Source organism: Cibotium barometz, chromosome 48, assembly GCF_041138505.1.
Source record: "Cibotium barometz isolate CiBa-2024 chromosome 48, ASM4113850v1, whole genome shotgun sequence".
NCBI lineage: Eukaryota > Viridiplantae > Streptophyta > Polypodiopsida > Cyatheales > Cibotiaceae > Cibotium > Cibotium barometz.
In genome coordinates this window covers 16,056,698-16,200,876 of record NC_141093.1, presented here as the reverse complement: position 1 = coordinate 16,200,876, position 144,179 = coordinate 16,056,698, and the positions used below count along the sequence as shown (strand labels likewise).

General features: G+C 45.1%; 2 protein-coding genes across 4 annotated transcripts in view; both read right to left on the bottom strand.

Annotated features, from left to right (window-relative positions):
• LOC147610876 (phospholipase D beta 2-like) overlaps nt 1-40,332 on the bottom strand; it is a 124,779-nt gene extending 84,447 nt beyond the window's left edge. The window contains exon 1 of one of the 3 annotated variants that reach the window (XM_086785521.1): nt 40,051-40,332. In XM_086785521.1, the coding sequence (XP_086641647.1) occupies nt 40,051-40,112 (62 nt within the window). In that variant the 5' untranslated portion in view covers nt 40,113-40,332. Of the gene's footprint in view, nt 1-38,398 lie in introns of all 3 variants that reach the window. The other 2 variants (XM_086785519.1, XM_086785520.1) reach the window with 2 other exon arrangements.
• Nucleotides 40,333-72,418: 32,086 nt separating this feature from the next.
• Nucleotides 72,419-131,273, bottom strand: CAT9 (cationic amino acid transporter 9). The gene is made up of 8 exons (XM_086785517.1): nt 130,816-131,273; nt 123,185-123,597; nt 117,086-117,262; nt 116,758-116,982; nt 116,480-116,656; nt 116,153-116,398; nt 73,275-73,364; nt 72,419-73,149 (listed from the first exon to the last, which is right to left on the bottom strand). The coding sequence occupies exons 1-8, from the start codon at nt 131,171-131,173 to the stop codon at nt 72,979-72,981; spliced, it is 1,857 nt and encodes a 618-aa protein (XP_086641643.1). The 5' UTR covers nt 131,174-131,273; the 3' UTR covers nt 72,419-72,978.
• Between the last annotated feature and the right edge of the window lie 12,906 nt (nt 131,274-144,179).

Here is a 144,179-nt window from a genome sequence, read left to right as displayed (position 1 = left end):
GGTGTTATACATTGCTCTATGCTACTTCTCTCCTAGAGGATGGAGATATGCCATGACAGCAAAGGATGCGAGTAGAGGCGAGGAGGAGGACACAAGGCCATTGGGAGAGTCACCATATGCAGCCCTTTCAGATGAGATCGTACACTACTCCAACCTGGGGGAAGTCCTCCTTATGGGGGACTTCAATGCACGGACACAGAGCCGACAGTGCGACATTTATGATTTCGAGCACCCCGAGGTGATGCACACACTAGAGGTGGAGGACACGGAAACTTGCAGGGTCTCAAAGGACATGGGGCCGGATAACACCAGATATGGTCATCACTTACTTGAGCTGGGAGCGCGACACCATCTCATTATTTATAACGGGATGAGACAGTGGCAAGATTTAGGAGCACTGACATGCTTTCCACGATCAGAGGGGGTAGCACAGTGGACTACATCATGAGGTCCATGGAGACCACACAGGCAATGACATCTTTCACCATCCCCCCCTGTCCTATTGGTGCGGATCACACGTACCTCTTACTGTCACTAACGAGCTCCACAACAGCACCCACACAGCCCACACAGGCATCGCATACAACCTTCTACTTCACCCATGACTTGGCAGACATATATGAGCATCATGTATATGACGGGCTATTCCAGATGGATCCCCGGTCACCTCTAGACACACTCACCACCCAGCTGTCATCTCTACTACATACGGCTGCCACCCGCAGCTTCCCCCATCGTACACACATTGCACATACACATAGATCTTGGAGCATGCCCCAGAATCGGTGGTATGATGATGAGTGCAGAGAGCTATATAGACACCTCCGTGTCCAGAGAGCACTGGCGACCATCACATAGAGACAGGCGAGCCGACACATAAGGATCCTCACACGCCGTAAGAGGCATGCATATGAGGAGGCACAGTACTAGGATATATACCACCTTCTCATGAGCAAAGATGCAGCCACTGCATGGTGCAGGATGAGAGAGCCTCGCCCTCGTACCCCGATTGAGGATCCACACAAATGGCCCACATATGCAAAGAGCCTCTACCATATCCCTCAGCAGCCGCCCATACCACAGCCACAGGAATCCCGCCCTACCACCTCTACTTTCTTTACCGCCTCGATGGTAGAGAGAGATATCCGCTGGTTACAACATGGGAGATCGGGTGACCACACAGGTATACAGAGTGAGCATCATTTATGCAGCTAACACACTGGGACCCTTTGTTGCTCACCTCTTTAATAGGGCGCTAGTGGAGGGCCTACCAGCTGAGTGGACTATGCACACCATCGTGCCTCTCCACAAAGCGGGAGACATGCTAGACCCCAGCAACTACATGACTATCATGATTGGTCATACATTGGCCAAACTTTATGGCACAGTGCTCGAGGCAGAGTTGAGCTCGTATGCAGAGAAAGAGGGACTCCGAGCACCAGGGCAGGCTGGACTCTGACAAGCTTTCTCCACTATTGACCATATATTCACTCTGAGATGTCGTCTGATTAACCAGGCTAGGGCGCGGGAGAAGAGACTATACTGCTGCTTTGTGGATTTCCACAAAACATTTGACACGGTGCCACGAGAGACTCTTCCAGTGCCTACAGTCATTGGGGATCCCATCAGAGATGGTTTGGGGCATCTATGCTTTATATGGGCAAGCCTTCGGGCGTATACGATGCCCTGGGGGGCTATCTGATGTTATTGCTAGCACCATAGGTGTGAAGCAAGGATGCCCACTCTCTCCTACACTATTTGGGCTGTACATCGATGAGGTGGCTAACTTCATTGGTCATGGTGGTGGGGACGGGATAGACATCTCAAGTACCACAATCCACATTATGCTCTATGCAGATGATATAATTCTGGTCTCTGAGTCGCAAATGGGACTACAGCACCATCTCCATGCACTCGATGACTTCTACACACAGAGGGGGCTTACAGCGAACCTTGGGAAAACCAAGGCCATGATTCTCCACACCTCAGGGCCGATTCGACGACAGGCCATCTTCACACTAGCAGGAGGACAGGTACAGGTGGTAGACTCATATGTGTACCTAGGGATTACAGTTACGACTCCGCCAAGAAGATTTACTATGGCACAGGCAGCCAAGGATAGACTCACACGAGGATATGCAGCTCTGGCCATGTTAGAGAGACAGTGTCACCAGGCACACTTCTAAGAGCCCCGCACGAAGGGGTGGTTGTTTGACACACTAGTCACCCTTGCTTTGATGTATGCTGCAGCAGTATGGGCACCTGGGCTCGCCACCTCCACATGGTCTCAAATAGAGAGGCCTTAGATTCTCATGCTCTCACGGATGATCTGCAACAAACCCTTCGTCCCACATGACATTGTCTGGACGGTGTGTGGCTAAAAATAGAGGCTGATAATGTGTACATACGTGTACATGGCGTGTGTGAAGTTTTGCTTTTGAGAGCATTGCCAGGTGTACAGGGTGGACGGTGTTGGCTTTGAGCTTGTTGCCGGCCTGTCCGGGTGAGAGGTCAGATGATGGAGAAGATGTCAGCTGCTCGGCCACTTGAATTGTGTATGCGTCCGCATGGACAATGGGCACTTGGAAGGTCGCATTGAAGGTATGTGGAAGGGAGGGCAATTAATAGGTGAAGGGGCCTTTGTTGCCTTTAAAATTGGTGGGTGTGAAAGCAATATGGGTGGCCATCTTTAGGCCTTTGAAAAAAATAAAAAATGATAAAATGTGGCCATAAAAAACAAGGCATGCGTGGAGATTGGAGCAGCTGCCAGCGAAGTTCTTCCAGAAGCTGACGAAGTCGGCGAGGAGAGGAAAAAGGAGACGGCCTCATGGCAGAGTGTGGATACAGCTGGGACTCTCTGGGGGAGAGTGCGAGGAGAGAGCCGCGTTGGTGCTTGTGTGGTGCTGGGACGTGAGCAGCTGTAGGCCTGCGACGAGGAGAGAAGAAGTGGTGCCGCGTGTGGAAGTCGCCTATGGGCTGATGAGCGCAGCTGGCAAGGACAGGCGCAGCTGCAAGATAAAGCGAAGTGCAGCTAGGCGCTGCAGAGAAGAGCAGCGGAGGTGAGAGAGCGAAGGACGGGAGAACCCCGTGTGTTTTGGGTGGCTTGCTGCAGCCACAGGAGCTGGAGCAGCGATGGGCTGCTGAACATGGGAGAGAGCGCGTGGACGGGAGGAGCCCGGTGTTTGGGTGGCGTGTGCAGCTGGGCGCAGAAAAGCAGGTAATTCTGTAGAGGAGCTGGGCGAGGGAGGCTGCTGCTGGTGTACGAGTACATGCCCAACGGGAGCCTGGACAAGTGGCTTAAAAGTGAGGGCTGGGGGCTCTGAGGCGCTGCAGAGAAGAGCAGCGGGGGGGAAGAGCGCAGCAACAGAGAGGCCCGTGTGTTGTTTTTTTTGGGTGGCTAGTGTAGCCACAGGACAGAGGGAGCTGCAAGCGCTGGGGCGTGTGCAGCGTTGATCACAGAGGAGAGGTTGAGCTGGTGTGGCTTTTGGAGCGTGTGTAGCTACAAGCACAGGGGGAGCTACAAACGGTGTGTAGAGCTGGGAGCGCAGAGAAGGTTGCTGCGACTGGGTGAAGGTAAAGGAGCCGTGTGGAAGCTAATGGAAAATGGCCGCCTCTGGTGTTTTTTTTGGGAGGCAACGTAGGTAAAGGCCACTGAGGTGACTGCACAAGGGTTGGTGGCTATTGGCGTCAAAGGCAGATGGGCTGGTGGACAGCGTGAGTGGAGGATCATCCTTGGGAAGTGTAAAGGTTTGAAGCAGGTTGCTGACTGGTAACTGAAGCAAAGAGACAGGAATAAAACCTGATAGTGTAAAGGGATCGCTCAAGTGAGCTGTTTTTTTGTGTGTGGTTGGTAGCGAGAAGAGAGAGCAGAGTGAAGGAGAAGAAGGTGTGCTGGTGGTGTAGCAGAGAAACCTTCAACTAAGGTGCAGAGCAGAGAGCGAGAAGGGCTGCTGCAGAGAAGCAAGGAACGAAGGAATTTGGATCGACCAGGAGCTGGAGCAGGCTGATTGCGAGCGGGTACTTGGTGTAGCTGGTGTCTGGGATATTTTGGGATATCCACCTCTGTAAAGGTCAAGGTCTTTTCTGAAATATGAGTCTTGTTCATGCTCTTTGGTCTGGTGTTCTGGTGTGTTTGCATGCGTGTGTGGAAGTGTGGCATGCTATAAGGGCGTAAACTGCTTTACCGCTTCCGTGCCATCACTTTTTGGTGCCTCCACAGAGGAACAGATTTCCTCTGGTTTGTGAAAGAGAACAGGGCTGTGTGAAGAAGGTTGGAAAGATGGCTCAAGATTTTCCGGAGTATTGGGGATTGCCACAGGAGAATGCAACCAGGTTTCTGGAGAAGATGGAGTTTACAGCCTTGATGAAGGACAGGGCAACCCCGGAGATCCTTTCTCGGATTTTGGCTTATTGCTTGCAGGGTGATGCAAAAGTATGGCTACAGATGTTTGTGACTACACACAGGAATGTTCATCGACAGGATCCTGAGTACCGTGTAGTCAGAGCTGCCTTTTTGGCACAGTTTGTCCATGTGAAGAGTCCGAATGAAGTATGGAAAGAGTTGTGTAACATTCAGCAGAAGGACGGTCAGGATGTGGATCAGTATCTGATAGAGTTTGGTAGACTGTGGAGTCTATGGTGTGAGGCTCTGATTCCTGAAGTACCCCCGCAGATGATAACGAGGGAGCGGTTTGTGGCTGGATTGGAGCCAACGATCCGTCTGAAGGTGGAGCTGAAGAACCTGGATAGCTTTGAGGAGGCTGTCAGAGTTGCTCGTGAGAAGGAGTGGAAGGTGAAGCGTTTGAGGCAGATGGGAATGCAGGAAGAGCCAAAGAGGTTTGTGAAGATGCCAGAGATTGAGAGTATGCATCCTGGAAGAAAAGCTGCTGTTGTTCCTAGGCAGGAGGACTCATTGAAGAGGGAGGTTCATGATGCAATGGAGCTCATGAAGTCTTTAAGCTTAAATTGGATAGAGTCTGCAGGAAAAGGACGAGGCATGGGTGTTATGGGAAGGAAGACTGATGCATCATCTGGTTTTGGAGGAAATTCAGCAGATATTGGAAGAGGGAGAGGGTATCCGTGTGATGTGCAATGCCCGAATTGTGGTGAGTGGGGTCATATCAGTCCACAATGTGAGAGACCAGCCAAAGCTAGTGGTGGTATATATCAATTGTCTATGGGAATGAGTGATAGGGTGAGTGGCCCTAGTATGCAGATGAGGGATGCAATTCAGCCCAATGTTTGTGAAGCCCATAAAGTCACATTTGCAGAGCAGGATATGGGACAGGTTAGCCTGTTGGAAATGAAGAAGGGTGAGGTTTCTGGAATCAGCCCTAAAGAGCCTTCAGAAGGTGAGGAGGAGAAGGATGGAAGTATTGATGGTGCTGTGGATTGTGAAAGTGATGCTAGTGCTGAGGAGCCTGATGAGTTTGAGTATGGATATGGCTTGGATGATCTCTTTGATTCAGAGAAGAGTAATGACTTGCAGGTGCCAGTACTTCAGCCAGTCAAGGTGGAGTGTGATGATCAAGGTGTCACTAATGAAGGTGCTGTGGATGGAGTATCTTTGGATGATCTGGGTGATGAGTGGGATATTGCAGCCTGTGGTGAGAGTGTGGATGGTGAATTGGACAGTGTACTTGATGTGCACTAGATGATCTGTTGAAGATGGCTTCCTTGGAGAAGATTACTTGCATGCCAGTTGTGCAGCAGGAAAGGAGTGATGGTGTGACTGATGGTGAGCTGGATGCTCCTTTGGATGATGGTATGATAGATTTTGGATGTGTGGTTGCTGATCATAAGGTGTGTGTTCCTTGTCATGCCCAAGAGAATGAGTTGGTTGTGAGTGGTGAGGATGCATGTGAGACTATTGTTGTTGGTCAGGGGGACCAGGATGCTTTGCCTGGGAGTTTGGGGAGCTTGGACTTGGTAGGGATGCCTGTGCAAGATGTGGAGAATCTTGCAGGATCGCCAATGGTCTTGAAGCTGGAGAAACTGCAGGAAAGCGACAATAATGAGTCTACAGTGCATGAAGTTGCTGTGTGTGATGTTGATGGGCTGAAGGGAAGTGAGTGTATGATGGACACACCACATGTGGATGCTCAGCAAATGGATGAGTGGTTTGGTTATAGTTCGAGTCTGGCAGATTGCCCAGAGGAAGGGTTGGAAGCCAGTGATGTGGGTGGCAAATTGGATGACCGTGAGATGGGGGTTGATGATAAGATGAGTGTTGTTTCGGTACATGACTATGGGTGGGAGTCAGATGTGTCCGAGGGGAGTAAAGGTGAGGAATGGTTATTTCCCTCACAAGGTTATGTGAGCTGGTCTGGAGGAGGAAGTGCAACAGAATATGGTGATGAGGCCATATTTGAAGAGCCAAGGGGGTTGCTGAAAGTAGGTCATGACAGGGTGTATCAATGGTTGTCTGATGGAGGAGAATGCCTGAAAGACTGGAAGATAGATGCACCGAGGTTTCTGTTTGATCCAGGGGATAAGTGGTTTCTGATTGTGCGGCTGCTGGACATAAATGTCTCAGCAGAAAAAAAGGGGGTTGCTAAATATGTGTGGCTAAAAATAGAGGCTGATAATGTGTACATACGTGTACATGGCATGTGTGAAGTTTTGCTTTTGAGAGCATTGCCAGGTGTACAGGGTGGACGGTGTTGGCTTTGAGCTTGTTGCCGGCCTGTCCGGGTGAGAGGTCAGATGATGGAGAAGATGTCAGCTGCTCGGCCACTTGAATTGTGTATGCGTCCGCATGGACAATGGGCACTTGGAAGGTCGCATTGAAGGTATGTGGAAGGGAGGGCAATTAATAGGTGAAGGGGCCTTTGTTGCCTTTAAAATTGGTGGGTGTGAAAGCAATATGGGTGGCCATCTTTAGGCCTTTGAAAAAAATAAAAAATGATAAAATGTGGCCATAAAAAACAAGGCATGCGTGGAGATTGGAGCAGCTGCCAGCGAAGTTCTTCCAGAAGCTGGCGAAGTCGGCGAGGAGAGGAAAAAGGAGACGGCCTCATGGCAGAGTGTGGATACAGCTGGGACTCTCTGGGGGAGAGTGCGAGGAGAGAGCCGCGTTGGTGCTTGTGTGGTGCTGGGACGTGAGCAGCTGTAGGCCTGCGACGAGGAGAGAAGAAGTGGTGCCGCGTGTGGAAGTCGCCTATGGGCTGATGAGCGCAGCTGGCAAGGACAGGCGCAGCTGCAAGATAAAGCGAAGTGCAGCTAGGCGCTGCAGAGAAGAGCAGCGGAGGTGAGAGAGCGAAGGACGGGAGAACCCCGTGTGTTTTGGGTGGCTTGCTGCAGCCACAGGAGCTGGAGCAGCGATGGGCTGCTGAACATGGGAGAGAGCGCGTGGACGGGAGGAGCCCGGTGTTTGGGTGGCGTGTGCAGCTGGGCGCAGAAAAGCAGGTAATTCTGTAGAGGAGCTGGGCGAGGGAGGCTGCTGCTGGTGTACGAGTACATGCCCAACGGGAGCCTGGACAAGTGGCTTAAAAGTGAGGGCTGGGGGCTCTGAGGCGCTGCAGAGAAGAGCAGCGGGGGGGAAGAGCGCAGCAACAGAGAGGCCCGTGTGTTGTTTTTTTTGGGTGGCTAGTGTAGCCACAGGACAGAGGGAGCTGCAAGCGCTGGGGCGTGTGCAGCGTTGATCACAGAGGAGAGGTTGAGCTGGTGTGGCTTTTGGAGCGTGTGTAGCTGCAAGCACAGGGGGAGCTACAAACGGTGTGTAGAGCTGGGAGCGCAGAGAAGGTTGCTGCGACTGGGTGAAGGTAAAGGAGCCGTGTGGAAGCTAATGGAAAATGGCCGCCTCTGGTGTTTTTTTTGGGAGCCAACGTAGGTAAAGGCCACTGAGGTGACTGCACAAGGGTTGGTGGCTATTGGCGTCAAAGGCAGATGGGCTGGTGGACAGCGTGAGTGGAGGATCATCCTTGGGAAGTGTAAAGGTTTGAAGCAGGTTGCTGACTGGTAACTGAAGCAAAGAGACAGGAATAAAACCTGATAGTGTAAAGGGATCGCTCAAGTGAGCTGTTTTTTTGTGTGTGGTTGGTAGCGAGAAGAGAGAGCAGAGTGAAGGAGAAGAAGGTGTGCTGGTGGTGTAGCAGAGAAACCTTCAACTAAGGTGCAGAGCAGAGAGCGAGAAGGGCTGCTGCAGAGAAGCAAGGAACGAAGGAATTTGGATCGACCAGGAGCTGGAGCAGGCTGATTGCGAGCGGGTACTTGGTGTAGCTGGTGTCTGGGATATTTTGGGATATCCACCTCTGTAAAGGTCAAGGTCTTTTCTGAAATATGAGTCTTGTTCATGCTCTTTGGTCTGGTGTTCTGGTGTGTTTGCATGCGTGTGTGGAAGTGTGGCATGCTATAAGGGCGTAAACTGCTTTACCGCTTCCGTGCCATCAACGGAGTTTGCTGCACCTCCTATGCTAGTAGAGGCCCTCTTCCAGACGATCTGCTTCATACAAAGGATCAGAGATATGCCATTAGATCGACTCTCACATAGAGCTTTTGAGGCGTCCAGGCAGCTCGCAGAGAGTGGAGATAGGAGATCATGGTATTCACAGATGATACAGTGGCTCACTCAGCATGGTCTTGACATAGATCACCTGCCACCTTTCGAGTATGATATACATGCACCACACATCTAGCTCTCTCACAGTGAGAGGAAAAGAGTCCTTCGGCAGGATTTATGGCAGCGATACACTCAAGAGACTTGGATTACACCCAGTCAGCCACTACCGCCGAAGATGCTATACTACAGAGATCAGTTTATGCGTATCTCAGCGGATAGATTCATACTACAGAGACCTGGATACATGGATGTGTACGTGCCTCACAGTGCCCGAGTGTTGATTGTCTAGCTCAGAGTGTCATCACAGCAGCTTGAGATTGAGGCAGGTAGGGCAGCACGGATCCCCAGAGCAGAGAGGATATGCAGACTATGCCAAAAGGAGGTTGAGAGTGAGGAACATTATGTATGCAGATGCACAGCATATAGTGTCATTAGAGAGAGATACACCGCCATCTTCAGTGGACATCCCTCACTCTGCCAGATCATGGAGTCCACAGACCAGCACAGATTTGGCCAGTTCTTGCTAGAGACAGTGCCACAAAGAGACACTGCTACGGACTCATACCACAGGGTGAGGTGGGCGACAGCTCCTGCTCACTGATTTCTTCCAGAGATCTATCCCAGTGCCTATTCTGACACAGGAGGGGGTTACACTTCAGCGCGCTGCAGACCTCCGAGCCAGACGGAGACCGAGAGCACCAGGCTACCAGACTCCCAGACTACATCAGAGGGAGATCATAGAGATACGGGCTCGACATCAGCACCATATCCAGGAGTGGCTAGCTCACTTACACTCACACCCGGAGACCATGGTCCAAGGTATTTTTGCCTCGCCATCGCCTATGTATCGCATATTACACCCCCATTATGGTACTGGTTGGAGCTAGACAGATCTACATTGCATTCTTGTATGCCCTGCGCATATAGGTTGCATACTGAGCCTCTAGCAATAGTGCTCCATCCATCACACCCCCCTACTAGCTCAGTACTTTCATAGTTTACTTCATGTTCATTTTGTCCTTTTTTTTTTCTCGACATCCAGAAGACATTGACAGTTGTACCTTGATTTCTCTCATAGGTCGAGTTCGGCCTCTAGTAGACGTTAATACAGCTTTCTTTCTTCTTTCTTTCTCACTCTCTCTCCCACACATTATACCACATACCCCACCAAAGCCCCCTCCCACATCCACCTTCTTCATAGGAGACACAGTGGTAAAGGCTATACGTAGGCTTCAGAACCACCGATCATAGAATCACAAGGAGCTTATGGCTCAGCACCTCTCTTATGCAGGCAACACCCTGGCAACCCTTGTAGCCCATATGTTTAACAGGGCCCTCTCAGAGCGCTTTCCCCCCACCTGATCATCACGCATTATTACGCGTATCCATAAGGCCCGAGACCCTATGGATCCTAGTAATTGCAGAACCATCATGATCGGCCAGATCTTGGCAAAGCTCTATGGATCTATACTATGGATCTATACTTGAGTCTACCCTCAACACATTGGCACAGAGAGGAATACAGGGCCCCAAGTGTAGGCGGGGTTCAAGAGGACCTTCTCCATGCTAGATCACATATTCACACTTTGGGCTATCATCGAGCAGGACAAGGCAGATGGCCGCCAACTATATTGTTGCTTTGTGGACTTCTGCAAAGCTTTTGACATGGTGCCTTGGGCCCATCTCCTACAGCGTCTGACATGATCTGGGTTATCACTGCCTTATATGAGTCATTTATTGGCAGGGTAAGATGCCCGGGAGGACTACTTGAGGAGGTCTCTAGCACCATCAGAGTGAAACAAGGATGCCCACTATCTCCGACCCTCTTTGGACTTTACATCAGAGTCACACGGGGACGCGGGGACGGCCCTTAGGGACGCGGGACGCGGGTCGCGGGGACGGGGACGACCGGGGACGGGGGGGGACGCGCAGGGGACGCCGTGCAGAATGGGGACGCATACAGTCGTCCCGGGGACGCGTTCCCGAAACGCGGGACGGGCAGGGGACGCAGATAGGGGACGTAGACAGGGGTTATAAATGGTCAGAAAATGGCCAGAAACGGCCAGAAACGGGCAAATTTCCAGCTATGAAAGAATGCACACTTTAGGACTTTTCTCCACACTCAAGTTTGAAGCTTCAAGCCTCATTGCTCAAGCCTCAAGCTTCCAAAGTTCCAAGTTCCATTGTCCAAGCCTCAAGGCCCAAGTGGCAAGTTAGCCCTCTCTCTCTCTCTATACTATCTACATTGTGCCAACTTCCAAGCCATCTCTCTCTCTCTCTCTCTCTCTCTCTCTCTCCAAGTTCCATGATCCATCCCTCTTGAGACTTGCAAGCCTCAAGAGTCAAGCGGCAACTTGCAACTCTCTATTGCACCCTTCTTCCCTCTCTCTCACACTATCATCATTCATGGCATCTCAAGGTGAAGGCGCCGCCGCCACATCTTCCGTTGCGAGCTCTTCACGAAGGAGGCCGGCGGTGCACACATGGTCATGGTGGGATGAGGTCCACTACACTAGTCGTGGAGTGGGCGGTGGTTCAAGGGCATGGAATTGCATGATCTATTGTGATCTATGATTCTATCATCTATGATCTATCTAGTATCTCTATTTTGTACCCACTCTTTTTTGTAACCCTCACTGCCCATGAGGCATGTACTTATCTCTTTGTATCTCTCAGACTATCAATCACATAATCAGTGTGCCATCGATGTTTTATTAGCGCATTTTGCTCAAAATGACTCTTGTTTTTTTGTCTATTCGGTGTAAAATTTTGTTCAAAGTGTGTCTCTATATGTATGTCATGCATACAACTCCTAAATTGCTTTTAAAAAAGAGGTTTTTTTTTGCCGTTCCGGACCCCGTCCCCGGGACGGCACTTCCCCGTCCCCGTCCCCGTCCCCGTCCCCGTCCCCCGTCCCCATGTGACTCTGCTTTACATAGATGAGATCTTAGACTTCATTGACAGAACCGGAAGCAAAGAAGCTTTTCTAGGAGGTATTCTTGTTTCCATCCTTTTCTATGCTAATGATATTGTGCTCATTGTAGATTCTAAGGAGGGGCTACACAAGCACATGGATACTTCACAGGATTTTTGCGCACAGAGGGGGAGGGGGCTCTCAATAAACCTTGGGAAAACCAAGGTTATGGTATTCCACACCTCCTACCCAGTTGTTGCAAGCCATACAGAGATCACTTACATGGGTAGCTGAGGTGGTGCACACATGTCTATCTTGGAGCTACCTTCACTAGTCCACGCTTCTCTATGAGACAAGCAGCAGAGGACAGACTCACTAGAGGATATGCAGCTCTAGCCTCATTGAAGGGGTAGTGTTTCCAAGCGCATTTTCAGGAGCCGAGGACAAAGGGTTAGCTTTTTGACACCCTAGTCACCCCGGCACTTATGTATGCGGCTATCTTCTAGGCACCTGTCACCATTTGGTCCCTCACCCATCTCGACCAGTGTTTTATACACTTGGTGGAACCAAGGTGTGAACGGGGATCTTTCCACAAAGCATCAACACGAATCTTGTCCAGATAAATTATCCGGTGCCAAGATGCAAACACCTCTAGAAGCTGTCCAAAAACTGTCACAAAACAGTCCCCAAATCAGCTCATAAGCCATCCATAAATCAGCCCGGTATGGAGCCAAGAGCTGCCCCAAACTCCATGCCAAAAACAGCTCCAAAACTGAGCCTCGAGAACTGTCCCGTATTCCCCCAAAACAGTCCCAAATCTCAGCTCCAAGATCAACCAGATATGCAAGAGCTCTGACACCACCAATCCGTTGTATAGCCTCCACACAGCCACCCTCAACACGTGTGAAGAGGTACGGTGACTGTACAGCTGTACGGGTAAGTTCAGTCGGCGTAGAAAGGGAACGAAAGATAGAGAAAGTACGCTACTCTGTTTGCAGTTCTTCTGTACGGCCAGAGTCAGAAGAAAGAGAACACAATACCCAGACAGCTGCCCACTGTACAGTCAGGGAGAACAAAACTCGACAGTCCCTGCCTGCAGTATATGACCAGCAAAGAATAAGAGGGAGCAAAACTGTCAACTGTACAGCTGGCTTCTTCCTCTAGTGTGGCAGCAACTGTACGGCGCTGCTGTACAGACAGAATAGCGCAGCAGATAGAGAGAGAGAGATAAAAGCTGGTTGCTTTCTGAAGAGCTTGTGCGCATACCCCCAAGAGATAGAAAAGAGGGAGAGAACTGCCCGACTGCTGATCCAAAGAGGCACATCCCTTCTCCCCCTTTTCATAGAGTCATCTCCTCTATTTTCAGAATGTGCTTGCTTTTCCCTTGGCTAAAAGTGGCCTTCCCTCATAAAAATATCCAAATTTGTGCTTTATATAGCCAATCACTCTATTAATGACCAAACTTGCCATGTTTAGAGTCCAGATTATAAAAATACCTCATAAAAGGTAGGTGCCTAGCTTTTATTGACTTTTTGAGCCATGCCCAAATACTAATATGTCCACCCCTTTGCTAATAGTGTATGAGAACACTAACTCATCACTTTAATGATGAAAATCCCATGCCATCTTTCTCTAGATGCCATCTTCCAGGCCAAAACCTTGCCGGTTAGGCGCCTACCTTTTATGAGGTATTTTTATAATCTGGACTCTAAAGATGGCAAGTTTGGCCATTAATAAAGGACAAATTTGGATATTTTTATGAGGGAAGGCCACTTTTAGCTAAGGGAAAAGCAAGCACATGCTGAAAATAGAGGAGATGACTCTATGAAAAGGGGGAGAAGGGATGCACCTCTTTGGATCAGCAGTCCGGCAGTTCTCTCCCTCTTTTCCCTCTCTTGGGGGTATGCACACAAGCTCTTCAGAAAGCAACCAGCTTTTATTGACTTTTTGAGCCATGCCCAAATACTAATATGTCCACCCCTTTGCTAATAGTGTATGAAAACATTAACTTCCAGGCCAAAACCTTGCCGGTTAATGCTCCCGCTTTCTTTTGTGGGAAGATCCCCATTCACACCTTGGTTCCACCTAGTGTATAAAACACTGGCCGAGATGGATGAGGGACCAAATGGTGACAGCACACCAAATTTATCCCTAGCAAATTGGCAGTGCATAGAGCGTCCGCAAATCATGATGCTATCACAGATGATACACAGCAAGCCATATGTTCCCCACCAAACCATCCAGGCAGAGTTTGCTACAGCTCCTATGTTGATGGAGGCCCTATTCCAAACAGCCACTTATATACATAGGGTGAGGCCACTTCGACTCCCCTGACTTGTACTGTAGTCATCACAACAGATGGCAGCCGGAGGAGAGCATTCATCTTGGTATGGCACAGTACTCACCTAGTTTCGGGCACATGGATTACAAATGGACCGGCTCCCTCCATTTCAGTATGATCCAAATTCCCCATACATAAGGCTTACACATGAGGAAAGGAACTAGGTGATCCGATATGATCTACTAGGGCAATACACACGTAACCCATGAATCACGCCGGTAGGCCCACTGCCTACCAAGATGCAATACTACAGAGATCATTTGCTGAGACTCACAGCAGATGATTACTACAGAGACCAAGTTATCTCCATGCCTTCATGTCCCATGCTGTGAGGTTAGTCATTGGCCAGCTTAGGGTATCATCCCATATACTAAGGATAGAGACTGGCAGAGCTAGGCGGATACCCAGAGAGTACAGGACATGTAGACTCTATGAGACGGGGTTTGAGGAGGATGAGCACTATGTTCACTAGTGTCCAGTCTACTATGAGATCAGAGGGAGATTTCATTGTCTATTCAGAGAGGGCTTTGGACCCTTATCCCGGATCATGGAGTACCCATATCAGAGGTGCCCTAGACTCGTCCTACTAGAGCTCAGTCGACATAGAGAGTCACTATCACAGATCCTTGCCCCACCAGCCCTCCTCTGAGCTTACCATCACCAATTTTTTCCAGCCTAGATGGGTGAATAGGGAGGCACCAAAGCCCACCACAGTGGATATGGTAGCCTATACCACATTTCCCCCTTGCAGTAGGCCCATGGGAGCCACATCAGATCAGGCACATGCACTCTAGAGAGCTAGATGCCATCATCCCGTCGGATCCCGACCACCCCCAATTCATCAGCCCCTGGATTGAAGAGATCCTGGCCCACCATCGAGCAGCCTCCTCCTCACTGCAAATTATCTGTTGGAAAATATATCATCTCCAGAGGGTCTACATGTACCTTTTCATGCTTGTACTGGTCATTTTATGAGACCCTACATTAGCATATTTTGGCAAATATTATTTAGGATTTTCTACCATTTTTTAGGCTTTTAATAGCATTTTTATGCTACATGATAGCTGTCGGCCTGCTCCAGCTGGCCAACCAGCTCATAGGAGGGATATATAAGGGTGCACACCCTTCCCCTCATATTCCATCTCATTCTTGCATATCTGCTGGAGGTCATTGGCTGTTGAAACAGTCTCTTATGCTTGTAAGCACCTCGGGCTTCCCTCGTGCTCATCTTCAGCAAAATAAACAACTGTTTACATTCTTCCACACTTTGTTCTTGTGCCCACAACCTGTGTTTGCTCTTTCTTTCATGGTATCAGAGCCAAACGCTGATCTACAGGCAAGAAACTGCTGCGTTTTTCTAATTGGAGCACAGGCTTCATCAATTTGCTGCGTTTTCTGCATCTGTACTGTTGGACTCCTACGTTTTTACTGAGGACAGGGTTCCTGAGAGATTTGCCTCCCTTTCTTCTTTCTCTCCTCTTGTTGTGCACAGCTTGAGAGGAGGCTATTTGCTGTTTTTTTACAGCCCTCTTGCTTCAAAGAAGGCTTTTTGTCAAAGGACATGGCTTCAGGAGATTTCTCTATTGTTGCTCCTTCTCCAGTTGATACATCAGCACCATCACAGCCTGGATTCCCTGCTCCCGCTCCACAAGTGGCTCCTCTTCCTAATCTTGTGGATGATTTCACTCGCAAAGTCTGGGCATGTTTTCTGGCTCACAAGTCAGATGCTTTTGCTAGTTTCAGGACTTGGATCGCGATGGTGGAAAATCAATCTAGGGATACAGTTTCATTTCTCCGGACTAATAATGGTGGCGACTTTGTCCCGTTTGATGATTTCCTTGCGTCAAAGGGCATTCACCGACAGACTACAGTTCTTTACGCTCCTCAACAAAATGGAGTTGTGGAAAGGAAGAACCAGACTGTAAAAGAGATGGCTCGTCCTTTGTTGCATCATACAAGTCTCCCTCGTGCTTTCTGGGGTGAAGGTGTAACTACCTCCGTTTATCTCATTAACCGCTCTCTCACAAAAGTAGTTTAGGGGATGACTCCGGAGGAGGTTTTTACAGGACACAAGCCTTCTGTATTTCACCTACGTGTCTTTGTTGTGTTGCTTATGTGCATGTCCCAGATCAGAAGAGGACCACACTCCCACCAAAGTCAAAGAGAATGATCTTCACAAGCTACAATTTGAGATCCAAAGAGTACCGCTTCTGGGATCCGGAGGTTGATAACATCATCATTTCCCGTGATGCTCGGTTTGATGAGAGCTTGTTTAGCATCGACTCCTCTCCACCTGATGCATCTTCCGACTTTCTGGATGATCCATTCCTGACCGATGTTAGTGATCTTGTACCTCTTGCACGTCCAACTCCTACTCCTCCTACTCGAACTCCGGTGCCAGCTGCTACTTTATAGCCACCCGTTTCTGTTTTATTTTCCATTCCATGATGAGATATGCCATGGACATTATTGTATCACTTTGGTCTCATAGGCCCATCGAGTCTTTAGTAGACACTTAATATATTTTTCTTTCTACGAGTTCTGCTTTGACTCTGGAATTACCCCCACCAATGCATAATTCATCACCTCTCCCAGCAGCATCCAATGAGTCCTCTACTACACCTGGATCTTCTTCTTCACGCTTTGAGAGGAAGGCTGGCCTACCTCGGTGGGTTCATCAACTCTTTAGAGATTCTAGTCTCACTGATGCATAGCTCCATAACCAGATCTCTACCATCACGCCTGGACCTCGTCATTCATCTCGGGCTTCCATATCTCAACACACAGTGAATTATGCTGTGATGAGTTCTCTCCAAGAGATCGATGAGCCTAATAGTCCAGAGGAGGCTCTTTCACAGCCGCAGTGGCGGCAAGCCATGGAAGCACAGATGTCCTCTATTGAGAGGAATCACACTTGGTCTTTGGTGCCACGACCTTTACATCGTCGTGTGATTGGTGTGAAATGGATTTTCAAAGTCAAGTTTCATGCAGATGGTACTTTGGACACGTACAGAGCCCGCCTTGTTACTCAAGGATATGCTGAGAAGGCACGTGAAGACTTTGATGAGACATTTGCTTCTATAGCCAAGTATACCACCATCAGGATTGTTTTGGCTCTACCTTTACACTTCAGATGGCCCGTTCCAAATGGATGTCAAATCTTCTTTTCTGAATGGAGATTTAGAGGAGGAAGTTTATGTTGAGCAGCCTCCTAGTTTTGTGATTCAAGGACAAGACACCCATGTGTATCTTCTGAAGAAGGCTCTTAATGGTCTCAAACAGGCACCCCATGCCTGGTATCAAAAGATTGATGCCTTCTTGTTATCTATTGGCTTTGAGAGAGCATATGCTAACAGCAATCTCTATGTGCTTCTTTTTTGTTGACGGGGATATTTGTGTCATTGTTTTGTATGTTGATGACCTCATCCTTTCCAGCTCAAATACTGCATTGGTCACACAGGTTCAGTCCAAGCTTTCAGAGACATTTGAGATGACTGATCTTGGCCTTCTTCATTATTTTCCTGGGTTGAAGGTTTGGCAGAAAGATAACTGTATCTTCATTTCTCAGTAGAAGTAGGTGAAGAAGCTGCTCTCACTTCATGGCTTCTTAGACTGTACGCCTCTCTCTTGTCCCATGGATCCCAATGCCAAGTTATCCAAGGAGGATGATACACCCTTAGTGGATTCCACAGAGTACCATCAAATTGTTGGCTCCTTGCTTTACCTTGCCAACACCCGTCCAGATATCTCCTATGCTATGAGTGTCCTCAGCCAGTTCTCATCGGCCTACTGTTCTACCATGGCTGATCTCTTCACCAAACCACTTCCGAGAGCTACTTTGGAGTTGTTACTTCAGTGTGTTGGTATTGGACCGCCCCTCTGGCCTTGAAGAGGAGGTGTTGGAAAATATATCATCTCCAGAGGGTCTACATCTACCTTTTCATGCTTGTACTGGTCATTTTATGAGACCCGACATTAGCATATTTTTACAAATATTATTTAGGCTTTTTCTACCATTTTTTAGGCTTTTTATAGCATTTTTATGCTACATGATAGCTGTCGGCCCATAATGGACATCATGGATGGGCCCTTGCTTGACATACAAGGTTAATTGATTCTTTTTATTCAGCTCTCCCATATCCCATCACTTATTGTACCCTATACTTGGCATAGTAGGATCTAGATTTTTCATCATGTATAATCTCAAAGTCTGAGATCTTAGCTTTCAGGTTTCAGTTTTAGTTTATTGTTGCTTTATCTTATTTGATGCATGATGAGATTTCATGGACACTACTGTATCACTGATCGTCTCATACACCTAGTAGGTACTAGGTCTTTTGAAGACGTTTAAAAGACGTGACATAGCTGAGGGAGACCTCTCGGCCATACTCATTAGCCCCATGCTTGATATTTTGGAGAGTGGTATATCATCTACTCGGAGCTGATGTTGCTCTCACGCTTCTATGTTCATAGTATTTCCATGATGAGTTTCCATGCACAGTTTTGTATCACCCAAGTGAGATAGCTATGTTTATGTTTTCTTTCTGTTTTATTTTCCATTCCATGATGAGATATGCCATGGACATTATTGTATCACTTTGGTCTCAATGGCCCATTGGGTCTTTAGTAGATGCTTAATATTTCTCTTTCTTTCTTTCTCTCTCTCTCTCTCTGCCACGATCACCTCATCAGCTCCAGATCCAGGACATGCTCCACCGCCATCGAGCTACCTTTCCACGTGACATAGCTGAGGGGGGACCTCTTGGCCATACTCGTCAACCCCATGCTTGACATTTTGGAGAGTGGTATACCATCTACTCGGAGCTGATGTTGCTCCCATGTTTTTATGTTTTTAGTATTCCATGACGAGTTTCCATTCATGGACAGTTTTGTATCACCCTAGTGAGATAGCTATATTTATGTTTTCATTCTGTTTTATCTTCCATTCCATGATGAGATATGCCATGGACATTATTGTACCACTTTGGTCTCATAGGCCCATTGGGTCTTTAGTAGACGCTTAATATATCTATCTTTCTTTCTTTCTTTCTCTCTTAGAGGACATGATGAGCTCTATGGCAGAGAGGATGGGAAACAGAGCATTAGGCCAGGCAGGCTTCAGGAGAAACTTCTCCATGCTGGACCATATCTTTACTTTACAGGCTGTCATAGAGGAGGCGAGGTCCTCAAAGAGATGTGTATTGCTGCTTTCTGGATTTCCACAAAGCCTTTAACTCCGTCCCTTGATCTCGTTTGATAGGACACTTGCACGAGCTCCAGTTCTCACATGAGATGATACGGGGTGCGATGGCACTATATGAGGCAGTACTTGGCCGAGTACGTGCACCCAGTGGGACCTCGGGAGATATCTGTAGCACTATTGGGGTTAAGCAAGGCTGCCCACTCTCACCTACACTCTTTGGCATATACATTGATGAGATCGCAGTACTTGTGGATAGTTTCCGAGGTAGAGGTTCACCATTGGCTCAGATAGTAGTGCCCATATTGCTATATGATGTCGACATTGTCTTGATCTCACATTCAGCCAAGGGTTTACAGAAACACTTAAATGCATTGGACAGATTTTGCAGGGATAGAGACCTTATGGTCAATTTGGGCAAAACCAAGGTTATGGTCCTCAACACATCTCATGTAGTCGCCTCACAATTTTCTTTCATATACAGAGATGCCCCAATGGAGATTGTGCAGAAGTATGTGTATCTAGGAGTCACTTTTACAGGCCCTTTGTTTTGCATGACCACAGCTGCCACTGACCAACTTGCGAGGGGGCATGCCTCCCTAGCCCATATGGAGAGACAGTGTTTCCAGGCACATTTCCAAGAACCCCGCACTAAGTGCTCGCTCTTCGATACTCTAGTACGACCAGCGGCTATGTATGGTGCAGCCCTTTGGGGGCCAGACTAGGGAAGGATCACTAGAGGAGCATAGAGAGGCTACAAGTGATGATGTTGTCACGCATGATCAGGAGTAAGCCATCTGTACCACATGACATTCTACATGCAGAGTTTGGGCTGGCCCCACTCGTTAACAGATGCCCTTTTTCAGACTGTAACTTATATTCAGCATGTATACACGCTTGACAGAGATCGCCTCCCACCACTAGCACTAGAGTCCTCTATGCAATTATACGGCGAGACGGAGAGGGAGCAATTGAGATGAGCTGGACTGCCCTCCTCCTCAGCAACACGGCCACCACCATTACTGACACATGCATGGTACTCTGAGGTAGTCGAGTGGTTTCATGCACATGGCATTCAGATGGACCGTCTCCCCCCGTTTCAGTATAGCCTGGATTCCCCATACCTTGATCTCCCACGTCAGGAGATCAACCGGATCATCCAGTTAGATCTACTCGGGCTACACATACACCAGACATGGGTGTCTCCGTCAGAGATTGGTAAGAAGTGAGAGTTCTACAAAGATCACTTCTTGAGACTCTCCGAGGATGGATTCTTTGAGATCCTGGGATACATACAGATACACATGTCACATGCCATGCGTATCACGATCGGCCAGCTCAGGGTATCCTCCCACCGCCTCGGAGTAGAGACTGGCAGAGCTAAGGATATCCCACATGAGGAGACGACATGCACAGTATGCATCATAGGAGCAGTAGAGGATGAGGCGAATTATATGCTCAGTTGCCCGGCTTACTATGAGATACGGGGGAGATTCCCTTGCCTCTTCCGAGAGGGATTCGGACCACTCACACAGGTGATACAGTTTGAGGATCAGAGGTGCTTGGCCATGTACTTGATGGAGCTGAGACGACACAGGGACGTAGTGTTGAGGCAGCATGCTGAGAGGCAGCCTCGGCTCCGACAAGACACCTCACAGAGAGTCATCACAGATTTCTTTGTGGTACATACATCCACATCGGAATCCACTGCCCACAATAGTTCCTCTACTACGACATCAAAGCCCACCACCCAGTCCTGGGCCTAGTACACGGCCTTGTTGATTCCTTTTCTGGGAAGGCTTATGAAAATTGTACAATGGAATGTAAAGGGTATTTCTTCGCGCCAAAAGCAGTTCAGGCTTTGGCGTACAACTTTTTGTCATGGTTGGGATGTTTTGTGTGCAGTTGAACATAAGCAGCATAAGTTGGCTGGCAAAGCCTATGTATATAAGGGGTTTCATGTTTTCTACAGCGGACATCCAGCTTCGCAGTCAGGTGTTATGTTTGCTGTTCGTTCGCAGTTTCAGCCTTCTCTTGTGATTCAAGATGTTCATGGAAGATTTCTAGTGATACAGATTGTTTGGGATGATACGCCTTTATGGTTGTTAGGGGTGTATGCTCCAAATAATGCTCGTGCACGCAATTTGCTGTGGAATGACTTGTGTGCTCTTTCAATCTCTCATCCTGGCTTTGTGATGGGAGACTTTAATATGTGTCTCCAGGGAGCAAGCCACGTCGCCTCATTCTGTAATGGATGGCCCGGAGAGAATGGCGTGTATGATCAGTTGTCAAGGACAATGAGTTTGTGATCATTGAAAGTGGTTTGGATGAGAGCTCCAAATCTACCTTCCTTATGAAAATAGTGGGCAATCTCGTGCTCAATCGAGCTCATCATAAGGAAAAGAAGCTATTATAACCACTCCATTGGTTAACATCGTTTCACCCACCTGACCTACCATAAGGTACTTTGCCATCTTACCCACACAAATGGACATTTAGCTTTTGTAAGATGGTGCTAAAATATATAAAGTAACCTTATCATGGAAAGTCTATGATTGAGTGTACATAATTTATTAAGACTAGTAATAGAGGCCATACTAGTTTTCAATTTTATTAAACTAGTCACTTGTATGCCATTTTTGACAATAAGTAATACATAATCATTCCCTTGCAATAGTTTTCTTGTGAGCTCTCCTTCTCTCTTCTTACTTGCTTTAATGCTATTGTATTCTTACTTTGTTATTGGATCCTTGTTTGAATAGGTGTTGGTTTCTCTCTTCCATTAGCTGCTTCTTTTTCCACCTCTTGTAGAAGAGAACAAACATGAAGGATAGGCATTGAGACCTTCCCCTTCACCCCTTTGGCAAGGAGCATATGGTGTGACAAAATAGAGTGAGGATGCAATGGGCAGCAAGGTCGCTAAAACAAGACATGTGGTCTTGGTTGCATCCAGATGAAAGGGGTTACACTTATGCCTCACAACAGTTTCGGGGCACTTATTCTAGATTGGATAGGATGTATATTTTACATCAAGATCTCTTTTTGCCAGAGGTTCTTACTATGATGGTTGATCAGCAACAGGTTTTGTCCGATCATTGGCCGCTTGTGTTTGAAATGGTCTATCATCCTGTGGATGCATATAAAGGCTTGTTGGGACGCTTGCCTTTGCGCTTAAATCACACTTTTTTGGAGCGTGAAGTTTTTGATGTTTATATGCGTCAGTTGATACGACATTTCTCCACAAGAGTGTCCATGGCTGATTTATCCTTACCAACACTCGGAAATTAGCGCGGCATTATGGTCTTGCTAATGCCTCTATACAAAAACAGCATGTGGCTCTTCTTGAGTCGCTTTTAAAGGGCTTGCAGGCGTGCATGTTTACTAACTCTATGGATGCTGAAGTTGTGGATGCCATAGAATGGCTTAAAAAGGAGCTATCTAGGGTACAGGAAGCACAATATGTTCGCTTTAAACTACTTGCACGTCTTGATGCTTTGCGGGATGCTAACTGTCAATCTCATCGCTTCTATGATAAGTTGCATCAAAAACATATGCGTGAGAATATTGTTAGGCTGATGGATGCCCAAGGCGACCTTGTTACTCAACCTTCTGAGGTTATTCAGCATTGCATCAGGTTTTATGAAGATTTGCTTGCCCCTCGAGAGGATGTCTCGCCGGCTGTCCTGGCTGCAAGGGAGTCATTGTTTGCTGAAGTACGATATCAAGTTGACCCTGATGTGGCGGTTCAGCTTCATGCTCCTGTTACTCAAGGGGAAGTGGAAGCTGTTCTCTCCAAACTTCCCATGGGAAAGAGCCCTGGTTGAGATGGTTTGACAAATGAGTTTTTTCGAAAATATGCTGATTAGCTTACAGAGCCTTTAACGCTTATTTGTCAAAGGGTTTGGGATGAGAGATATATGCCTGCCGATTGGAAGTTGGGCATACTTCGTTTGTTGCCCAAAGTCCCTTCGCCTACTTCTTTGGCTCAATGGCACCCAATCTCACTTATGGGTATTATGTATAAAATCTTTACAAAGATTTTTGCCAATCGCTTGCAGAAGGTGCTTCCTACTCTTATTCATCCATATCAATATGGATTTGTGCATGGAAGGAATATTTTGCATAATATTCTTAATGTTCAAATTGGAGTGGACTATGCCAAGGCAAAGAAGCAAGAGATTGTGATGGTGCAGCTGGATCTTGAAAAAGCTTTTGATCATGTCAGCTGGTCTTTCCTTTCTCAGTTAATGACAGCCATGGGCTTTGGTCCCAAAATGGCTAATTTGGTGCATTTACTTGGCTTTGGCTCTATTACGCGGATTATGCTCAATGGAGGACTTTCGGATGGTATTTCTCTCACCCGTTGTCTCCGGCAGGACTGTCCTCTTAGCCCTCTTTTCTTTGCCATTGCCACTCATCCTATGTTATCTCGCCTAGATGCTATGGCATCGCATGGTGAAGTGGTTGGTTTGCATCTCCCTCATGGCAAGCAATTGGTTGCTCAAGCCCTTGTGGATGACACTTTTATGTTTCTCAGGGCCGAAAAGGCCAATATAGATCGAGCAATGGAAGCTGAGGCATTAGGGTGGCAAGGCCGTGTGGTGCATACAAGAGACATTGTTCGTCATCTTGGTATCCGATGGGTGTGGATGTGGACCCCCAAGCGCTTCTTGCTTGGATTTCTGCTCAGATCTCGAAAATTTGTGTATTGGAAAGCTCAAGGGTGGCCTATGCACGTGAGGGTTAAGGTAGCTCAGGTTATTATGCTTAGCATGATTTCCTATTTTTTGCCTTTGCTACCTTGGACGCACAAATCTCTTCTCCGTATGGTTGCTCCCATTCGGTTTATGCTGTGGAAGAGGCAAGGAAATATTATGGGTCAAACATGGATAGCTTGGAATCACATTACGACGCCCAAAAGAATGGGTGGGGCTGCTTTACTGGATGTCCGCTTGCATATGGTGGCGCGTAGGTGGGCGCTTTTTCAGGATATGTGTTTGCAGGAGCAGCCTTGGGTATTCATGGCTCGTGACTTGATTGAGTTGGAGGGATTGTCACATGGACGGACACGTGCGCAGGCTTCATGGTGGGACATTGTGAATGCGGCTCATCCTGTCCGTATTCACTCATCTCACGAAATCCAAGAATATTTTCCGGTCCGTGTGGCACAAATGTCATATCCTCGACATCTATGATTTCTTGAGGAGTATTCTACTATCGGCTCGGTGGGATCCTGGTCATGAAATACTACTTTTGAACTCTTTGCAGTTCGAAACATTTGTGGAATCGCATGTCTTTGTTTGGCCAGACAGAGATGCTTCATGCATACGACTCAACCGCTTGGTCAGGTTAGGCTTGGTTAGAATCCGAGATGCTGTGATACCTGGTCGTGACAGGCCATATTCGTTTCGTCGTATTCGGCAGCACTTTAGGGTTCCTCGGACATTTCAACCACTATGGGTTGACATCATGCATGCAATTGAGCCTTTTACTCCATTGCCTCGGCCATCTGCAGATCAGCCTTGGCTTGATTGGACACTATGTAAATCTGGTGACTTGATATCACTTTCAACTAACCAGGTCTATCATAAGCTCGTATCAAAGAAAGATTGGGTTTCAGCCAAGGCCAATAAGGTGTGGGGATTGCACAAGTCTAAATCATGGTGGTAGAAAACTCTTATGCGTGGTTGGCAGTCTAAACTCCCTTACCAAGGTAAAGTTTTCATTTGGAGGATGTTGGTGGGAGGGTTACCTACACGGGATCAGCTCAGCCGTCGTAAAATTACATTGGCCTCTTGCTTCTTCTGCACGACATGCACAGAAACAGTTATGCATCTGTTCATGAGTTGTCCAGTGGCCCGTCAGATTTGGTCTTTTGTCTCTCGCGTTTGGGAGGCAGTAGAGAGGTCTACTGTTTCGGCTCATCAGTGGATATTTGGGATTTGTCCTTAAGTCGTTACTTCGGACAGTCACCTTGTGATATTCCATTTCCTTAGATGGACAGGACTTTGGCATATTTGAACTACACGGAATGGGTTCATCTTTGATTCCTTGTCTGGAATACATGGGCACATTCTACGTATCCGCGGTTTGCTGATTTGGCAGTTTTCTTCTCTTCTCTCAGCTCAGCTACTGGATGCAGATGTTATTTCATTATGGTCTACGCCGGCTCGGCTGGTTAATCTTTGATGCTTTTATCTGGGATGCTTATTTGGCTAGGAGGCTTTCTTATTAGTGTACAGGTTTGCATGGTCACGATCCTTTAGAGGATCTTTTGTGGGGGTTTTTTTGGGGCCATAGGTTCTATGTGAGCCATGTGGTTGATGTACATTTTTACATACAATATAAAACACCATTTCACGAAAAAAAAAAAAAAGAGATGGCTCGAAATTCAGTATATTCATATGGTACAAAAAAGTACCTCTAAATCTGGCAACCATGGGCTGCCTTCCATGAAAAGGTGGAAACACCCAAAACAGTCCTAAATCCTGGACCCACTCCATAAGGGAGTGAATGAATCCAACTATGAGCATTAGTGCCCTTATATAGGCCTCTTGGACAAATAGAGTGGCTGACTGGACATGTTCACCATAAATGCAGCTCCGACCAGTTCCATGCAGCCGACCGCAGTTTTCTTGCACTTCTATGCAGACAACTGGTCCTCCTTGTCCTTCTCCTGGTCCAACACTTGCCAAATCTGCACTTCATGCTCCAAAACCTGGTTCTAATTGATTCTTGAGTTCCTTCTTTATCTGTTGCCCTTCAGGACTAGCCTCAGAGAATGTCCATGGCAAATCTTGCACATGACAAAACCCATGTCCAACCATGGAAAAGTGCCCGTGAGTAGACTAATTCACACCAGAAATTCTATGAGGAGGAATGGCTATCAGACCCAGCCGGGTTGAGCCAATGGCGCCGCGCAGACCAAGAAAGGTCCTAAGAAAGGTGTCCCTCATGGTGGGCCAATCTACAAAGTCACGACATGGAACTAGCTAAACCATTTGTTAGCAGAGCCTTCCAATGTGGAAGGGAAGAGTACCACATAAGCATCCTCTCAGTTCAATCCCCTGCTCCTACACATGGCCAAGAAGCATCGAACATGACCATCCAAGTCTTCAATGGAAGAACCTCTGAAAGTGGGAAGCTTGACATTGACCCGGCCCAGCACAGTGATCAATGGTTCTAGAGCCGGGGCATTTCCAACTTGGTTGTTGGCAATAGGATTTCCTAGATGTGCATGTGCCATGGAAGGCGTGAAGGAAGATTTTGGGGTCGTACAAAGTTGATTAGCCTCCTACAACTATAATAACGGGGAGAGAGGGGACTTCAGATTGGGCTGACTTGATTGACATGAGAACGAGTATCGGGCTTACAGAAAAAACACAATGTAAACTCACAGAAAGAAGCTAGGAACTCCCCATGGTTAGAGTGTCCCATCGGGCGTGCCAAATTTTTAGTGTACCTGTAGCAAGTTGCGTTGCCCACGTACACTAAGAGGATATGGTGGTCCACTCTTGGACAATATGTCCACGGGAGTCACATGATAGAACAGCAAGAAGAAACAATGGCATAACACACTTACTTAAGCAATACTTAATTAATTAAAATGGACAAGCAAGGAACCGGTAAGGAACAATGCACAAGAATAATGTACTCCACTTGTATTACTACGAACTAGCAGTTACAAACACCACTCACTGCACTGTTCACACTCAGCAGTGGTCACAATGAGGAATAACACACTCTGCTTAGGATGGAGTGACTCAGTGAACACAAAACCCAAGTACACTGGAATAGCATGTTAGCATTCATCTCCTATCTGTACCATACTGAGTGAGGGCCTGTGATGGGGGTGTACCCGCCCGTGTCAGGTGTCCCTGATCATGTCCATATTTTTCCCCATTTTTTTCTAGTTTTTTGCTGTGTCATGGGGGCTATTTTTTCCCTGGCCGACTTGCAGCAGGAGGGGCCCACCTAGGGGCTGGCCGACCAGGTTGCTCTGGTCGTGGGCCAGCCGACCATGCCTTATGCTGGCCGACTAGACTAGATCTAGTCGTGGGCCCATGCAGGGGGGCTGTCGGCCTGTTTCTACTAGCCGACTGCTGCCCCTTAGCCATATATATAGGGCTCTTACCCCCCCCCCCCCCAACTTGTTGTACCGAATATAGCAGAGTTCGACACCACATCTCCTCTCTTGCTCTTCTGCAGTTTTCTACTCTCTGATTTCTGTCTCATTTCCGCTGCACATTCCGACATGGTATCAGAGCCCCAGGTGGCTTGAAGCTTTGGTGACAGTGAGACTTACGGGATTGCTGTTTTCTGGTGCTGACTGGAGAATATTTGGGCTGTACGGGACATGGAGAAGCGGGTAGAAGCCGGGCGTCATTGCTGGACAGCCACCTTGAAAATGCAGCCTCCTCTTCATTTTTTTTCCAACCCACCCTCACTTCACAAGACCATGTGAACCCTCGAGATGGCAGATTTGCTCGAGATGGTGGAGAAACCTATGAAGATCCCCACCCTCCCGACGTTCCCAGTGGACCGACAGTTGGATGGGAACAACTATGGCATTTGGAAGGTGATGGACAGAGTCTATTTTGGCTGACTTTGTCACGGTTGGAATTTCAAGGCCAGATCCGGCGGAGGAGGACTCTTCACTATCAGTCAAAGAGCGAGAGGCTCAGGCACAGTTGTGGGATCGTGTCAATGCCCGTGTACGCTCTTTCATCTTTCTTAACTGCACACCCCAAGTGATCAATCATATCAAACACATGACGCTGGCTCGAGGGATTTGGCAAACACTTGGCCTCTCTGTAGAGGCGGGTATCACCCATGAAGAGAGTTTCCTTGGAAGTGCAAATGCGAGTGATGAATCCTCCAAAGTCTTCAACGATGCAGGAGCACATCAACAAACTCCAAGCTCTTCAACAGGAGGCTCTTCAGGCTAGGAAGGAGATATCATCAGAGGACATGGCCATCACCCTGCTATCTCATCTGTCCTCTCAGTACTCAGCTTTCTATTCTTCTTTGATCACCAGTGGGAGGCTCAGCACCATTACTTGGGAGGAGCTTGTGCTGATGATCCTAGACCAGGAGGAGCAGTTTCTGAACCCTCCACGGGGCGGAGGTTCCGAGGCTTTGACCGGCCAGCGGTCGAAAGCCCGCAACAACAACAACAAGGGCAAAGGGAAGTCTTATGAGAAGAAACCCAACTCCGATCGTGATGCTTTGAAGGCTGAGTGGACCTGTAACCATTGTGGCTAGAAGGGTCATTATTGGAGGAAATGTTCTTAACGAAGCACCGAGAAAGGTTAAGATTCCTCAGCTGCAGCCACGAAGACTCCAACTTTTGTGCACTTGGAGATTATGGACACCGGATCTTCATCTTCTTCGAGCAGGGAGGCGGGTGGTCTCACCATTGGAAATACTCAGGAGTGGATTCTGGACAGTGGTGCTTCCAAGCACATGACTCCTTCCCAAGAGATGTCACAGACCTTCGGAGGCAAACAGGTCACAACTTTATTGGTGACAAGTTCACTATCCCAATTCACAGTGAGGGCAAGGAGATCGTCCCCGATGGCACAGGGGAGAAGCATTCCTCCCCGGTTCTTTATGTTCCATCTCTTGGTTTTCATCTTTTGTCAGTGCATGAGGTTTGCAAGACTAGCATGCGGGTGGAGTTTGATGACCATTCAGTTGCTATCCGGAACAAAGCAACAGGCCAGGTTGTTTGGAAAGGCAGAGTGGACAATGGGATTTACAAACTCTCAGCTCGGTGATTTGTGGCATTTCCGTTTTGGCAACTTGAATGTGGACGTGCTACAACGGGCCTTCCGGGACCAGATGGTGGATGGTTTGCCAGATGTTGGCAACAGCAAGTAGGGAAGGGACATTGCAATTCTTGCATTCCTGAAAAGCAGCATAGGGAGTCTTTTCCGAAGCAGGCTACTAGGCGGGCTTCGAAACCACTGGAGTTCGTGAAAAGCAGCATAGGGGGTCTTTTCCGAAGCAAGCTACTAGGCGGGCTTCGAAACCACTGGAGTTGGTTCACACTGACTTGTGTGGGTCCATGCAGACCCCATCCTTGGAAGAAGCCTTGTATTTCATGTTGATTGTGGATGATTGTAGCAGGTTCACATCAATGTACTTTTTGCCACATAAGGACCAAGCCTTTGCTCGGTTCAAGGACTGGTATGCTTTGGTGGAAAGGAGTCTCCATTGCAAATGAAGACTGTTCAGACTGACAAAAGAGGGGAGTTCTCTTCTAATGTTTTGTACGGTTTTGTGCGGAGCATGGCATCAAGCGGAAGCTAGCCAATACAGGGTCACCTTCAGAGAATGGAGTGGTTGACCAGATGGTGGATGGCTTGCCAAATGTTGGCAACAGCAGGTAGGGAAGGGACATTGTAGTTCTTGCATTCGTGAGAAGCAGCATAGGGAGTCTTTTCCGAAGCAGGCTACTAGGCGGGCTTCGAAACCACTGGAGTTGGTTCACACTGACTTGTGTGGGCCCATGCAGACCCCATCCTTGGAAGAAGCCTTGTATTTCATGTTGATTGTGGATGATTGTAGCAGGTTCACATCGGTGTACTTTCTGCCACATAAGGACCAACCCTTTGCTCGGTTCAAGGACTGGTATGCTTTGGTGGAAAAGGAGTCTAGATTGCAAATGAAGACTATTCAGACTGACAAAGGAGGGGAGTTCTCTTCTAATGCTTTTGTGCGGTTTTGTGCGGAGCATGGCATCAAGCGGAAGCTGGCCAATACAGGGTCGCCTTCAGAGAATGGAGTGGTTGAGCGAAAGAACCGTATTGTGATGGAGATGGCGAGGACGATGTTGGAGCATCAGGACCTTCCTCGTCCACTTTGGGGAGAGGCTATGGCTTCGGCTGCCCATATCCTCAATCGATCCCCGACAACTGTCGTGCCTAAGATGACTCCATTTGAGACTTGTTTTGGCAAGAAACCCAATTTCCGTATTTTTGGGAATGAGGCCTATGTTCACATTCCAAAGAAGCAAAGGGGGGATCTTGACTCCAAGTTCCAAAAGCTTATTTTTGTGGGATATAACTCTCTTTCCAAAGGCTACAAGTTATATGACTCGGAGCGGAATGAGATTGTTGTCAGCAAGTTGTTGTCTTTGATGAGCATGTTCCAGCTTCCACTGTCGAGGAGCCACTGCTCCTTGGAGAGCCAAATGAGTATGATGATGAGTCCCGGACTATTGTTCCAGCTAGCCAGTCTCAATTAGTTGACCCGAGGTTGGAGATTTGCCACAACAGCAGCAAGAGGCTCCGCATTCTATTCGGGTACCAAAGTGGTTGTTGGATACCATTCGAGAGTCTAGTGTGACGAAGTATCCCTCCGAGTGGACCACGGAGGATGGACCTCAAAGATCGCATAGAGTTTGTGACAAATGTCAGCTAGAGGAGCATTTATAGGTAAATTATGCCTTGATGTCTCGTATCATTCGGGACAAGGAGCCTACTTCACTTAAAGAAGCTCTTTCCTAGGAGACTTGGAGGAAAGCCATGCAAGTGGAACTAGAGGCCATAGAGAAGAATGGGACTTGGGAGTTGGTTCCAAGGCCGTCGAAACGGTTAGTCATTGGTGTCAAGAGGGTCTACAAAACCAAGTATAAGTCCAATGGGTCTGTGGACAAGCACAAGGCAAGACTTGTGGCTAAGGGCTATGCTTAGCGGCCAGGCATCGAGTATGAGGACATTTTTGCACCAACAGCTAGAATGACCACGATTTGGAAAGCTCTTGCCCTTGCCTTTGATCAGCAGTGGCCGATGTATCAGATGGATGTTAAATCTATGTTCCTGAATGGTGACTTGCAAGAGGAGGTGTATGTTGAGCAACCTTCAAGCTTTGAGGTTCTGGGCGGCTCAAAAGGTATGGTTTACAGGTTGCGGAAGGCCTTGTATAGTCTAAAACATGCTCCCAGGGCTTGGAACCAGAAGATTGATACTTTCTTTCAGAAGCGGGGTTTCTAGAGATCAATTGTAAATCCGAACTTGTATCTCTTTCAGAAACACGGTATGGTCACATTGATTATCCTCTATGTGGATGATCTTGTCCTCACTGGCAATCATATGGAGCACATAGACGTGACGAAGGCTGCCTTGTCTGAGAAGTTTGAGATGACGGATTCAGGCTTTCTTTTTGGGATTGGAGATTTGGCAGAACCAGAGGGGGTTCTTTGGTTTCTCAGCAGCAAGCAGCAGTATGTTCATGAGTTGCTGGAGGCCTTTGGGATGGAGAAGCCTATTTCATCTCGGATGGACCCCAATACCAAACTTACTATACATGATCCTTGTGAGCAGGTTGATGCCTCTTTGTATCGGAAACTTGTCAGTTCATTGATTTGGTTTCTGAACACCAGATTGGACTTGAGTTTTTCAGTGGGGCTGTTGAGCTCATTTATGAAGACTCATTGGGACACATGATTGCGGATCTTGCGGTATCTACAGGGTACGAAGGATCTTGGACTCTTTTATGACACTCAAGGGGGATCGAAGGACCAAGTCAAACTCCGAGGTTGGAGTGACTCTAATTGGGGAGGAGATCGAGACACAAGGAGATCATCTTCAAGATACAACTTTACCCTTGGCTCAGGAGCGATTTCTTGGAGCAGCAAGAAGCAGCCGACTGTTGCCTTGTCTTCCACTCAGGCAAAGTATTGGGCTACTTGTGGTGCTGCTTGCAAGGTGGTGTGGCTTAGGAGGTTACTTGGCGAGATTGGGTTTCAGTTGAAGGAACCCACGGTCCTCTAGTGTGAACCAAAGTTGTATAGCTATTTCTCGGAACTCGGTCTTCCATGCCCGGACCAAGCATATAGAGATACAATATCACTTTGTTCGAGAGAAGATTTTGGATGGTGACACCAGGGATTAGCTTTGGATCAGCCATGTCCATGTGTGTGAACATGACAGGAGGGGACCCTTACGTGGGTAGATTGGGACCCAATCTATGTCCTCTCTCCATTCTCTCTCTCTCTCTTCAGCTCTCTCCTATGACTAAAGATAAAAGTGGATTGTTTCATGCACACTAAATTAAAGGTATAAAGAAGGTCTTACTGTGCATTACACGATCATACCAATTGGCTTTGCCATTTTACCCACTCTTTTGTAGACAATGCTCGAATATATGAAGCGGCCTTACATTGTGCTTAATGTCAAATAGGGAAAGTCTAATGACTTCATGTACATATTTGCTTAAAACTAGTAATAGAGACCATGCCATTTTTTAGGGACGAAAAACCGGAGGAAGACAAGGAAGTAGTGACGCTGGGGAGAGCTAGGAAGAACGGGGAGGGAAAGGTGGGGGCCCTGGGGAGAGGCATGGGCTGGGGCGGAGGGGAAAGGCGCGGGTGCAGGGGGAGGCACAAAGAGAAGAAAAAAAAAAGTTGGGGGGGGGGGGGAGGCAGGGGTGCACAGGCGAAGGAGGGGAGGGCAGAATTAGTCGCGCAGGTGGGGAGCTTTGAGCTTCGCTTCCCCTTTTTTCTTACTTCATTGTTCTCCATTTGGGATCTTACGCCTACTGGACTACATGGAAGTCATCCGTACTTGTGCTAAGCTTGCAAAGGTGTTTTTATATCATTTGTAGCTGGGACTAGAGTTGGTTGTTCCTCATGATTGTCATCAATGTGTCATTAATAGCACATCTTGGAATGAAGGAGGTTTAAGCTTCAATGGAGAATGAGATTGATCTACTGGTGGAGAGAGAGATCCTAGATAAAGTGGACTACATTGCCCTCACAATTGGAAGTGTGGTACGCAATTGGATAAAGCCATACTTGTGGATCTCCTAAATTCATGCCAAACTTAATAGATGAACGACAATAGTAGAGAGAGAAAAATGTGGTCTCAGTCTATTGTTGGTGGCCTTGGTGTGTTTCCAATGCTATTGCCTAAACAAGTCTTTCTGTCAACGAATGTTGACACAACTCGCAGTGCAATCAAAGGTGAGGAGGATTTTTGTTTCACTTGCTAAAGGTGCAGCTGTTCAAGGCAAGAGCTTACCTTCTTGCCGAAGCATGTGTCGTTGGTCCTTGCCTTCGAGCCACAAATGCAACTTCCTGATGTGGGTGCGCTAGCTTGTCCTGTCGTGTCCTCACTCCATTGTCACACCGGAATGCTCCTTTGCCAATGGGGTGAAGGAAGAACTCTCTATGCTTAAATGGAGACAAACATAGATAGCCTTCGTGATGGTTCTATTTCACAGAAGGTGGGGGAAGAAGAAGAAGCTAATGCAAGAGGGAAACCTACAAGCAAACCTATCTAGCATGCATCCATCAAGCTCTTCTTTCGGCAACGTCTTCAACTCTTAGGTATTTTTCATTCGGCAAGTCTTGGCCTCTAGTGGTCTTCATCCTCAGGAGGACTCCATGGCAGCCGCTCCATCATCCCAGACCGAGGCCGCCGTAACTTGCTTATCTTTTTCTGAAGCGAACCTTCAGCTTCTCGCTACAACTATTGCATTCCTAGAGGCCTCCACTCTGGTATGTAAGATTGTCAGTAGCCGCCCTGCACACGGACAACTCAGAGATCTTCTGCAGGGTAGCCTCCTTGGTGGACCTACAAAGATCACAGACATGTTAGACATCATCCCCTTCTTGCTGGCTTACTATTTGGTGTCCTATTTTAGCTTCTAGGGCTGACCATGTTAGTCAGAGGGCCGGTCACCCCTCACATATATTTTACCCATATTTATTCCCCATTTTATGGTCCTGGGTATTTTCCAGGTCGTGTAGGTATTTTAGCTCCAGTCGACTACCTTCATGTAGGTGTATATATAGCCGGCATGCCTCCTTCATATTTCATTGCTTGCCTAGCTTGTCTAGCTGCAAACCCTCACATACGAGGTTCTCCCCTCTTGCTCGGGACATGTATTCCTTTTGGTGATGATATTGAGAGTAGGTTCTCACCTGTGTTTCCTCTCCATCTCTCTCTCACTCTCTCTCCTGTGTTTCCTCTTTCCCTTCTTCCGCTGCACATTCTATCATGGTATCAGAGCGCCGATGATTGTCAGTGTTGGATGCTCCCTCCTCTACCACTTCATTTCTGCGTTTTTCTGCCTATGGACAGATCTGCGTTTTTGTCCATGCGTGAAGCTTGCGTTTCTTCAAGGGCTGATTCATCCCCATTCAGTGGGTTGCAGTTCCTCCTCATCAGGGCGTCAGTTGGCAGCCTGACAGGGGCTTTTTTTCAGGACAGCATACCTACCCTTCGTGGTGGCACCTTCCAGGGTTCTCAGGCACCATTGCTGTCCCAACACGCTGCGTTTTGTGGCCTGTTTGGGCTTGCCCACGCCCTATTCTTGGAGTTCTCTGGCTCCTCTTTTGCATGTCCCTTCTGGTTATCTTGTGCCATCCCTCCCCCCCCTGATTGTACTTGTTCTCTGCCGCAGTTCTTGATATGAGGCTTCAGCGTTTCCATATTCAGCCTATTCTACAGCCCCTTTTACCTCTGCGTTTTCAGATTTGCAGGCATGGTTGCTGCGTTTTTCTGAACCGATCTTGCTAGTAGCTCTACCTTCATCTGGGCTTCATCTATTGGACCCGAAGGTACCTTCTCTTCAGCGTTTTTCCTCATAGGAGGTGTGGACACTGGTTGACCTGAATTTTCAGGTTTGTACCCCTTGTTTGGCTACGTTGTCTTCTCCAGTGGGGTGGACACAGATCACTTGCAGAGGGGGTTTCTTGTTTGGATTGTGGCTTTGGAGGCAGTTTGGTACTTGAGAAGGATTCTGAATTTCAGATTTCAGTCAGCGTTTTGCTGATTTTGGAGCATCTATACCTGTGTTTTGTTCCTGGCCTACACGGTTTCCCGGTTTCTACATGTTCCTTGCCTTCTGTTGGCGGTGGAGTGCTATTTTTTTGCTGGATAGGAGAGTTTTGGCTGCGTTTTGCTGCCGACAGGAGTTTTCTACACTCAGAGGGAGCCTATCTCCAGCTACTTCACTTGAGGATCAGTTTCGGGAGCTGTTTTGTTTCTGTGGAGACTTTCTTCTGTGACAAGAGTTTATAGTTTTCTGGAGGAGAGCAGTGATCTTTTTAGAGATCCTGAGCAGAGTTTATTTTGTCCGAGCTTGTGTTCTTTGCAGTATTTGCAGAACAAGGAGGGTGTTTTTGCCCTTGCGGTGTGATCCTTTCACATGGATCCTTTATTTGTTGCTGATTCTTGGGATATGGTTCTACTTCTGGAACAGTCTTCTGCTATCTGTGATGCTTTTGAGGACCTTGTTACCACTGCAGTTTATATTCCTGCTTCCCTTCCTCATTGTGAGGAGTCTATCTCTGCATCTCTTTGTGATGCTTCTGAGGATGCCCCTCCCCCTGCCAGTTCTGTAGGTTTGTTGTTTTGGAGGATGGTTTTTTGGACCTAGTGGGATGCTTTGGATCTGTGGTTGCTAACCGTGCCTGGGGCCCAGTGGTACTTCCAGAGTTTTTTGGATTTGGATCAGAATTAGGTTGGGCTTATATCAGTCCGACGATATCTTTTTTCAGAGGGGGATGTGGAGTCCTGTCATCTTGCGATGCCCACCTCAGTGGTGTGTACTTATGTGCAGCATTGGGCAACTCATGTTATGGAGTTTGAGCAGATGTACCCCATCTTTTCTACCGAGTCTTTACATCTTGCGATGCCGACCTTTTCAGAGGATGCTTTTGTACAGCATTTGGCTACTCTTGGTATAGAGTGATCTGATCTTGGTTGGTTATGAGGTTTTTCATACCTTCTCCAAGCTGGATACACGACATTCGACTTCGGGGAGTGTTCTTACACTTGGGTTTGGAACCATTATTTGGAGCAGCACGTCGCAGCCTATATGGTTGTTTTCTTCCAGAGGAGCGGTGTACCTAGCAGCTTGTCCTGTTGCTTTTGTAGCTGGGTTGCTAATGAGATTGCTTGTGGAGCTTTCTTGATACCTGTTTCTGCAGTCTTTCATCTTTGATCGAGGACGGCATCTCTGGGTTCTTGGAGTTTGCTCAGCATCCGGTGCTGAGAGGGGATGTTAGACATCATCCACTTCTTGTTGGCTTCCTATTTGGTCTCCTATTTTAGCCTCTAGGGTTGACCATGTTAGTCAAAGGGACTGGTTGTTGGTATTATCATCTTCAGATTGGGCATATATGTGTATATTTCATGCTGTATCTGGCCACATTTATAAGGCCATGCATTCATTTCATTTTAGATATTTTTTTGCTATTTTTTGTTTATTTTAGTATTGTTTGCATAGTCGGCCAGCCCTCTGTTTTTATATTGGCCGACCAGCTCTTGTCCAACCTATATATAGGCGGCTTGGATTAGCATCATTAGCACATCATTATTCAACTATTGTTGTTGGTTGTATGCACCTACGGGCAGCCCTCGTGCTCTACTTCAGCAGATAACAAGTTTTCTACTTCAGTTCTTTTGCACATGTGTTTCTTTGCAAGATCTATTTGCTGTTTTTCTGATTTACAGCCATTCTTTCATGGTATCTCAGCCCAGTGTTACAAAGGGACCTGCGTTTTCTACATCTATTGCTGTAGGCAAAGATCCACCGCATCTACATCTACAAAGGAGCTGCGTTTTCTGTTGAGGACCTGCGTTTTCCACTGAGGAGCTGTGTTTTCCACTGAGGAGTTGCGTTTTCTGTTGAGGAGCTACGTTTTCTACAGAGGTGCTGCGTTTTCAGCCTGAGATCTGCATTTTCAGATCTCAGCCCCGTATTTCAGTGCTACGACAGGGTTTTAACCCAGGAGAGTCATTTCTTACCTCTTTTTTTGGTTTCCCACCCTCCCATCCCTTCTTCTCCTTCCTTTCTCTTGGCTGCACTCAGCTTTCAAGGAGGAGTTTGCTGATTTTCTAATCAGCTTTGTTGAAGAGGAGGATTCTGCTGCGTTATCGGAGGATATGGCTTCTGGTCATAGTCATTCTTCGCATTCGGGGGATTCTCTTTTCTTCTCCCCGATCCCAAGCCCCAAATTCACAGGTTTCTTCTTCCCAGCTTCTATTTCTCTGCCTTCTTCCCAGATTCCTGTTTCTTTTCCTTCCATATTCCCCACCACCACCACTTCTCTTGTTTCTCCCCTCCCACAAACCCTCATCCCAACCCCTTCCCATGTGCCATCCTATTCACCCCCTCAAGTGAGTGATTCCATGAAGCTGACTGCTACCAACTACCATACTTGGTCATTTTATACGCAATTGCTTCTTGAAGGAGCAAGTGTGTGGCCCTCTGTCACCACTCCTCACTTGGTGGGTCCCGCGTTTCGTGGAGTTCTGGATGCACGAGCCCGTCTCATCATCATCCATTGTATGACACCATCTATCCAGGCACAATTCATATCTTCCCAGAGTGATGCCAGTCAGATGTGGAATGAGATTCAGAGGAGGTTCGGAAGAGTATCTTCCGTGAAGATTGCTAAGTTGGAGGCGGATCTTAAGAAGATTACCATCAGTGACTCAGATAATATCATTGATAAGATTGGGGAATTCACAAGGATCAAGAGGCAGCTTGAGGAGTATGGGAGCTCAATCAACAACCCAATCCATAAACTGCTTGGTAAGCTGCCATCAGCCTTTGACTCTTTTAAAGATCACATCTACTTCCGTGAGCCTCTCCCCCCTTTTGAGGAAGTCGTGAGTTATCTCCACGACAAGTGCATGCTTCACGGAAAAGACAAGTCAGAGTCTACTTTTGTTGCTTCTAACAAGGGCAAAGGCAAAGGCGGAAAAGGGAACTCCAACAACAAGCAGAAAGTCACCACAAAGTCATCTTCTGATGACGACGATCCTAACAACAACAAGGGTTCCAGGATGAGGGAATCTTGTGAGTTTTGTGGCCGACTTGGTCATTCTGAGGAAAAGAGTGCTGATTTCTGAGCATTGAAGTTATCGATCTTCTCCGAAGCTTCCGCATGTTACACCAAATGTCGTTACTACATAGTGAATCTCCTGCTAGCTGGCAAGATCCTATGTAGAAGCTTCTTGCCCTATCTATTTCATCATCACCTTCCCTAATTTTGCCAGCCGATTCAGCAGCACCCCAATGCTTGTGCAAAAGCCCTACTTCTTACATGAACTTATGTATCTCGGTCCTCAGCAGCCTCTCATCACAGAAGTATTTGCACCAGTAGCTCCCATCCAGCCCCAACCTTAACTACAGGAACGAAGAGTAAACACTGGTTGCAATCTTTCACAGTCCTTTGCTCCTATGTGTAAAGCAAATACGTCATAAGGTTTTTGTGCATGCTCTCTAAACCCTACGCCTGAGCGTTGTGGTACTATACATGATCCAAGGTCAGCATGTACGATTTGCAATTTTGGAATGCTAAGAAATAGACTTAAGACAAAATGTTAAACAAGAGAAGTGAGAATGAGAGTGTCATACGTTATTTAAAAGGGAGTGTGATGTTTTGTCATCCCACAACAACAACAAAACCCGAGCCGTTTCATGATTGGCCTTTTGCTTTAGCAGTTCTCCCAAGTTTTCATAGGACGTTTGGCTCTGAGGCTTGTCATGACAACTTCGAATCAATGTTATTTTGGTGTATATAGACCACCCAGCAATGTATACAAGATGGTGAGCATCTTGAATAGCTTGGCTGATATCCTCCCAGCATTTGCCATGCTCAAACTTCATCCCCTCCTCGAGGTCAATTTCTGGAAGAAGATTGTCAGGCACATGAGCATCTTGGTAGAGTGTTACCCGGCCCCCTATGCACAAAGGGAAGAACGTATTTGGAACACCAATATGATTGGGACCTGCCCCAACACCATCTTTATAGAGTGGATCTTGCTCAACTGCATGGTACTTCAAAGAAACTTGCAGGTCAGCACCATCCTTGCAAGGCTTCCCATCCTTTCCAACCAAGTCATAAGTCTTCTTATCAATGTGGTCAGAGAGAAGAGACTCTGCATTTATTTTTGCTACTGCTATAAACTCTGCCCCAATCACATCACTGTCTTTGACAACAAGCTCTACCTCTGCCACTGAATGAGCCACTGGAATTATGAAATGCTCCTCCCACTTCGGATTTGCATTGTTGGAAATAACCCTTGTCCTAGCTACGGTTGCATTTCTCAAGACCACACATACATATGGATCACTTGTGATTTTCCTGTGGATCCACTCGGAAATAGGTTCTGGGCAAGCTTGCTTGCATTTTTTGAACACGGCTAGGCATTGTCTCAAACTCTCAGAAAATGTGTCCATGTTGGGTAGGTTGGTTGCTGAGTGGATCCACACATCCAATGTCCCATGCAGTAAAACGTATTTCCATGAGCGTTCCTGTAAATTTTCTGAAAAAGGTTCTTCCAATCCATTTGGTGGAACAGGAGTCATGTTAAAATAGAAAAGCTATGCCAACTGGCTCTTTTGGTGAGGACTTTTTCAAGGCAAGAGATTGCATGCAGATTTTAAGACCAGTTTCTTGTCGCACGAATATGCCATAATGACTCAGAAGTAGAGCTTGAACAACTATTGGCTCTTGCGGAATGGCTTGCAAAGAGAAGACTAACTGCATGTGTAAGGGCAAAAAATACATGGAAATGGAGTCTCAAGCAATTGGCCCTTGCGTGATGCTTGCAAACTGAAAGGCCAACTCTGTGTAAGGGCAACAAACTAACAGAAATATGGATGACCTCTTGCAGGATGCTATGCGTTAATAATCACCAATGTGAGATGATGGTTTGGGATGAAAGTTACATTACATGGCTGGTGCAATATGGGCCACAAAGTGAGGGCAGAGTGTGTGTAATCAGAAATGAGAACCCAAAATTAACTCTTGAAGGATCTTTTGCTAAAGCGTGTCCAGCAAAATCATCAGCAACATGAAGTAATGACTTGGAAGCCTAGCGATATTCACTGATTGTATAAAAACTGCTGGCAAACTGAAGGCTAACTGTGCAGGGCCTGACTGAGATACAGGGAAGCAGCATTGATGGGCGCCCAAATGGAAGATGATGCAGGAAAAGGACTGTTCTTTGCAGCAAAAGCCTCGAAACAGAGAGCTGATTTGAGCTTGCGAATGTTGAGATTACCTGCGCAGACAGTGAAGGGCGGCTCGCTTCGGTATTGGATCTGAGAAACTAAAATCGTCCATAACAAGGGATCGCCAACGAAAGCGCAGTTTGCAGACTTTCCAAGCAATTGTTGGCGATGGAGGATAAGAGTTATTTGTGTGACAGCGAACGTTCTTCTGTGCCACACGCAAGGGAGAATGAACAACGAAAGTGCCGTTTGCAGACTTTCCAAGCAATTGTGTGCGATGGAGGATAAGAGTTATTTGTGTGACAGCGAACGTTCTTCGGTGCCACACGCACGGGAGAATGATCAAGCTGGCAACAGGACGCTCCAATCTCGTTCTCAATTTGGAGCTGTTCCCACGCTTGTTAGTTGGTCATCCCCACCACTAAGAAGAGTGCTATGGAGAAGGTGCACAAGAGATTGACACACCACCTTTCCCACTAGTGACGTTTAAATCAAAGGTTGAATGCCACTAGGTGTACACATCAACTTTTCCCACCACTTATATTTGAATCGAAAATAGTTAAAACCCCACGAGTCGTCGACCAGCTGCACTAATGGGTTTGCATGAGAACACCTCCTATTGAGAATAACAGTCCAGCTGCACTAATGGGTTTGCATGAGAACACCTCCTATTGAGAATAACAGTCGCTTTTATCCACCATCAATCCATGCCTTCTCTCATCAAGTCATATGTTTGTTTGCCCTGTTATATATATATAGTTGTTATTATGGCATTTTAGTTGTGCCCCACATTGTGTGTAAGGTTGCCATGTGTGATCTTTCCTCACTCAACTTTCTCTTTGGTTGATATAAACTTAATAATCTCTTGTGGTTCATTGGGTCTGCGAGGAAAATTTGGCTCCAACAAAGAGTTGCCTTGTGTGACATTTGTCTTTGAATCAATCTGTCACCCTCCATGAGAGAACAACTAGTGCAATGTTGGAAATAGGATAAGAGTAGAGCTCACAAATGTCAATGTCACTCTCACAAAATCATTGGCATGCAACGAAGGTTGTGTGGTATTGAACAAAGTATCTAATTTTGGTTTAAAGGTATACCAATGTTATGCATCTTTTATTTATGCTTTACCTAAGAGGAAGACGAAACCAAATTGAGAAGTTTTGACCCACTCGAAGGAAGATAAAAGTGTGATATCAAAATATATATTCCCTAATGGAGGGCAAGAAGATTACGAAAACTCTCCAAAATTTGGATGTATATGCATGAGATGGAAAAAATAAAAGCAAACAAAAGGATACCAAAAGAGATGTACGAAATGTATGCAAATTGTTTTTTTTTTTGAAGGAAATTTTCACTTGGGCATGCTCGTCCAAGAGCTAAGAAAAGTCACAAGGGGATGTGATGGAAGAAACAAATAAAGTAGTGCAAAAATATGGATACACAAGCCAAAGGAACAAAATCGTGACCGAAAACAAATGCATAACTGTTGTTCTTGGATAAAGAAACATAATGAGACTAGTTAAAGCAATCAATACCACATTGATGGAAAAAAACGCAAAGAAAAAGTAATTGTGCTAGAAACAATGCAATGTGAAGACATGAGATGTACATTAAAAAGACATGAAAAGCCTATACATATACAACAAAACAAGATAACTTGTAGTCCAAACGTAAATTAAAAAACAAGATAACTTGTGTTAACCCATTCCTAGGGTTAACAAGAGCTACCGCAATTATCTTACATCAAGGAGTCAAGGTAGATAAACGAAAAGGTCATACATTCAAGATATGAAGCAATGGTGTCCAAAGCTATAACTTGGACGGGCGCCCGTAATGGTGTGACAAAGTATTTATGGCAATTCCTACCTCATAAGCATGTGGTAGCATGTAGGATGAAGTCCCAAGTGATGTACTTCATAGATATATTATGAGAGTTGTCATTGTAATAGCATTAGGCCTCTTATGAGCCTAAAGTGCCCGACCGGCCACAGTTTAAGTGAGTGTGAACACTTATGGCCATATATATAAGTGAATTTCTCTCATAATACAATAGACTCTTCCATTGTGCAATTGAGTCTAATCCTTGCTGATCTCTCTCCCTAATTCATGCTAGTGAGTGTGTGTGAGTGAAGTGAGGTGAGAGGAGGACCGAGTAACCGTAGTGCAACGCGACGGTGTGACAACGCTCGCGGGAGGCGCAGTGGAATTGCTTCTCAAGGAGTTGTAGAGATTGGAGACCTCAAGGGTTACAAGCTCGGCCATTGGAAAGACCCCCACGACAGTCGCGGTTCACCAAGTAATCTCTTGTTGGATGTGTTTCAAGGGGGGTTAGGGTGAGCCATAACATTTTTGGCACCGCTATCGGCGAGCCATCCCTTGGCTTTTTTCATCGTTTTTCCTCTAATCTACACATTACCCATTGCCTATTACCTTGATTAATAGTTTTCCATAAAAAAAGATGTGGATTTGATGGAGATTTGTGTGTGATTTGGTGTAGCATAACTCTCTTTTTAATTTTGCAAAGAATGCTTTTTGCTTAATTGTTAGCTTAATTTGTTGTTTTTGTTGTTTGTTAATGTGGTTTTTCATATTCTTAGGACTTGCACATAGAGTGTATTAGGTTTAGTTTGTATCCATTGCATCAAACAATGTAATAGAACGCATTTTTTAATGAATGTTAGCTCTCTTTAGTGTTAAACATTGAACTAAAATTATTAATTTTAGCTTAATTTGGGTGTTTTTTGTTGGAATCATATGCATTAGAGTGTTAGAAACCATTAGGAATAGCTTAATCCTTCCAAAAAAAATCAAAACATAAAAAACCCTTAAATTCGACTAATTTCTCTTAATGGACTGGTTTTTATCATTAAAGGTGATTAATCTTGTATAAGAGGTAAAAATTTTAGAAAATGTGTTAATTGGGGTCCAAATTGATCATGTAAGTAGTTGAAATTAGTGTTTTTGAGTGTTTTGAGAGCATCTATATGCTTCAAAACACCTAATTACATCAATTGGAGGAATTTAACTCTCTTTTACTTAATGTTGCCTTAAAAGAAGAGACCAAAATTAAGAGTCTAATTAATCTCTTATTTTAGATTAATTTACATATTTGTTGATGCACATAGCTTAGCATTCCCTTAATCTATCCAATGATGTGCTCAATTGTGTAAATTAATTAAGGATTAGTGGTTAATTAGAGTCCTTGATTAGTGTAAAAAAGAGAAAGATTAGTGAAAGGATTAATCTTTAATTAATTATTAATCACCTTTTTACACAACTCATTAAGGCTAATGAGCATTCAATGAGTAGATGCCCATGAGTTGTCAAATTGTCCATTTTGGGAGTCATTTATGGGGTGTCATAAAAAGGTTGAGTTTTTTTATTCCCACTTACCTTTTTGGGAAAATGCCCATATCTCCTTAATTTAAAATTCACAAAATATCCCTTCCAAACAAGGAAATTCAAATTTCCCACTAGACTTTTAAAAAAAAATTCAAATATCCCTTTCAAACAAGGTAATTTTAATTTCCCACTTACACTCACGCCTTAAGGGTTCACGCCAAAAAAAAAAACAGTTCATATTTTTTGCACTCTCACACCCTAAGGGTTCACGCCCAAAAAATAAAAATAAAAAAAAAACAGTTCATATTTTTTTGCACTCTCACACCCTAAGGGTTCACGCCCAAAAAAAAAGTCAAAAATCGGTTCACGTCTTAAGCAGTTCACAACGTGAACCCTTAGGTGTATCACGACGTGAACCCTTAAGTCCCCGTTTAAAAAAAATGAATTTAATTTTTTCGTGCAGCGGATCTGGTTCATGACGTGAAACAGTCCCAAAAAAAAATTCAAAGTTGATAAAATATGTTAAGTCCGCTTCACGCCATGAACTGCACCCTTAGTTCACGACATGAAGGGGGTCTGTTGGCAAAAAAAAAAACCACCCCTTATTTAGAGGCTTATATCTTCTAAACCGTGAATTCGATAAAGGCACTTTAGGGCTTATCAGAAAGCCGACATCGAGCTCTTCAAATTTGATCTTGGATGTCTGAAGTCAAAATCAATTGTTTTGGACTCTGACTAGCAGCCTCAAAATTTGACCCAAAAATCGAGATAAAAAACAATCCGAAAAGTGACTTCGAGCCATATCCGGGTTGCTTTTTGAGATTCTAAACGATAAAATCACGAACGACTCAAAGAGATAAAGTTATAGTACTCCAAAAATACTACAACTCTCTCACACACAGAGTTTTTTCAAATTCCTTTTAGAACACCCTAAAAAAGGTGCCGCGAAACAGGGAAAAAATTTTCATAAAATTTTTTAATCTTGAGACAGTGATAGAAAATAGGTTTTAGGACCTCCTCTTCCATCTAGGAAGTTATTAGCATGCACTTTTTCCATAAAAATATCCCTAAGAGGTTGTTCGCGTACGTGCGTGTAGCATCTAAGCTAATTAGGGCAAACGGACACTCGTTTGACCCAACGAAGAGTACGCCAGGCCTCTTAAGGCTGTAACGGGCTGTGAGAAAATATAAAAAGCAAAGAAAAAAAACATATGTGCTTGCTCATTAAGAAGCAAATAGGCAATCAGACATGGTAACGATAGAGGGACTACATAGACCAACACCCTCACTGAACCTAATGGCTGACATCTTCAAGGAGCCATTGAGATCTATGCCCCAAATGCACCTCCCAATACCATTTGCCATGCCAACAACAAGAGTGTCATTGGGTTTTGCACCCCCTGTCACTTCAATCCCACCAGGCTTTGGTCCTTTATCTAACATTTCTACAAATCCTATAAGTACCAACCCTTCCTGACCCCTGGATGCCCACACCTTAGATATACTGGACTAGTCTAGGAAGGGGGGTTGCCCAAGGACTAAGTGAGTCCCTACCCACCATAAGAGCACTCACATACGGCCTCAGTGACTCATACAAAAATACGACCGTACAAATCTCCAAAATTATGGGCAAATACGACGGAACAATTGATCCTGTTCAATTCATTCAAAGGTTTGAACAGAGATGTGAAGCCTTTGGAAATCCAAATTGCCCCACCAAGGTACATGAGTTGAATATATGCTTAGAAGGAAAAGCTAGTTGATGGTTCATCACACTGATGCCGGTGATCAAGACCAACTTTAGAACCTTCAAAACAGCCTTTATCCATGGCTTTTCAAGACAAGGTGATCGATGGAGTACAGCGAAAGAACTATATTCAATTTAGCATAAACCAAACGAAACTATTAGAGACTTTATTCTTCGGATAAAACTCTTGGACTCACGATGTGAGTCATGGGAAAAATTAAACAATTATCAATTAAAGAGATGTTTCATGTGGGCTTAAAGAATAACAGCTTACACAACTTTATCATTGTATCCAACCCGGAAACATTCGATCATTGTTGTAAAGAAGCAATACGTTTAGATGACAACATGCTAGAAGATGATTATGCTACGAGATGTTCCTCATCTAAACCAAGTGAAGCAATGGCAAAAGAAAGATTGATCTCAGAATTGTCATTCCCCGAATTCTATGCAGCCTTCCTTAAAAGCTTTCAATCGACATCTCTAAGAGAGAATAAGCTCCTTCAAAACCAACCATCCTTAATGCCTCTATAAGTGAGGAGCAAAATGCCTTGTGTTAAGTGCAATCATTACAACCATCCCAATCCCCAATATGCATACAAGGCACCTATTTTTCTGTACTGCATATATTGTAAATCCTTTAGTCATGATATTACAAAGTCTTCCAATTCATCAACAATTGACTCAAAATCTCCATCTCTCATGCATCAAACAGAAACAATCCAAAGGGTAGAAACTACTTAGGACACAGTTAATTGAACACTTTAGTGTTTCTATTGTCGTGGACCTCACAAAGTGGCAGACTGCACACTTTGGAATACTTCCATGCCCATAGTCACTCACACTTTACAACCCATGTGTGAACGATGTGGCATTGATCACATGTTCTAAGATTTCCCAAGATGAGTTGCTTCAATGCAACTTGTCTCACAAAATATAACTCTTAACATCTTAAGTGTATGAAACGGGCAATTTTCCACGATACCCTTGAATGTGCTTACATGCTTATAAGCCAAGGCACGAGAGAGACAGTAAAAAAGAATGCAAAAGATAACATTTCAAAATGGGTAGGACAACATGCCTTAAAGTAGAAACCAAAAGAGAAAACAAAAATTTCTAAGCCCAAGAAAAACAAGAGACAACAATCTATTAAAACCAAATCTGAAAAAGAAGATAGGGAAAAGAAGCCTGTGGAGGACATAACCCCAAAAGAGCCAAAAGCTACACATGATGCAGAAGCATCCACCTTAAAGGCCACCACTCAAACCTCAAAACCCATATGTGTGACACAGGATACAAAAGCACAAAAGAAAATTCGATCTCGTTGCATGGGCAAACATAATGAAAACCTGACGATCCAAAGAAAGTCAAAAGATGAAAAATGTTCTAGTACGTCGCTAAGTGAGGATGAAACAAGTTTTCACTCTTCACTCAATGCACCTCATAGACCCATCAAGAAACTAGAACTCGCCCAACTACCCTAAATTAAAAATCATGATTATATGACATATGCAGAACGTAAAAAGCAAGCTCAGGAGAGCTTGCTTAGCATTGTTGAGTGTCGTACAGGATCACCGGTTGTGATTGAACCTCATAATGCCAATCCCCCTTACTTTGAACATACAATGTATATTGAACCTAAGCCCCTTACTTGCAAGTTTTTTGTGGTTGAGTATGTGTTGGAAGTAGATTTGATCTTGGGGCGTAAATGGACTATTGCTACCCAAGCACCACTGTGCTTTGCCAGCGATAGGGTCATCACATGATGGTCAACAGCACAAAGTTAACACTACCATACTGCAAGGAAGAGGATCCAACCTTAATGGATTTCTATGATGCTGAATGCAAAAAGTTACAAGCCTCTTCCACGAAAGCCCCTCCCTCTACACAATGACCTATCATTTGCATCAACAACCAACTCTGATAAAGCATCTTCTTCTTCAACCCCATCGTCACCAACGAATTTCAATGCCAAAACCTCGCAATCAATAGATATTCCTAAAAAAGTCTCCCCTGCGCAACCATCTATCTCTAACCAATGAAGTCAAAGGAAAAGTCCCAGAGCCTATGCCTCTTCATCGACAAACCTCACCAAAGGAGACAACCACATGCTCGAAAGCCTCATCATTGAATGCCACTCTGCAAGAGACTTGAACCTCACCGTCAACAATGCCCATGAGTCTCAAACCTGCAGCCTCGGCGCTAACTCATGTGAAGGAGGGCTCACAACCTTCCACTTCAACCAAAATGGAAAATCCAACAAGATAACAAAAATCAAGGTATCTTAATGGTATCAAAATGTGAGTGGAGAAGCAACTATTTGTTGCTCAAGGCGACTACGAAGGTGCTAATCAAATTTGGGTGCCTCGACAATCAAAGCATCTTCCTCAACGTAGCACTCATAGACACCAAGGAAAGAGAAAAGTACACAACACCGTCCACAAAAGCCTATACAAGTTCCTCATTGAACTCTAACATCTCAACAAATGTGGGTACCAAAAAGATTACTGCAAGCACAAGGATACTACCAAGATAATACCAAAGCTTGGATTCCCAAGCGCATCAAAAAGTCCCCTAAGCCTGTTCAAAGAAACAAACCTCAGCACCAAAAGCATCAGTCATCACCAATTTCTAATGTTCATCAAATGTGGGTGCCTATGCACGTGCTTCAACAACAAGGATACTATAATAGTAATCCCATCATATGGTTGCCAAAATCGAACAACGTGAAGAAAGCCTCACCACCGACTTCAACCCCAATAGCTTCACCTAAAGTTCGACAAGAATGGAAACCCAAGCAACACCAAGCAAGTCACTCAACCACTCTCGTGCATTCAACACCTACACAAGAGCTTGTGTGTTCAAGCAACCCCAATGGTAACCAACCAGCAGTCTTACCTACCGCCTTGATAACATTCGAGCCAAAAATTCAAGAATCAATTCCCACATCTGCAATGGAGACTTATGAGCGCATCAAAGACAAACTCACAATGCTCTTTTCACCCCTTGGATGTGAAGCGTAAGTACAGAAGCTATGCAGTAGACATAAGAACCTATTCTCTAAAAAAGGAGAGTAGCCATAAGAACTTGTTGTTCGTAAGGTGATAGTTAAAAAAAAAAAACACAACACAAGGGAGACACATATGGCCTCCCTAGAAGTGGTAGAATATCACAAGCAACTCCCAAGGATCGTCAATAGCCATTATATCTTGTTAAGTTTATCGCTTACTATTCTTTTGGCTATGTTAATGTAGCAGCTGCTCCATGAGTACATACCCATACTCATACACTAGTGGAGAACAATTGCACCAAAGCCTCACCATCGACAACTTCCAAGTACGTACATCTTTGGATGGAGGGGCCATGGTGGGCGAAAGCTTGGTCAATGGTACAATCCATCGCTTGGAATTTTCCATCAAATTACAAACCTCTCCAAATGAAGCTACCATCTTCACAAATCAATAAACTTCAATCCTTAGTGAAGATATCTATATTAGCCTCGCAAGTCGATGTAATTCTTTCAATCCTTGCCAACCAGTGGCGACTTCAACATAGAGCAGTTCAATAAGAGTCTATATGACTCACTTCTTGTACTTCATGTATATCTATTTCATAAGAGCACTTTAATATACATAAAAGCATAAAAAGCACATGGGACGAAGCATGCAGGAACAAGTCCTACTCAACAACATTTCAAAAAAATCCTACCACACAAAGGGACTTCATTGAAGGCCAATTTCTTAAAATGATGAATATCACTTCAATGAATCAAATGAGAAATTGAGAATCACCATCTCATTCTGATTATTATGTCTACGTTCCTTCGGATCCTTCCCTATCTTCTCTTCCATTATTAACATCTTGTAGCGTCCCCACTAACACAAATCACATGTAACCTTGCTTATGATTACCAAAAACAAAGTGAGCAAAAAACACCAAAAAAAAAACACTCATGCAAATATAAAACTGCAATCATTCGCAAAAAACCCCACCTCCCCACCCCATTAATTCCCAATAAACCACTAACCTTTTTATTCACTAACAAGATTTTCTTATTCCTTACAGAGGGACAAAGACCATTGAACATCATTCAACATCGAAGCCATCGACAAAGCTTGTCCATTCTTCCCACACAAAGGTCTTCAACGCGATCACGAGGACGTGATTGACATCAAGGGAGGGAATATTAACCCATTCCTAGGGTTAATAAGAGCTACCACCATTATCTTACATCAAGGATACTCCAAAAGGTCATACATTCAAGATATGAAGCAATGGTGTCAAGCTATAACTTGGCCGGGTGTCCGTAATGGTGTGATGGAGTATTTATAGCAATTCTCGGTTCAAGAGAATGTGGTAGCATGTAGGATGAAGTCTCAAGTGATGTACTTCATGGATATATTATGAGAGTAGTCATTGTAATAGCATTAGGCCTCTTATGAGCCTAAAGTGCCCAGTCGGCCACAATTTAAGTGAAACACTTATGGCCATGTATATAAGTGAATTTCTCTCATAATACGATAGACTCTCCCATTGTATAATTGAGTCTTGCTCTTGCTAATCTCTCTCCCTAATGCATGCTAGTGAGTGTGTGTGTGAGTGAAGTGAGGTGAGGTGAGAGGAGGGACGAGTACTCATAGTGCAATGCAGCGGTGTGACAACGCTCATGGGAGGCATTGTGGAATTGCTTCTCAAGGAGTTGTAGAGCTTGGAGACCTTAAGGGTTACGAGCTCGGCCATTGGAAAGATCCTACAACAGTTGCGGTTCACCAGGTAATCTCTTGTTAGATGTGTTTCAAGGGGGGTTAGGGTAAGCCATAACAACTTGTAGTCCAAAGGTAAATACATAAGAAACAAGAGACATTTTGAGAGAAAACAACTATTCAAGCTTGGCATAATTAGGTGTTAAAATTATTAAATTTAGGGATAAGATAAGTTGTTTAGTGATACGTGAAGAAGCTCAAGCCATATGAGTAAGTGAGTTAATACATGTGAACCACCTCTTTCAACCACCTAAGTGTGTGTGTGTGTGTAAGCAGTGATGTCATCAGACTCATTTATGTGAGTAAGTGAGTTAATACATGTGAACCACATCTTGCAGCCACCTAAGTGTTTATGTGTGTAACCATTGATGTCATCAATGAGACGTGTGTCATTGCCCCATGGTTTGTGTGTTGAGAAAGATAAGGCACTTTGCCTATAAAAGCATTATCCCTTGTGAACTTCACATCAATCAATCAAATAATTCATTTGTACGTGAAAATCATCTCTTACAAATTTTGTTTTTCTTCTCTCTCTCTCTCTCTCTCTCTCTCTCTCTCTCTCTCTCTCTCTCTCTCTCCTTCTCTCTCTCTCTCTCTCTCTCTCTCTCTCTACATCAACTATGGAGTTCCATCCATCATAGTTGTACAACCCTATCTACATCAGTTCAATGCCACAGTGTGTCCGTCCCTACCCGTGGGCATGCATACACCTCCGAGTGCCCTATTCATAGCCCACCCTTTATGCTTGTTTACAACTGCATGAGAACTTCCCCAAAGCCATTGTGTGGAGCTTGAGTCCTATGGTTTCTCCAACAACTACCTGCACATGAAAATCAACACCTGTAGTACTGGTAAAATTTAGGGTCTGTCTACATTTTTGTCATTAAATTGAACTTGCAATAGTTCAAAAAAGTTGGGGCTAACTGCATTGAAAATTGAAGTTGTAGTAAGCTCAAAATTTAGGGATTTATTGATCTCTAGAGCCAAAATTGAACTGCATGGTGAGTTCAATTTTTGGGGGTTTTTTCGAAATTGGCACTTCCCAACCAAACTAACATAAATTAAAGGATCATATGATCTTATTTTTGGGGCTTTCTCACAAATTAACACAAAATGTAAAAATTGATGCATTCCACATGAACCGAAGCCACCCCCATGGATACCACGAGGAAATTGCACCACCTTGAGGCGTTTTGGTAGCATCGGAACTCGACATCAAAGATGCTTGGCTTGACTGACTATCTTCTGGCCATCCCTCTAGATGATGGTATCTTGGAAACGATACCATAAAAAGGTCTACATCACTAGCATCAAGGGGGGATTCTACCTCGACTTTTAATCTATTTATGTTTGATTTTATGCATGTGAGCATCTAGGGTTCTCTGCCCGAGACGTCCCCCAAAACGAGATGTAATAATCTCCTTTATGTTTTTCTAGTGTCTATTATATGTTTGTACCGCCTTATGTTATTAAAGGCTCCACTATCCCAATCTCACCTATTGAAAATGTGGTGCCTAGACGCACAAGGAGTATGTATCAAGGGGGGGTGTGAAGGTGTTTGAACAGCCTCTTATGGAGAGGAGATATTTGGGGATATTTTGGAGTTGCGCCAACAGGTCTGTGCCATTCTATCTTTTGTGCCCACTGTATACAGCATTTTGCCCTAATTCCTCTGACACAGAGGTAGGGGTGCTCTAGAAGCTCATCAGAGGCTTCTCAAAAGACTCAAGGAGTTGCTCACACTGATTGAAGAATCAAACCTATCCCTGCTACCCATAGCTAAAAAGCTTGAGGTATTGTGAACATTTTTAATTATAGACCTTAATCATAGTATTAAGGACTAATCCAAGCACAAGTACACGTGTTTTCTTGAACCTTTGTAAAGTGTTTGGAGGAGGGCTTGCTCAAATACTTCTTTGCTTCCATGAACCCATGAGAAATCATGGTTAAGTTGTCATGTAATGCCTAACCTTCACTAGTGGACCTTTTCATTGATGAGTGTTGTACACTCCTTCATTGATGTGGATGCTACCAAGTTGAAACATCCTGCAAATCAATAATGGATATGGCATGTATGTAAGCATTTGTCACATTAAGGCAAGTGGTCATAAGTCTCTCTGTGCTAATCATTGTAAAGGGTAGACACTGCCAAGTACCACCGCATAGACAGGGAATTTGGTACACGATGAAATTATCAAGTTTAGTGGTATTGGATTCCACACATGGCAGTCAAAAATCATGTATGCACTCATGAAGAAAAAATTATAGGGAATAATTCAAGGGAGGGACACTCAAGCAAGCCTAGGAACTGCATGGAATGAGAAGAATGAGAGAGCCTTGGGACTCATAGCACTTGCATTGGATGATGAGGTCATTCATCATATCACTGGGATTGAGAAGGCCAAGGATGCATGGGAAGAGTTAAACAAGCTGTTTGGTACACATGCAAAACACTCCAAAGTTTATTTACTCATGCAATTGTATCATCTCAACCTAGGTACTAGCCATGATCTAACAAGTCACATCAACAAGTATAAAAGCATTAAGCAACAGCTTGGCCACCATTGGTAAGACGCTTGATGATGATAAAGCTAAGGCTATTTTGCTTGCTAGCTATGAAAGGAAAGAAGAGTATGCTAACATAGTTGAAATCTTGTCTAACAACTCTACTCTAACCTTGAATGATGTACAAGCGTCATTGCTTGAACATGAGCAAAAGATGAAAAGCAAATATGAAAATGGAGAGTCCTCATCAAAGGACTTGGCACTTTATGCTGGTAAAAGGGAATTCAAGCCTAGATGCAATCATTGTGGCAAGTTAGGCCGCCACACATTTAACACATGCAAATTCAAAGATAAACCAAAGCTTAAATGTATGGTGTGTGGGAAACTCGAACACACCGAAAGCAACCATTGGTCAAATAATCAACCTCAACAAGCGAATGTGATGGAGGCCTCCTTTCCAAAGGAGGGTATGGAAGCACTTTTTTGAAGCTATGGAGTTTTCACCCACCCCTTGTATCTTATTGTATTGTTTCTACCTGCTGGCACTGATGATGTAGCCATGGTAGAATGATGTAAGGCCAAGATGCCTAGTTGTATGTTAGGTCAAGATGCCTATGATGTGTACCTCACACCTAGATGTGTCCTAGATGGCACCACCAAGTGGGGGTGTTGAAAATGTGGTGCCTAGATGCACAAGTAGTATGTATCAAGGGGGGGTGTGTGAAGGTGTGTGAACGGCCTCTTATGGAGAGGAGATATTTGGGGATATTCTGGAGTTGAGGTGGCATCACTTATGTCCACATTTTTTGTAATCTCCTGGCTATATTAAGAGCCATATGAAAATGAAGGGTCACACTCATTTTGGTTAATCCAAGTCGTGGTCATGTGTTTATGATTCCACAAGTTGATTATCTTCACCAATCTCTTCACCCCTATCACCAAATCCATGGCTCCCTTCACATTTCATCCACCATAGCTTCATCTTGCATCCATGTGAGCCCTCAAAAGCATGATGTTCAAGTTCATAGTGTGTTTAGATCCAGGGGTCAATTTTTTAGTAGACTAATGTAAATTAAAGTCATGTGTGATCGAGCTTCATTTGCTGGCTTGACTGTGATCTGTTGTATCACATCAGGTATGGCCACTGTGATCTTTTGCATCACATGGTGCATCTCCACCTTCTCTCCAAAGGGGGGTTTATTGGGATTCAAGGTCGTATATGTGCATATCCATCTCATATGCCCACCTTGTGTGTTCACCGATGTGTAAGTGTATAGGTTTGAACACCCCTTATATGTGTAAGTGTGTTTATGTGTGTCCACCCTATGTGTTCACCAATGTGTAAGTGTACAGGTGTGAACACCCCTTATATGTCTAAGTGTGTCTGTGTGTGAACACACAAAAACACCCCTTATATATGTAAGTGTGTTTGTGTGCATGTCCATCACCTGTGTCCACCAGTGTGTAAGTGTATAGGTGTGAACACCAGTGTGTATAGGTGTGAACACCCTTTATATGTGTAAGTGTGTTTGTGTATGTGAACACTCACTTATGTAAGTGAGTTAATACATGTGAACCACCTCTTACAGCCACCTAAAAGTGTGTGTAAGCAATGATGTCATCACAATGAGCCATGTGTCATTGTCCCATGGTTTATGTGTTGAGAAAGATAAGGCATTTTGCCTATAAAAGCATTGTAATTTGTGAACTTCACATCAGTCACAATAAAAGCATTCATCTCTACGTGCAAGTCATCTCCTCCATCTCTACACCAACTATGGAGTTCCATCCACCAAAGCTATACAATCATAGGCCTATCTCTTTCACTAGCAAGCCTGTGCAAGGTGAGAGAAGGGACAAGGACCCATAGTGCAACATGGTTGTGTGACAACACCAATGGGAGAAAGCAATGGAACCAACTACCCAAGGAGGTGTGCAGCTAGTGGATTGCATCTCAAGCTCTTAAATTAGCCAATGGAACTAACTACCTAAGGAGGTGTGGAGCTCGTGGACCGCATCTCAAGCTCTTAAATTAGCCAATGAAAAGATCCACATGATAGTATTGGAGTTGGAGATAGAGTGTCTCCTTATCCTCTAAATATTTTTCATTTTTAGCAACGCTATTGAGGAACATCCCTTGGTTGTTTCCTTAACTTTTCTCTATTTCTACAATTTACCCATTGCCCACACTCTTGAGTAATGGATTTCCACAAAAAAAAAAGTGGTTTTGGTGGAGATTTGTTTGTGATTTGGTATGTTCTAACCAATACCATTAGTTGAAAAACATGCCATGCAGTAGTCTGCATAAGCAAGGGATGCTCTGGAAATTAGTCCAGACGAGTCAAAGTGATGACCAATATGTTCGAAATTAGTTCGGAAGAGTAAGAGCGTTATGTCCATGCAGGAGTAAGAAGTGCCTACTACCATCAATAGTGCAAGAAAAGCTTGTTTATGCAAACTATGGTACTCACTTGCATGCTTATAGTAGTGCAAATGAAGGCTTCAACTATGTTAAAGTGAACCATATCATGACATGCATAGTTACACTCCGAACATTTGACAAATGGAACACAATGAGTAGAACATACTAAATCCATTAAGTGAAAGGACAACAATTAGATCTAGGATACATATTCTAGCTACCACTTCTCCTACAAGATTGGGCATCCTTCTTACAAGACTGGGCATCCTTCTTACAAGACTAGACTAATTAATGACAGAAAAATCCAACATTGCTCACTCCTATCCTCCTTACAAGATTGGACATCCTCCTTACAAGACTAGATTAATTAATGATAGCAAAATCCAACACTGCTCACTCCAATCCTACCTCTTTCTCTTTAATTCCTCATTTCTTCTTCTATCCTATGCACTACCTTTTTATCCATGTTCGCTCATCCGAGTACTACTAATTGTAAATTGTCATTATAATGAAAGACTGTCGGCTCATGATGAAAGTCGTTTATAAGTGAGATAAGTACAAGTATGTTGGGTGGTGAACTATGGAGATATTCACTTGCTGCCAAAACTTGGCATGATTGGTGGATACTGCACCACCAATAATCGAACCACTCTCTAGATTTTGTAAACTTTAAGAAAAATTTTGAGCCCAAAAAGTTATTCGAAAATAGCTATGTTTGATCCCATCCTTTCTCGCTCGGTGGTACATTGGTGTCGTTACATACAAACTCAATCTCTATTCGCATGAGCTATATCTGGCCTCAATCTCTCTTTGGAACTTGCTGAGTGGAGCATGTCCAAGTCTTGTCTTCTCTTCCACCTTCCTGTGCTCCACTTCAATCACTTTAGCATACAAATTCATGGTAGATACAACCATCTTGGCAGCAAGGGTAAACTCTAGAGAAATGGCATCATCATAGTAAATTTGTTGTTTGAGCTCGTTAGCTTTTCTCTTGCCTTCGATGCTTCTGAATTCCTCTTCCTAGTTGGGGGAGGGGTCTTGTCTCTGTTGTCTCTTTCTGCCATCCTCGTCTCTATGGTAAGGGGAACTTGCATTATTGCACTCTGTATGAGCTTCTGCCCCCTCACCTTGGACCACAAGTCATGACATCCCACCACTCCCCTGCATAACTCTGGATCGAGTGATGCAGCCCTTTTGGGATGTGGGTCAGGCACGGTTGGTACCTCAAGGACTCTAGTGGTCCTATTTTAGCCACACGGTGCTCCTAGGTCTTGGGGATTGTCTCTTTTGCATGTTCTTTCATGAACCTATTTATACCCACCTAGCGTGATGGTTGCAAGCATCCATGATGCACATTGCATGGGTGGCTATGTGTTGTAGGTACTAGCATGCTTGCTTTAGCAAGGCTATATGTTGCAAGCATCCACCGTGTGTTGCATGGGTGGCTATGTGTTATAATACTTGCATGCAAAGATCTACCACACAAGAGCATCAAGTTTTTCTGAAAAAGTTAGGAGCTTATTAATCAAATTATACTAAGGATGCTGGAATCAAGACCTTAGTATCAGAAAAATAGCCAAAAACTTAGAGAAACAAGAGAAACCCCCGTCGTTAGAAAAAAGGCTAGAGGCTTTAAGCAAAAGTGTGTAAGGAACCCACACATTAGTAGTCTCAAGATTAATGTGTGCGAAAGTCAAAGATTTAGCACATAAGAGCTTCCTGTAACTCATGGATGGGTACCCAAGATGGATCTAAATGGTTAAAAGCGCCAATCCTAAAGTCACATATGTTGATTAGAGGTAGGTTCATGGTCTACATTGACCAAAGATGGGTTTCAACACTCAAGGGTTAAAACCCAATAGTTTAAGGAAAATATATTCTTATCTTGGAGATTCATGCAAATTGAAAATACACTATCAGATGTGATGGAACTATGGTATATATGCTCGAGGATGTGCCTAGGCTTTATTTGCTAAATTAGAAGCTTAGAGAATAATGAGATAGAGACTGGACTAGAAAATAAGTGAGTTTTGGGAGAGGACAAGTGTGAATGCTCATATCTTAGTGGAGGAGCAAAACAAGCCTTGAGCTGAAATCACAAGATTAGGATGGAGTGAAGCATGGGCATTAGAAAGGAGTGAAATATAGGCATGGGAAGGAAGTGGATCTAGGGGGGATGATAGGGAGATGTGCATAGAAGAGGAAAAGGAGATAGCAAGAAGAGGTGTAGGCCTAAAGTGTGGACTTATGGAGGGGATTATAGGGAGTTGTGCATAGAAGAGGAAAAGGAGATAGCAAGAAGAGGTGTGGGCCTAAAGTGTGGACTTATGGAAGGGATTGTGAGAGTCCAATGGTAGTAAAATATCCATTGTTTCTTTTCTTGTGTTGTTTAGAGAAAAGTAGGCACACAGAGGCTTTGCTCTTTGCTAACCCATTTCTAGGATGGACACACTAAAAGGATGTATAATCAAGCTATGAACCAACAAAGAGGAATACGATATAGCAAGAGGAGTTGTGGGGCTAAAGAGTGAACTTGTGAAAGCAAATGTGAGAGTCCAATGGTAGTAAAATCTTCATTGTTTCTTTTCTTATGTTGCTTAGAGAAGTAAGCATAAGGAGGCTAATCTCTTTGCTAACCCATTTCTAGGATTAACATATGATGCCACTAATATTATACACCAACAAAGAGCAAAGATAGGCATACCAAAAGAATGTATAATCAAGATATGAACCAACAAGTCCACATCTGTAACTTGGTACATGTCGATTCCCACTCCAAGTGCATGGGGTAGAAAGCCAAGATGAATTACCTAATGATGCACTTCATGGATGTATTATAAGATTAAGCATTGTATAAGTAATAGGCCATTTATGAGCCATTGCATAAGTAATAGGCCATTTATGAGCCATGGACACCACACGATCAACCACACTTTATGAGTAATAGGCCATTTACAAGCCATGGAAACCACTTGATCGACCACACTTTAAGAGTAATAGAACCATTTCTAGGATGGACACACTAAAAGGATGTATAATCAAGATATGTATAATCAAGATATGAACGAACAAGTCCACATCTATAACTTGGTACATGTAATATCCCATTGGAATATATTACTTATGGTGATTCCCACTCCAAGCGCATGGGGTAGAAAGCCAAGATGAATTACCTAATGATGCACTTCATGGATGTATTATAAGATTAAGCATTGTATAAGTAATAGGCCATTTATGAGCCATTGCATAAGTAATAGGCCATTTATGAGCCATGGACACCACTCGATCGACCACAATTTATGAGTAATAGGCCATTTACAAGCCATGGAAACCACTTGATCGACCACACTTTAAGAGTAATAGAACCATTTCTGAACCATGGACACCACTTGATCGACTACACTTAAGTGTCTATAAGCCAACTTTTTTATACTACAACACTCTCCTAGTCTCCTAGCGTGTAATTGAGTCTTGCTCTTGCTTGTCTACTCTATCCTTATGGTTGTGTAGCTACCATAGGTGAGAGAGGGGAGTGTGTACTACCCACATTGAGTGAATTGCTTCAAGGTGATAGATCGAGTATTAGAGGAGCAACATTGAGAGCTATCCACAAATGATGGTCATCTTTATAGATGGATGCATGGACAAATGATCTCTTTGACACTAAGAGAAGAGGTAGAGTGGACAAATCATCTCTTTGACACTAGGAGTAGAGGTAGAGTGGTTCCCTTCCTCTAAGCCTAAATGTTTTTAGCACCGCTATCAAGGATAGCCAGTAGCCGCTTTGATTCACTTTTTCATCACTCCCGTGCGGAGTGGTGGTGTGTCTATAAAACACAATTAGTTAGATGTGTGGATGTAATGAAGAAAAAGAAATATAGTTTTTTGTTTTACTTCAAGTATGTTGTAAATCTATTTTTAATGTTGTTTTTTATTCTTAAAGCACGCTAGGAACTAAAGGTTTTAGGCTTATCTTGGAGCTTAAATCTTTATTTTTGATTGATATTCAATTGAACGTCAACCAAATGAATCCATTAGAGATTTTATCCTTAGGATAAAACTCTTGGACTCATGTCATGGAAAAAATTAAACGATGTTCAATTGAAGAGATATTTTATGATGGGCTTAAAGAATAACAGCTTACATAACTTGATCATTATATCCAATCCAGAAACATTCGATCAATGTTGTAAAGAAGCAATACGTTTAGATGACAACAACATGCTAGAAGATGATCATGCTACGATGTGTTCCTCATCTAAACCAAGTGAAGCAATGGCAAAAGAAAGATGATCTCGGAATTGACATTCCCAGAGTTTTATGCAGCCTTGCTTAAAACCTTACAACCAACATCTCTAAGAGAGGATGAAAACCTTCAAAACCAGACATCCTTAATGCCTCTAAAAGTGGGGAGCGAAATGCCTTGTGTTGAATGCAATCACTACGACCATCCCAATCCTCATTGTGCATACAAGACACCTGTCCTTCTATACTACATATATTGTAAAACCTTTAACCATGATACTAAAAAATGTCCCGCTTTATCCATAATGTACTTAGAACCTCCATCTCCCGTGACCCAACAGAAACAGTCCAAAGGGTAAAAATTGCTCAGGAAGCAGTTAATCGAACACTTCAGTGTTTCTATTATCGTGGACCTCACAAGGTGACAGACTGCATAGTTTGGAATACTTCCATGCCCATAGTCACTGGCACCTTGCGACCAATGTGTGAACGATGTGGCATTGATCACATGTTCCAAGATTGCCCAAGACGAGTTGCATCAATGCAGCTTGCCTCACAAAATACAACTCTTAACATCTTAAGTGTACAAAACGGACAATTGTCCACAGTGCCCTTGAATGTGCTTACACGCTTACAAGCCAAGACATGAGAAACAGTAAAAAAAAGAACGTAAAAAACAATACCTCAACATGGGTAGAAGAACATGCTTTAAAACGAAACCCAAAAGAGAAACAAAACCTTCTAAACCCAAGAAAAACAAAGGACAAAAAACTGTCGAAACCAAGGTCGAATTAAAAGACAAGAAAAAAAAGCATGTAGTCAATATAAACCCAAAAAGGGACATAAACATGAAAGAGCCAAAAGCTATACAAGATGTAGAAGCATTCACATCAAAAGACACAACACCCATACGTGCGACACAGGATACAAAACCCCAAAGGAAAATTCGATCTCATTGCATGGGTAAACATAATGACAAACTGACAAGCCAAAGAAAGTCAAAAAATGAAACAAGTTCTAGTACTTCACTAAGTGAGGATGAAACAAGTTCTTACTCTTCGCTTAGTGCACCACATAGACCAATCAAGAAACTAGAACCCACCCAACCACCCCAAATGGATAATGATCACATGACATATGCGAAACACAGAAAGTAAGCTCAGGAGAGCATACTTAGCTTGGTTGAATGTCTTACAGGATCACCGATTGTGATTGAGCCTCATAATGCCAAACCTAAAATAGAAACCAAGATACAAAGCCTAGAGGAGTACCGCTTTCCCTTTCATGAGGAAGACATACACTCTACAGAAAAGTCATTTGAAATAGACTGTACAAACTATAGGCTTGAGAAAGCATGTGAGGAATTCGATAATTCCCTTACAAGATTGAAACAGTCTCTCAAAATCTCATTTGGAGGAATGCTCTTCTTTTATCATAAAGCTAGCATCACATCGTCACTTGCACCCTTAATGGCTCAACCTGAGCTATACAAGGACAAAACAAACTACATAAAACAGGACTGTGAGGATTCGCAAGTTTCCAAACACCCCTCATTAAGAATTGTCAGGGGGCCAAGTGTGCCAGTGTACGCATTGGGTACTCTTGAAAAAGCTAAGACCCAAATAGAGGATGAAAGTGAATGGGAATATGAAACATAAACATGATCTGAAGCTGAAACAATAATCGGAACACCCATGGTTCCTTTGGAAGATTCTATCATGGTATGGTTAGATTTTCCTACACGTAATGATGTTAAGTGCAATTGATTAGCCCTCGAGCTAGTCATAACATCGTGGGACAATAGACACTTGGGTGTCATTGCGACAACCTAAACTCATCCGTGCAACAAGAAATAGTCTTGCAAGAGGAGCCAATGGACAAAACATTGAAGTTCCAGGTTACTTTAGAGACACTACTCAAACAATCGATGGCCATATGGAATTTACATTCCATGTTACCCTAGATTCCCTTGAGTATGATGTTGTCCTTGGCAGAACTTGGATAGGTGAATCGTTGTATTCAATAGATAAATCCATGCAAACAATCACCTTGAACACTCCTGCAAGCAATGTAAAACTGTTCTTACGGGAGGAAGAGACCTTGCAAGAGCTGAAGCTTCCAAAATATCTTATTAAAAAGATCCCTAGGATTTTGGTGGGATTAGAAATTTCAAATAAATTCACCACAACTCAAGCACAGCTTTATCCAACACGAGAACATAATCTCATGACTCTCGAGCTATGGGATTTGTTAGGTCAACCAACACTCATGGCACATCCTGAAAGGATTACATTTACACAAGACTTGAACATGCCATGTATGGGGTACTTTGAACATACAATGTATATTGAAACTAACCCCCTCACTTGCAAGTTTTTTGTGGTTGAGTATGTGTTAGAAGCATATTTGATCTTGGGGGATAAATGGACTGTTGCTGCCCAAGCACCACTGTGCTTTGCTAGCGATAGAGTCATCATGATGGTCAACGATAAAAAGTTGACAATACCATACTGCCACCAGGAAGAGGATCCAACTTTAATGGATATCTATGATGCTGAACACAAAAGGATACAACGCTCTTCTACAAAAGCCCCTCTACACAATGACCTACCATCTGCGTAAACGACCGACTCCGATAAAGCATCTACTCCTTCAACCCCATGAGAGCAGCTACTTGTAGCTCAAGGCTACTATGAAGGTGCCAATCAAATTTGGCCAAGAAAGAAGAAGAGTACTCCACAACACCGTCCACAAAAGCCTATGCAAGTTCCTCAAAGAACCCCACCAATGCAACAAGTGTGGGTTACAAGCACAAGGTTACTACCAAAGAAATACCAAAGCTTGGGTCCCCAAGTGCGTAACAAAGTCCCCTAAGCTTGCACAAAGAAAAAAGCCTCAACACCAAGCACATCGGCACCAAATTACAGTGTTCGTCAAAGATGGTGCCTGTGCATGTACTTCAACAACAAGGATACTATGATGGTAATTCCATCATATGGTTGCCAAAATTAAACAATGTGAAGAAAACCTCACCACCGACTTCAACCCCAACAACTTCACATAAAGTTCGACAAGAAAGGAGGCCAAAGAAACAACAAGCAAATCACTCAACCACTCTCGTGCATTCATCACCAACACAAGAGCTTGTCTGTTCAAGCAAACAATCAGTAGTCTTCTCTACTACCTCGACATCATTTTAGCAATAAATTCAAGAAGCAATATGGAGACTTAAGAGCATATTAAGAACATAATAACAATGCTCTTGTCACCTCTCTGGAAGTGAGAAATGAGCGCACAAGAAGCTGTTGCTTACAAATCATGACCCAAATTACCCATTTCTTTTTTTTAAAAAACCCTCGAGGTCAAAACTTGAAAATTCATGGAATTCCATCTCACGGAGTTCCATCTCACGGCTTAAGAACTTGCACTTTCAAAATTTAAGCCCCATCACACGGATTAAGTCATATCACGCAATAGCCACTATATATTTGTTAAGCTTATTGCTTACTATTATTTTAGCTAAATTAAGGTAGCAGCTGCTCCATGAGTACATATGCATACTCATGCACTCGAGAACATTTGCCCCAAAGCCTCACCATCGACAACTTCTAGGTACATCTCTGGATGGGGGGGCCATGGTGGGCGAAAGCCTGGTCAATGGTACAACCCATTGCCTGGAATTTTTCTTCAAATTACAAACCTCTCCAAACGAGGCCACAATCTTAACAACTCAATGATTTTCAATCCCTAGTGTGAAGATCTCTATATTAGCCTTGCAAGTCGACGTAATTCTTTCAATCCTCACCAACAACAAGTGGCTACCTCAACATAAAGCAGTTCAATAAGAGTCTATATGACTTAATTCTTGTTTTTCATGAAAATCTGCTTCTAAGAGCACTTAAATATACATAAAAACATAAAAAGCACATGAGCATAAGAAGACAGGATCAAGTCCTACTCAACAACATTTGACAAGAATCCTGCCACACAAAGGGACATTATCACAAGCCAATTACTTCAAATGATGAATGTCACTTCAATGAATCAAATGAGGAACTGATAATCACCATCTAGTTCTGATGATTAAAGTCTACGTTACTCCGGATCCTTCTCTCTGTTCTCTCCCATTATTAACATCTCTTAAGTGTTCCCACCAACAAAAATCACATGTAACCTTGCCGATGATTGACAAAAACAAAGTGAGCCAAAAAAAAGAGGCTCGCACAAATACAAAAATGCAATCATTCGCAAAAACCCCCCCACCCTATTAGAAATTCCCAATACACCACTAACCTCTTCATTCTCATTAACTAGCTTTTCTTATTCCTTCGGGAGGAACAAAGACCATTGAATGTCATTCAACATCAAAGCCATCGACACAGCTTGTTCATTCTTCCCACACAAAGATCTTCAAGGCGATCACAAGGATGTGATCACCATCAGGAAGGGGAGGAATGTTAATCCAATTCTAGGATTAACAAGAGCTACCGCCATTATCTTACATCAAGGAGTCACGACGGTAGGTACACTAAAGGGTCATACATTCATGATATAAAGCAATAATGTCCAAAGCTACAACTTGGACGGGTGCTCGTAATGGTGTAACGGAGTATTTATGGAAATTTCCGCTTCTTCAAGAGCGTGTGGTAGCAAGATAGGATGAAGTCCTAAGTGATGTACTTCATGGATATATTATGAGAGTAGTCATTGTAATAGCTTAGGCCTCTTATGAGCCTAAAGTGCCCGGTCGACCACAATTTAAGTGAGTGTGAACACTTATGGCCATGTATATAAGTGAATATCTCTCATAATACAACATACTCTCCCATTGTACAATGGATTCTTGCTCTTGCTAATCTCTCTCCCTAATGCATGCTAGTGAGTGTGTGAATGAAGTGAGGTGAGAGGAGGGACGAGGACCCGTAGTGCAACGCGACAGTGTGACAATGCTCGCGGGAGACACGGTGGAATTTCTTCTCAAGGAGTTGTAGAGCTTGGAGACCTCAAGGGTTACGAGCTCGGCCATTGGAAAGATCCTCGCGACAATTGCGGTTCACCAAGTAATCTCTTTTTTTTTTGATGTGTTTCAAGGAGAGTTAGGGTGATCCATAACAATGATATTATCTTTGCTTCTCGATCCTCTGCAGCGTTTAAACCTTTAACAATTGTATCTTTGTGTGTGGCCTTGGTTGTAACTAACTATTCTTTCAAGGCTTGTACCTAGCTTGTGGTGGCTTTGATATTCTTCCATAGCTCAACATGCTTGTTGTGTAGTAGATATGTGGTCATGAGGGGGCACCACCACACTCGTTGTTCCTGTGACCATACACTTGAGCTTGTAGAAGCGGAGCGTTCTGTTTCTTAAAAGTTGGAGCTGCAGTGGCTGGTCCATTCCTTCCAAGCTATCTTGTAGGAATGTATCTACATTTGTTGGCATGGCCAGTAGCTTTAAGAATGAACTTGCGCCTTCGAGGTAGTCGAATTCTAGGTGTCGTTGTTTACTAGGGCTAGGACTATCCTCCTTCCTTTTCCACTTCTCGGCTTCTATGTCATGTACTTCCATACCTTGCTCGGGAGCTTCTGGGGTGGTTCTCATGATACCTTCATTGACCTTTGCCTATCGGTGTGGCTACTCCTCTGTGTATGGTTGGTCTCCCTTCTCAAATGATGGTGGTATATCTAGAAGAATTATATCATGGAGAGGCGAGAGGTTTTTGAAGACCAAGGCTACTTGGTTAGATGGGGGAGTTTGGAGTATAGATTTACGAATAGTAGGTTCCCCTATCCCCACAGGTAACTGCTCGGTGAAGCTGATGGTATCTACTCCTGATTTGGCATCCATGGTGGTTGTCACTTGCAAGGGAATGTCCTAGCCCTCCAAGGCTACATTGTAGTCGGCTATGTCCTTGGCTACATCTTCTTCCAATCTTCGTGCTTCTTCTTCGATCTGTTTCCTGGTGATCGGCCTCCGTGAAGTTTCTTTAATGTGGCCTCTCATATGCTTTGGTTTGTTTTACTTCATACCTTCCCTGGCACCTTTGGAAATCTCCTTTATGAGCTCTATGGTATCTTTGAGTGTAGCTTGTCCTAACTACAGTTTTGTTGTTAGCTCTGTAGGAACTGCCATCACCTCGGTCTGTGAGACATCCTGTTCTTGATGGCCCTTGGGTATCAAAATGTTGCCTACATGGCTAAGAATGTTTGTTAGGAGTTAGGGGTTGCAAACCTTTGATTGGTGGGACTTGAGGTAGTGCTCCATTTCCTTCTGTAGATACCATGCCCAATCGTCTTCCTTCTCATGCACTTTGGCTATTCTGTGAAGAGGTATGCGACTGTACCTATCCACCGGCTTTATTTGCATGATTATAGACATGGCGTGACATGCTCTCTCATCGACCTATTCCTTGATGTTCTCATACTCTACTCCGTTTTAGAATTGTATGAGATCTTCTTCAACATATCCTCTACTGGCATCTGATCAATGTGATGGAGATCATGTGATGTGAGGGAAGGTGGAAATTGAAGTGCCTCTCTGATAATATTCTCTGTGATATGTACATGCTCCTTGGATCCATCGAGCTTAACCATTTTCAACTCTCATGCCTCTATTTGAGGATTAGTGCTCGCTCTAACAACTCTAATTGATTCCAATAGTTGAGAAAAAACACAAACCGATCGACTACCTCTTTCACGTTGTGAAATGGTCGCTTTCCCTTATGCATGCAAATGACGATACCCTAGATGGTCCTATATGCTCATTTACTCCAAGGTCAAAAAATATGCATATAGTGGAATAGAAGTGTACTCATGAAATGAATGAACATATTTCACGGCGTGAAATGGGTTAGACATTTCACGACTTGAAATGCTTAACCCTTTACTTTGTACCCATTGAAAATTGAAGAGTTGCTTGGTATCTAGGTACGTGTCCCTTGTCACCTTCCCTCTTCCTTATCTCCAGAAGAAATAAGTTGGGAACTTTGGAGCTTCTTGGTATTTGTTGTTGTAGACACTTGAGTTTGGAATGAGATTTCTGTAGTTGTCCTTCCATCCACTGGAGGAGAACGTCTATCGAGGTGTTGCATTCTCTTGGTTACTTGGGTGAATGGTTTTCTTCCTCCAAACCAATTTTGGTGCTACCTTGACACCTCTTGGGGTGCACTATGAAGAAATCCTATGTATCACGTATGTTCAAGGAGTATTTAAAAAACCCTACACTTACATACTTTTGTGAATAAAAGAACCCCTTTTCTTTCATAAACTTACGTTTTTTTTCCAAAATTGGTTCAAAAAATCCCTCCTATAAATGTAATTTAAAGTACCTTTTTTAAATTGATATACCCCTCCTCATGAACTCACATGCTACACTTACATATTTTTAGGTGAAGCCCCTGGGCTTGACACATGATATATTTGGACCTTGATTCTGCTTGTGCCTGTGGCTATCTTCTTTTCTTTTGGAGGTAAGCATCACATTTGATTTTTTGGGGTCCCTTGGTACCCATACTTGCACGGCTCCTTGATAGTATCCTTGGGCTGCTAGTAAGTCTTTTCTTACCCACCTCTTTTGACTTTTTAACGGTGCTCGGGCTTGTCTAGGCTACTGCTTCTCCTCCATGGTCTATTTCCCTTTACCCTTGCATGTATCCTTATTTTGTTGCCTGGACACCCTTGAGGTGATGACATGATCATTATAGCCTTAGGCTTTGAGATGGGACTTGGGAATCCATTGTTGCCTTTAGCTGGATACATATAGTGCTTTTTCAACGGTCCCCTTGAGTGGTGAGGCTTGGTCAAGGTAGATGCCTTTTCCATGGAACCTCCCTAATTGCTTATTGTTGGTGGCTCCATGTGGCAATCGATTACTTGCTTCCTTTTTTTAAAGGGACTCCATAATGGGATGGTCAGGGGTTCATTGCTGTGGTTGAGTTACATCCAAGATCTTCCCAGTATCATCTCCTCGTCCATTGTACATGTAGGCATAACAAATACCTTCCCAACCAAGGGATTATTTCTGATGGATATGTTTACATTTAAAAACCCCATGGAATGTGTAACAAGCAAATCCACACTACAAACCTAGGCGTTGGTTGCCTCTAGGTGGGGTTTGTCCAGTGCTACCCAAGTTTCATAGGAAATCAAGTTGTGACTTGATCATGTATCAATCAATGCAATGCTCTTTGTTTGACTACCCTTTGTAGAGACATGTACACTTAGGCGTACATGTCCAATATCCAAGTCATCATCCTCATGCAATGTGAGCAAAGCCATGTTTACATGTAGCATTCTCCCTTGGAGTCTCTCTTTTGCTTTGGCTTCCCTAGCCTTGGCTTCTACTTGAGCTAGTCTGATTTTTTCTTTTTCTTTTTGAGTTCTCTCTTTTGTTTTAAAAGATACTCTTATGTGAGCATTTCTTGGGTCAAGGATCCATAGTATTTTTTCAGCTTACTGTCATTGGTATAACACTCCTTTTCTACCCCATTGATAGTTTCGATTCTGATATGGGGTGATCTCGGACACTCTAAAAGGTCCTAACACTCAGTATTTCAATTTCTTTTTTCTGGTGCTCCCAACACCATATACTAGGACAAGGTCCCCTTTTTCAAGTTCTTTGTATTTTAGATTATGGTCAAACCAATGCTTTCTCTGTAGTTTCTCGACCATAAGCCCGTGCGATGCAATTAGCCATGTTTCGTCAAGTTTTTCCAAGTCAACTAACCTCTCGGCTAATGCATTCTCCATAAGCCTTTCTTGTACCACAATACGTAGGCTTGAAACTAGGAATTCCATAGGCATTTCCACATCGATGCCATTAGTTAGATAAAAGGGAGTATATCCCATCTTGCTACCTTATACGACATACGATAGGCCCATAATGATACAGCTAGCTTGTGTTCCCAATCCGCTCTACTAGCTTCTAAGGTCTTGGTCAAGACATCACATAGAATCTTGTTAGTGCTTTCAGCTCGGCCATTTTCCCGTGAATAGTAAGGTGATGATTTAGGATGTATCACAAGGAATCTCGTGAGTAAATGTTCAATCACCTCATTGATGAAGTGTGATCCCTGATCACTGACTAATTCTGCGGGCAGCCAAATCTGGAAATAATTTGTTCATACAAGAACTTGGTTGTAGATGGAGCATCATCTTTTTTAGAGGCTCTCACCTGTGCCCACTTGGTGAAATAATATGTGGCCACGAACATATATTGTGCTTGTGATAGATGCACTGCTGGACTAATGGGTCCAACAAAATCAATGCCCCATTTCTTAAAAGGTTGTCTTACAATTATAGGCCCATCTTTTTGTTGCAGAATAGCAAATTGTTGACATTATTCACATCTCTTCACAAATTCTATGGCGTCTCTGATAACAACGTTGGCCACCATAGTCCTGCTTGAAGAACCCTGCGAGCTGTGACTTCTCCAGCAAAATGTCCTCCAGCGATTCCCGAGTGTGCTTCTTCTAATACTATAGCAAGTTCATCTTCTCGCACACACCGTCTAAGGATATTATCTTTGCCCAGCTTATATAGTTCTCCTTGCAATTAATTGATATGGTGCGACCAGCTTAATAAGCCGACACATCTTATCCTTGTTCAAAGGTCGATCCTATGGAAAACCATAAGCTAAGCTCGGATATTTCCTCGCTCCACTCAGGCACCATATCAATCTTGAACAGACGTGCATCTGGAAGATAATCATCCACACCAGTTGAAAATTCTCTGTTTGGAATCCTAGAGATACGGTTTGCCAAGACATATTGTGATCCTTTTCTTATCGTAACTATAAAATCGAATTCCAAAAGTAAGAGTAACCATCGTGTGATCCTCCCTGTGGTGCCATGGCTTGTTCACTAGATACAATAGGGCTTGATGATCCACAATACAAACTTCCTGGTAAACAAGTAATGTCTATATTTCTTAACAGCATATACCATGGCCAACCATTCACGCTCAGTTGTGGTATAGTTGATTTCTGCATCATTTAATTGTCGACCAAGTAATCCAATTTGAATTTCCCAAGTTGCACCAATATGCATTCTATAGCAAAATTTGATGCATTGATGTGCACATGGAATACAAGGTCCCAGTTGGGTGGTCTCAAGATTGGTGCACTAGCCAATGCTTGCTTTAACTGATCATATACTTTCTGGCACTCTTCAATCCATTTAAAGATGATGAGTAGTCTATGCAATGGCCTGGCAATTTCAGCATAGAATATGATGAATCTTTGATAGTACCCAACATGTCCCACAAACCGTTGCACACCCTTGTAGTTTGTTGGCGGTGGTATTTCCAGAATCAACTTAACTTTGCTCTCATCGGTGGAAATACCATTCTTAGACACAATATGCCCTAATATAACACCGTGCTTGACCCAAAATTGGCACTTTAAAGGGTTTAAGTATGTGAAATATAATCGATATCTCTCAAATACCTTATTTAAGCAAGCCAGATGTTCCGTCCATTGTGAGTGTGCACACAAATTGTCGATGAATACCTAAAGCCACTTTTGCAAGTAGTCCTTGAAAGCTGTGCACATCAATCATTAGAAAGTTACAAGGGCATTAGTGAGGCCAAAAATCATAACATTATAATCATAGGTCTCTACATTGTGTTAAAGGTTGTCTTGTGCTAGTCTTCTGATGCAATGGACACTTGATTGTAACTTGAAAAACCATCTAAGAAGTTGTAGACTTCTTCACCTGCTACCCATTTTAATACATGCTCCATATATGGTAATCGATAGTGGTGTTTCCTGGTAGCTGCATTGACCTTTTTAATATCAACACACACTCTTAGTTTTCCATTCTTCTTTGGCATGATCAAGATTGGTGATAGCCAATTTGGAGGACACTATGGCACACATGGGGTTCTCCCAAAATTGGATCAGAGGTGTGTCTTGCCTATACAGGGAGGCTCATAGCACTGTTTTAGCCTGTGGGGAACGCAGTGAGTGTTTTCAGATTTCCCGTTCAATGAGGCAGGGCTGTCCCCTCGCCCCTTTACTGTACCTCATTGTAGCTGAGGCTATGAGCAGGTTTCTTCAGGCTGCCCCTGGTGTTGTGGATCTCAGGCTGCCTTTATGTACGGAGGAACAGTTTTTGGACTCTGAGTTAGCAGATGATACGACGTTGTTCCTTGAGGCTTCATGCTTGATTATGTGCTTTCCGGACAACCTTGGAGGCCTTTTGTTTGGCAGCAGGAGCTACTACTATCAATTGGCATAAGTCAGTTGGTTTTTGGATCAGTGATTCTCCTCTTGCAGATTGGGATATAGATGTTGGTTTTACTTGGATTGAGAGAGGATGCTCTGCCAGATACCTTGGTTGTTAGGTGGGCGTTGACATCTCCCCTGCACAACAGTTTGCTCCAGTGCTCTTAAGCATTAAAAGCAAACTTCATCACTGGAGTAGGAGGAAGCTCGACTTGGCCTCTAGAGCTTTGGTGGTTAACCAAGTTTTGCTAGCCACAACTTGGTTTATCGCTTCGTGCTGGATTTTTCATAAGGGCTACATTGGCCAGCTTCGTCGCCTTATTCGAAACTTTCTTTGGTCAAGGCTTGATGGAAATGCACACACCAGGGCTAGAGTTGCTTAGGAAACCATTATTAGGCCTAAGCAGGAAAGGGGATTGAATATCATTGACCATGAGGTGCAATGTAAGGCTTTCCTGTGTAAGCTGGTTGTTAGGGGCTTTCTTCGAGGCACTGAGCCGTGGAAGGACTTTCTCATGCAGCAGATCACGAAGTGTGTCCCTGTTCGCGGAGGTGACTGGACTCTCAGCTCATGCTTTATTTTTTCGGATGCAGTTCACCGCTTCCCTTCATCCCCCTGGTTAGGTCCCTCCTACGAGCCTGGCACTGCTTGAGGATTTTTTTGGTACACATCCCCCCGTGTTCAACAGAGGAAGTTAACCGACAGCCCATTCTGTGGAATGATTTGATCTTAGATGTGCATGGTAGGTCTCTTGGGGCAGCTATGCATATTCTTTAGGCTGGCTGGGAGACCCTTTGCCCTACAATGTTGGCTTGGAAGAGGTTTCAGAGCCTCACCGAGGTACGGAGATTGGATCTCACGCAGCATTTGAGAGGCTCTAGTCGAAGGATTGCACAGATTGATGCAGTCATTCCCAACCACTGGATTACTGGATCTTTCTTGGAAGACCGTCATCATTCTTGGTTTGTGGTTTGGGGTTTTTTCTGGGACAGGTGTTCCTCTTCAAGTTACGGGTCTCCCCTTGCCTAGGGAGAATGATGTACCGATCTTTTTTTCTGTACAAGATGGATGGCAGCAGTTGGAGAGATGTGACGTACAGGACCTTATTGAGGGCCCCCAGATTCGTCCAGTCAGAGTTGTTGGCAGGTTAGGGAAGCATGTCTTTGTTGACCCCCCCCAGGGATTATCACAGAGTGTTAGCCTTTGGTTATATGGTGGCTGCCCTATCAGACATTTGCATTGGGACCCCGATGAGTGGGTGTGGAAGGATGCTTGTAACCCCTTGAAAAGCATGTCTTTTTTCAGTTATACGGTGCGGAATGCCAGACATCTTATCTTGGGACACATTCAGAGTGTCCCTACTCTTAGACCCCATTGGGAATCCTACGGCATTTCGATTGACATTCATAGGGTTTTTTGGCGGAGATTGTGGCATTCTTATAGGAAGCCACAGATTTCCTCCTTTATCTGGGTTTCTCTTCATGGTGGTCTGGCCACCAATCAGTGGAGGTCAGTTACTGGTGCTTGCCCAGCATGCCCTAGATGTGCAAGAGTTTCGGAGTCAGTTTACCATTGTTTATGGGAATGCAGGGAAGCACAGGGGGTTTGGTCTCCGATTGCACACCTCTTTGGTAGGATTAAGAGGGATTTTATCATTTCTTTTGGTTCTATCATTTGGTTGACACGGTCTGGGCCTCAGCTGAGATTGGAGGGGACTGACAAGAGCTTGGCCATTATGGTTAGGCAAGGAGTTGCTCGGTAGTGTTGTCTTCAGGATTTGCCACTTTCACACTTTGTCCCTCCGGCACAGAGGTTAGACAGTTCTTGGGAGATTATTGCTAGCATCTCAGCCTGGAATACCTGGAAGGCTAGATGCACCGAGGCCATTGAGGGTACTCCCGTTCTTGTTTCTGAGTGTCTTTGAAGGATTTGGAGTGATATTATTCACACCATCATGGCTACCTGGGCCAGAATCCAGGGATCTTCGAGGGCTGCGGAGAGGAAGCACGGCCAGTTTATGAGAGAGTGGGACATTCGTATCTTTTTCACGTCCTCTCATTCGGGACCCTATTGGCAGCACAAGGCTCTTGATTGGTTGAGATCTCCACCTTTCGTGGTGTGAAATCTCCATTTTGTAAAATTTTTTCATACTTAATATAGAAGTCTCCTTTCTGGAAAAAAAATGCAAATTTATTTCTTATTAAATTAAAGCATAAAACATAATACTGACACTATCAGCTGCGACTACTAGACAGTGCAGTAAATTCACTGCAGTTACTTGTTAGTCTGCTACCATATGCACTGTCCCCATTGATATGGAAAGATGGCCCACAATGAGAATCGGAAAGAGGTCCTGCACAGCATTATGCAATTCATCAAAGATATGCTGGCTCATTATCCCGATTGCCGTTAAGCCTCTGTGATTTTTCAACTTACCATCCTGCCACTGATATCATTCCATATGATCAAAGACAAAAGTCAATTCGTTAAATATAGGCAGACATCAAAGTCCAAATCACTCCTTGCTGAGCTAACTGCTAATGGAACCTCTGCCCTAATTTCTTGTCATTGATGTTCCACATGATGACGATGCGCTACACTCATGCCATATTGGTTCAGGGAGTGTACACAGCCAGAAAGGAAGATACTTCATCAACATACAGATCATGTACCCTTCTGAAATCAGCAAAATGATACTCTTCATTGTTGAACGTACGTCAAGCAAGACAAGCTAATCACGACTCTGCTTCATTAAAATCAGTTTCCATGGTGTCAACAGCTACATAAGAGTAGCTATCATTTCTAAGTGAAGGTTCATGCTTGGCATGGTACTGCCCATAGACTGCATAGAACACGACACTTAAAGCTCCCAGAATAACAAACCGCACCCATGCCTCCCAGTGCAGCTGTACACAAATGCAGTGCATACAGAAACTGTGTTAAGATTGCCTTGACTGTATGTAAAATGTGGAGACTCTTCAAGAACACAATCACTATTCATGTCTGCAACAATCAAGGGCAGAGAAAAGACCTGGGCGAAAAGAAACATGTTCAAAAGCAGCCCTAGCAATGGAACAGTAGGAAATCCTGGGCAAAGGAACCCCGTAGGATGTTTGTATACCTGCTAACCAATCCCCTGAGTAGCTTAGCAAACATAAAAAACAGGCAAAACCTGAAGGCCTCTTCTGAAAAAACTAACAGTTGCAGAAACGGCATCTCCAAAATTCTACTAAAATTTTTATAAAAGAGAAGAAATAGCAGAAGATAAACCTTCATAAGATCAGGATATATCCAACTTTCAAAATTGAGAGAATATTCGCACTAATTTAATGACAAACAAACAAAAGCATGAAAAACACGAGAACATTTTGCAAAGAATAAAGACAGAAGTAATACAAATTTCTAAAATTTCAATGTAAGCAACAACTAAAACAAGAAACTTGGCCTTGGAAAAAGGAATGAGTGAGAGAGAGAGAGAGAGAAGGGGGGGGGGGGGGGGGGTGTAAAGCTTCTTATCGAGCCAAGCAATACTTATTTGGGTTTCTAAAGAGTCTAGATACTTGGGTTAACCCAATGCTTACCAAGTAAAATAAAAAAGTGAAAGATAAAAGTTTTATTTTTATATTTTATTTTAGTAATACTATTCATTTTATTTGTTGGTGGTGTTGTGTGTGTGTGTGTGTGTGTTGTTGTTTGGGGGGGGGGGGGGGGTGGGGGGGGAGGGGGAGGGGGAGGGGTGGGCAGGGGTTGACGAGTCCGGCTCATTGCAAGGGTGCGTGGAATGACCCCACACCGCACTTCGGAGATGCGGCCTCCATGAGAACAGGCTGACAGCTCCAGGTTGAGCCGTTCATGGGTAGACATCATGTGATAGGGTAGGTTTGCCTTGGTGTGTAGCTTCATGAGTTATAAGCCTAGTGGTTTTGGAAACTATGTGAAGGGCTTATGAAATTTTGGGACTATGGATTATGGCCGGCCAGCCCTTGTGGTATAAAGGCTGAGGGGGTGGACCTTTGAGAAGTGAAAGGCCACCACCCTATGTAATAAAGAGATGCATGGGCTTCTTCACGTCAATAGGAGCCAGCCTGCACATAGGAGAAGAGAGAGAGAGAGAGAGAGAGAGAGAGAGAGAGAGAGAGAGAATTGCCTTGTTGATTTGTAGGAGCTGCTGTCACAAAATTCCTCATTGCTTCTGTTTAATATTGTACATGTGTGGCATATGGAGCTTGAAATGATAGTATAAGTATGGCTTGTGGAGCCTGACATGGTGTGACAATACATGTGGAGCTTGACATGATGTGTTTTCCTCGAACTAGCTATCCTGGTTTATTATCTGACATCTGTACATATGTTTTGGGAAGATTCTGGAAGGATTTTGAATCCCTGAACACTTTACCTGATTGATACAACTAAGTAGATGGGTGTTTCTTCCAGTATAGTTGCACTCGTGTGTGTGCATGACCCTAATTTTATATTTGGATGACTTGTCATGTTTGCTTGCACAGTGCTTGAGATTACTACCTGTGTTGTCCATGTGGCCACGCACGCCTAGGCACCCTGTGGACGTGTATGTGCACACCTGTTTTGGACTGTGACAGGTGGTCTACATGTGTTTTACAGACGGTACGTGTCACTGAAAACTCAATTTACAGCTTTATGTTTTCACATGCTAATATTTATTGATGCAAGTCCACACTCACTTATAAGTGACCGGGCAAACTTATAAGTTGTACACACTGGGCACGACTATTTTAATACATGTGGCGGCCAAAGGATGGGCACTGGACAATTTATGGCTAATTGCTTGTAGGCGCCTCCCTCTAGACCTAAAAAGCACACAATTGAATATTTCTAGCAGGGAAGCTCTTAAACTAGAGGTGGAAGCTGGTCGCATGCTTTCCAAGTGGCTGGGGTGTGCTGGTCGACCTATTTTGGGAGAGCTAAAACTGCTGGGTGCCGAGATCAAGACTCTCCTGTGTGCTGGTCGACAGAATCTGACTTTTCCTTCGCGCTTGGCCAGCTGTTTTCAGGCATCAAAAAGCTGTTGGTCGACTTCTCCTGGAGGAGCGAGAGGGCTAGTTGACTTGAGGACTATTTCTTATGTGCTGGGCGACTCCTTCTGGCATGAAGAGATTGCTGGTTCCTGCTGGAAGCTTGGTTTGATCGACTACTGGTACAGCCCCCTTGAGGCTGGTCGATTTGCTCTTTGGGCTTGGCAGGGTTGGAGATAACCTTACAGGGCTGTCCCGGGCTGATGTGGGAGTGTTGTGGTCTGTCCATGGCTGTCCTGCATGTGCTTTAAGCCGGGAAAGCTCTCTTGTTCTGCCAAGGAACACCAAATACAATCCCGGGCTGATGTGGGAGTGTTGTGGTCTGTCTATGGCTGTCCTGCATGTGCTTTAAGCCGGGAAAGATCTCTTGTTCTGCCAAGGAACACCAAATACAATCCCTGGGCACCCACAAAGTTGTATCTGAAGCAAACTCCTTTTTGGTAATCTAACCATAAAGGGGAGGGGGAGGAGGGGTCAGCCCATCTTCCAAGATTGATAAGATTTCCGTGTTACAGTGCCCCTTTGTTACATTGGTATTAGAGCCTGGCTTTCTACAAAGCTTATGCCATGCATGATGATGGATATGGCTGTAAGGAGTTATTATCCATGAAAGAAGATTGGGATTCTAGGGTAGCCCTCGTCTTACTATCGCGCTTCGAAAGAAGTTACCTTTGGTTTAAGTGACAGTGAGCATGTGGAAAGACTTCGTGGCCCTCCTGTCTGCGTAGGGACACTGTTGCACCCTTGTAGTCTATTCAGTATCATTTTTGGAAAGCTAATAGGAAGCGATTCCGGGGCACCGGGAATTCTTGTTCTATCTGAAGACTCTGGTAAATACATCATGGCCAGCTATTCAAATCAATTTGTGGAGAATTCTATCACTCGTGTTCGCCGCATGCGAGAAGAGAATAGAGACAGAGACCAAGTTGGAACTTTAGTAGGTAACGATTCACAGTTAATTGCTAGGGTTGAAGATCAACAAGATCTTGATGCTTTGATGAGAACGAGCTTGAAGAGCTCCATGCTTTGCAAAGGGACCCGGATGTACATAGGCTTATTGAGTCCAAGTCCCATGCTCAGCCACATGTGGTCACTTTTGATGCAATTGTTCAACGGATGGGAATCGATAAACCTTGAGAGTTAACTGTTGCCTATTTGAAAAGCCGTGGCAATGATGTTTCCGATGACGAGGACAAGTGGGTTTTCACACAACCACCTCGCAGGCAATCGCGTGAAGGGACTTCTGATGATGATGTGAGAGGGCATGCAATCCGAACAAGTGATATGAGAGGACATGCAGCTCGAGCAAGTGATGTGAGTGGGGCTGCTATACTTGGTGTTTATTGGAGCGTGCTTATTGCCATCATCATAGATATGTCGAAGGAGATGACGAATAGGTACGATGGAATGCTCGGCACCGCAAGAAGGCCAAAGAATTTAAGTTGGGGTCAAGGACATTAAGTTTGAGAGCTATAATGGAAAGTCGGACACCACTAGGTCACACCTTTCATGACAATCAATGAGGACGAGAAGAAAAGGAAATTCGAGTCAGGGCTGCAACGAATCATCCAAAAGAGCCTAACAGTTTATCCTCACAACACTTTATAGGAGCTGATATATTCAGCCACTATTTTCGAGGAACTCCATGGCAAGGGAGTATCAAAAAGGCAAGAATTCAGCTCATACAAAGGAAAATTCACAACTAGAAATGAGCAGAAAAAGAGTGGACAGCCACCTAAATTTATGCCTAATGAGTCCAAGTATACAAAAAGAGGCTCTGAAAAGAAACCGGGGAGTAAGAAGGATGATTCCAAGCTGTCCAGACAGTAAATTTTTGAATGCATGAAGGAGGGGAAATGTTTCTTATGTGGCAGTAAGGATCACATGAAGTCTCAATGCCCTCAGAATGTCAAAAAGACGAATGTGCAAGATGCAAAACCAAGTGTGAATGTCATACCCGATGTACAGGGTAATATTGCACATGAACCTAAGAGTAGAATTTTATGCAAGACTTGGGACAAGTTGAAGAATCAAACAACCTTGATCCTTTTTGATGATGCCTCTACAAATAACTTTATACCCATTCAAATGGCTACTGCTCTTGGGTTAAAGCCCGAGGAGTTGGGCATGGATTTTCATGGACATGCCGCCTTTGAGGGCAAAAAAGTTAGTCACTGACTCACTCCCATCATAGGGAAGCTTCGTATTTAGATTCAAAGTTATTTGGATCATGAAGATTTCCTTGTAACACCGCTTACAAATGTGATGTGATACTTGGGAGGCCTTGGCATTGCCGTCTGGATCCAAAGATTTTGCGTAAGGAGAAGAAAGTAAATTTTAGGGAAATTTGCATAGATACGGATACCACTAGGAGTTCCATACCAATTGTAACTATATTTCTATTTCCAAAGCAATAAAGAAATCAGCTTGTTCTTACTTGGTCTTTGTACGTGATAATGTTGAACATGATTATGTGACTCCCATAGATCAGGATAAGATTAATTTCTTAAGTGATTATGCTGATTGCTTTGCTAACTCCCTACTTGGACAATTACCTCCAGAGAGGCCAAAGGATCATTGTATTGACATAATCCTCCACTCCTAATCGACCTCCTAACAAGACAAGTGCTACCCAATAGGAGGAAATTATGACTTAGGTGAACGATCTTCTTGAGAAAGGATTGATTCAACTAAGTTCTTCGCCTTAGTGTTCTCCAGTATTACTTGTTCAGAAAAAGGATGGCTCATAAAGAATGTGTGTTGGCTATAGAGCCCTTAACAAGATTACGATAAAGAACAGGTTTCGGATTTCTAAATGCACGGCTAAAGCCACGAGCTTGCATCTCCATGAAGATGCATCTCGTACTCGGGGACCACGAGGCTCCCAAAATCAGGGTGCGCACCAGCTGCACTTGGGTAGCAAGTGGACATACACGTATTGTAAAGTGAAAGTTTTGGGTTAGTGATGCATACTATGCATTTTTGTGACACAAGTGTTGTGCTCTCCTCACTATCTAGAAACTTTACTTTGAGATCCACCTTGTGCAAGAAGTGCACAATCTTGCTAATAGAAAGATATATATATATATCTATATATATATATATATATATATATATATATATATATATATATATATATATATATAAACAAGAATTTTTTGTGCAAGAAAGAGAGAGAAAGAAAGAAAGAAAGAAAGATTTTATTAACGTCTTCCAAAAGACCGAACTCGGCCTATGAGACAAATCAGAGTACCTGTATGGGGTATCCTCTGTCATCCCAACAAAATGAAAAAGTACTGAACAAAAAAGCTGAATCTAGGTGTGCAGGGGATGGAGCTCTACTACTAGGAGAATGCAAAGCTATATGCATGGAGTATACAATCATGATATACAACCTAGCTAGCTCCATCCTGTACCATACTGGGGGTATAAAATGGTACACATCAGTGAAGGGGGTGTCCACAGCTCCCTGAAGAACATGCCTGGGTGTGCTCTGAAGCGAGCCAGTCGCTCCGCACCCTCTCTGTGAAACTAAGCTCTGATCTCTGTCATCTCTCTCTGGTATAGGCGTGGTGTCCGAAAGCCAGGTGTCCTCTGTCTCCTGCGGGCTCTAAGTGTCTCTGCTCTCTGGAGAGTAATTCCCTGCCGTGTAGGGGCTGGGAGGGGGATGGATCTCTGAAAAAATGTAGTAGTCTGTGTTTGTGGCCCCCCCTCTGGAGCTGTCTGAGCCTGTAATAATGTCTCGCTGTGGCGGTGTATGTCTACAATGTATCTCCCCAGTATGCACTGGTCTGCTGCCTCCAAGATCTGGCGTAGGGAATGTGGCTCTCTGAATAAAATGGGATATCTCTCTCTGATGGCTGTATATGCTCTACATCTGCATACATAATGCTCCTCACTCTCCACCTCCTCTTTGCACAATCTGCATACCCTCTCCTCTCGGGGGATCCGTGCTGCTCTGCCAGTCTCAATCTCCAATCGGTGTGATGAAACTCTGAGCTGACCAATAGCCACTCGGGAGCCGTGTGGTAAAAAGCCCTCCATGTATCTAGGCCTCTCTATAAATCCATCATCAGTGATACTCATGAAGTGATCTCTGTAGTATAGCATCTTCGGTGGAAGAGGCTATGTAGGCGATATCCATGTCTCTCGTGTATAGAGCTGCCATAGATCCTGTCTCAATACTCTGTTCCTCTCACTATGAGGAAGTCTCCTCATCTCTCTCCTCGACTCCTGCTCTGTGATGGCTCCCAAGGCTCTCTGTATGCGGAGCCGTGAGTATAGGGCTCTGCACTCGTCATCATAACATCTGTTCTGGGGCATAGTCCCAGGTCTCGCGGGCTCTCCTGAGTGTACACGATGTGGGAAGCTCTGTAATGCAGCCGTGTGTAGGAGTGATGCCAGCTGGGCTCTAGAGAGAGAGAGAGAGAGAGAGAGAGAGAGAGAGAGAGAGGGGGGGGGGGAGGGAGAACGGAGGGGGAGAGAAATGAAATGAAATGAAATGAAATGTTATATTAACGTCTTCAAAAGGCCATAATGACCTATGAGACCAAAAGTTACATCATGGTGGATCTGATACAATGTCTGGATAAAAAAACCCAGAAAATGAAAAATAAAGATGATACTACTGGCACCTAGAAAATGAAACTGGAACTGAAAGGTAAACAGAAACCCTTATAGGGTGTGAATATAGTGAGGGGGGGTACGCTATGGAGGTGAGTGGAATATAGTGAGGGGATACAATATCATGTGGGACGGAGGGGTACACTATGGAGGTGCCTCCATCTCATAATATGTGCGGCATCGGACACTGGCGGATCTCCTCAATATCCTCTGTGGTCAGCACCCTGACTGGGTGTCCCGCATGCCTCGCAAGAATAATCCGAATCCGCCGCTGCAACCTCCGTCTATGCTGGGATGCCCTCCTCCGTAGTTGTGGGCGTCTAGACCACCCAAGCTCAATCGCACGATCAATCAGTGTACCCCTGGTGTGGGCGGTATCCATGTCCTGCTGCTGCTGTGGTCCATCTGGCGCAGTGATGGCTGGACTAAAGAAGTCTGTAATGTGCCTCTGAGTCTGGCTCTCTGTGCGCCTAAGCAGGCTATCTCTATGTCTCCGCAGCTCAAGCAAGAACAATCCCAAACACCTCTGGTCCTGGTATCCCATGACTCTGGAAAGTGGTCCAAAACCCTCTCTGAATAAACAGTGGAAACGACCACGTATCTCATAGTATGCAGTACAATGGCATATATAATGCAGCTCTGTCTCTGGCTCCCCATGGCATACTCGGCATATCCTGGCCTCAGCTGGTATACCTCTATATCGGCCAATCTCAATCTCAAGTTGGTGTGAGGATGTGCGAATCTGACCAATAGCACATCGTACTGCATGAGACAAGTGTACATCCATGTAACTGGGTCTGATCACAAAACCATCTGCTGTGAGCTGAAGAAAATGCTCTCTGTAGAAAGCCATCTTCGTACCCAGCTCCTCAGTCAGCTGTATCCATGTCCTCCTAATGTCCAGCTGAACTAAATCCTGACGGATGAGTCTGGTAATCTCTGTCCGTGTGAGAGTGAGAGAGGGTGCCTCCAGAGAATACTGGAAGGGAGGCAATGTGTCCATGCTAAAACCATGTGCCTGGAACCAAGATGTCATCTGTCCATACCAACAAGCCGTGTCTCCCTGTAAAGCTAACTGTCGGGAGGACTCCAGGGCGAGGCGTGCATATCTGTCTCGGGGGAGATCCCACAAGCCATGTATGTAGGAGACTGATCTCGTAAGAGCCTCAATCACCAGAGGGGCAGCCACCAGCTCTGCTCGAATAATCTCATGAGGTACCACGGCCTTGGCTCTAATAATCCTAGCAATCATAGATACCAAAGGCCTCTCCATACCTCTCCACCCGCCTGCGCTGTGATGGCCCACTGAAGGTCCCAATATCTACACTCCATAAAGCATAGCTGATATCACTAGAGTGTCAAAAAGCCAAAGTTTCGTTCGAGGTTCCTGAAACTGAACCTGCGAACACATCCTCTCCAAACCACCCAGGGCTACATGTGCTCTAGTCAATCTAGTCTCTGCTGCTCTCCTCATCGAAAACACTGGCCCACTGAATACTACCCCAAGATATGTATATGCATCTGTATACTCCACAATCTCTTGCCCATATGTAAATGTGGAAGCTGATCGCCTAACCCACTCTGGCAGGTGTTAAACACCATAACCTTGGTTTTGCCAAGGTTGACAGACAATCCACTATCATGTGCAAACTCATGTAAAGCATCCAAATGACGCTGCATACCCTCAGGGGAGTTAGAGATCAACACAATATCATCAGCATATAACAATAGTGGGATCCATGTACCTGCTAGCTGGGCTCCTCTGTCCCCCAATCTCTCAATGTAGTCAGAAGCCTCATCCACATACATACCAAACAATGAAGGAGATAACAGGCAACCTTGCTTCACTCCTATAGTGGAGTGAACCAAAGTAGAGAAACCCTCTGGGGTGCGTACCTGTCCTGCAACTGATCTATATAAAGCCATAATCCCCCATATGAGCTCTATGGGTACCCCCATATCCTGTAATCGCCTCATCAATCTAGCTCTGGGCACTGTATCAAATGCTTTGCGGAAGTCCACAAAGCTACAATAAATCCGTCGCCCATGCGACCTGCCCTCCTCAATAATGGCCCGCAAAGTCAAGATGTGGTCAAGAGTAGAGAAACCTCTCCTGAACCCTGCCTGTCCCTCTGCTCGAATGCCAACTCTCTCTGCCCATCTACTCAACTGCTGCTCAAGAATGGATGCATACAATCGTGCTAGTGTGTGACCAATCATAATAGTGCGATAATTCCCTGGCTCCATAGGGTCCCCTGACTTGGAGATAGACACGATGGTGGACCTACTCCAAGTCTCGGGTAAGCCTTCGCACATAGCGCGACCAATCCATCATGATCATATGCTCTCCCAGTCTTCATCCTATCAATGGCCTTCCTTACCATCTCTGCGGTAAAGAAAGTACATGTCTGTGGGCATGGTGCTGGTGGGTCAGGAAAAGGTGTCTGTCCAGGAACTGTATATAGAGATGCTGCATAACTACCCCAAACCTCTGTAGAAGTGATGGCCAAAGCAAGGGAGGACTCATGAAACAGACGCCAAGCCTCCCTCGAATCCTGGCTCAAGAACAGCTGGTATAATTCCTGCTCTAGCTGAGCAAGGAAGGCCCGCTTCTTCCTTCGCACAAGGCGTCGGAAGGCAATACGTGACTGTCAGTGAGTAGTGACTCCCAAAGCAACCTCCCGCTACAGTCGGGCTCTGGTCTCTCTGCACTCCTCATCATACCAGCTGTTCTGGGGCATACATCTAGAACGCTATCTCTGTCCAGGCTGAGTATGTGGATATGCCTCTCTTGCTGCATCATGTAAAGTCTCTGTCAATATATGGGTCAACTCCTCCAAAGGTCTCCCTGGCTCCTCTGTGTACAGACGTCTATAAATCCCATCTCTGTAGACAGCATCAGTCTCTGAGGTAAAAGTATATCGAGTGCGATCTGCCCCTCGTGTCCTCTGAGCTGTGGTAAAGTGAAAAGAGATAGTCAATGTCAACAATGCATGATCCACTACTACCCCAATGGGCCGAGATCCAACTGTGAAGTCCTCAATGCATGAAACAAAGCTGGGCATAGCCATAACATAATCCATTGTGCTAGCACCATGTCTATGTGGAAAGCAAGTAAATCCAGCTGCTAACGGAAACCTCTGCAAGCCATTGAGTATGGCCAACCCATGTGCAGTCCCCATATCTACCAAATATCTCCCATACTCTATGCACTCCACATCCTGTGAGCGTCTGTCTAATCCCATATCCAGAGTGTCCAGCTCTCTCAGCATCTCCTCCGAGGTATCATAAAAGGCTGTCTGGCGGTTGCCCGTCCGGGCATTAAAGTCCCCTAACAGGATGATGTCTCCATCCCTAGAGAACTCCCATATGTCATCATCTAGCACAGAGAAAGGAGACTGCCCTCTAGGTGCTGCATATGTCGATGTACTAGGAGCAAAATAGCATATGGCAATATACAGGAATCTGCCTGTGTCGGCCCTCAGTCTCACCCACATATATCTGGCCTCATCATCTCTCCGAACGATGTGTAGAAGCGGTTGCAGCTCCTCCCAGAAAAGAACTGCCACCCCTCCTGATCCTCTACTACTGTGTACCGATCTCGTCCCTACTCTGCAAGCTGTCTCCCATCTGTATCCTGTCACCTGTGGCATCATCTAACCAGGGGCCTGGTGAGTCTCCGAGTAGAAGACTATATCTCTATCTCTAAAGCTGTCCTCAAAGGCACCTACATCAAGTCTGAGGGATCCATTGCAGTTCCAGGCTGCTAGCTTTAATTTGGTCCCATAGGTCTCGCACCGTCATGTAGAGCGTCGCTCCACGATGACCACCCTCCCTTCTTTATAAAATGCTATCTTTCCCTTTTCTCTTGCCGCTCTAATCTCTGGCATGACTTCCTTCATATGTGCAAGCTGTGAAAGAGTAAGATCCCTGTGTCTGCGGAGCTCAAGCAGGAAGAGACACAGGCAATGCTGGTCCTGGAAGTCAATGATCCTAGAGAGTGGACCGAATCCCTCACGAAATAGACAGTGAAACCTCCCGCGGATCTCATAGTATACAAGACAGCGGCATTTGTAATGCTCCTCCGTCTCAACCTCTGTGTGGCATAGTCGGCAGATCCTCTCCTCTCTGGGTGTCCGTACGAGCTTCCCGGCTTTGAAGATGCGCTCAGCTCTACCTGTCTCCACTCTGAGGCGGTGGGAGGAAACCCGTATCTGGCCAATCGCAATCCGCATGGTATGGGACATGTGAACACTCAAGTAGCCCGGCTACTGAGTGAATCCATCCTCAGTGAGGGTGAGAAAGTGGTCTCTGTAAAAGTGCATCTTCGTGCGGAGCTCCAAGGGTGTGATCCATGTGCAATGTGTGTACAGGCTAAGAAGATATGACCGGATAACCCAGTTGGTATTCTCGTGAGACAGCCGAAAAAAAGGGGAGTCCAAACTCTACTAAAGGGGGGGTAGGCGGTCCATGCAGAGCCCGTATACTGAGAACCAAGTGGAAACCAGTGCATACCATACTCCAGAGTGCCCCTCAAGTGCTAGCTGTCTGGAGGACTCTAGGGCAAGCCTCGGGTACCTGTGGGGATCCATGTAACTAATGCGATGAAGGTACATGACTGTCTGGAAGAGTGCGTCCACTACCATCAGGGCTGCAGCAAACTCTGCCTGGATAATCTGGTGTTGGACTGATGGTTTGCAGCAGATCATACAAGAGAACATCATGACCTGGGGCCTCTCAACTCGCTGCCAATCCTCATCGGATAAATCTGGCCCCTAGAAAGCTGCTCCATACATCAAGGCTGGTCTAACGAGGGTGTCAAAAAGCCAACCCTTCGCCCTGGGCTCCTGGAAATGTGCCTAGAAGCACTGCCGCTCAAGTAAGCTCAAGTCTACATATCCCCACGTCACTCTGGCATGTGCTGCGAGAAGCATGGTAAAGCGTGGGCCACTGAAAGTGACACCAAGGTAGACATAGGATGAGACAATCTCCACAGGATCCCCTCTATATGTGAAGCTCAATCTAGATGTGACCGGGTGAGAGGTATTGAACACCATTACCTTGGTTTTACCAAGGTTAACAGAGACGTCCCACTGAGTGAGAAAGTCATGTAAGGCATCCAACTGTCTCTGAAGCCCTTCGGCTGAGTCTGAGAGGAGGACGATGTCATCTGCATAAAGCAGTATGGGGATCAATATGCCTACCAGTGTGGGACCAGCCCCGCCTAATCCATTAATGAAGCTTGAGATCTCATCAATGTAGAGGCCGAGAAGAGTGGGTGGTAGAGGGCAGCGCTGTTTCACCCCAATGGTGTTGGAAATCCCTTGTGATGTACCTCCTGGGGCTCTCACTCGTCCGGTGACGGACTCATAGAGGGCGATGATGCTCCAAACCATGTCAGATGAGACTCCGATCTCTTGTAGACAGTGCAAGAGGTGGGCTAGGGGTACAATATCAAAACCTTTGCGGAAATCCACAAAGTAGTAGTAAATCCTCTAGTGTCGTGCTCTACCCTCCTCAATGATGGCACGGAGGGTGAAGATGTGGTCAAGGGTAGAGTAGCTCCTCCGAAAGCCAGCATGTCCTGAGGCTCGGCATCCCTGGCTCTCTGCAAATGAACTGAGCTCCGCCTCTAGCACTGATCCATAGAGCTTGGCCAATTTGTGGCCAATCACGATCGTCCTATAGTTATTAGGATCAAGTGGATCTCCGGCTTTGAAGATGGGGGTGATGGTGTTGGTGGACCAAGAGGATGGAAATCCTTCACAAAGGGCTCTATTGAACATGTAGGCTAGTAGGGGCGCTAGGGTATCATGGGCATGCGAGATGAGAGAGAGAGAGAGAGAGAGAGAGGGAAAGAGAGAGAAGGAGAGTGGTAAAATGAGAGGACAAAGGAGAAGGAGAGAGAAATGAAATGAAATGAAATGATATATTAACGTCTCTAAGAGGCCATAGTGGCCTATGAGACCAAAACTAAGAGTACATTTGAAGTTGCTGTCTCATGAGAGAGAGAGAGAGAGAGAGAGAGAGAGAGAGAGAGAGAAGAAGAAGAAGAAGAAGATGATGATGATGAAAGAAAAGAAGAAGAAGAAGGGAGGGAGGGAGGGAGGGAGAAATGAAATGAAATGTTATATTAACCTCTTCAAAAGGCCGAAGTGACCTATGAGACCAAAGTTACAACCATGTGACATCTGATACACTGTCTGGAAAAGAAAAGAAAGAAAAGAAGGTAAGTATCTAGCCCTACAATACATCAGTAGGGAGCATCCGGAAGGAGCAACTAGGGAGAGTGGGAAGCTAATGCTACTAGTCAAAATGGGGTACATGAGTACATGGATACATGAATACATGAATATGGGGGAGTACAAAAGTGACATTGAGTACAACAGTACATGGCTGGAGTGGTAATAATCCTAGGAGCTCTAGCATAGGTCTCTGCCGGATGGCCTGGATATCTCCCATAGTGAGATGCCTGGTCGGACGAGCCCGATGCCTCACAATGATGCTCTAAATCCTCCGGTGTAGGCATCGTCTCCGATGTGAGGATCCGCGAACCCTCGGGCATCTGGATCTGCCCAACTGGATAGCTCTCTCAACTAGAGTCCCACGGGGTGCCTACTGTTGGGAGGTCGGCTGTGTGTCCTCCCGGGTAGTCCCTCTAAAGAAGTCAGTAATCTATCTCTGTGTGGACTCCTAGCCAGTCGGGCGTCTGCTCCTGATAATGGACTCTCTGAGCCTGCGAATCTCCAGGAGATAAAAACCCAAGCATCTCTGATCACAATAGTCCATGACTCTAGCCACTGGTCCAAGGAGAGAGAGAGAGAGAGAGAGAGAGAGAGAGAGAGAGAGAGAGAGAAGAAGAAAAGAAAGAAAGATTTATTAAACGTCTTCCAAAAGACCGAACTCGGCCTATGAGACAAATCAGTGTACATGTGTGGGGCATCCATTGTCATCCCAACAAATCTGAACTTTAAAAAAAAAGCTGAATCTGGGTGTGCAATAACTACAATGAGGGGGGGGGGGGGATGGAGCTCTACTACTAGGAGAATGCAAAGCTATATATATGCATGGAGTATACAATCATGATATGCAACCTAGCTAGCTCCATCCTATACCATACTGGGGGTATAAAATGGTATACATCAATGAAGGGGGTGTCCACAGCTCCCTGAAGAACATGCCTGGGTCTGCTCTGAAGCGAGCTAGTCACTCCGCACCCTCTCTGTGAAACTGAGCTCTGATCTCTGTCATCTCTCTCTGGATAGGCGTGGTGTCTGAAAGCCAGGTATCCTCTGTCTCCTGTGGGCTCTGAGTGTCTCTACTCTCTGGAGAGTAATTCCCTGCTATGTAGGGGCTGGGAGTAGGATGGATCTCTGAAAAAATGTAGTAATCTGTGTCTGTCGTCCCCTCTCTGGAGCTGTCTGAGCATGTAATGATGTCTCTCTGTGACGGTGTATGTCTAGAATGAATCTCCCCAGTATGCGCTGGTCTGCTGCCTCAAAGATCTGGCATAGGGAATGTGGCTCTCTGAATAAAATGGGATCTCTCTCTCTCATGGCTGTATATGCTCTGCATCTGCATACTTAATGCTCCTCACTCTCCACCTCCTCTCTGCACAATTTGCATACCCTCTCCTCTCAGGGGATCCGTGCTGCTCTACCAGTCTTGATCTCCAATTGATGTGATGAAACTCTAAGCTGACCAATAGCCACTCAGGAGCCGTGTGCTAAAAAGCTCTCCATGTATCTAGGCCTCTCTATAAATCCATCATCAGTGATACTCATGAAGTGATCTCTGTAGTATAGCATCTTTGGTGGAAGAGGCTGTGTAGCCGATATCCATGTCCCTAGTGTATAGAGTTGCAATAGGTCCTGTCTCAATACTCTGTTCCTCTCACTATGAGAGAGACGGACATGTGGTGCATCCCTGTCATACTGGAATGGTGGTAGATGATCCATGTCTAGGCCATGCTGTGAGAACCAATGTGTGACCTGTGCATACCATGATCCTCTGTCTCCTGCCTTAGCCAGCTGTCTAGATGCCTCAAAAGCTCTGGTGGCACTGTCTCTCTAGCATAGCCAATGCTGCATATCCCCGTGTCAATCTAGCTCTGGCTGCTGAACCCATGCTAAAGTGCGTGGCTGCTGCAGAGAAGGTAACCCCTAGGTACACGTATGATGTCACCACCTCCACTTGGCGTCCTGCGAGAGTGAATGTCAGCTGACTCCAGCTCTGTCTCGATGTATGAAAGACCATAACCTTGGTTTTCCCAAGGTTCACAGTAAGACCCCTCTGTGTGCAGAAATCATCGAGTGCATGTAGATGCTGCTGTAGACCTCCTGGAGACTCAGACACTAATACAATATCATCAGCATAAAGCATAATATGTACTGAGGTACCTACTAGATCAACTCCATCTCCGTCTCCCCGTGTAATGAAGTCAGCCACCTCATCAATGTATAACCCAAATAGCGTGGGGGAAAGTGGGCATCCTTGCTTCACACCAATGGTGCTAGCAATAGTCTCGGACATACCAAGAGACTGCAGGCGCTGAAAGAGTCTCTCTCGTGGTATTGTGTCAAAGGCCTTGCGGAAATCCACAAAGCAGCAATAGAGCTTTCTCTTCCTCACTCTGGCCTAATCAATCATACATCTCAAAGTGAATACATGCAGTGGTAGAGAAAACTCTCCTGAAGCTTGCCTGCCCTGATGAGCGTAAACCTGCTCGCTCAGCATATAAGCTAAGCTCTTGCTCCAACACTGCACCATAGAGTTTGGCCAACACGTGGCCAACCATAACCATCCTATGGTTGCTCAGATCGAGCATATCCCCTGTTTTGTGGATCGGCACAATGGTGTGCATTGTCCACTCTGCAAGCAAACCCTCTGCTAGTACCCTGTTAAACAGGTGTGCAAGAAAAGGAGCCAAAGAATCTACTGCATATATAAGATGCTCACCCTGTAGGCCATATGGTCGGCGGCCCATCCATGCTGTAGGCGGCGGATAGCTTCCTTTACCATCGAGTGGGTAAAGAAGCTAGCTGTGGTAGGTCGAGGCTCCTGTGGCTGAGGTATAGGTGGCTGTTGTGGGGCGTGGTATAGGCCCTCTGCATATGTGTGCCATGTCTGTGGGTCTGCAATGGGTGTCGGTGTCCAGGTTCTCTGAGGTGCTGCCATGAGATAGGGCTATCTCTACTCATGAAGAAATGGAAGATCTCTAGCTCCTGTATCTCTGCGAAGGCCCGCCTTTTGCGGCGAGTAAGTCTCCTCATCTCTCTCCTCGACTCCTGCTCTGTGATGGCTCCCAAGGCTCTCTGTATGCGAAGCCGTGAGTATAGGGCTCTGCACTCGTCATCATACCATCTGTTCTGGGGCATAGTCCCAGATCTCGCAGGCTCTCCTGAGTGGACACGATGTGGGAAGCTCTGTAATGCAGCCGTGTGTAGGAGTGATGCCAACTGGGCTGTAATGGTATCCATAGGTGCTAGGGGATCCATGAGTAGGAGCCCATCCTCTACTCTGCCATTGTATATGTCTGCCATGTCATGTGTGAAGTGGATGGTAGTGTGTGGCGTCGGTATGTGACGGGTGGTGATACCAGTGATCCAGCTAGTGAAAATGCCAAGTATGTATGATCTGCCCCAATAGGACGAGGTGGGATGGAGAATGAGGTGACAAGCTGTGATGTCTCCAAAGACCCCATAATGTAGTCTACCACTGTGCCTCCGGTCCGTGTATGACCCCCATGTGGGAAGCGTCTACTAAAGACCCAATGGGCCTCTGAGACCAAACTGATACAATAATGTCCATGGCATATCTTATCATGGAATGGAAAATAAAACAGAAAGAAAACATAAATATAGCTATCTCACTGGGGTGATACAAAACTGTCCATGGAAACTCGTCATGGAATACTAAGAACATGAAAACATGGGAGCAACATCTACTCCGAGTAGATGGTATACCACTCTCCAAAATGTCAAGCATGGGGCTGACGAGTATAGCCGAGAGGTCCTCAGCTATGTCACGTGGAAAGGTAGCTCGATGGCGGTGGAGCATGTCCTGGAGCTGCAGCTGATGAGGTGATCGTGGCTGACGGGGGGGGTCAAGGGCATCGGGCACGCTGGAGTGCGGAGGCTCGGTCTGAGGTAACTCCTCTTGGGCGAGGTAGGTCCAGACCAGCTCGAGGAGGGTCTACAAGATCCACTATATCGGTGTCCACCTCTTGGGTCCAGAAGAAACTGGTGATGGTTGGCTGCCGAGGGAGGGGGCGGGGTGGCTCGGCCCTGTGTCTCAAGAAGGTGTCCCTGTGTCTGCGGAGCTCCCGCAGGAAGAGGCCCAGGACACGCTGGTCCTAGAAGTCAATGATCCTGGAGAGTGGACCGAATCCCCCACGAAATAGACAGTGAAACCTGAGATCCTCTCCTCTCTGGGTGTCCGTAGTACGAGCTTCCCGGCTCTGAAGATGCACTGAGCTCTACCTGTCTCCACTCTGAGGTGGTGGGAAGAAACCCGTATCCATAGTTTTTTTCATACTCGTATGGAAAATATTCCGTACTTCCATACCCGTATGCGTATGGTCACATATGGAAAAACTTTTCATACTCATGCCAAAAAAGAAAATGTTTTGCATCTTTTCTAGACATAGACATTAATTGTCAATGTGTGAAAGTTATGACGAATGAAACATGGTCAATTTGTGAAAACCATGATAGACCATCTATCATGGTTTTCACATATTTTAAGTCTCTCATGGTTCGCTTCTTTGAAAATGGCATGTCTACCCCTTTAATTTAAGAATGAAGCATGAAATCCCACGTATGGAATTTCTCCAAGGTTTGAACCATACTTATTTCATAGTTCCAGACTCATACACGTATGTCGTATGTTTGCCGTATGAATAAACTATGCCTACAAGTGACAGGTTTTTGCATTTGACCACTCCACACTCCCTAGTCCCTAGTACATACTTATGTAACATGTTACATGATACATCATTGATCATACATGTATGATGTAAACAAGTTACAGTAATATAAAGTCCGGAGTTTGGATTCATGCTCTACATCATTTATGTTTTTTCTAATCCCAAAATCTTTGCAGTTTGAAGTTTCTTTGGTTTTTTGTGTCATATGTAGCATGTTTTTCCCTTAAATTTAGGGTGCCGTCTGGTATCCAACGTATGGAATTTCTTGGGGGTGTGAACCGTACTTTTTTCATACTTCCATACCCGTATGCGTTTGCCGTATGGTTGCGCTATGGAAAAACTATGCCCGTAACTAGCCAATCGCAATCCGCATGGCATGGGACATGTGAACACTCAAGTAGCCCGGCTGCTGGATGAATCCATCCTCAGTGAGTGTGAGGAAGTGGTCTCTGTAAAAGTGCATCTTCGTGGGGAGCTCCGGGGGTGTGATCCATGTGCAACGTGTGCAGGCTAAGAAGATCTGACCGGATAACCCGGTTGGTATCCTCATGAGACAGCCGCAAAAAAGGGGAGCTCAAACTCTACTGAAGGGGGGGGTATGCGGTCCATGTAGAGCCCGTATATTGAGAACCAAGTGGAAAACAATGCATACCATACTCCAGAGTGCCCCTCAAGTGCTAGCTGTTTGGAGGACTCCAGGGCAAGCCTCGGGTACCTATGGGGATCCATGTGATTGATGCAATGAAGGTGTGACTGTATGGAAGGGTGCCTCCACTACCATCGGGGCTGCAGCAAACTCTGCCTGGATAATCTGGTGTGGGACTGATGGTTTGTTGCGGATCATACGGGAGAACATCATGACCTGGGTCTCTCAACTCGCTGCCAATCCTCATCGGATAAATCTGGCCCCCAGAAAGCTGCTCCAGACATCAAGGCTGGTGTGACAAGGGTGTCAAAAAGCAAGCCCTTCGTCTTGGGCTCCTGGAAATGTGCCTGGAAGCACTGCCGCTCAAGTAAGCTCAAGGCTGCATATCCCCGCATCACTTTGGCATGTGCTGCGGGAAGCTCTGGCGAGGTATTGAAGACCATTACCTTGGTTTTACCAAGGTTAACAGAGTGGTCCCACTGAGTGCAAAAGTCATGTAAGGCATCCAACTGTCTTTGACGCCCTTCGGCTGAGTCTGAGAGGAGGACGATGTCATCTACATAAAGTAGTATGGGGATCAATATGCCTGCCAATGTGGGACCAGCCCCATCTAATCCATCAATGAAGCTCGAGATCTCATCAATGTAGAGGCCGAAAAGAGTGGGTGATAGAGGGCAGCCCTGTTTCACCCCAATGGTGCTGGAAATCTCCTGTGATGTACCTTCTGGGGCTCTCACCCGTCCGATGAGGACGGACTCATAGAGGACGATGATGCTCCAAACCATGTCAGATGGGACTCCAATCTCCTGTAGACGGAGAGGCGGGCTCGGGGTACAGTATCAAAAGCTTTGCGGAAATCCACAAAGTAGCAGTAAATCCTCTGGTGTCGTGCTCTACCCTCCTCGATGATGGCACCGAGGGTGAAGATGTGGTCAAGGGTAGAGTAGCTCATCCGAAAGCCAGCCTGTCCTGAGGCTCTGCATCCCTCGCTCTCTGCAAATGAACTAGGCTCCGCCTCTAGCACTGATCCATAGAGCTTGGCCAATGTGTGGCCAATCATGACGTCCTGTAGTTATTAGGATCAAGTGGATCTCCGGCTTTGAGGATGGGGGTGATGGTGTTGGTGTACCAAGAGGGTGGAAATCATTCACAAAGGGCTCTATTGAACATGTAGGCTAGTAGGGGCACTAGGGTATCATGGGCATGCGAGATGAGAGAGAGAGAGAGAGAGAGAGAGAGAGAAGAAGAAGAAGAAGAAGAAGAAGGGAGGGAGGGAGGGAGGGAGAAGGAAAGAAGAAAGAAAGTTGTATTAGCGTCTACTAGAGGCTGAACTCCACCTATGAGACAAATCAATGTACAACTGTCAATGTCTTCTGTATGTCCAGAAAAAAAAAAGGACAAAACTTGATCCGTTTACCCAGTGGCCACATGCTAGGGGCCTGACCGCACGTTTCTTGGGGCGCCTTGAGCATGGGGCCGGCCAGGTCTCTTGGAGATTGGATTGCCCATAGGCAGTTACCCACGGAGGTGCAGGAGAGAGGTCTGACAGGAATCCGGGGTAGAGATAGACTCAGCATCGACATTGACTCAGCTATCCCTCAGGAGTAGCTGACTTTCCCAGACCCGACTCCCCCAGTGTGGCTAGGCGTGTTTACTATACACACTATCCTAGTGGCGGTCCACGGAGCATATGAGGACAGTGGTCTGCTCACTTTCTCTATTGGATCCCATGGTAGACAAGAGAGATCTAAGCTTCCCTTGGAGGATTTTAGTGGCTGCACCTTGCAAAGAGTGAGGGTGATTGGTTTTCGGGCACGGGAATGGCATATGGATCCAGCACCGGCCAAGGTGGCCAGGGAGAGATTATGGTGGCTATGGATATGGGAGTGCCGACCTTTCACGCGTCTTCAGTGGGATCTGGGAGAGTGGACTTGGCGTGATCCAACGGATCAGGAGGAGACTCTCGATGCCCCCTTCTTTGCATATACTGTGCGACTAGGCCGCAAGATCCAGATGCCCGAGATAGATGGCACACAGGCAACAGTAGCACATTGGCAATCGCAGGGCCTCTCACAGCATTTCCTTTCAGATTTCTAGAAGAGACTGTGGGACAGCTTTCGGCCAAGAAAGATCACCCTCTTTGGTTGGTTGATGGCACATAGGAGTTTAGCGGTCAGTACTTGGCTGGCAGTTGGTGGCTGACCAGCGGCTTGCCTGCGGTGCGGCCACCCCTAGGAGACTCAGAGACATTGCCTTTGGGATTACCCGAAGGCTCAGCAAATTTGGTAGAGGATTCTCTGCATCTTTACTATGGACAAGGCATCGACTCAGATCATCACATGGGGCACTGTCGCTTGGGCCACAGAGGCGGGAGTGGTCAGGGCTTATGAGGAGAATGGGGGAGGGCTAGGCCTTCAAATCTGTCACCATCGTGTTGCAGTAGTACCAGTCAGCCCCACCTACAAGCGACTAGCGGCTAGGCTCATGCCAGAGATGGGAGATTCGCAGTAGCATAGCAGCTTGGCACATTTGGCGTGCTAGATGCAGCAAGGCCATCGAGGGCACCCACACTCCGTTGGCGGAGACCATTAGGAGCATATGTCTTGATATCATACACACCCTCCGTGGTCAGTGGGGAAAGCTACAGGGAGGTTAAATTTGCATGTGGAAGCGGCGGGAAGCTTTCTTGAGACTTTAGAGGCTTGGCCCTTTCCTCGGAGATAGAGGCTGTGACCCCATTTGGCATTACAAACCACCTGTGGGGTTGTCCCCCCCCCCCCCCCCCCCCCCCCCCCCCCCCCGGCTTCTCCTCACGGTGTGGCCAGTTGGAGGAGAAGCGTCTCTTCCCTTCATGATCATTTGATTCCCGCCCTTAAATAAGGCGAGTTTGTATGTAGCCCTTTGTGGTTGTATCTAGCCCTTTGTGGTTGTATCTAGCCCTTTGTGGCTGTTTTTTCTTTAACTAATTGAAGGATCTTTTTCCCAGGAAAAAAGGATCCTCTTACGAGTTAACTTGCAAGTCTACAAGTAGTAGGTTCCGAAGACGATGCAAAAGCCATTTTGCTTCAAAGTCTTGTCACATGCGGAAGCTCTGGGAGTCTTCCTTCAGCCCTAAACACCGTTCCAGGAACAACTTGATGCAAAACGCACATAGAAGATGGAGAGAAGAAAGAGAGAGTTGTATTTTCAGTATATTAATATCGTACAAAAAGGTAGTACATTCTTGGCAAGCCCTAGGATGTCCCATAAAAAGGTGAACTCCATGAAATCATAGTCTAGTGACTCAGTCCATAGAGGATTGAATGAACCACAAGCTCTGGGCTAAACCCTTTTATAGGCCCTTGGGACCCCACATGCTGGTGGCCAACCATCTTTGCCTCGACTAGTCCAAAAGCCCCTTCAATACCTTGTCGGCCAGATCCTGCACCCTCAGGATGCTTTTCTTGGGATCCTTTGTGCCTTGCTCATGCCCCTGGTTCATATGTTTTTCTGCTTCCCTTTAGGGATTAGCCCTGGGATAAGCATGTACATGTACATGTCATGCACATAACATCCCCCTCGGCTAAACTTGATGACGGGATTCCAGGATGCTTTTCTTGGGATCCTTTGTGCCTTGCTCATGCCCCTGGTTCATCTGTTTTTCTGCTGCCCTTTAGGGATTAGCCCTAGGATAAGCATGTACATGTACATGTCATGCACATGACATCCCCCTCGGCTAAACTTGATGACGGGATTCCAACTTCTGACCTTGGATGATTGTCATTATCCTCGTCTTCTCATGGACTCCCCAACTTGTGATCCCCCTTCTTGGCAACCTTTTCATTGAAAACCCGACAGTGTTCTCCAATTCCACTCGAAACCTGATGAAGATCTGTGCATCTATTCCACGTTGTCTTCTTCCTTCTCGCCCTGTCCCTAAACACTTTCTTTGGTCTTCTTTTCTTGAGTATTGAGTCTGGCACTCTCACCCCTCCACCCCATGGAGGATCATCCTCCCTTGGAATCATTTTTCCGAAAGCCTTTCCTGCTATGCCCCAAGTGGCATCTGACTCACACACCTGTCATTCCCCTTGGGTCTTGTAGGATACCACCAACCAACCTCTTGGGAACTTCTTCCATGTCTTGTGTTACTCTCCTTGGACTATGCACCTTCATTTGGGACACCATCAATATTTACCCTTATTGAGCCTGATGCTTTGATACCAATGTCACATACGGAAGCTCTGAGAGTCTTCTTTCAGCCCTTAACACCTTTCCTAGATCAACCCACTGGGAAGGAGGCCTCTAACCATCAACTTGCCTAGCAGGGCACGGCTCTATATAGCCAGGTCAATGAGGCCTAGCCCCCCTTAACACCTTTCCTAGATCAACCCACTGGGAAGGAGGCCTCTAACCATCAACTTGCCTAGCAGGGCACGGCTCTATATAGCCAGGTCAATGAGGCCTAGCCCCCCTTTGCGACGAGACTAAATAATTTTCCGGCCCATAAGAAATTCCAGATCAATCGATGTACCTGACCAATACATACCCAAGAAAAGGCCTAGCACAATTGGGGCGCTCGCTGAAGCTACGCTCCCCCCCCCCCTGCTCGCGCTGTCTGCACGCCTTCCCCCCTCTCCCGCCATCGCGTCTGCTCCCCCCCGCCTGCACTCGTGTTTGCCCCCCCCCCTCCCCCGCCTGGCTGTCCTGCGTGCCCCAGCGCTGCAGCGCTCGCCGCCCCCTGCTCCTCCTCCTCTCCTTCGCGCCCTCCCGTTTTTCTTCAGTGCCCCGCCCCCCCTTTCGCCGCCGTCGCCTTATCTTCCCCCCCGCCCCCTGTTTCGCGCTGTTTCCGCCTCCCCCTTAGGGGTTTTGTTGTCTTCGCCGCCTTACCTCCCCCCTCTTTTTTTCTGATTTTTCCGTCCCCTGGGATCTTCCTTTTTTTTTCTTTTTGCCTTCCGCCTTCCCCCTCCGTCCTTTGTGTGCAGCTCGGCTCTTGTAGGACTCTCCGCTTTCGCTCCGCCTTCCACTTAGCTTCAGACACTGATGGAGGCTCCTCCCGCCCCACCTCAGAGGGACTCTCCCCCAACCCCCTCACCCGCCCCTGAGGATACCCCCATTAGGCTTTCTCTTTCGCCAGAAGAGGAAGCGAGCCTTGCCGCAGAGATGGAACGCCTCCAGGCACACTCCACCATCTGCCGTATAGTCGGCACTCGCCCCAACAGAGGGGAGATCCGGGATCTTCTCCAGGCCCGCCTTCTTGCAGATGTGGGCAAGATCCTGGACTTTCAGCTACTGGGCCGTGGTCACTACCAGATCGAGTTCGAGACTGCCCAGAGCGCGGCCAAGGTCCTAGCCATGAGTCCCCTAGACATCAGGGGTGCTCGGGCATTCTTCAGACCTTGGCAGCATGGCTTTGACCCAGCAGCAGGGAGAGCGCCTTTTCCATGTTACAGTTTGCTTCTCTGGACTCCACCGTGAGTACCTGCCACTCCTTTCTAGGCTAGGAGCATTGGTGGGTTCGGTGCTAGAGACTGGCCCCACAGCAGCTTCAATGGTGGCCAGAGCAGCTGGGCTACCTTCGGTCAGAGTTTTGGTTCCTAACATCTCCTCCCTTCCGAAGGTCATTCAGCTACCTAGAATAGGGGGGGGGGGGGGGGATGGATTGATCAGAGAGTGGAGTTCTCGGGGCTCTTGAACCAGTGCTTTATTTGCAGGCAGGTCGGCCATCTGGCCAAGCCCTGTCCTCGCAGGAGACCCCGACCCTCACCACAGCAGCAGGCCTCTGATGGCCCTCCCACAGATGCGGCTCGGTAGGCAGCCTCCGGGACACCTGCTCAGGCCACAGAGACCTCGGAGTGGCAGCCTGGACAGGGGCGCCGCCGAGGGAGACAGCCACAGCAGCACGCCCCGAGACCGATGCAGCAGCAGCCACAGTCTCAGCATCACTGGGTTCCCGTGAGGAACAGCTTTGCTCCCCTACAGGAGGAGACCCATGCGACGACTAAGGACCAGGAGATGCCAGCACCCCCTCCTTCACCCCCCCCCACCCCCATCCCCACCTACCGCCTCGCTTCCACCTTCGTCGCCTCCCGTCCCCGCTCCGGTTGCGGCAGCGGCTCCTTCTCCACCCCCCTTGCCCCCCCCTCCTCCCCCCCGCCCGCCTCAGCTCCCCGGGAGGCCCTGGCAGTCCCCTGGCGTTCACCTACAGTCCGGAGGGCTCTGAGCACCGATCTTGATCGAGCACCGCAGAGGAGACTTACCATGCCCATTCGGGCTTCACGGATATCATCTATCCGCAGTCGGCTGAGTCGCCTCGGCACTAGACAGCGCTCGGAGGCTTTTGATTACTCCTTCACACGGCTTTTTGGAGCAGAGGGCCCCCATGAGCCAGCACCCATCCGAGTTCATGTAGTGATACCTCCGGCCCGCGGGGAGGAGGCACTTGATTCAGCGGTGGCCTTCTCGTTCCCTCTCTGCGGCCCGTGCGACCGGGAGTGGACTCTGGAGCTCGCTCTTTAGCACTTTGAAGACTCGGGCAGTTGAGTTTTCCCACCATGTGAGCGATCTGGAGGTGACAGATGTGATAGGCCGACTATGGGAGTTGGCTCATTTTTTCTTGGATCCCGGGAGTGTGGATGCCTCAAGGATTCGTCATTTGGTCGTTCGCATAGTGGCAGACTTAGCACGCGACCCCGGATATGTATGCATACACGAGGTTGCTCTGTCTGAGCGGGAGGCAGTCGCCATGGGACACAGCCACTGGCGCCTGATCCGTGATTCTTGCAGCACACCGGGTGGGCAGATTCGTAGCCGCTCGGATGGGGACTATTCTCCATCCAAGCCGCTTGCGAAGGCCTGCCGTACGGCTGAGACAGCATCCACCTCAGCAGGTCATCCATGAGGATCATCTCATGGAATGTACAGGACCTTGGCGGAGCACATTATATACGCTATCGTGGTTGCTTGAGGCAGGAGCTGCAAAGATGCTTGGTTGGTGGCAGTATTGATATTTTGATGATGCAGGAGCACCACTTGGGTGAGAGCAAGATCCGGAGATATGGTTCGGTGATGCCTGGTAGATGGGACACCTTTTGGTCTGCAGGGTTTGGCCCTTTGGGTGGACAGGGAGGAGTATGCATGGTCATTGCAGATGTACGGCGGCAGGCCATTGTGGATCGAGGGATCATTGTGCCTGGTAGAGCACAGTATGTCATTCTGAGGATGCATGATGAGCTCTTGGGCGTGCTCAACGTCTATGCGCCCAACCATGCTAGTGCCAGAGCAGAGTTCTGGACCAGGTTACGGATGCATTGCCAGAGGCCGCACATTGGTGTGTCGGGGGAGACTTCAACATGCTTGAGGACCCGGCCGATAGGGTGGGAGGCAGTCATGTTACAGTGCACGACACGGAGCTTGCAGCTTGGGAGCGATTTTGCATGTCACTGAGGATCACTGATGCATGGCAGCATGGGGCCTTCTCCCGCTCTCAGGACAGTCTTAGTTTCTCTCGGTCGGATCGCCGGTAGGGAGGGACTAATCTATCACGGGTTGATCGCTTTTATGTGGGCGACTGGTTAGGGGAGCGAGGGGGCTCCGTTGGCATTCTCGCTGGCACCTCATTTTCAGACCATGCGCCAGTTATTTTGACACTTGAGGAGAGGACACGAGAGCCCAGCCTGCAGTTGAGGATCCCAGAGAGGGTGCTTACAGATCCTAGTCTCGCTGAGGACATTGAGAGGATTTGGCATGATAGTCAGTGCTCTGACCAGGATGCAGCAGGCCAATGTGCCCACGGACTCATCGAGCTTAGCTCTTTTCTGCACGCTGCAGCTTTGACACGGCTGAGAGAGACTCGCGAGCGGGAGCATCGGCTGAGACGTAGCCTTGCTTCGCTTCAGCGCCTTCAGGAGCAGCAGCCTGCATGTGAGTGGGTGGCGTCCCAGCTGAGCCAGGCACGCCAGGAGGTTACAGAGGCAGAGGAGCAGAGACATGAGTTTTACTATCGTCGCCAGGCCTCTCAGTGGACGCAGCTTGGTGATAGAGTGACTGGGGAGTTTTTTGAGATCACTGGACCCCGCCATGCTCGAGCAGGAGTCCGCCAGCTTGGGAGGCCGGACGGATCAGTAGCTACTGAGCCCGGGGAGATCAAAGCCATTGCCACTGGGTTCTATAGAGACCTGCTTTCAGCGGAGCCAGCCACTGAGGCTCGGGATGCTTACAGACAGACTGCGTAGGCCCATGTGCAGAGGAGGGTCATAGATCGTATGCGTACAGTTCTGGGTGAGCCTCTTTCAGAGGTTGAGCTTGCTGAGGCCTTGAGGATCCTACCGCGCCATAGTTGCCCAAGGGAGGACGGATCAACGCCTGCCTTTTTTATGCGCTATTGGGACCTTTTGGGGCCAGGCCTCCGCAGGGGCTTTCAGTATGTTTTGGACACTGGGATGATGCCACAGAGCTTTTCAGAGGGCTTGATCTTTCTTATCCCCAAGGGGGAGCGAGTATCAGATGATACTCGGCATTGGAGACCTATTACGATCCTCAGTACTGTCTACAAGGTCTTAGCAAAGGCCTTGAGTTTGAGGATCCAGCCTTTCCTGGGGGAGTTGATCCATGCTACCCAGACAGGATTCGTCAAGCAGCGTAGTATCCTTGACAACATTTTCACCTTCTGGGAGGCGACGGCCCGAGCTAGATTTCTTGGTGAGGACTTGGTTGTGATGCTTCTCGATTTTGAGAAGGCACACGATAGAGTCGATTGGGGTTTCTTAGAGGGCACTATGCTTCGCCTGGGCTTTGAGCCAGGTTAGATTAGAGGGGTGGCGGCTCTATATTCCACAGCTCGTAGCCAGGTGTTGATTGCAGGAGGACGGGGGCCGAGTTTTGAGCTGACCAGATCAGTCCGACAGGGGTGTCCTCTTGCCCCGTTTCTATTTCTCTTCTTTGCTGAGGCTATGAGCATGTATTTGACGGCAGAGGAGGTTGGTTTGAGAGGACTCCAGCTCCCAGTCCGGGGGGAGGACCTGCTCGATGCTGAGTTTGCTGACGACACGGGCTTATTTTTGCATGGCCAGGAGGCCAATCTTCTTCGGGCAGAGCAGTCGCTCCAAGTTTTTAGTGCAGCTTCGGGAGCATTGATCAATTGGCGCAAGACAGTGGCCTTTTGGATCAGTAGCGCTCCCACTCCGGCATGGAGCCCAGACCCCGGTTTTAGATGGATTCCTCCTAGCACAGCAGTGCGATATTTGGGATGCCAGATTGGACTAGATTTGTCACCTGAGCAGCAGATTGCCCCGCTTCTTCTGAGCATTCGGAAGAAGCTTTTGTATTGGAGTACAGCTCGGCTATCCTTGGCTGGGAGGGTGGTGGTGGCAAATCAGGTGCTTTTAGCGACCATGTGGTACATTACGTCTTGCTGGATCTTCTCGAGCTCTTGCATCAGCCAGGTACAGAGGCTGATCAGGAACTTTCTTTGGTCCGCGCGGGACAGTCAATCAGCTCGGGCAAAGGTTGCTTGGGCAGTTATTACACTTCCGCTGGCCCAAGGAGGCTTGGGCATTATAGATCCAGTCGATCAGAGTAGAGCCTTATTGGGGAAGCTTATTGTTCGGGGGCTGCTTCCAGGCGCTGAGCCTTGGAAAGAGCTTCTTTTGCAGCGGCTGCAGGCTCGGGCTCCCCCAGCAGGGGGCACTTGGGCACCAGAGATTCGATGGATCTTCATAGAGATGAGGAGGACAGGCCTTAGTAGAGGATGGGAGGACAGATTTGCTTTGAGCATCCTGAGAGCTTGCGAGCTGCTGAGACCGGGGCTCTCTCACAGACCTCCTTCTTGTGTTGAGGAGCGGGCCAGACAGCCGCTCATCTGGAGCCCAGCGGTTCGCACAGAGCAGGGTCATATGCTGGGTTCTCGGCCTCGTCTAGCCTGGGGACCTTTGGCGGCAGGCCCAGCACGTAGCTTTGGAGACTGGCAAGCCTTTTGCAGTCTTCCAGAGGAGATCCAGGTGGAGAGGCTGAGTCACTTCAGAGGGGGGTTGATTATGAGGGATGACATTCAGGAGGCACTCACAGAGGAGTGGTTCACGCCTCTCGAGCTAGTGCCCCATGGTGGATGGGAGCCTTTACACAGTTGGAGATCCTGATTACTGTCAGAGCTTGCACTGAGGATGGCAGATGCCTCTACTATGAGATTCAGGATGAGGGCAGACTTCAGAAAGTGGAGGTGGAGTCGCCTTTGGTTGCAGAGTGCACCTTTCAGAGGATACGGGTAGTGGCCGCCGCTTCTTGGAAGTGCAATATTGACCCAGACCCTGCAAGTGTGCTCCCGGATTGGCGCATATGGGCATATGCAGCGCGCCCCTTGGCCCGGCTACAGTGGGACCCTGGGGAGTACGAGTGGCATGATCCTTATGCATCCCTTGAGGCCACAGAGATCACCTTTTTCCAGTATACTGTTCGGCTGGGGCGGCATATTTTGACGGCGAGGAGGATGGTCTCTCCAGCTGCAGCGGGGCACTAGCGGCTACAGGGGCTCTCACAAGAGTTCCTGGAGGATTTTTGGGCCCGGCTTTGGGCTAGTCGACAGGCCCGCAGGATCTCGACTTTCCAGTGGTTGGTCGCCCACAGGGGCTCAGCACTTGGCACCTGGCTTGTCTACAGCGGTCTTCCGGCAGCCTGCGTCCGATGCGGCCACCCTATGGAGACACAGAGACATTGCCTATGGGATTGCCCTCAGGCGCAGCAGATTTGGCTGCGGATGCTGCGTATTCTGGCCCCCCTCTCTCCAGAGGGTATGTTTACGTGGGGTGCCGCTGCTTGGTCGACTTCGTCAGGCCCTGCTATGGGCTATGAGACGGAGCAGGACAGTCAGGCCATCAGATTCATTAGGGGCCAACCTTGCCTTGTTCCTTCACCGGATTTCTCGTCCGCCAGCTAGACACAGGAGAGGGATCTACGATGGGAGCTCCTCAGCAGCCTCACCATCTGGTTCACCTGGAGGGCCCAGTGTTTCAGGGCCTTTGAGGGGAGACTGGAGCCACCAGCAGAGACTATACGGGGGATTTGGCAGGAGTTGATCCACACCCTGCGAGGACAGTATGACCGCATCCGGGGCGACTCGGATGAGGCGATCTTGCGGCGCCAGGCCTTTCACACCACCTGGCGCAGCGGCCCCTTCTATACCCTACACGCGGGGTCCCCCCGTTGGCATTACAGGCCACCTGTTTGGCTTTTCCCCCCTCCTATTGTATGATTTAGCCCTCAGTTCTTTGTACTGATGCTTGTACTTTTCAGCACCTAGGGAGAGTCTCCCGGGCTGCCTTGCTTTGTTCACTGCTCTGTTTTTCTTGTGAGCAGGAGAGGATCTTTTGTAGCCCTACGGGTGTTTTTATATAACTAATGAAAGGATCTTTTCTCGGAAAAAAAAAAAAAGAAAAGGCCTAGCACAAAGTGATGTACCACATGGCGGCAAGAAGTACCTCGTTCGCCACCACCACCCTACTTGCTAGGGAGAGCCTCGCCGAACTCCAATATAGAAGCTTCTTCCAAATACTCAGAAGAAGCGGAGCGAGCTGCTGCTTGGGAGAGATATCAATGCCAGCCTAGCAACCGAGATATCGAACTCGAGTGCCTCTCGGGATCCATTGGAGATCCTCAACTGGTCGCCAAGTCGGGGCGGGTGTTGAGCCTACCCAAAAACCACACGACTTGTGCCAATTGATCTGTGCTCCCGATGCGCGGTAGAAAACCTCGATCGCCTCGGCAAATCTCTATAGATTCACTCGTAAGAGGATCTTATTAATGTACACATTCAAATTATCCCCATCATGCATCTTGAGACCATAGAGTTCCCGCCGAAGAAAGACTTTAGCATTCTTCATCTTTGTAACGACAGTCTTACTTACATCCACGCAATGAATGAAATCATTCTTGTGCCAGGTAATAGTAGCTATGAGTCCACTAAGAGGTGGGAGAAAAACCCAAGCAACCATTTTTTCTTGATTTGCCATAGGTTGTGAAACCTTGGACACAACAGACCATACACCTTTCACAAGCACCAACATTCAAACATTCAATTGCCATGTGTGAAACCCTAGTCCATTGAGTTTCTCAACCGGACTTGCTTTGCTATCCATGCTCGAATAAAGAAAACAAGATGATATACAATAAACCAAATAGTTTTCAGCACTTGAGAACCTTCAAAACTGTGTAAACAGTTTTCAGCATGTGAACAATCTTTTGTTGCATATGAATGCCCCCTTGTGCAGGCTCTAATGTGAAGAATACCTTCACAATTGTACCTTACTAAACTAAGGTTTTAAGCTAGAAGAAAATGTTTTTAGAAAAAAAAAAATGGTTCTTCAAAACTTCCACCTGTCTTGATGAATATGTCTTCGCCTTCATGCCTGCAGCATCTTCTCTTAGCAACCTCAGCTCCTTACGAATACCCTTGCCATCCGGCTTGCTACACTTAAGTTACCTAGGTTATCTAGCCCCGTCATCCTATGGGTATATCGTGGATAAAATAGTCCCTTCACTCCCTTAGGAAAAGAATACTCGCAGATGGGTAGGACCCAAGCCATCCAAGCAGCTTCCTAGATCCAAGTCGTTGCTCATCACTGATCCCATAAATGCCTGCCAGCTTTTGCAAAAACAAGTAATACGACAAAGGTTGAGGCTCACGTCCCATGGATACGATGTTGTAAACTTCAAGCAAGAGGTTCACCACCTCGTGATTGATGTTGCAATAGATTTTCACCTCGTCACATGCGTTGCAGAAGCGTGATCGTGATTAACGCTAAGCAAGAGAATTTAACCCCAATCCTATGTTTAGCAAACACACAGAAAACAAGAGATGTAACCCTTATCTATTGTATTTTCCAAAACATGAATATGTACAATGGTTCTTGGATCTAGCTTAGATCCAATTCATGCATGCTATCCTATGATGCATACCAAAAAATCATGGTTTCCTTCACTTGCTAACGCACAAGAGAAGTGGCTCTTGTTGATTCACAATTGTGCCCTCGCTACCTTGCTTGTGGTCTCGTAGACTATAGCATACTGATGCATACTGAAGTGCTTAATGCCTCCTTTTATAGGTTACAAGTGGGGAAGTCACGTTCAAGTAGGTTTCCACATTTCAGCCCATAAAACAATGTCCAAAAAGTCATTTTTGTGTCCAAATCATGCCCCAAAACTGCCTTATCCATGGGCACATGTCTTGGGCACGTCTAGGCACTATTTCGCCTGCCAAACCTGGCCCAAATAGGCCATATCTTGTCCATGTGGCACTCACAGATGTGATGCACATGGCATCCCGTCTTGCTAAACTTGGAGAATTGGGTTACTCCATACACCTTTGCTCCAATTCCGCGCTGGTCCATTTGTAGACTTTGCTCCAAGTCCACGGTCCACCAAATCTGCTGAATCACATGTACTCACTATAGGTTAGGGTTAGGGTTAGGGTTACATGGTTTACACAAGCCTACAATGCTGCAGATAAGGTGGATCAAAGAGATCCATGGTGTATCTATGTAGAAAGAAAGAAAGATCCATGGTGTATGTATGTAGACACACACACAGAGAGAGAGAGAGAGAGAGAGAGAGAGAGAGAGAGAGAGAGAGAGAGTTATATAAACGTCTTCAAAATACCCGAAGGGGAGAGAGAGAGAGAGAAAGAAAGAAAGAAAGAAAGATATATTAACGTCTACGAGAGGCCAAAGTCGGCTCAATGATAGATTCTATTGATGTGAGAGAAGTGATGTTTACTTACCAAGTACAATGCTTTTGCAGACATGCAACCTTATCTTTTGACCCATACAAATATCACAATCTAATAAGTGAATGCCGCATGGAAAACTTTTCTTTTTCACTTATAAGAGTGTGTTCACACACTACTAGAACAATAACCCTTTTAGGGGATGTTCACACACACACAAACAAGGATCCACACACCAGGGACACACACACGAGACTCGGAATCCCAAACCCCCCTTCGGAGCAGAGGTGAAGATGCCTGAGAAGACCTTCAATAGCCATGGTGATTTGGGCTCTAAACTACAACACGTGATACATTAGGCAAAATTTGGACTAAAAAAAGGACCCTCTAAGAAATGCCATGTCAGCTTTTTCTAGAAAAATGGGCTAATACATTAGATCCATAGAGGAGAGGAGGGTGGAGTACCATGCCAGAGCTTCCTTAAGGACCCAAGCCGGCAACAGAGTCACACGGGATTTCTTTGAGATAGCCGGCCCCCACAAGAGGAGATACAGCATTCATAGATTGCGTGGCTAGGATGGAGCTATTATTTATGATCCCCCCCATGTGAGAGCCATCGCCACAAAATTTTTCCGATCTCTTCTCACTGGTGTCCCATTATCCCCACAGGTGATAGACGTGTGTGAGAGGATCTGACGGCATACGAGAATTTGGGAAAAAATTACCCATCATTCTATATATCATTGGAAAGACCTCAAAGAGCAGATTCCTAATCTACAATCTCTGGAAAAAATTAATATGATTTGCAAAAATTTAGCCATCAACCCATTTTTCTAAAAAAAGCTAACATGAAATTTCTTAGAGGGCTCTTTTTTGAGTCCAAATTTTGCCTAATGCAAAAGAGCACAATGTGCCAACACCTGAAACCCTCCCGTCATGCCCGATAGAAGAGCTTGCCCACAAATGATTGTGCCTACATTAGTTTACGCATAGGCAAACACCCTGGCTCTAAGTAGGGATAAATGAAAAATTGAGCCTTTTAAGAGAGAGAGAGAGAGAGAGAGAGAGAGAGGTGGTAAAGCGAGAGAGAGAGATGATTGCATGACTCAATAATAGATTCTATTGATGTGATAGAAGTGAAGTTTACTCACTAAGCACGATACTTTTGTAGGCTTCCAACCTTATCTTTTGACCCATACAAATATCACACTCTAATAGTGAATGGCACACTTACCTTATCCACTTATAAGAGTGTGTTCATGCACTACTAGAACAATAACACTTTTAGGGACTGTTCACACACATACACGCACACAAATAGGGATCCACACACGAGGAGACACACACACAGCCTCATCCTTCTCCTCATCGGATTCGTAAAGACTCTTACGAAATACTCGGAAACTATCAGGCTGACCTAATCCTCCTCCAAACAGGATTCGGAAAGATCCACCTCCTCAGCATCCATCAGGTTGATCTCATCTTCCTCTAAATATGATTCAGAGAGATTCACCTCCTCGAGAATATGTTGGCTCTCGGGTTTTCACTCTGACATCTACATCTAAAGTCATGATTCTTGGATCATAATCTGAGCTCTAGATTAGCATGTGTATAGGTTTTTTGGCTCCATATGTGCAATATAGACTTTCCATGCTTTATACTTTTCTCATTTGGAGTCCTTTGTACTGACAGATTCCTCCCTGTGGTGGTCGAACTGTGGCCTCGACAACTCATCCTCAGGCACTGTGTCTTCATGAGAAGCTTCCAACTCCTCACCTTCATAATCCATCTAGAGCATTGTCTCCTCGAGAATTGATTCTGACTTGGGCTTGGGCTCTACCTCAGCGTCTTCCATCACCAGTCTACACTCCTTACTTGGGGGACCGGCCTCTAGTACCACCTCCAGCCCTCGAAGCTCTCCAACACACTCATGATCTCTATCTTGCTGAGTTTCAACCTCAGGTGAATCTTTCATTCTTGGGCCTTTGTCAGCTTTTGCCAATTCCCTTCTCAAGCTTGGATCTCTCTCTAATACATTGCCAATTGGTTCTCCCAACACTTCCGGCACCTCATCATTCTACTCCACAAATTCCTCTCCTTACATTATGAAGAACACATTCCTGATGATTTGCTCCAAATCTTGAACTCAGAGTAGGTATTTAGCCGGAGAACAAGCTCCATGTCTGCCATGAAGAGCTGCTTGCTGTTTTTTTGCAGCAATCAGCCCACAAACCCTAACCCTCAACTTCTACATGCTGCCTAGACTCCCTAGGACCATGCTAGGCTGAAATATAGACTTTCTCGCATTGTACTATGCTGAAAATCAGCAAAAAGCTGATTCAAAAATGTTGATTTAACACAAAAATACAAACCCTAATTTCACTTGCAAAGCCTGCCCATGTACCTTTTTATGGGTAGAGAACCACTTGTTCATCCACAAATGTGCCCTTGCTACCTTGAAGAAAGCGTGAGATGACTAGGCCTGCCCATGTGTGTTTTTATGGGTAGAGAACCACTTCCCCCCCACCCCTGCCCCCCCCAAAAAAAAAGAAGAAGCAACCAAGCCGCTTTTTTTTCAAAAAAGAATAACGCCATCTCTATTCGGCATGTGAATGGGGCTAGATGAGGCGCCCATGGGAAAGCTCTAACTTTCAACATCTAATTTAGATACAAACTGCCTCTTATTTTGGGCACCTAAAGCTACTCCAATTGCCGTGGCTTTCTACTCTACTTTCTCCCCGCACCATGCTTTTCTAATGCAAAAAAGCAGCATTTGGGCCTGTGTACAACCGCTGTCTGAATGTGGACTGTATGGGCATGCCACATGCAGATCCTCCATGCAGCCTGTGTGCACATCGTGTGATGCTCCTCAGCTCAGCCTGCCTGCAGCTCAAGCTCAGCACCCAGGTGTCTTAGCTACATGCATAGCAGATCAGCCATATAAAAGCAGGCATATGACCTTGTTCCTTCACGCACCTGATGTCACGTGCACACACGTGGCCACATCTAATCCTCTATCTAATCCCTGATTTAGGCATCAGCTTAAGGCTAGTTAAGGGCATCATACAGGCTCAGACAGGCTTAGGAAAAGATCTACACGGACATTTATGAAGTGGGCCAGCAGTATAGCAGCACCATCATGAAGTCAGCTAGCATTAAATATTGCATACTTGTCCTCTTTCTGGCCGACAGCAGTCGGTCAATAGAAGGGGCCTTTCAGGGTCCTAAATACGCCTAAGTCATAATTCAGCATAACCATCTCTCTCCCTTTTGGAGATTGGTCATAGGTAGTCTTATTTTTGAAGGCCATTGGCCAAGCATATATGTAACCTTTTCTTGTACATAATATATACCGAAACCAACCTTTTGGAGATTGGTCATAGGTACTCTTATTTTTGAAGGCCATTGGCCAAGCATATATGTAACCTTTTCATATACATATATATACTGAAACCAATCTCTCACTCTCTCTCTTTCATGCGTTAGGCATCAAGGTTCCTACAGAGTGCTTAAGGGGCAGGGCATAAGGCTGAAGCAGCTGAGCTTTTTCCACTGGTGTCCCATACCAAAATGGACCATAGAAGTCCGGAAAACCAGCTCCTTAGCCAATTCTCGAAGATCTTGGTGACAAATTCTCTCCTTCAAAGTTCCACAAGTCTCATACCATCAGATTAGGCTTTGATACCAATGTTAGATATATACCTAGATGAATCTAGGAGCATGCCCAAATTCACCTTATAAGAAAGTGCAATTTATAACCTCATGGTAGTCATCCACAAGACAATAAACCATCAACTCCATCATGCATAGTATGGACTAGATACTATGACATCCCCATTAACGTCATAAGTGCCCAATAGTGGGTGTAGAACTTGGTATCAATATATGCTCCCACGCACACACATCCCATGCATTCATACAAAGGCCTTTGTATTGAGTTTTTGTCAGGGCTCCGGAGATACAAGGCAGACTCAACTATAATGAAGCCTAGCACCAAGTATCATAACAAATAGAAAAATTTATTACAACAAGAAGGTAGTTGATAGGGCATATGCACCACTAAAGATAGAAAGAATTAACACAATATCAACTAGTTGCAAATTGGACGAAAACTTCACAATGTGAAATTTGCATGTCCGCTAATACAGCAGAAAGATATACCTAGATGAATCCAAGAACATGCCCAAATTCACCTTATAAGAAAGTGCAATTTATAACCTCGTGGTAGTCATCCACAAGACAAAAAACCATCAACTCCATCATGCATAGTATGGACTAGATACTATGACAGCCCCACTAACGTCATCAGTTTCCAATAGTGGGAGCATAGCAGCCAGAAACGTATGAAACGTTAGAAACGGAAACGTATGAAACGCGTAAGAAACGTTTCTAAAATTCGGGCCAAAATAAGAAACACCGTTTTTTTTTTTAGGTTTTTAATAATTTTCATATAGAATTTTAGCTTCAAAATTTTAGATACATCAAGTGACAAAGGGATCAACAAGTTACAAACTGCACATAAAACATGGGTGAAGGTTGAGACTAGAAACGTCATGATTCTCATTAAAATTGAAAATCCAAAATGAACCATCATACATCACACATCGATGATCGATGACCAATGACCATACATAAATGATAAAAGCAAAGAGACCCAAGTCATACTACATAGACTGTAGACTGAAGTTGACAGTGGACACCATATGTCGAGGATGAAAAATACATCATGATTCATAAGCTACGGAAGACTAAGCTACAAAGTGCCAAAAAGTAGATCAATACCAAAAAAGTACAAAAAAAGGGTAAGAAGCTTGAGTCATCAAGCTTCGCTAGGCTACAAGTCGTGACTCCTCGAGCTGATCATGAGTCACTATCATCATCATCGCTGTCCGTGCCAACTACATGGTCATGCTCATCCTCCTCACTGACACTCTAATCTTCCTCTGCAACAAGAGCAATCGTGCCAGCTGCAAGCCTCCTGGAACTACTCCCAGGTGCAATAGATGTAGTAGCATCTCCATCTCCTCTACGTGATATAGTCTAATGTCGAAACTATGCTCTCTCTGCGGCAAGCAAGGCCCATACCTCCTCATCCTCATGAGCCAGATGCACCAACTCTGCCAATCGAATCTCAACCTTGAAAGAGTCAAGATTGATCTCATTTGGGCCATTAGTGTGTTGCCTCTTTCGAAGAAGCCTCAAGTTGGAGTTCACAAACACGAGGCGCTTGAGCTGTGTAGGAGAAAGACAATTTCGTTCCTTTGTGTGGATGGCTGCAAACAAACTCCAATTTCTCTCACAAGCTCTAGATGAGCAATCTTGTGAGAGAACTCTCAAAGCTAACCGCTGGAGTTGTGGAGCTGAATTTCCATACTTTTCCCACCAAGTCACTAGCTTCAGATGAGCATCTCGAAGGCTAGCTCGTGTGCTCCCAAAGTGATGATTGAGTGGATCCCTTAAATCTACAAGTTGGCCCTCCAAAATATCCGGCATTACAGGATTTTCCTCGATTTTGCGAAGGTAATCTGACCATCCTGAGTTGAGCTCATTATCATGCCTTTGGGCGTCGCTCCTCCAAAGGGGATGGAGGATGTGGGCGACGGCGTGGATTGGCCGGTGAAACCAATCCCACCTATCCTGCCATAATTGTTTGATCTCAAGAATCCTGAAAATTAGAGAAAATCCTATCAAAGCTCAGAAATTAGAGAAACGATTCACACCTCTTCGCCTAGAGACTAGAAAACAAGAAAAAATATAAAATAGTAGAGCTATGCCTAAGTCAATTAGAGCACAAAAATTACCTCTCTAGTGATGTCTGTACAAGAGTCAAAGGCACAGCCGACCTTATCCATAAACTCATAGATAAGGCCCATGGTGCACCCCTCTAAGTCAGAGAGTCACAAGGCAACAATAAGTGGCTCCATGAAGCCAACAATAGACTCTGCATCCCGCCAAAACTCCTACTCATGAATGAGATCCTCGAACAATACTGCCTTTGGAGAAGTGCTCTTGTCCCATGCAATCCACCTATCATCAGTGATCATGTGCCTCAAAACCATTGCGACACTTCACCAACTTCTCTAGTACACTAAAGAGATAGGCAAAGCGAGTACTAGAAGGCTTTGCAAGCTCTATTTGGCAATTAGCCCTAAAAATACCAAGGGCCCGTTGCTTCCTGCACAAAAAATTTACTAAAAACTCTGCCTTCTTCACCACATTGCCAATCCACCCGATCTTCCCAATATCTTCAATCAACAAATCAATTGAGTGGGATGCACATGGAACCCAACAAATGTGAGGGTAATCTCTCTCCACATATGATCCAACCAATTTACAATTTCTTGCATTATCTGTGATCACACATACCACATTTGGAGGCCCCACCTCCACAATTGCAGCTTTAAGTTGCTGATAGATGTAGTCTACTGTGTGAGCCTCAGATGAACCATCTATACTTGTCAAAAAGGTGGTGCCAAGGCAACAAGATACAAAATATTTATGAGAGATCGTCATTTTGCATCTGACCAGCCATCACAAAGTATAGTACATCCATACTTCACCCATGCAGCCCTAAAGGGCTCCAACTCCCTCTCAATGTCTGCCACTTCCTCTCTCAACTCCTTTGTGCGCAATGTCTCATAGGATGGAGTCTTGAAGCTTGGACCCGCCTCTGCTACTGCTTTCAACATGTTGGTGAAAGCTGGCTTTCGTGCATGATCAAAGGCAACATTGCACTCAAAAAAGTATTGCCTAACTGATCTTCTTGCTTTGTCATGTTACACTTTAGACCAACTTTTCTGCAAAGCCCCTTGCTTTCCCCTCGCCATAGAGACGGTAGGAATGCGATGAGAGCTAGCGGGTTGAGAGACATTACTTGTGGCGGGCTGGGATCTTTGAGGTGTTGGATCAGCAGGTGAGGTAGGAGATGAGTCTACAGCGAAAGGGGATTGCTCGTCAGCATCTTGTTGAATTTCATGGCGAGCTCTTTTTTGCTCGCCGAATTGCCTCCGGATCTCCGCCCAAGCTCACAATGATGTCGTCTGGAATGTCAATGCTGCATGCAGCAACACCTTCCCCTAGGATGTCCAAGAGATGGGCTTCAGTCGTGCAGCACTTCCAGTATATTCATTGTGACAATGCTTGCATATCCATCTCTTGGAGCCGCCCGATCCCCACTTATCGACGGTGATGTCCACTTGCTCCCATCCAAGAAATTTCTCCCATTGCTGAAATTGAGAAACTGAAGAGAAAGAGAGGAGTTTGAAATTTGGGGAGGGAAATTAAAGAAGATAGTTGAAATTTGTGAAATTAAACTGAAAATTGGGGATTTTGAGCAAGATTCTGAAATTCGGACCACATTGTGAGAAACCCTAAAATTTGGGAGAAAATCAGGGTTGGAAAATTTGGGGGAAATTTTAGGATTTGTAAAATTGGGAGAAATTAGAGGATGGAGTTGCTCAAAATCGGGCCAATTTCGAGAAACAGCTAAAAATTGGGGCTAATTCCATAATTGGGAAAAATTTGAAATTAGGGTTTGCAAATTGGGAGGAATTAATTCAACTAAGAAATTAGACTGATATGGGGCATTGGAATTTGGAGATGACGAGGAAGAATAGAAGAGGAGGAGAAGAAGATGAGGAAATAAAGAGAAGAAGAAGAAAGAAGAAAAGGGAAGGAGGAGGAGAAGAAGATGAGAAAAGAAAGAGAAGAAGAAGAAAGAAGAAGAGGGAAGAAGGAGGAGGAGAAGAAAAAGAAGGGGACCGGGGTCCCAGGTGGCGCACAGTGCAAAGGCGGGTGGGGGCGACTAAGAGTCGAGACAAAGGAGGGAGGCGAAGAGACGCAGGCAGGAGAAAAAGCGGGAAGCCCTTCGCAAGTTTGATGGCGGCTCCACGACTCGACGAACACCTTACACGACTAAAGTCCCCAATTTAAAAAATAAACCCTTGCTTCATGTTTTTTATCAAAGAAACATCGGAACTCTCTCTCAAGTTTCCTTCGGACTTTGGGGATCGGCTCTAGGAGAGTTTCCAGCCTTAGGAGATTACTCTCTTCCTTTGAGTTCTTGCTCACCACAGCCTCGTAGTGGACACATGATTAGCCATTGCAGACCAACTAGCTTCAAGCAGTCGTTGAGGCAACCTCCAGGAGTCGCAGCACTGATGCCACAAAGACGCAACAAATCTAGTAGAAGATTCTCTGTTTGTTCACTTCTGAGCCCAGCACTATCCGCTTCATCATGTGGGGCACGATTGCTTGGGCCATGGAGGTGCAAGCGGCTCTACTTTACAAGGAGGGTGGCACATGTCTTGTCCTTCAGCTCACACACTTTCGGATTCAGCCATCCCTACCTCCTCAGTCTCGGTCCTCTAGTGGACCCCAAAGTTTTGGATCACAACTGCTCATGATTCAGCCAGCAATTGCTCACAATTTAGCCATCAATTGCTCACAATTCAGCCAGCAATTGTTCAGAACTCAACCAGTACTTGCTCATGACACAAAAATCAGCTTATCTGCAAGACTTCGAGAAAAATGGAAATACAAGCTGAAGGGGTGATGATGTTGCAGGAGGGATCAATTGTAAACTCTAAACATATTCGCCATCAATTGCTCACAATTCAGCCAGCAATTGTTCAGAACTCAACCAGTACTTGCTCATGACACAAAAATCAGCTTATCTGCAAGACTTCGAGAAAAATGGAAATACAAGCTGAAGGGGTGATGCTGTTGCAGGAGGGATCAATTGTAAACTCTAAACATATTCACAAGTCTCCCTCAACACAGTGGGGTCCCCATTTGGTCCAAAGTGTGAGCCTCTATTATCTCTCTATTGTTCTTTCTTTGATTGTTTAAAAAATTTGTAGATGCATCACAACATATCACACCCTTGTTACTATGAGCATTTCTCTATCCCAAGCCTCATGCATAAACTCTATCGACTGGCACAAACTTTAATGTTGGATTTAGATTTTTCTCGAGTTCACATTAAAGCTTGTTCTTATTTGGTAGAGAGATTGTGCTAATGACGATTAATTTAATCATTTGATTATTATGTTATTCAATTAATTCCCTAGACAGGTTTACCTATTCCTTCATCGAAATCCGCATTCATATGTGAAGGATGGTGACAATTCTTCATGGAGTTCTAAAAAAGGAGTTAACTCTCATTAATCACTCTTGTATGAACTGAGGTTTACCATAAGGCATAACATTTTCTAAGAGTTTTTCTGTTCTTGAAAGCGAATGAAAATTGTTCTATTAGTTTGACCAACACAAAGGATGGAATTGCTATTCAATATTATAAATAACATAACTCACTTGGGTGATATGAATAGGACTTTAAAAGAAACATATTTACTTCTAAGGTGCTTAAGATCATTAAGGATTTATATACTGAGTACTTGCTAATATAGACTTAAAGGAAGGCTATCTGATAGGACCTCGTCCAAAATCATGACTGTTATTTTAGATTTTCCCTAGCCGTAACAGTAAATATTTCTCTAAAAGAAATTCTAGCATGTCTAACAATTGAACAAAGAGAAGGGTTAGTAGAATTACTAGCCTTCTATCAGATGAGGAAGTAATTACTAATTGACAAATTGATATGCGTTACATAGGGAGCTCATCTAATGACCCACTCCTTAGTTCCATGGAGTGTGCCTCTATCTGAGCATGACATTTCAAAATGGGCATCTCCGCCATGGTACATCGCCATCATCGATGCTAGACATAGTTTCCTACTATGTCTAGAATGTCCCTTTGTCTCCAAGTGTAAAGATCCGCAAATCCCTGATCCTCATACTCTATGATATGCCAAGTTTGTGACATTGAGGAGATAAAGGAGGAGCATGTCATCCTATGGTGCTCAACATGCCATGGGATCTGATGGCTAGTCCACAAGGGTTTACCTCTCTCCCATCATCTTACATGTAGCATGTGACGCCACCCTCTTTAAGAGTCTGCCTCTCACAGGGCCAATGGTCACTGTCATCAAAGATGAGTAGAGGTGTCGCAAACTTCCTCACAGCTTCTGTTTTCTACTATTCATGTGTGGCATATGGAGTCTGACATGACATGCATGGAGCCTGACATGATGTGATTCCCTAGGACTAGCTATCCTGTAGATCTTCTGTATTTAGGTTTTGGGAAGGTTCTGGAAGGATCATGAACCCTCGACATTTTAACTGATACAACTGAGCAGATGGGTGTTTCTTCCAGTCTAGCTGCACTCATATGCGTGCATGGCTTTGATTTTATACTTGGATGACTTGTTTTGTTTGCCTGGACAATGCCTGTGATTATTGCCTGTGTTGTCCATGGGCCGGGGACGCCTCGGCACCCTGTGGACATGTATATGCACACCTGTTTGGGACTGACAAGTGGTCTACATGTGTTTTGCAGGTGGTAAGTGTCCCCAAAAATCCAATTTACAACTTTATGATTTCACATACTAATAATTATGGGTGCAGGTCCACACTCACTTATAAGTGACCGGACAAATTATAAGTTATATTCACTGGGCACCCTTTTTATCTGGCATGCTTATGTGTTTATTTAGTTTTCATGATAGATTAAGATTTCCGTGTTACAGTTGCCCTTCCGTTACAGGAGGCTCCTCTCCTCCACCATTTACGCCACTAAAATCGCCTCCCTACAGTCAAGAATGTCACCACATGTCTGCTGTTTTTCAGGTGTATTTCTCCACAACTTTTAAGAGCTGCAGTTATCTCCATCTCAGCATCCAAAGTTCTGCCCACCAACAGGATCTAAAGTTGATGGCAGCCATACAATTTTAATATGATTCCACTCTACGAATAGCAGTTCCTCCAAACACAAGGTCAATGATGACTAGCTATACTTCTTATGCAATCCACAATTAACTTTAACTTCAAGCAACGTTAGACAAAATGAGTCATTCTAGAGAGAGACTTTGCACTTGTTAAACACCTCCAAGATGATAGATAAGACTCACTTGGCGGGTATACATCGGAACTGCCATCAAGATGCCAACTACCAAACCCACAATCATGAAAGCATAATGGACAGAGAATCTGAAGAATAGACCAACAGCAAATCCACAAAGGGCAACTCCCAAGACACAACCAACCGCCTCTTGTGATCTGCTCAAGATCAGTTTCTCAAGTTTTGCCTCAGAAAAGTCACCTTCTGTGATGACCCGCAGCATTATAACACAACCACAGACAACTGAGTATCCTGACTGTTCAAGAAAAATACCATCAAAAGCTAGCTTGAAATACACTGCCATTAGAACAGTGCAAGGAGAGTCACAAAACCTCACCAGAGTACCAACTGAAAGAATATGAGAGAGATGGCTGACATCAAAAAATGTTGCTAGAATGCCAGCAATCAACCCACACCAAATCTGAGCCATAACAGGTGTATGGTGGCTTGGGTGTATTTTTGCAAACAAAGAGGGCAGAAGTCCATCTCGACCAAGGCCAAGGTACAGCCGTGACTGGAAAACAGCCACAAACATAAGAGTTTGAATCCATTCTTTACATTTCCATCACAAAATATTCTTAACAGAACAGTTGCAATAGCAGACAATGTACATACTTGGACATACAACCCGACTAAAACGGTGGTGGTCAGACCAGCCACAGCGCCAACGCTTATCAAAGCCGTTATATATGGCAGGCCTCTTTCAGAGAAGGCTTGAGCCAAAGGAGCATCACCAGCAAGATCTTGGTACGGAACCATTCCTGTAACTACCAAGCATACGCCAACATAAAGTGCTGCACATGCTACCAAACTGACAAGTATGCCAATCGGTAAATCTCTCTGCCACACATGGCAAATTGTTAGTTCTACAGTCTTAACCCTAGTAGACTAGTAATACCTTCTGCTGAAATAATATCCAGACATAAGACAATCGCTCAATCACCTTGGGCTTTTTGCTTTCCTCTGCTGAATTGGCGACTGCATCAAACCCTACATAGGCAAAGTACGCAACTGTAGCTCCAGTGACAATGGCTGATACACCATTTGGAGCAAATGGAGTCCAATTAGAAGTGTCTACCTCGAACGCACCGAGTATGATGATAACAAGAACAATCAGTACCTGCACACGATGCCGTGCCAAGCTGAGTTCCACAATTTAAGCAAAATCCATTTAGGTGACTGCCATGAAAAAACTTCCCAAAAGCAGTGAAATTTCATAAATTAACGTTTTTTGAACACACAAAATTAACCCAAATATGCAAGCATCATGGTCTTGTTAGGACTCGCTTCATCAATAGCTCCTGCAAGGAGGGCTCTCGCCCTTCAATGTCGGCCGGCGATTAACCAAGTGGCTATGGTACGGTTACCATGAAAGGGGCATGAGTTCGACCCCCCGACACCCTATACTATTCATTTGTCTGAAGGCCTTCCTACACCTTAACCCACAAATTATATCTATAAGAATAATAGGGACCACCTTTTTCTCTCCCCAAATGCATCTCAAATACAAGCAAGGGGTAGGCCCTCATTTATTGACACTTAAGAGGGAATGTGAAGGGGTCCATCATTTCTACATAAAAAGAGAGATCATATTGGGACTAACTAACATGCAAAAAGAGACTCGCATGAGTGGCTAATGCATTGTCATTGGTAGTGCCTCGTGTTTTGGCAGTTCTCCTTGGTGCATACACATATGTGTATTCAAGGAGTATACACATATGTGTATTTACACGTATACATACAAATATATATGTACATATATACGTGTGTGTGTGTGTGTGTGTGTGTGTGTGCGTGTGTGTGGTGTCACAATCCTCCAGAGAGTTATGACATGAGGAAGGATTTCCAAGATTCTGTCTTGGAAGAATCCAGAAGCATGATGAACTCAAAAGCATATGCTGTAGGGCTGGTCGACAGGCTTCTTTCATGCTGGTCGAATTGCACACACCACAGGAAGCTAGTCGACTTGCATACAGGCTCTCTAGGGCTGGCTGACATCTTCTCCTGCCTGTCTACAGGCTGGCTGTGCTGTTTTTCAGCATAATTCCGGAAGATATCGAGGTTTTCTTTGGTCGGACCAGTTAAAGGTTGTGCCTGGCTTCTACCATGCTCTCTGGCAGCTAGACGATTTGGCCAAAGTGCTGTTTTGGGCCTGTTTGGGGCTGTTGGACAGCAAGCAGGCAGTTTTTCAGTCAAGAAGACCTAAAGGATGTTGTCCCGCATGAGCTTGGAGAACTCATGTATGATTTGGTGGAACCTTTGGGTAGCCAGGAAGCTTGAAACATGGCTGGTTGTGTGAACAACTGTGTGGACAGCCGCATAAACAAGAGAGCAGTTGGTGACTATTTTGCCTTGGTTGGTGATCAAGGGCTTGGTTTCTCTGGAAGGCACTTGGTGACTACTATGCCCTGGTTGGTGATCGAGGGCTTGGTTTCTCTGGAGAACAATTGGTGACTGTTTTGCCCTGGTTGGTGACCAAGGGCCTGTTTTCTTTGCTGTATTTCACTGATTTGGATAAATCTGGCGCTGCCCCCCCCCCCCCCCCCTCTCTTTCCCTCCCAAAAAAAAACCCCATCAGAACCGAGGACTGATAGAGGGAAATCATGGCAAGTGAAAGCACCAAGCCACTCTAGGGGCGGGGGGGGGGGGAGGGGGGGGATGGCTGAGTCGATGACGAGGGTAATCTGTTCACAGCCCCAGAACCTTGTGAGGTGTCTGTCCTACGTCTCTGGGGGGAGCCGTCGCCCACTCTTCCAACGACTGAGCGGGACCAATGCTGAGGGGGCCCCATGCAATGTGCGAAAGAGTACCCAGGAGGTGACCACTGAGCACCCTGAAGAGGTGGTTCCAAATCAAGGGCTAGTGAAGTCTCTCCTCATCCGAGGTTGGGTGTAACTCGATGAGAGCAAGCTTGAGGTGACCCCAAGCTCCGATCAAACTGGCAACAAAGTGGTCCTCAAAGGAGGAGCTCTGAGACCACGGGCTCTGTCGCCATTTAGTCCATCTCCATTTTTGGAGCCACTTCTATGGGACTGTCACTCCATAGAGCGGCCAGATTTGTACCATGTTCACATGTGGCCAGGCCAATGTACCATGTGAAAGGGTCAATCATCTTGTGTCACATGGATGGGAACCAGTTTTGTGCCACCCGTGTGTGACCAGTATCGTGCCATATGGACGGGAGCATGTTTGCTGCCACCCATGTATGACCAAGATTGCGTCTTACCCATGGGACTGTCACTCCATGGTAGGACTGATATTTGTGCCGAGCTTTCTCTATGCAATTGTCACTCCATAGCAAGGCCCGTGCCAGGATTTGTGTTTTGCCTATGGGACTGTCACTTCATAGGAAGACCAAGACTTAACATTTCTGTCGTCCCAGTTTCGTGCCCGACAAGAAATTCTTGTACAAGTTTCATGAAAGGGAGATTTCGTCCATTACATGTGCAAATGCATTCATGTTTGCGTGCATAAACTTGTTTTCGCATGACTTGTTTTCGTGTGTTTGCCTGTTATGACGTGCCAGTACACTGGACGGGAACGCCCCCAATGTACCGTGGGTGTGCTGTCTACTGATGACGAGTTAATGTGCCGTGTGAAAAGGTGGTAAGTATTGCCTTTTTGGCCCTTTTTAAATGTCAAATCTATTAAGTAGTGTAAACCTTAATATTTATAAGGTTGGGTGTTCACACATATTTAAATAATGGCCGGACACCTTTCAATGTGGGTGCCCAAGAGTTAACCTTTGATTAGGCTTAATCATACTTAAGATTAAGGATTGCATGGGAAGAATCCTCCCCACACGTGGATGGTATGTGGGAGGGGTGGTTGATGGAAAAAAGGCGACTGCCCTATACTCGCCTCCAGTTGGACTAGCCTGTACCCGCCTCTGAGCTGCCCATCTAACTGCTTTCTCACATCCGTCTAGCTGCCAGTTTTGTACCCGCCTGCTGTCTTCAATACCCACCGGCTGCATCTGTACCCGCCTACTGTACATGTGGATGCTGCCTTGTATCTGACTACAGCGCCTGCCGGCTGCATCAGTACCCGTCTGTACCTGCTTGCTGTTGTCCTGTACCCGCCTACAATACCTAGTGGCTGCCACAACTGTACTTGCTGGCTGCCACCTCTGTACATGCTGCCTGCATCATCTGTACCTGCTGGCTGCCACGCCTGTACCTGCTGTTTGCACCAATCAAGAATACATTAAAAGGGGACGGTCTTCTCTCCTGAGATCCGAATTTAAATCTAAATCAGGTGCTTGCTTTTGTATTTCAAATTCAGATAATATTAAATTTAAATGTTGTTTTTTTTTTACCAAGTCTTGTATAGGCAAGCATCACCACCAATTGCCTTCACCATGGAAGGCCACTGGGATGGTGATCTTTTCTCGTGAATACCCTGACAGCGCCCTCACATTCAAAGGAGCCAGTGAAGAGCATTGGGGTATGAGGAGAACTGGGAGCAAAGCTTACTTTGGAGCACCAGGTATCACTCCCCCCGCGGTGTTTCACCCTGCCAGGCCTTAGTACGAGCATACCTGTTGGTACACAGTCCCGGAAGACTAGTGAGGGGCGGGTGTTCCCCAGTGAAGGTGGGAGACTGCCTATGATTTGGTCTACTCCGACAACCGATTCTTCATCGACAAAAATCTTCTTGTTTTTCAGTTGTATTCAATCCATGTTATGGAGAAATCTAGCCTTGGGGACCGTGAACACTTGTACATATAAATACTCCAACAAATACAAACTGTATTGAGGGGGGACGGGGGGGGGGGGAGGGAGCAGCCCTTTCCGGCCCCAGTGATGATGTCAAGTATTCTTTGTCATTTCCAGTTTTAATTTTGCAAGTATTGTCCATTGTTTGTATTAGTTAAGTGATCTAAAAATGTATTTTATCTTCCGATTTGTAGACCTCCTGTAAGGAGCGGTTACAAGCCCGGGCCTCCGTGAAGATCCACCACACATTGGGATCCAAGGTCCATTGAGAGTCCGCATGAGGACTGAGATCCAAGCAAAAAAAGCCTTCGAGGACTAACCCCCTGGCTAAAGGCCTTTGACGACCAACTTGCCCAAGAGGGCTCTACTCTAAATAGCTGGATCAATGATGCCAACCCACCACAATGACGAGGCTGAATGATAACCCTCCAAGCCACCTTGGCCCTCCAAGGCACCCGTCTATCCTACCCAAAGAAAGTTCCGGATCAGCCTCTGCAAATGTACCAGGCATGCCTGCGAGAATGCCCAGCAAGAGGTAATGTGACATATGGTAGCCATGAGCACCTGGTTGGCCACCACAACTTGACCAATGAGTGAGAGCCATGCGGTGCTCCAGTAAAGAAGCTTCTTCTAAATGCTCAAAAGAAGAGGGGCAAGTTGCTACTCTGACAAAATATCAATCTCCACCTGACATCCCAAATATCTAACCGGGGGGGGGTGCGCGAGGGGAATCCATTGCAAAGACTCAACTGACTCCAAGCCAGGGTGGGTGAGGATCCAACCCAAAAACCACATGACTTGTGCCAGTTGATTTGAGCTCCTGACGCCATGCAAAAGACCTCGATGGCCTGCGCAAGTCTCTAAAGATTCCCCTTTTCTCCTAAGAGGTAGGCAGCGGTATCATCTGCAAACTCGAGGTCTAGAAGCTCATCCTAAGAGCGGATGGGGAGGCCAAAACCCTATAGCCCAATCCCCATGGGTGGCCAAGAAACTGCTCATCGCCTCAACAACAAAGAGGAAAAGGAAGGAGGCGAGTGGACACCCCTCTTAGACAGATCTGGTATTCGGGAACTTGTCCCCTTTGGCCCCCTGGATGAGGACCTGACTGTGGGTGGCGGAATAAAGCACTAAGAATCCACGAATCCATCTGACTGGGCCAAATTTGAGTTTGTGTTTTTGCATCACCAACCAGCTTTTGCATGTGAAGTCCTTCAACCGGATTCATGTATTAGAGTTTGCATTTGCAGCCTAAATTGCATTTAGGGCTGCGTTTAGGGTTTGCAACAGTCGTTGGCACTAGATCTATGCACATTAGGGTTTTTGCATCCAAGTCTCGCATAGATTTGCACGAGTCTTGCATGTAGCTTTACCTTGCATGAAGATTAGGCGTTGCATCGAGGTCAAGCTTAGGGAACCATGTCTCCCTTCAGCCTGTTCTCTGGCATGGATATATATATACCTAGATGAATCCAGGAACATGCCCAAATTCACCTTTTAGGAATGTGCATGTTATATACTCATGGTAGTCAACCCACAAGACTATATAACTATCAACTCCATTATGCATAGTATGGACTAGATACTACGACATCCCCACTAACGCCATCAGTGCCCAATAGTGGGTGTAGAACTCTGTATCAAGATATGCTCTCACACACGCACTCCACACACACACACACACACACATAAGAGCATATACATAGTTGGCTATACACTCAATCGTGTCCACACCCACTCACTTGCATCATGTAGCATTAGCTTGCATGAAGATAAGGCCTCCAACATGGACAGGACTAAATACATAGTTGGCTATACACTCAATTGTGTACACACCCACTCACTTGTATAAGCTTTGAGTGCTATTGGCATCATGTCATATTTTCTATGTAGGTTATTCATGACTTTGCCCTTACTCTAAACATAAAAACATACATTAGGTTTCCCCTAATGCTTGTGATACAGCATAAAAAGGTTGAGCGTAATAACTTGAAGGTCCTTAGATAAGTCCCACTATATGCATCAAGCACCTTCCTTTGGCTACATGTCACTTTTCGTCCATTATCAGCAGTACACATGCACTGCATTCAGTTTTTTCCTCACTAAAATCCTCCCTAATTGAGTCCCATCAAGCATGTTAGGCCTCAGGAATACCACCTCTACCCCTTCCCTCTGGCAAAGTATGTCGCTCTCTTTTATAACACATCAAATAATCCTCATGCTAAATGTGTCATTTTTCGTTCAACACATATCAAGAATACATGCAATGCATTCACAAAAGCAAAACAGGTAAAATGTATCCCTTTCACAAGATCGATGTTTCCAACCTTTGTAACAGTCATCACGGCATTTACTGCTGCAGATTCCCGCACCCCTTGGCAAAGTACCACCGTTAATATCAACAATAGAATTGGGGCTAACACGTTGATGGAAAAAAAGCCACCCAAAAGTGTTTTGCCTCCAGGTCCAAACCAGACTGGTATTCTTCCACTCAAAGCAGGAATAAGCTCCAAAATGTTGACCAAATAACTTGCCAAACTCCGTGTGATGCTCGCTGCACCGATATGATAGTCTAGCATAAGCTGACAGAAAACCAAAAATGCAACCAGCTCGTTAAAAGCAGTGTATGCATAAAGATATGCCCCTCCAACAAGTGCTGGGAAACGAGATGAGAGCTCTGCATAGCACAATGCATTTGCTACACAGGCCAAGCCAGCCAACGCAAAGCTTATAGTCACACCTGCAAGATAAAGTTTCTAATTAGCTCCTCCAAGGCACAAAAAAAGAGGTTGCCAAACAAACAGACTATCAACACTTGAACCTAGAGACTTGTTGCATAAAGCCGTCATTCATGAACTCAAAATCTGCATTTACGAAACATACTTATCAGCTTTTTTATTTCAGAAGGCAGAAAATGATCCATGATAGCACAAATCAAAACAAGTCACAAAACTACCTCTTTGTGTGTGTGCATGTGGATCCATGCATAGTTCACTTAAACTCCTTTCTCATACGTCAGTTCTTTTCCAGCCACTTTTGAGGGTGGGGTGGAAGCTCTCTTGCCCCTCCAGTCCCACACACAAGGTAGACCACATCAGATGTCCCAATACAATGTAAACACCAACAGTTGAATTTTCAAAAACCGAAAAAGAAAGGAAACAATTTTAATGCATAGGCTCACATTACAAAAACGCACATAGCTAAGGTTGCAGGCATGAGCACCATCAGGTTGATGAAGGTGCAACACTAAAGAGTAAGCAACAAGGTGGTTGAAGACTTTGGTCAGTAAAAAAGCTTTGTAAAGCCTTGCTACCAGCTTAGAGTGCAAACATCTAAATAGGATTCGGGAAGGGCCCTCGATAGCAAAAGATGAGAACAGGATGGAGGCAAAAGTGAAAGAATGACTAGAACTGAAAATCCAGGATTAAACAAATCAATAGAGGGACATTGGCAACTCCAAAAAAAAAAAAAAAAAAGAAAGCAATCGATAGAAGGGCATCGGTACAAAAAGGGGCCAGATTGATGGCAAAGAGAGACCACAATTGACAACTAAAAATTCAAGCCAAGTTTTGGGGGCATGGGAACATGCATCTAAGGGAAAGGAAAGAGCACCAAAAAAATAGGATTTACCAAATATGTCCAGAGAAAAGGTAGGATTCTTGCCAGCCATAGAAGGTGGCCTTGTGTTAAAAGGATGATTATCCTCGGGATCAAAACTGTCATGTGCAAACAAGAATCGATGTACCATAATTACTAGAAAAATACAAGGTTTAGGGTTAAGGCAAGTGCTGGCTTTTGTGTACCCTATTGGTATAACAGGACGGGACACAAGCTTTGAGTGACAGTAAGGTTAGGGATGCACATGAGCAGTTTAGGTGCACGACTACAAAGGGTTTCTATGCCACTTAGGCATATGGCCTATGAGAGTGCAACATTGAGACCAAAGGAAACATATAGATGCACATGGGTAGTGGTTGGAGGGGTCATCTCCACTGTTCTGTGTGCTTCCCCACTGTTTCTGCACCTCTGGAGGACCTCCCCCAGCCTGGGAAATTTTCCCATATTTTTCTAGATTTTTTCCACATTTTTGGCACCTTTTTCTGGCATGTTCCATTTTACGCTCCAGTCAGCCTGCTTTATGCTGGCCGACTCAGCTCTCTAGGTGCTATATAACCATGGGCTTTGCCCTCAGTTGTATTCTCTCATTTTCCACATATTCTGGGATCTTGGCTGCACCTACGGTGTGCCTTGTGCTGCCTACTCCAGCTTTGTAACCACCTTTTGGTGTATATGATCTTCCTTCAGTTCCTGTGCATCCTGTATTTGTGAACTTCAGTTCTCTTTCATTGTTTGGCACTTTGTCATGGTATTAGAGAGGGTTCAGGACTGAGGTTTTGCTGGACAGCACCTATTTCTCTTTCTTCCCAGAGGAGGTGGGCTGCATTTTTCATCTACAGGCTGCGTTTTCTTCTGGAGAGCTGCCTCCCTACGTTTTCTTCTAGAAAGCTGCCTTCCGGGTTCTTCTGGGGAGCTGCCTCCCTACGTTTTCTTCCGAACTAACTAGAACGTCAGATTCTAGTTGCCACACCCACCCAACCTTCATCGCGCATCGGGAGGGACTCCCATCTTCACCCCTCTACTTTTTGCCTCAGCTTATGCTTTGGCCAGTGGTGGTTGGTTTTTGGTTGTGTTCTCATCTACAGGCATATTTTTGCAGCCTCTTCTACCTTTCTTTTTCCCACCCTTTCCCTCCCTCTTGCTTATCTCTCTTTCCTACCTTCTTAGATTTGCAGGCTATGTTTTCTGATGCTTTAGAGGAGTTTTCAGGCAGAGGATGGCTTCAAATACTTTCACCATTCCCTAGTTGGAGAAAGAATCCAAATTTAATGGCTCCAATTATCCCCTGTGTGGAAGGATGCCATCTTTAACCTTCTGGTGGGTCTTGATCTTTGGCAGTTCATCGATGTTGCTACTCCAAAGCCCGACCCCGCAACTAACTCACCAAAGACTATGAATTCCCGGACTAGCATGCATCTTCGAGCTCGCACAGTCGTCTCCTTGCAGCCCGTTTTCAGAGGAACACTTACAGCGGCAAGCTTCATCAACTCAATGAGCTGAAGATAACTGAGACGGATGATGTCATGGCCAAAGTGCAAGAACTCAAGAAGATCCGTCAACAACAAGCAATCTTCGGAGTCCAAATTCCTGATGATGACTTTGTCATTGAGTTACTAGGAAAAACTTCCTCCATCTTATCAATCCTTTAAGGATACCATTGCCTTTCGCCTTGTTCTTCCCCCACTGGATGCGGTGATTAGCATGCTTCATGACAAGCTAGACTTCATGAAGATCTCTAACTCTTCTCCTACTGAGTCAGCTTTTTCAGCCAAAGGGAAGCCCAAGTGGCGACCCAAAGGAGGTAATAAAAACAACGGCAAATCCAAGGAGTCGTCTGCTTTAGGCTCCAAGGATAAAGATCAAGGAAAAGAAAAGGGCAAATCTACGGAGAGGAAATGCCACTACTGTGGCAAGGCTCTTCCGCCCGATTGCTTCAAGAAGAGAGACAAGGAGAAAAAGTCAAAACAGGACTCCGATGACAAAGAATCCAAACCCAAAGACAAAGATGTGGCCTTTGTTCTAGTCGAAGAGTGCACCTCATCCACTGAGGCGTGGACTACTGCCTCTCTTGAGGATTGGATTGTGGATTTCAAGGCTACTTCTCACGACTCACAACAAGGATATCTTGGAGGACTCACTCTATCTCTATGCAGGTCCGACTTGCGAACAATCAACCTGTTGATACACTGATTAAGGGTAATATTCCTCTAATCACTCCCTCAAGGAGGCCCCAGAACCTGCAGAATGTTCTTTATGTTTCAAAGTTATCCAAAAACTTACTTTCTGTCTCCAGGATAGCCCAAAAAGGCTACGACTTATACTTCGATGATCAGGTTTTGGAGATCATTCACAGAGATTCTAAAAGGATCATCGCTCGGGGCATACAAGAGGGTGGTCTCTACAAGATCACCAAGTTTCAAGAGGAACCCAATCTTGATCACTCCCATCTATTCCAACTTCAAGCCTCATCAAGCTCTTCTTACATAGGAGGATACTACTCTTTGGCACGCCCGCTGTAAACATCTTCCCTTCTCTTCACTGGAGCTCTTGTCTCCCGCCGCATGGTGGAAGCCTTGCCTCGACTACCTCAGATGTCTAGCATCTGCTCAGCTTGTCTACAAGGCAAGCCTCTTTTAGGGCTTTCACCGCTCTTCAGCTTGTCCATATGGATTTGAGTGGACCTATGACTACGGTCACACGTGGAGGAGCCAGATATTTTTTCTTATTGGTGGATGATTTTTCCAGGAAGGTCTGGGTCTTTTTCCTATCCCAGAAATCTCTGACATTTCCAAAGTTCAAAGCATGGGTTGCTATGGTGGAGGCCAACACTACGTTGATAATCTTATTCTCACTAGATCCAACCCCGACCGCACTACTATGATTATGGATCTTCTGAGTCATACCTTTGAGATGACTAATCTTGGCCTACTTCACCACTTTCTTGGCACGGAGGTCTGGCAGTGCCCACAGGGTATATTTCTCTCTCAACAAATTTACGCTTCTCAGATTCTCGAGAGTTTTGGTATGAAGGATTGTTGCTCCTTATCTTGCCCTATGGACCCAAATCAAAAGTTGAGTAAAAACGATGACTCTCCACCCTATCATGATCCTACTCAATACAGAGAGCTTGTTCGTCTCAACATTACTAGGCCTAATCTTGCTTAGAGCGTTAGTATCCTAAGTCAGTTTCTTTCAGCCCCACATACTTCTAATTGGCAGGCTGTTGTTCTACTACGGGCTATTGTTACTTGGTACCACACTCATTTCTTGGCAAACGAAGAAGCAGCTTACAGTTGCCGGTTCTTCAACAAAAGCAGAGTATCGTACTTACTTTGAAACAGTCAAAGAGCTTCTATGGCTTCATCAGCTCCTTGATCATCGTCATGTCCCTCCTCCGATGCCTACTGTTGTCTACTCCGACAGTCAGAGTGCCATGGCTCTTGCACGAAACCCGATCTTCCACTCGAAGTCAAAGCACATTGTTGTTCATTATCATATGGTTCATGACTACTTGGCACTCAGTACCTTAACACTGGAGTATTGTCCTACCAAGGACAATGTGGCGGACATCTTCACCAAGGCGCTTTCCAAACCAACTTTGGATCACTTACTTTAGGCCCGGTATCGGTCCTCTTCGATGAAGCTCAAGAGGAGGTGTTGCAGGGGTCATCTCCACTATTTTGGGAGCTTCCCCGCAGTTCCTGCACCTCAAGAGGACCTCCCCCAGCCTAGGATATTTTTCTGGATTTTTTCCACATTTTTGGCACCTTTTTCTGTCATGTTCCATTTTATGCTCTAGTCGGCCTGCTTTATGCTAGCCAACTGGACTCTCTAGGTGCTATATAAGCATGGGCTTTGCCCTTAGTTGTATTATCTCATTTTCCACATATTCTGGGATCTTGGCTGCACCTATGGTGTGCCTCGTGCTGCCTACTCCAGCTTTGTAACCACCTTTTGGTGTATATAATCTTCCTTCAATTCCTGTGCATCCTGTATTTGTGAAATTCAATTCTCTTTCATTGTTTGGCACTTTGTCAGTAGTTTCGGACACAGATTCTTCATAAAGAGTAAACGATTCAACTAGAATATGGTGAAGAAGAAAGGTGGGAGAACAAGGAGACAGCTTAAAAGACTCTCATAGAGCAAAATCACTATGCTGATTTGTTTGAAAGGTGGTCCCAAAATCTCCAAAAACATCAACTCTACCTCACTGACTCTCATAATCAAAGACCTAAAGTAACATGTGTATTTTCAATGTCATGGGGCTGAAGTTGGATCTCCCGAGACCGAGACCGAGAGCAAGAGTGAGAACACCTGCAGCATACCCCACCCACCTCCCTTGCGACTTCGTCCTCTGCCCACCAGCATAGCGAGCAACAGCTCCAACCCACCCCCCCTCCTACACACTTCTCTCGTCCAGCTGTCCCCTCCTTCCCACCACAGCACTCTGCTAGCCTTCGCGGCTGCCTCCCCGCCTCTCCTCTGCTTTCTCCTTCTCCTGGACCCAGGCAAGGACAGGACCCAGGAAGGGACAAGACCCCCCATGAGTTTTTTGCTGCCTCAGGACCCCACTTTTGGCGCAAGGGGATTCGAGCTCTTCGCCAGCTAGACACATCTATTGCATCAGAGCCTCCACATGTCCAGGAGGTATCCTCGACCTTTTACAGTTCCATGCTCACTACTGACCCAGACTCCCCTCAACTAACCAACGAGTTTACCTGCGGAACAATGGAGACCCATCATCCTCTTCAGGACGGCATACAAGATCCTGACCAACGTGATCAGCCTCCACCTTCAGCCTTCCCTCCCAAATTTGATCCATTCTAACCAAATTGGCTTCATCCAGGACCACAGCATCCTAGATAACATTTTCACCTTTTGGGAAGCGACACTTCTCGACTTCAAGAAAGCATATGACAGCGTTGATTGGGCCTTTTAGGAGGGCACTATGTTGATACTTGGATTGGGTCTTTTAGGAGGGGACTATGCTAAGACTTGGATTCTGCGGCCTTCTACACAAGAGCCCAAACCAAGTCCTTCAAGGCGGCTGAGGAGCACATTTTGCCATTTCTAGCTCAATGCGCCAGGGATGCCAACTTGGCAACTTGCACCATTCCTCTTCTTTTTCGCAGCTAAGGCCATGAATTCCTTTCTTCGAGCGCAAGGCACAAGCCTCCGGGGGTTGCGCTTGCCCATTCACACTAAGGAGGAGTTATTGGATGCAAAGTTTGCAACTTTGCAGATGACAGTGGGCACCGCCGCATACCTTATGGGATTGGAAGGGAACGTCCCCCGCTTTGCAGCAACGGTTGAGGAGTTCTTTAGGGGCGAGGATCAACTATAGTGTATGCACATGTAATCAGCAAATGATCCTCTGTAGAGTGAGAGATGCCGTGATCGGCTAATGACAATGCCCACCTCGGCTAATAACAATGAGGGAATGTCAGGCCTTTGTGGCCAATGAGGCTCAAGCGGTAAAGGTGTTTGTCTAGGACCATGAGGTCCTCGGTTCAAGCCCCACAAGATACTTCCTCAGCGACATTGCCTACGGCGAATAAAAAAGAGCCTGGGGGTGGGCCAAAACTAATTCTCAAGAGGCAATGGAATCTTATAATACACTGGGGAACTGCAGATGTAGTGATCCTCGTCCTCAATCTCCAAAGAGCATAGTCTACACATCCTATCCTCCTATGGGATGCCCTTCACTCTCCTTGTCTTGATTTGTAAGCAATGTGATAAGACTCAAATATACCCAATTGCAATCTGCATGGCATGTGACATGTACTATAAAGGTACCTTGTCTTTTGAAATGAAGCCATATTCTATCATTTAGGAAATAATCCCAATAGAACTGCATCTTCGGGGTGAGCTCCAAGGGCCCAATCCATGCAGTATGATTGTGTGATAAGACTCAAATATGCCTGATTGAAATCTGCATGGCATTTGACATGTGCCATAAAGGTACCTTGGCTTTTGAATGAAGCCATCTTCTATTGTTTTGGAAATAATCCTAATAGAACTGCATCTTCGGCGTGAGCTCCGAGGGCCCAATCCATGTAGTAGGATTGTGTAGGGCAAGTGCGGTCACAAACATGTATTAGGTCATTATTTCAGTGAGCTCTTTGATGGTTTAGCCAAACATATGCAATCATGCCATAGATTTGCCCCATGATGTCTTGCCAATGTCATCAAATCCAGCAAGTAGAGCGCTACACTGGCAGATAAAGTCATGTTGGAAGCTGAACAAAGTAGTGATGAAAACCAGCACCGAAGTAAAGCTTAATTGAAACCCTCAAAACTGTGTTATGCATGGAATGAAGCATGGGATGGATATAGATACCTGGTCCAGCGTCATTGGCGATGGTGCCCGTGACGACGAAGATGCCAGCGCCAATGGAGGCTCCGATGCCAAGCAGGATAAGGTCAAAGACGCCCAAGCGTCTGGAGAGACCCTCGCCTCCTGCGGAAGAGGAAGAGGAGCCGCCCGGCACTTCGCCGCGAGCAACGCCGGGGTTCTTGGCCCGCAGCGCCGCCCGCCCGAAATCCGACCACCACGAGACCTTCCTCAGCGGGGCCATGAACTCGAAGCTTCTTGCAAAGGGCTTTGATGAGGAGATCTCGCTACGTATCCATGGAAACGATCGACGACGCCTCCTCTTTGCTGGCTTCTGCAACCAAAGACTGTAGCCTCGCCACATGCATGTCTTACAGAGAGTAGGTGACCCACGCCTTGCTGTGGTATAACGTTTTTGTTTGCATGCACGTGTGTATGCATATATGTGGATACATATGTGTACGTATTCTATGCATATGTATCTGAGTGAATGTATGTGCGTGTATATTTTTATGTATGATGTGTGTTTGTATATTGTATGTGTTCACGTGTGCATGTATGTGTGTATGTGCAACTCTCTCATATAGACGCCGCATATATGTGTGTCTTTCATATGCATTCTTTTTATGTCTCTGTCACGTACATAACACAATCCTCTCTCACACACATATACGTATACATGTATTTTCTCTCTTCTCACACCTATCTCGCATACACTCTCTCTCTCTCTCTCTCTCTCTCTCTCACACACACACACACACATCCTCCACACATACGTGTGTGGCTATGTGTACGGTATATATATGTATGTGAATGTGTTTATATATAATAGTATTAATATAATACTAGCATATATTTCTTATATGTATATTGATTTATATATCATTATTATAATATATTATTACATATTTACTATATATGTGTGTGTGTGTGTGTCTTTAATCTTTATTTAAATTTTTGTATTATATATATATATATATATATCATTATATTATAATATATTAATGTAGTTTTAATATATATTTATTTAATATCCTTACTCATTATATGTTTATATATTGTTATTGTATATATTCGTATTCAATATATTTTATACTTATATATTATATATCTTTATAGTTTTGTATTGTATTATGTATCTTTATATATCTTTATAGTTTTGTACTATATTATTTATTTAAATGTTCTTCTCTCAACTTACCCCTACACTCCTCCTTTTTCTCTCTCTCCCCTTTCCCAATATGTGGCCTCCACCCTCTCTCTCCCCTCTGCCCTAACACGTGGCTCCTCTCCTCCCCCATCACACCCCCTTCTTTCTTTCTCCTACCCCAACACTTGACCCTTCCAAACACCATGTGTCCCCTCCCCTCCCAAAAGCTTGTGTATAATAGATAGTATATATATAGATAGCTATATTACACACACACACACACACATTAATTAAATCTTACATGTAATCTCTCTCTCTCTCTCTCTCTCTCTCTCTCTCTCTCTCTCTCTCTCTCTCTTATTTACATGCACGCACACATACACGCACTCTCTCTCTCTCACACATGTGTGCATACATGCACGCACACATATACACTCTCTCACACATGCACATGCCCACACACAAATAGTTTAGCATTTTCATTAGTAATCCAATGATATGCAACATTGTGTGAATTAATTCATGAGTAAGGATTAATTAGAGTCCAAAATTAGTATAAGTGTTAATCTTTGATTAGTACTTAAGCTAATTTTTACACAACTCATTAGTGTTAATTAGAGCTTAGTTATGTATTCAATGCATGTGTAAGAGATGTGTAAGAGGTGTGTAAGAGGGAAATGGGCATAAGCAAAGACAAGGTTGCAAGTTGTCTTGTGCATTGAATGAGGTATAAGAGCGAGTGTTGACTTTTGTCCTGCTCACCTTTTTGGGAAAACTACCTTCTTGAACTTTCCTACTTGTGAAAACCATGAAACCACCTTAACCAAAATGGAAACTACTACAGAGTAGGGTCACATGTGCCACAAAAAAAAAATCACAATGCCATGTCATCAATCACAGTTTCACGGTCATAATTACCACATCACCAGTCATGGTTCACGAAATGTGATTGCCACATCACCAATCACGTTAACAAAATTTCAAAAAAAATAAATCACAATGCCACGTCATTGATCATGGCCATGATGGGCCATGTCACCAATCACACGGTTCATGGAACGTGATTTTACCACATCATTTAATCACGTGAAAAAAAACCACAACACCACATCACCGATCCACGGCCGTGATTGCCATGTCACCAATCATGGTTCATGGAACATGAATATCACATCATCGATCATGCTTTAAAAAATCCCAAAAAAAAAATGAGCATATAGGGTGTCAAAATTAGAGTTTTTGAGAGTTTTAAGAGCATTTAGAAAGAGTAAGAATTCATTTGCTGAATTCTTACTCTTTTTTGTCTCATTACACTAAGAAAAAAAGGATATAAATTAATCCTTAATTAATTTATATCTTTAATTATTAAGGCAAATAGTTAAGCATTTTCATTAGTAATCTAATGATATGCAACATTGTGTGAATCAATTCATGATTAAGAATTAATTAAAGTCTAAAAATCAAGCCATAAAGAGAGAGAAATTAGTATAAGTCTTTGATTAGTGCTTAAGCTAGTTTTTACACAACTCATTAGTGTTAATTGCAGCTTAGTTGTCATGTATTCAATGCACGTGTAAGAGGTGTGTTAAGTGATGTGTAAATGCTAACCTTTGATTAGTACTTAAGCTAATTTTTACACATGTGCTAATTAGTGCTAATTGGAGCTTAGTAGTCATGTATTCAATACATGTGTAAGAGAGTGTAAGTGGTGTGTAAGAGATATGTAAGAGAGAAATGGACATACGCCAAGAAAAGGTTGCAAGTTATCATGTGCATTAAATGAGGTGTAAAAGGGAGTGTTGACTTTTGTCCTACTCACCTTTTTGGAAAAACTACCTTTTTGAACTTTCCCACTTGTAAAAACTAAGAAACCACCTTAACCAGAATGGAAACTACTCAAGAGTAGGATCATGCGTGCCACATGACAACCCGAAAAAAAATCACGATGCCATGTCACTAATCACAGTTCATGATCATGATTGCCACATCACCAATCAAGATTCACAGGACGTGACTACCATGTCACCAATCACGTTTAAAAAAAATCACGGTGTCACGTCACTGATCATGGCCATGATTATCACATCACCATTCATGGCATGGACGTGGTTGTGCCACATAACCAATCATGTGAAAAAAATTATTTAAAAAAACTCAAAAATCACGGCGCCATATCACCAATCCTCACGAGCCATTCCTATGCAGCCATTGAGACTTATGCCACACATTGAGGCCTCATACTCCTTATTAGGAACTTTGTACCCACATTGGACCAACATTATACACGAGTGCTCCATTGGGTTTCACCAAACCTATAATAATCCCAATGCCACCAATCTGAAGTTCCTTGCATAACACAAATTTCAACTTAATCACTTCTCAAATCCACTTATCTTTTAGTAAAAAAAGTCTTTCTGTGTTGAACATCTTAGGAAGGGTTGTCCCACATGGGTTGAAAGATGTCCTAGGCCAAATAGGAGCTACACATAGCTCAATGGATGCCCTTAAACATACTGCCTGGGAAATATCGATATATATATATATATATATATATATTAATGGTTCCGCACACCCATATGAGTTCATGCAAGTGTTTGATCAATGTTGTGATGCATTTGGAGCTATTAATTGCTCGTCTAAGGTTCAAGCTTTCACAATTATACTTAATGGGCAAAGCCAGTCGATGGTTTACCACACTGTGATCAAAGTTAATTTCAAAACTTTGAAGGTAGCTTTCATCTGTGGGTTCTTGAGGCAAGGTCACTAGTGGTGTGCATCACGTGAACTTTACTCGATTGAGCGGAAAACGGATGAAGCCATACGAGATTTGATCCTTTGGATAAAAACCCTAGATTCATGGTGTGAACCATGGGAAAAATTGAATGGTGCTCAATTGAAAACATGTTTCATAATGAGCTAAAGAAAAATGGCTTGCACAATTTGATCCTTGTATCAAATCTGAAGACCTTCCATGTGGTTACCTAATCACCTCAAAAACCCAAGAAATATCTGAGCTCCTCCAGATCCTTCATCTCAAACTTCTGTCTAAGCAAGATCTTTACATCAAAGATCTCTGCATCATGGTCCCTCGTAATGATCAGGTCATCTACATAGATGACAACAAGCACAACTCCTCTATCACTGTGTCTCACATACAGCGAGAAATACATGAAAGCCAATAGTGACAAGATATTCACAAATCTTGTCAGACCATGCTCTTAGTGCTTGTTTTAAGCCATACAAGGCTTTCTTCAACCTGCAAACATGCTCAGGGTGACTCACATCCTCATAACCAGGTGGCTGCAACATATACATCTCTTCTTGCAAATCCCCATGCAAGAATGCATTCTTTACATCCATCTGATGTAAAGATCATTGCTTTGACGCAACCACTACTATCACAACTCTCACTGTTGCTATCTTGGCAACTGGGCTGAAAGTTTCCTCATAATCAATGCCATATGTCTGCACATATCCTTTGGCTACCAATTTAGCCTTGTACCTGCTTATGCTTCCATCACTGTTTTGTTTTACTTTGTACACCCACTTGCATCCAATGGCTTTCTTGCCTTCAGGCAATTGCACTAAATCCCAAGTCTCATTTCCATATAGTGCATCCATCTCCTCATCCACAGCTTTCTCCTAACACACATTTCCAATATCCTCATCAATGCATGTGGGCTCTACAACCTGTACAACTTTTGCCATGTATGCATAGTGATGTGCCACATAACCATCATAGGTAAACCTCTGCATAGGATTCTTCACTCTCCCAGATCTTCGCAGCTTTGCATTCATGGCTTCCATAGCCTTCTTTACACCAAGTGTTCTCATAGCTGGTATTCTAAGATCCTCATCAAGGCTCATCTCTGAGCCACCACTAGACTCTCCATCAACAGGAGAATGCCCTGCAGAAATGTCAGGCATACTAAGGGGCTCAATCACTTTCTCTTTGCCTTTATGTGATGTACTAATCACATTTGCAGGATTGGTATTATGACGCAGCCTGCCACTCCATGGTCTATCAACTGAACCACTAGATGAGGACTCTCCTGGTCCACTCAAAGACTTTGATTGCTGACTTGCATTCTGTGCAACCATATTTCCACTCACATCAGCCCCAACAAGCTTCTTTTTTTGCAGCATACTAGTTGCTCATCTCATCAAAAACAACATCCCTGCTTACCCTCAACTCACGTGTAGCAGGGTTATAACACCTGTATCCCTTTTGCTCAAGGGAATACCCAATAAACACACATTTTTGAGATTTTGGATCCAGCTTAGTTCTCAGCTCATCTGGCACATGCACATATGCAATGCATCCAAAGACTTTCAGATGAGACAAATCAGGTTTTCTGCCCCACAGCAAACCTCTCCTCTGGAGTTACATCATATATGGCTGCAGTTGGAGTCCTGTTCATGATGTAAACTGCTGTAGAAACAGCCTCAGCCCAATAGCTATGCGGCATATTCTTCTCTCCCATCAATGCTTGCGCAATCTCAACAATGTGCTTGTTTTTTCGCTCAGCAACTCCATTTTGCTGCAGAGTGTATCTGCATGTAAATTGTCTCTGAATACCATTCTTCTTCAAAAATTTAGAGAACTCATTGGAGAAGTACTCTCCCCCTCCATCTAACCTTAGGCACTTTACATGTTTCCCTGTTTGCTTTTCAACCATAACTTTGAAATTCTGAAAATGAGTGAACACCTCACCCTTCTCCTTCATGAAGTATACTCACACTTTCCTTGTGTGGTCATCAATAAATGTCACATAATACCTGCAGCCTCCCATAGACATGGTCTTCGTAGGACCCCATACATCTGAATGCACAACATCTAGTGCATTTCTGCTCACATTTCTATCACGTGGAAATACATGCTTTGTTTGCTTTCCAAATTGGCATATTTCACATATTTTCTGCATACCTTCAACTTTAAACTTTGGCAGCCTTGTCACAATTCCTTTAGTCTGCATAGACTTCATTCTCTGCACATTCACATGTCCAATTCTTTTATGCCAAATGTCTGTGTGCCACAATTCTTGAACCATTTGCAAATATCGCAGCACTCACTTTAGGCATGTTTACATTCAATGTAATCATTCTGCCCACTCTGTTACCTTTTGCAACCAACCTGCACTTTTCTTTAAAGTCTTCAACATAACAACCATCAGGATTAAACCAAACGTGCAATCCTGATCAATAATCTAGCTAACTGAAACCAGATTCTTTGTTATGTTCAGAACATGAAGTACATCTACAAGGTACTTCACTTTACCATCCTGCATAGACAATGGCACATCTCCAACATGGACAATTGGATGAGCCATCTCCAACATGGACAATTGGATGAGCAGTGTCATCCCCTGTTTCCACAAAACCTGGTCTTTCAAGGTTTTTCATCTCCTTGAACCACTCCCCATGACTTGTCATGTGGTTCGAAGCACTTGAATCAACATACCATGCATCATCTTTATGTGCTGCTTCAACATTTTCAGACATGGCATTAACGACATGCTGCATAACAAACAACCTTTCATTATCCTCATTGTTTCTGCTCGAGGATGCATAGTTGTTTTGCTACAATTTTCCATTTTGCATGTCAGTCCACTTCTTATAACAATCTGCCTGCACATGTCCAAGCTTACCACAATAAAAGCATCCACGTGTATCATTATACTGCCTTTGCCAATTTGCACGACCTCTTTGACTCCCCTTGTCTCTGAATTGGCCTCTTCCACATGCGTGTTGTTGTTGTTGTGAATTCTGGGACTATTGTTGATGCTGCTCGCCATAATTCTGATTACCTGTTCGGCCACCTCCTTGACCGCGTCCACAGCCTCCTCTACCTCGTCCTCTCCTGAACTTGTGTAGAAGGCCTGTTGCTCTGAACTGTTTTTGTTTTGTGAAGGCTGTTGGTCTTCACCCAAGCTCTTCTCTTCTATAATCAACATAGACACCAAATCTGTGAAATTGGGAATGTTTTCCTGAGTCTGAATAGACGTCTTGAACGCCTTGTATTGTGGCCCGAGACCACGTAGACAGACTTTCACTTTATCATTATCATCTACTGAAACGCCAATAGATACAAGGGATTCCACAATACCCTTGATCTTCAATGCATAGTCATTCACAGACATACTCTTTTTCTCCATAGTATGAAGTTCATTCTTCAACTGTATCTTTCGTGCCTTGGTATTCGTTTCATAGAGTTTTACCAAGGTGTCCCATGCCTCCTTGGGGGACTTGGCATCCTGTATGTGCCCAATCATGGTGTCCTGTATACTGATAGAGAGCCAATACATAACTTTTCTAGCTCCTTGGTTCCAATCCTTGAAGTCTTTCACATCTGCACAGCAGTCGGATTGATCTCCGGTATCTCTGGTGCCTCTTCATGCTCACCTTCTATGTAGTCTCCCAGTAACCCTTTCCCATCAGGAAATTTGTCAACCTGAACCTCTAAGCATGGAAGTTGTTCTTGTCAAGCTTCTCAGCAACAATCTAGTTTATGCCATCATTTGACATCTTGCCAGACACACAAATTTACCAAAAACAGTACTCTGGTTTGTCCTGCACAAACTGCTGTATTTTTTGCAGCGGTACTGTACTACACTCAAATGTCACAACTGTACTACACTCAAATGTCACAACCTCAATGTGCATACATACACCCAATGGCAACTGTTGACCTCCTTGCAGCACACACAATGTCTGCACAAACAATCTGTCTTCTTGCAGTTCTTAAAACAGAGTTCTGCATAGAATCGATGCCTTACCTGCAGTGCTTGAAATTGCCTGCTTTTTGAAAAACGGAGGTCCTAACGCACCCGAAACGCGTTTTCGACACGAAAATTTTTGTCCGATAAGATGGTATAGTTGCCCTTTAGCGTTACTCCCGCGAAGAAAGCTCCTCAATCAGAGATCGTTTGCCGGTGCCTCCGTAGAGCTCCCGACAAGGGTGTAGTTTCGCCAACACAAACAGAGAAGAGTAGATAAAGCTCTTACCCTCGTACCGCTTCATGTGCTTCTCTTGCTTACAGCTTAGCCCTTAGCATGAACCAGGCTCTGATACCATGAAAAGATGCAGGGGAGAAGAGAGCTTGAGCTCTTGCAAGCATACACACACTCACAAAACCCTAAAAGAGAACACACAAGGTGAGAGGCTAAAAATCTTCTTCTTCTTCACACAACACTCAACACACCATATACAAAGATATATACAAAGATAAGAGTACACACAATATGAAAAGGTACTCAACCAAATACATACTAGGGTTCTCTATAGTGTGAGCCTAACTAAATGAGCTGGCGCTATAACTATGACAATCTCTAGAATGGCTGTCACACAGCCTGTCATCCCACTGGCCGCATGATGATCTCACCAACCATGCCAGTGGTGTAAGTGTGGGGCCTATCCCCCAGGCGGGTCATCAGTGTCCACCACCTCACTAGATGAGCTCGATATCTCAACATTAACATGCTTTAGACACATTATTTTTATGGCTGTAAATGTGTCTACATGTAAATTTGGCACCCTTCATATAGATCGAGGGGGAGGGGTATATGTTAAAGGAGTTTCATATATATATGGTTGAAAGGGGCATAATAAACCAATGCATGGTGCCACATCAGCAAAATGGTGGGTTGAGAGGAAGAACACATCTCTTATGGGGATGGCACTTATGAACTAAATGTAGGCTTATTATATAAAAAGGTTGTTGAGGGGATCATTGTTGGCGAGGTTGGGGTTGTTAAGTAGATTAAAACTTAGTGGTGATATTAAGAACAACCTATTATGCTTGCATCTTTTAAGGGAATAATCCAGGTGATGGTTCATGCCATGGACTAGGCTTTTGCGCACCATGGCTCCCCCATCCTCATTGATGTACTTGGAAGGGTATTAATGGTGAGGCTATGCTTGACATTATTTTCCACAAATGGGTGAGTACATACTTGTGGCTACTCAATAGCAAGCCAAAATACTTTACCCATTGTTATGACTAGTTGTCAATAGTTAAGGAGCTTTGTAGATTATTTATAAGGATTATTTATACTCCTCTTCATGGGATGTTATTGTGGCATTCTACCCTATTATAGGTAGACGGTTCTTTGTGGATCCCTTGGTGTACCTCCTTTTTAAGGAACATATTCTAATGTTCATCCTCCTTTTTGAGAGCATAGGTTCTTGTGTCTGCCTACAAAGCTTCTAGAACTTATGGTGGCTACGAAAGTGGGTTTACATTATAAGCTCCGACAACTCCATTGTGGAAGTGTAATAAGTGAGGATGCTAAAGCCTAGATTTGTAGCTCTTCAAGTGTTGGGGTAGTAGGTGAGGTTACATGCTGCTAGCCCTTGTTGATTAGAGTAGTGCAAGCACATTATTTTGGCTTCTCGATTTTTGGGAGAGAGTTATAGGGTTTTACTTATTGTTGCTTTGGCCTCCACACCTTTTAACAATGTGGTGTGCTACATGTTGTAACTGAGGTTGGTAGTGAGGCTTGGTAGTGAGGCTTTGTTCTTTTTAATTTCTTTAGACACCCATCTTTTGGATTGAAGGTTGGTGCCTTTATTGTTAAGGTTGCTTTTATTATGCATCCCTCGGGCGTTTTATGGGTCTTACCTTCTTAGCATTACCTTCATAGTATCCCTAAGCTTATAAGATTTTTTTTGGGACCCAAAGCCGGTGAGTTGGCTAAGGTTTTTGTTAAGTTTGTGTGGGTTTCCATGGAAGAGGTGATACGGTATTCTTATTTCCAAACTTCTGAGATCTTTGTTGTGAGTGTGGCTTTCGGTTCGTGAGGTAGTCAAATTGGATTTCTACCTTAATAGTAGTTGTGAGCGTGACTGCTTTTTCACCGATCTTTTTATACTTTCTAGATATCTAGAAAATAATGTTCATGGTGGATTTATCCTCTTTGGTGGAGCTAATCATTTGGTATCCTTCTTGGCATCACCTCGCAAGGAAGCACTTGGTTTTGTGGGCTTGGGTCTTCAATCAATAAAGGGTTTCTCGATGTTGACGTCATGTCAATGAATTTACCTTTATCATTGTAGTGATGACCTTGATGGTTATTGTCCACGACTAAGGGATATTGTCAAGAGGGATTATCAATGATGAGGTTTTTGTGATGGTGAGGTTAGTTGAAGATGGGTTCTTGGAGTAGAGGGTCTATTAAGGTAGAGGTTGGTTAGGTGCAGTCACCTTTCTAAACTAATATTTCACCCTTTTTTATGGTGCCAACAAGATAAGTGAGACACCTTCATGATTGGATAATTGTTGAAATTAGAGCAATGTGAGGAGCTATGGTGGATCAAACACTAGAATCAACATCATTAACAAAGTGATTAGTAAATAATTAAGATGTAATTAGTGAGTAATTAGCAAATAGCTTAATGTAGGCATGGATAATCAAAAACCAACAAATTCTCATTAGGCCAATGCCTCAATTTATAGAGTTTACATCCAAGCATCTAATCCCACTGATTTATCCTTGATTCACTCCACCTCTCCCAGATTATCTCCACCTCTTTTGCTTGATTCTCTCCACCTCTTCACTTTTCCCAGAATATCTCGCAGAATATTTCCACACTTCCTAAATCTTCTCATGCTACCCTTTATTCTCTCCCAGTAGATTCTTCTCACCTTTTCACAAGTTCTTTCAAATTTACTCATCCTCTTTTACAGCCTCTAACCAAGGGCTTGTTCCCGCACACACCCTATTCACTTGTATATTTCAACACCTCCCCTCAAGTGAATACTCTCTAGCACACCTGGACCCTATACCAAGTTTCCCTCCTTACTTGATAGTCCGTGAGGACCAGTGTCTAGCACACCTCCCCTCAAGTTAACTTAGCACACCTGGACCCTATACCAAGTTTCTCTCTTACTTGATAGCCCGCGACCAGTGCCTCAAGTCCCTAAACTCATAGTCCTTGACACTCTCTCTAAAGTGCTCACACATACATCTATCTACCACGTGGCCTACATCATCGGTGGCTCAGAGGTGGTTTTACTTTGTTGGGGCAAGTTACATTGGGTTGTGGGGTCTCTCTCTCTCTCTCTCTCTCTCTCTTAGAGATTTTCACATGGCTCCTCACTCTTTGGAGCCTCACATCTTCTCTTGTCTTCAATCTTCTTGTCGTGGTGGGGACAGCTTCTCTCCACGTGTCCATGTCTTCCTCTTCTTTCAGTCTTCTTGTGGCAGCTTCTCTTCTCTTCTTGTGGGGCAGCTTCTCTTCTCGTGTCCATGTCTTCCTTCAATTCTTCCTTTAGATCTTCTTCTCGGTGTGGATCCTCTTCTTGGAAAGAGATATTCTTCTTTCATGGCTGGGGCCATGAGCTTGTCCATCAGGTCTTTTTGCTCCATGTGAGCAACATGTTTCAATGTTTTGCTGACAGTTCCTTTGGGTTTTTGATGTTTATCTTGTATCATTATGCAATGCAAACCCAAATTTATGCGGGAGGTCTTACCTCTTGCCTTATTTTGGACAAGGGCAGTGTCTGATCCCATATTTACACTGATGTAATGTGCCCAATACATAATGCGTATAGCATTCATTCTTATGCACATTCCCAAATGCAACTCTGGCTGTGAATAATCTTGAATTTGAGTGAGATTTACATGCATTAACCAAGGGTTAAATGCAAAATGATGATTATCACAATTTTATCAGCACAATTTTACCAGAAATTACATTAAATCAAGGGTAACCAATTTGTACGGAATGGTTGGAGTATCAAACCAACTCCGAATTGCAATCTGAAGTTATAGGGATCTGTATATCAGATACCTAATGGTTAATTTGAACCCTCAATTGCACCAAAATATAGTGATTAGCATTGATTAATCATTGATTAGCAAATTAATCTACTCTTTTGTGTACAGAAAACAGAGTATGCGGGGAGTCCAGATCTGGTGCCTTAGACTTCAAATGAACTCAAATGCTTTCAAAGCCATCAATAGCAATGACTCTAGTAGAGGATTAAGCCAATAAACACAAGATTTGACCAAATATTGAATGCTTAATCTCTGTTTTACCAAAGTCACTTGCAGATTTGATGAAGAGCTTGGATCTCACTGTAGACTTGATGAAATTGAATTCTGACTTCACCAACTTGTAGAGCATGCTTGAAAACACCTTGACCTAAGAGGAATTAGAGCCATTGCAACTGAGCTGGAAGAAATCTCAAATCCCCTTCTGAAAAACGACGCCTACAAAACGTGCTGCCGCTGACGATTTGCGCTGATTCGCTTCAATTCCCTTGAGGTGCTTGTAGCCCCTTGAGTGTAGTTTAAGTACCTAAAAGAGCTTGGCCTAATTTGAAGTGTGCAAGGAGAATGAACTCCTCCACTGGCTGGGGGTACAGAGGTGAGTTGAAAAAAGAGAAAAAAATATAATTTTCTACTAATCTAGCAAGATAATGAGCTCACAAAATGATGGATTCTAGGCATGGCTCTGATACCATGTTGAAATTAGAGCAATGTGATGAGCTATGGTGGATCAAACACTAGAATTAACATCATTAACAAAGTGATTAGTAAATAATTAGTGAGTAATTAGCAAATAGCTTAATGTAGGCATGGATAATCAAAAACTAGCAAATTCTCATTAGGCCAATGCCTCAATTTATAGAGTTTACATCCAAGCATCTAATCCCACTGATTTCTCCTTGATTCACTCCACCTCTCCCAGATTATCTCCACCTCTTTTGCTTGATTCTCTCCACCTCTTCACTTTTCCGAGAATATCTCTCAGAATATCTCCACACTTCTTAAATCTTCTCATGCTACCCTTTATTCTCTCCCAATAGATTCTTCTCACCTTTTCACAGGTTCTTTCACATTTACTCATCCTCTTTTACAGCCTCTAACCAAGGGCTTATTCCCGCACACACCCTATTCACTTGTATATTTCAACAATAATGACTGTGAGGTTGTGAAGTTAGAGATAGAAGCGTGTTCCTTTCATGGAGAGGTTAGGCATTTAATATGAGGGGATCTTAGGGAGGAAGCTAGTATCTTTTGCATTCAACATCATAATTCATTGTAGGATTGTGATATGGTAATACATAGAAGCATGTTCCTTTCATGGAGAGGTCAGGCATTCAATATGAGGGGATCTTAGGGAGGAAGCTAGTATCTTTTGCATTCAACATCATAATTCATTGAAGGATTGTGATATGGTAATACATAATCTCAAGATTCCACGAGAGAGACA

Coding starts and splice junctions, on each gene's coding strand:
- CAT9 (XM_086785517.1), bottom strand. CDS start 131,173: ATGTGGCGAGGCTACAGTCTTTGGTTGCAGAAGCCAGCAAAGAGGAGG. Junction 116,983..117,085: donor AGGAAAGCAAAAAGCCCAAG/GTGATTGAGCGA, acceptor CATGTGTGGCAG/AGAGATTTACCGATTGGCAT. Junction 116,399..116,479: donor TTCTTTCAGTTGGTACTCTG/GTGAGGTTTTGT, acceptor TTTCTTGAACAG/TCAGGATACTCAGTTGTCTG.